General features: G+C 51.1%; 7 protein-coding genes across 28 annotated transcripts; all 7 read right to left on the reverse strand.

Annotated features, from left to right (window-relative positions):
• Positions 1–8,733: 8,733 nt before the first annotated feature.
• DDN (dendrin) lies at positions 8,734–15,688 on the reverse strand. Its single transcript, XM_089920667.1, is given in 4 exon segments — positions 8,734–10,381; positions 10,383–12,237; positions 12,645–14,656; positions 15,311–15,688. Coding segments are annotated over 3 exon segments (2,115 nt in total). The 5' UTR covers positions 12,854–14,656; positions 15,311–15,688; the 3' UTR covers positions 8,734–10,330.
• Positions 15,689–15,781: 93 nt separating this feature from the next.
• On the reverse strand, positions 15,782–29,783 carry PRKAG1 (protein kinase AMP-activated non-catalytic subunit gamma 1). Of its 7 annotated transcripts, none has more exons than XM_022572321.3 (12): positions 29,687–29,783; positions 25,658–25,706; positions 18,767–18,876; positions 18,486–18,567; positions 18,329–18,387; positions 18,143–18,188; positions 17,986–18,040; positions 17,509–17,635; positions 17,235–17,400; positions 17,039–17,076; positions 16,624–16,770; positions 15,782–16,488 (listed from the first exon to the last, which is right to left on the reverse strand). In XM_022572321.3, exons 1-12 carry the CDS (start codon positions 29,693–29,695, stop codon positions 16,384–16,386), a joined length of 993 nt encoding a protein of 330 aa, XP_022428029.1. In that variant the 5' UTR covers positions 29,696–29,783; the 3' UTR covers positions 15,782–16,383. The 7 variants fall into 7 exon arrangements, 6 of the variants coding, with proteins under 6 accessions (XP_022428029.1, XP_089776790.1, XP_089776786.1 ...); XM_089920664.1 differs by having other exon boundaries at positions 18,767–18,919; positions 29,687–29,770; XM_089920660.1 differs by lacking the exon at positions 29,687–29,783 and adding an exon at positions 27,346–29,311.
• A 157-nt stretch (positions 29,784–29,940) lies between these two features.
• KMT2D (lysine methyltransferase 2D) lies at positions 29,941–69,396 on the reverse strand. Of its 10 annotated transcripts, none has more exons than XM_089920649.1 (56): positions 68,184–69,396; positions 63,707–63,792; positions 63,320–63,446; positions 62,916–63,139; positions 62,692–62,801; positions 62,354–62,516; positions 61,849–62,014; positions 61,635–61,749; positions 61,331–61,488; positions 60,978–61,123; positions 59,436–60,839; positions 58,233–59,341; positions 57,649–57,759; positions 57,185–57,295; positions 56,546–56,650; positions 55,619–55,800; positions 55,305–55,469; positions 55,100–55,209; positions 54,954–55,001; positions 54,067–54,288; positions 53,718–53,837; positions 53,515–53,628; positions 53,164–53,294; positions 52,932–53,079; positions 52,667–52,732; positions 52,378–52,488; positions 52,042–52,215; positions 51,853–51,937; positions 51,381–51,622; positions 51,209–51,282; positions 50,949–50,999; positions 49,011–50,822; positions 48,723–48,902; positions 48,508–48,644; positions 46,405–48,275; positions 44,759–44,882; positions 44,528–44,612; positions 44,352–44,418; positions 44,019–44,251; positions 41,231–43,918; positions 40,957–41,097; positions 40,666–40,833; positions 40,347–40,506; positions 39,646–39,721; positions 39,299–39,474; positions 39,060–39,190; positions 38,239–38,371; positions 38,033–38,160; positions 36,744–37,884; positions 35,765–35,901; positions 35,536–35,666; positions 35,013–35,060; positions 33,563–33,848; positions 33,247–33,320; positions 33,011–33,119; positions 29,941–32,871 (listed from the first exon to the last, which is right to left on the reverse strand). In XM_089920649.1, exons 2-56 carry the CDS (start codon positions 63,753–63,755, stop codon positions 32,779–32,781), a joined length of 16,470 nt encoding a protein of 5,489 aa, XP_089776775.1. In that variant the 5' UTR covers positions 63,756–63,792; positions 68,184–69,396; the 3' UTR covers positions 29,941–32,778. The 10 variants fall into 10 exon arrangements, with proteins under 10 accessions (XP_089776775.1, XP_089776779.1, XP_089776776.1 ...); XM_089920653.1 differs by having other exon boundaries at positions 52,042–52,179; positions 53,524–53,628; positions 57,646–57,759; XM_089920650.1 differs by having other exon boundaries at positions 53,524–53,628; positions 57,646–57,759.
• Positions 69,397–72,117: 2,721 nt separating this feature from the next.
• RHEBL1 (RHEB like 1) lies at positions 72,118–76,769 on the reverse strand. Of its 3 annotated transcripts, XM_022572339.3 has the most exons (8): positions 75,251–76,769; positions 74,566–74,637; positions 74,167–74,234; positions 73,808–73,890; positions 73,662–73,718; positions 73,413–73,460; positions 73,069–73,150; positions 72,119–72,910 (listed from the first exon to the last, which is right to left on the reverse strand). In XM_022572339.3, exons 1-8 carry the CDS (start codon positions 75,300–75,302, stop codon positions 72,821–72,823), a joined length of 552 nt encoding a protein of 183 aa, XP_022428047.1. In that variant the 5' UTR covers positions 75,303–76,769; the 3' UTR covers positions 72,119–72,820. The 3 variants fall into 3 exon arrangements, with proteins under 3 accessions (XP_089776792.1, XP_089776791.1, XP_022428047.1); XM_089920666.1 differs by having other exon boundaries at positions 72,118–73,150; XM_089920665.1 differs by having other exon boundaries at positions 72,118–73,460.
• A 9,456-nt stretch (positions 76,770–86,225) lies between these two features.
• Positions 86,226–98,325, reverse strand: DHH (desert hedgehog signaling molecule). The gene is made up of 3 exons (XM_089920668.1): positions 95,925–98,325; positions 92,911–93,184; positions 86,226–92,659 (listed from the first exon to the last, which is right to left on the reverse strand). Exons 1-3 carry the CDS (start codon positions 96,225–96,227, stop codon positions 92,034–92,036), a joined length of 1,203 nt encoding a protein of 400 aa, XP_089776794.1. The 5' UTR covers positions 96,228–98,325; the 3' UTR covers positions 86,226–92,033.
• Positions 98,326–98,427: 102 nt separating this feature from the next.
• LMBR1L (limb development membrane protein 1 like) lies at positions 98,428–111,091 on the reverse strand. 4 transcript variants are annotated; one of them, XM_089920658.1, is made up of 17 exons: positions 110,718–111,091; positions 107,737–107,821; positions 106,403–106,532; positions 105,213–105,352; positions 104,922–105,025; positions 104,173–104,272; positions 103,562–103,630; positions 103,360–103,424; positions 102,941–103,013; positions 102,764–102,847; positions 102,592–102,668; positions 101,950–102,027; positions 101,726–101,799; positions 101,401–101,491; positions 101,251–101,317; positions 99,229–99,390; positions 98,428–99,028 (listed from the first exon to the last, which is right to left on the reverse strand). In XM_089920658.1, exons 1-17 carry the CDS (start codon positions 110,787–110,789, stop codon positions 98,961–98,963), a joined length of 1,539 nt encoding a protein of 512 aa, XP_089776784.1. In that variant the 5' UTR covers positions 110,790–111,091; the 3' UTR covers positions 98,428–98,960. The 4 variants fall into 4 exon arrangements, with proteins under 4 accessions (XP_089776784.1, XP_022428000.1, XP_022428002.1 ...); XM_022572292.3 differs by having other exon boundaries at positions 104,146–104,272; XM_022572294.3 differs by having other exon boundaries at positions 104,146–104,272; positions 106,403–106,436; positions 110,718–111,090.
• A 12,465-nt stretch (positions 111,092–123,556) lies between these two features.
• TUBA1B (tubulin alpha 1b) lies at positions 123,557–127,342 on the reverse strand. 2 transcript variants are annotated; one of them, XM_022572315.2, is made up of 4 exons: positions 127,208–127,342; positions 125,367–125,589; positions 125,076–125,224; positions 123,557–124,722 (listed from the first exon to the last, which is right to left on the reverse strand). In XM_022572315.2, exons 1-4 carry the CDS (start codon positions 127,208–127,210, stop codon positions 123,742–123,744), a joined length of 1,356 nt encoding a protein of 451 aa, XP_022428023.2. In that variant the 5' UTR covers positions 127,211–127,342; the 3' UTR covers positions 123,557–123,741. The 2 variants fall into 2 exon arrangements, with proteins under 2 accessions (XP_022428023.2, XP_089776785.1); XM_089920659.1 differs by lacking the exon at positions 127,208–127,342 and adding an exon at positions 126,038–126,108.
• Between the last annotated feature and the right edge of the window lie 10,426 nt (positions 127,343–137,768).

The following is a 137,768-nucleotide window of genomic DNA, read 5'->3' on the forward strand; positions in this document are numbered from 1 at the left end:
ATGCCATATTAGGATGCCAGCTTCCAAACCTTGGGCTAAGTAGGATCCAGGTAACAGGTGATAGGCTCTATTCCTGGACCCAAAAGCTCAGAGATGATGATGGGGGAGAAGAAAGGAGCAGGAGGGTTAGAACTCAAATAGAGGCTAGTCTTAAACCAGTGTAACCGAAAGGAAACCCAGGTGTGGTCCATAACCAAACCATGAAGCTAGGCCATTTCCATAAAGAGCCCAAATGAGGATTGTTACTAACAAGACCAATATGATACTTCTGTGTGCATTTCACCGGATTGGAGGGGAGTGCTAATCCTGCCCACAGCCCGAAACCTACCTCTAACTCGAATCCACTCCCTTTCCCTAGGTCTAGGCCCACCCTTAGGCTTAACCTTACTTCAGACAAACACCAACCGCTTCCTAAGCTCTAATGCCTGTCCCTCATCCTAACACGTCCCCCTAGGGGAGGACCCAAAGAGCAGGGGGGAGCTATGAAGCACCGCACCCCCAAGGGCAACAACTGATCCCAGCCTACTAGAGAATTTCCCCCTCTCCCCAGGACTCTTGCTGTTGTTGCTGCCTCCCACCTCTCCCTGGGTGTGTGAACTCTGACCCCTGTTGGCCTTTGGGATATGTGTGGGGGTAGGGAAGTGGAGCCAGGAGCTGCTCAACCCTGCAATGACATCCCTTTTCCTTTCTCTCCATCCAGCAAGCTAGCATCAGCTCAGCTCTGATGGGCAGTTGAGGGGGAGGAATAGAAATCTTATTGATCCTGGGTAGAAGGCACCTGACAGGCCTTGGTTTCCAGTAAAGAACCCCCTGCAAAGGATGTCCAGTTTATAATCCAACGAGTTATTAGATCCCCCAGATCCCAAAGCACGAAGTTAATGGGCTGCCAGAGGCAGGAGGGGGGCTTGGGACCCTGCTAGACAATACCCAGATTCGGGGAGGAGCAGCAGGGTGGGGAGTCGAAGGGTTCGCGGCTGTACCCAACCACTCTTGCCTAATTTCTAACTCTAAAAACTAGAATCAGTATCTGTTTTCAGGCCTGGAAGCTGGGAGGCTCTGAGCTGAGCTGACACATAGGAGCTGGAAGAAGAGCAAGGGAAAAAGTGAATCCTGTTCTGGTCCCAACTAGACTTTCAAAAATTCCGTTCCTTTCTCAGCCTCAGTGGCTTTGTCTATTCAACAGGGATGGTTAATGGTACTTAGTCTTCTTCAGGAAGGTGATAAAGTTGAGATGAGATCATGTACGTGAAACCTCGTGTCATTTGAACACTTGCTGACACCTCTTCTGTGCCAGGCATATATGCCAAATGCTGGGGATACAGTGATATATGAGCCATAGAGCCTGCCTGGAGAAGTTTACAGTCTGGCCAGGGAATCAAGCACGTCAAAAGATGTTGTCACGATAATGGGGGCAGCGCAGTGAGGGCTCAGTGAAGTGTAAAGCCCTCTGCACATGCATGAAGTTTAAGGACAGACTCCCATACTCAAGTCCTCAGCATGGAGGCCCTTCACTTCCAGGCACTGGGACTTCAAGGGAGGAGGTAGGGAAGTACAGAATGGGGCTGGGCCCTCAAGGGGGCGCGCAACGATAAAAAGGAAAAAAGCAAGCTAAAGGGCTGTAGGATCTGCAAAGTACTACATAGGAGCTAATTATTTATTATGATCATCTGTGCCGTCCTCACACCGGGCAGGTAAATCCTGGGGAGGAAACAGCTGTGCCTAGAGAGAGGCCTCACAAAGGTCTTAGGGCCCAGAGCGGGCTCAGGGGGGTCACCATAGGCTAGTGCTATCAGGAATGGGCCTGATGCCCCAGCTAGCCCCACCTACCCAGGCTATCCTCCTGCCCACCTCTGATCTTCCGGTGGTATCTGAGACTGGCAGGGACCCCGGACACAGGGTCGTCCTCAGTGAGTGAGGGAGGCACTTGTCCTGAAATATCCTGGGCGGGGGGAGGGCGGAAAAGCTGAGAGGACTGAGCCTGCACAGTCCCCGGAGGGTCAGCAAGCTGGCACCACACACACCCTGCCACACGCACCCTGGAAAAATCCTGTCAGTGGGGCTGCAAATACCCCAGGGTCTAGCACCCACCCCCCAACCTCAGGCTGGCTCAGTCCGCCTCTCCAGGCCAGAGGGAGAAAAATAACAAAATGAGGAGAAAATAAGCTGTTTGGCTGTGGTGTGAGCAGGAATATCCATGCAGAGCTGCCCACCACTCACCCTTACTCACTCTTTCCACACCCAGCCAGGGCGCCCAGCATGAGACAGACCACCCCCCTGCCCCCTCCCCCGTCTGGGCTAAAAGCAGACGCTGGTGAGCGAGCAGCAGGTTATAAATATGCCCAGGGAACTGCCGCCAACTCGCTCCCTTGTCATCCCCTGGGAGGGTATAGGGTGGGGTAGCTCCTAGGGAGGAGCCAGGGCTGCCCTGTTCCCTGGGGCCCAGGAGGAAGTGGGGCTTCCAAGAGGCTACTGCTTTTTTTTTTTTTTTTTTTTTTTTGCCCTTTTCAAAGGGAAGGAGCCACTGCCACTTCATTTTTCCTGGACATTTGCTCATCTGCTCAGAGGTGGGGTCCCCAGCCTCCTTGGGCCATGGCTGGAAGCTCTGAACGAAAGGGCCCAAGTCCATTCACTGTGTGTCACGGTGGAGCCCAGCGCCACTGCTCCTCCTCACACCCAACACCAAAATTCACTCATTCACTCGACAGATATTAACAGAGGGCCTGCTGAATGCCCTGTGCACAAGCATGTCTGCACATACAAGCATACGCCCGTGTATGTACACGCACACAGCAGCCCCTACTCCCACGCACTCACACCAGCTCCAGCCCCTCCTACAGACTTCTTGGCTTTAACCTGGCAGCCTCATCAGGAAGGGTAAAGCTTCAGGCTCCTGGTCCTGTCTCGGAGCAGGTTGGGCAGGGGGAAGGGGGGACCTTGAGAAGAGGGCCCCTAAACATTCCTGCTTCTACTACCTCCCTGATAAATGAGAGGGTCCTTTCTCTCCTCCCCGTCCAATCATCCTACACAAGGAAGAAAGAGCCACTCTGTAGGATGCTGGGGGGCACCTGCCCAGGCTGCCAGAGCCTCCTGCTTCCCAGCCACTTGCCAAGTAGGTAGCAGGCTGGGCAAGAGGGGGCAGTGCCATCCTGGAGAGCTCTCAGCTCTCACCAGAGCCAAACCCCTCCCTTTTCTATCCTCCCTATTAATCCTCGGAAGTGAAGGGGCCGGCCCTGGCGGACCCTCAGCCCTATTGTGGCCCCTCGCCCTCCTCGGCTGGCGTCTAATTAACTCCTCCTGCCCCCGGTTTTGTGCGCCCCCCTTACCCCACCTTGTCGGCCCCGCCCCTCCGCTCGGCCGGCTCCCCCCCACGGACATTCCAGCCCGGCCGGGCTGGTGTGCCAGGGCAACCAAGGCCGGACCGAGGCCTAATCCCCCCGCCGCCTGGCCCGGCTCGGGGAGCCCCACTCACCTCCCCGCTCTCTGGGGGCTGCCCGGCTCTGCTGTGGCGGAGACACACAATCGGGACAAAGGCGCAGCCCCCAGGGGGCTAACTCAGCCTTCACGCCCAGGTTGTGCGGCATTTGGGGAGTTTAATGAATTGTCCATCACGCCTTTCAGGGCCCGCCCGTCAGCCTGGATTAATCTTTGGAGCCCTGGTGGGGTAGGAGACACTAAGCCTGTATTTATTACTCTCCCATTGTCACTAATTGAGGTAATTATCTGTGACTCTGGCCTGGCCAACAATGCGGCATTCACTCCCGGGACCTCGATGGGCCTGGCTCCCACTCTCAGCACCAACCCTCCCTCCTCTCCTCTCCCAAACCCGCCAAGGGCTGAGTGGAGCCCTGGAGCATGATGGGAAAGTGGACAATGTCCCATAATGCTTCACCTCCCCACCAGTATGGAGCTGCAGCCAGGGAGAGGCCTGGTGCCTCCAAAGCAGGCGAGAAAATAAGGCAGCCTGTCTGGGGACAGGTTTGGCTGGCAGAGCCCTCAAGCCACAGAGGGGCATGTCTTGAGGTCTTTGGTTTTCTGGACTCTCCAATGCCCCATCTCTGGGTTTCTGGCGCCAGGGTCTCCCAGGGCCCTTCTGTGGATCCACCTTGTCCCTGTAGCCTCCAGAGCTCTAGGGTATTAGGAGGCCCCATCCCATACCAGGTGTATTTTAGGGAGGTCCCTAAAGCTTTCAGGGTTGGCAGAGTGGTGTGGGTATGATGGGGGAGGTGGGGAGAAAGAATAGGAAAGGGCTCGTGCGGGAGCTCAGGGGAAGAGGAAGAGGAGCCGTCCCAGGAAGGAGCATCCAGGGCTCACGCTAATGCGGCCATGCACTAACCTTGGGGAGAAACTTGGATTTGAAGTGGTGAGCAGTGTCAAAGAGTAGATTTCACATGGAGATGGCCTCCCAGGTCAAGGGGATTGGCCGTGGGGAACAGGTGTGTGTGTGTGTGTCTGTGAGTGTGTAAAAGAGAGAGATAGAGAAAGATAGCAAAGGAAGATTTGGACAGGACTGGATGGTGAGCTCCTGGAGGGCAGAGACTGTGTCTTTGTCACTGTTGTTTTCCAAGAGCCTAACATTGTACCTGGCACACAGTAGATCCTGTCAGATGAATGGATGGGTGAGGCCTGTACTTTCATTGGGGTTAAGATCTGTCGACTCTCCTCTTCCATAGCTGCACGCAGACTCTTCATTCTGCCTCAGGACTTGCTGAAAAGAAGTTCTGACCATCCCCGGACAGTTCTTGAATGGGCACTTCACCAGCTGCCGGTGTCAAGGACCTTGGCAGAACTCAGTGCTACAGTTGGAACAGCGCCACCTTGTGGTGCCTCTTGGGAGAGCTCCTGCGAGACCCCAGCAAAGGAAACCGGGTCATCCCTCCCAGCAGGGGGATGGGGGCGGGGGTGGTCACATCAGGCAGCAGTCACCCCTCCCCCTATATGTTGACCCTGAATTGCTGTGCCGGTGTTCCTGTGGCACAGTTTTATCATTTGTTCCTTCCTTCCGCCAGCATTTGCTGAGAACCTGCTCCAGGCCAAGCTTGTAGGTGATATGGAGCTAAATCAAAGGCGCTACTCTTGAGTAGCTCATGTTCCAGTGGGGAATTCTACAAAAACTCTCTGCCCCTCACCTCTCCGTCAGTTCCTCTCACCAAAGCTCAAACGTTTTATCCTTGCTTCCCAGGGACACTTCATGATCTGGCTCCCACACATCATTCCAGGATCCCATCCCTCTGCAGCTCTGCCTTCCCCAGTGCCTTTGCTCCCAGTGAAATCTGTGTGCTTTCCCACCTCTCTACCTTCACCCACACCCTGGAATGAACCTCTTCCCCATCTCCCGCTGCTGAGATCCACCTCAAAGCTTCCTTCCTCTTGAAGCTCTTCTAATTTCCCTTGGCAAAGTGGCCCTGCCTCCTGAAGCACCTTCTTGGCAGCGCTTTCATTAACAGCACATACTGGCTGTTCCATGGGTGGTGATCTGTGTATGTTATTCATGTTCCTATTGGCTTCTAGCTTTCTGAGGACATGGACTCTGTGTTTTGTTCATCTTGGCATCTCTTGCAACACTGAGCTAGGCACATCATATGCCCTCGTTAAGATAGATGGATGGATGGATAGATGACTGAATGGATAGATGGATAAATGGATGGAAGGATGACAGATGAGTTGGTGGATGAATGGATAAATGGATGCGTGGGATGTATAGATGGACGCATGCATGCATGGATGCATGGATGAATGAACAAAAGGATGGATGCATGCATGCATAGATAGATGGATGGAGGAAGCAAGTCTTCTTTAAAAAAGATTCACAAAAGGCTATGTAGTACCAGGGGCTTCAAGGGAGGGAGGCTACCCCATGCCAGGACACACAGAGGAGAGAAGAGTGTCCAGGCCGAGACTTCCTTCACTAACAGGTGCACCCTCAGTGACTGGTCTCCCAGAGGCCTGGGTATATTCTGACTCCCCAGTAGTTATAGTTTGGGAGCTGTTCCTTCCGTCATGCTCACGTAGACCCTCTGGAATGTCTTCATCAGCATATATTATATTGTACCGCCTGCACGGTGATGATTCTGTGGTTTCCTCTTCCACATCCCGTACCCTGTCTCACACACACCCTAGATCTGTGAGCTCCCTGAAGATAGGTAACATGTCTGAGTCTCTTGTGTGTCCCTAGGGCCTGGCATACAGGTTTAATGGGTGTGTGAACAAATGAATAACTGAGTGAATGCCGACTCTCTTCCCCACAGACACATTTTGCACACTACCACTACTATTCATGTTCAGCCATCTTTGCTTGTCCTCTCCTCCTCACACACTTCCACACACGCCAGAGTTATGGCCTGGTTCTTTGTTTCATTACCCATTTGTGGCCGATCTAGGGAAGTCCCAGGGCTCTCCTGAAAGTCTGAAGGGGGAGGGGGCTCTTAGCTCCTCTAAGGCCATATTAACTGGGACCCATTCAGAAAAGGGCTTCCCTGAGGAGAACCTGGCTATTGGGAGGGTAGGAGCATCCTGTGCCAACCTGAGGGCTGCTGCCCCTACCTGGCCACACCCTCCAGCTTTGCCTTCCCTACTCCTGACCTGTGAGGCTGTCCCAAGGTGGGGGTGGGAGGAGAGAGGTAGTTGTGGCCTCTGTCTTGAGGCTGGCTGGCTGGCAGACACAGCCAGATTTAGAAGTCATTTTCACAGCAGGGAGTCTCCAGCCTTCCACCCACAGGGCCCTGCAGGGCCAGTCTGAGATATGGCTCACCAAGGGCTGGCCCTGAGACCTGCACTAGCTCCTCCTCTTCTCCTCTCTCTGCCTTTCTCCCCAGATCTTTAGCAGCTGGTGCTGATTCCACCCTTAGGCAAAGATAAATGGAGTCTTGGTGAGGGGGGGGGCGGCTAGTGCACTGGCACACCATTCACCCGTTCAAGGGGCTGTTTGTCTCCACCCCAGGGATCCCCTCTCCTCTCCGCCTCTGCTGCCTGTTCCTCCTCTTCCCTTACCTCTACTTCTCTCTTCCCATCTCCTAGCCCGATACCCCAACACTAATGACATAGCCCTAGGGAGAAATAATAATCAGAGCTTAACACTTATGTATCACTTACTATGTACCAGGCATTGTTCTAAGTGCTTTACGTATTGAATCATTTCATCCTCCCAACAAGCCTATGAAAAAGCACTATGAATAACCTCATTTTATAACTCAGGATACCAAGGCACAGAGAGAGGTTGAGTAATTGCCCAAGGTCACACAGCTAGTATGAGGTAGGTACAAGATTTAAACCCAGGCTGCCAGGTCCCAGAGTCCGTGTTCTGAACACAACACTACCATAGTTCTCTAACAATGATAGCAGTGTGGGTAAGCTCTTAGAAACTGGCCTCCTGTGTGCTCAGCCTCAAAGAGGCCCGGGCAGCAGAGTGGAGCCCACCTCCACAAGGCCAGCCCCTCCACTTTCCCATGCAGCTCACCTCTCCTGCCAGCCCCAGAGCCCTGGAGCCCCTGGGCTACAGCGAGATCCAGGCAGATGCTCTCACCACTGCCCTGGTCTTCCTCAGTCTTCCTCCTAGCCTGAAGTCCATCCTCTTCTCAGGCCCAGAGGTCGGAGGCACACACCCCTCAGCTGGAGCGGGCTTACCCCAGCCTGGCCTCAGTTTTCACTCCTGCCTTTATCTTCCACAACTCCTCTGAATGTATCCTCAACTCCAGGCAAACCAGACCATTTGATAATTTCCTAAACATACCCTGTTTCCCTATATCCATGCCTCTATTTTTGCTCTCCCCTCTACCTGGAACCCCTTTCCCCGAATTCTATCTCAGATGCCGCCTCCTCTATGCAGGCTTTCCTGGTCTCATAAAATCCATACAATCTGCCTTGTTTGATTCCTTAGAGTACTTAACACCCACTGCTCAATCTATCATTATTTGTGTGTTGTCCTCTTCACCCCATTGTCAGGCAGGTCTTACTCATCTCTTTCCTGGAGCCCAGCTTAGTGCCTGGTTCCCCTCAGGTGCTCAGTAAATGCTCAGTAGTTATAATCGGTAGAAGTTAGAATTGTAGGTGGAAGGGAGACAGAACTCAGGAACCTTTGATCTCTGCCCAAGGTGAACCCCAATTACTTTACTTCCTCCAGTAAGAGCTAACTTGAAACCTGGCAGTGTGGGTTCCCGGCAGCTTCTGGGATGGAAGGACCTTCCCGGGTGACTGACCAAGGTTCTCCATTTAGGTTCAAAGCCCAAAGAGGACACCCCTCCCCGCGCCCCATTCCACTGAACCAAGGCCCGGCTTAGGGTCCAGTCCAGCGGCCTCCCTACCCTGCCCCCTCCCCGTCCTGCCCAGCCTCTCCTGGTGTGGGTGGGGAGTGACACTGAGATAATTGGAGACCAAAACTATACGCGGTTTGAGAGCGGGGCTGGGGATCTGAACGCTGAGCCTGAGTTGGAGTTGGCAGGACTCCGTGGGGGTGGGGGGCAGAGGCGGGGCCGAGGGCCGGGCCAGGACTCGGAGACTGAGTCTGAGCGAAGCCCCCGCGCCTGCCGAGTCGGCGGCTAAATTTACCCAGGCTGACTCAGCCCTTGCCCGGAATGGGGGGTGGGGGGAGGGCATCGGGGCAATGGGAAGAGCCAGCGGGGATGGGGTGGGGGGCAAGGAACAGAGAGTCCGGCCTGGGGGAGACAGGGGTGGGCAGGGAGTTTCCATCCAATAAAGGAGTCTCCTCCACCGCCCACCAGGCGGGAAGGAGCGCAGGAGCCCTGGGGAAGGGACACTATGGGGAACGGGTCGGTGAAAGGAAGAAGATGCCAAGGCTGGACAAAGGGAAGCTTAGATTTATTGAGCGCCTACTGTGTACCAGGCACTGTGCAAGGCGCTTTACATACATTATCGCATTAAGTCCTCACAACAACCCTGCGAGGTAGGTGTTTATAAACCCCCATTTGACGGATGAGGAAACTGAGGCTCAGGGAGGTGAAGTGATTTGGCCAAGTTCACATGGCTAGTAAATAGAGACAGAAGAGGTGCCCGAGATCGAAGAAAAAAAAATACTTCAATGTCTGGGTCCCAAGCCGTTTGGTGTGGATAGTAGTACAAAGAGGGGCTCCGCGCGCTCCAGAGGTCTGCAAGGCCAGAGGCCTGCTCCCGATCTCGCAAGACTGGAGACAGCAAGGCGGGGGACCCGCGCGCAGTAACTAGGGAGCAATTGATTAACTGGCAGTGCCGGGGTTGGAGGGACTCGCGGACTAGCTACCAGGGAAATCCGCGACCTGCGCGCGCCCCGTAGTGGCTACAGCGAGTATCACACCCCACACCTACAGGCTTTTGGGGACCAGCCTCCCTCTTCCTTCCCTGGCTGGTTTCTGGAAGAGGCAGACATGCAAGACATTCTCAGGGTTCTTTCAGATGGGTGATACCACCTGAGTGGGAAATCGTGGTCACTATTCAGAGCATCACTAAGGAACACTGGGGAGGAGGAAAAGGGGAAGGCCTAAAAGAGTCCCAAGCTGCTCAGCTCAGACCACCACAAACCAGGGACAGTGACAAGGCCACCACCCTGCACTGCCTTGGGGATCCTATGCCTAAACCTGAGACTGGAATAGGAGCCCTTGCCCACTTACTCGGCTACTCTGCAAACACTGCGCAGTCTCTTGAATTGAGAGTGAATGCAGGTGTCAAAGAAGCCACCCAGGGACGCTCAGACTCTGTTCACTTATTCCTAACTGTCTTGGCTTGTGCAGGGGAGGAGTAGATAAATGCCTCCTCAAGGACTCCAAAACATCAGGGATGGACGTTAGAACTCCCTTGTTTTACATATTACAGGGCCTGGAGAGGGGAGGCGACTTGCCTAAGGTCACCCAGCAAACCAGTGTCAGAGTTGGGATTGGAAGCCAAAACCTGTGACACCAAAGTGAGTCCTCTTCCTGCTTTGCTGGTGGCTTCTGCCAAGAGCCCCTCCTCTTCTGCCAAGGGCCTCTCCGTCACCTGGTCACCTCAGTCCGAAGCCTCTCCATCACCTTCCCCCTCCTGCCCAGAGGCCCTGCCCTGAAGTTGCCCTATGACTATCCCATCCCTGTCCTCCTGCCTTATCCTGCCTAGGCCTCTCTGCTCAGTTCCATGCCTAGTGTGTCGGCCCCTTCTGAGACCTTACCCGAGTGCCCTGAAGACCCTACCAAACGTTAAAGTCTACTGCGCACCCTCACCTCTCCTGAAAAAAAAAAAAATCATGAATTGACATACGCTCCCTTTCCTTTCATCTGTGCGCCTTCTATTTTGAGTATGGGAACGGGTATAGGTAAGAGGTACAGGGAAGTCTGTGAGGAAGAAAGGGGACACAAATACAATAAAGGGCCTCTCACTGTCGCTCCCTATTTCCCTGTGGGGTCCCCTTAGTGTCCCTCGCCCCCGAAGAGGACCTCCTCGGTTTGGCTGATGACATCTAGAATCTCTCGGATATTGTCGCTCAGCTCGGCTGCCTTCCCGCCTTCCGGGGGCCCGGTCCGCTCGTTCCGCCAGGAGGCGCCCGAGGCTTCCGTGTCGCTTCCATCAGAAGAGCTGCTATGGACGCTGAGCTCCGCAGCTTCGTCGGAGTCGGAGTCCGGGGCGGTGTGGCGGCGGATGCGGGACACTGCTTCCCGCAGGGCCCCGGCATAGGGCCCCGGGGTCCGCGCCCAGCCCCGGCCTGCGCGCCGCGGGACCGCAGCCACTTCCTCCGAGCCCTCGGCACGGCGCGCGCCTCCCGAAGCCGCTGGGCCTAAGGCTGAGTGCTCTGGGCTACCTGGCTGCGTGGGGGCATCCTGCAGGTTTACTTCGCCGACCGGGAGCCCCAAGATGCGGGAGGCGCGCTCCTCCAGTGAGGAGTCCGCGGACTTCCCGCCCTCAGCTTCGAGCCCACGTCCCCCACCGGGCTGCTGTGAAGGGCGACTGCTCAACAGCAGCTTTCGGCAAGGGGAGGGAAGGACCGCGGCCCCCTCTCCCTCCTCCTTGTTGGGCTTCAGTTGGGTGGGGGCATTCCCCACAAGGCGCGGCACCCCAGCGGGCAAAAGCTGCACATGCTGGGTTCGAGGGGTCGGAACATACTGGGACCGTATCACCACGCAAGTGGCGTCAATGACAAAGACGCCTTCCCCACGAGCCGGGCCACGGGAACTTCGGGGCAGGGTGTGGGGGCGGCGGGTCGCCTTCCAACCCTCCAAGGTCTCGGGTCCGGCCTCCTCTCTATGACCCAGGGACTCCCTCCATCCCGTGCCTCCCGGAGCCCAGGGTCTGGGGAGGGTCTGGCTATGTCGGGGCGGCTGCTTTTTAACGGAGGGCATCCAGCACTTGGGGAGCCAGCTCTGTTCTCTCCCTTCTCTCCCTTCCCCGGAGCCCTTGGGATGGGGCCTGGACCTGGGAGCAGGACGCGGGGGGCTGGGAGTGGCAGGTGCAGACCCCGCAGGAACTGTCTCCGTGCCTGGGTTCCCAGCAGCTTTGGCTTGGGGATGTCCGTCGCTACCACTCTTCAGGCCAGCAGCAGCCAGCCTCAGGCTTCTCTCCGCGGCCACCTTACCGGACTCCAGCCTTGGCCTGGCTGTTCCACAGCCTGGGGATCCCCCCAGGAGACCCCGGCCCTGACGGAGACCCCAGGCCCCTAGGACGTCCCGGTAGATCCGAGGATCTAGCCTCTTCTTTGTGCACCCTCCCTCTGTCCTGGTCGGAGCAGAGGTTGAAGAGGCGGGCGCCTGCGAGGGCTCGGGTCCTCGCTTAGTCCCCAGGGTCCTGTGGGGGCCTTCGTAAGAGGGTGGAGCCACGTAGGGTGGCGGCCGGTCCCAGCGGCGTCGCGGGGCCATTCCGGCAGCACCTCTCAGCAGCAGGTGAGCTTCGTAGCTGGGAGGCCCTGGCCGCCGACCTCCCCAGGGCCCCGCCCACGCCGCCCCTGGATTGCTCTGCGGCTGCGCGGATGGACGGGGCGGTCGCCCCACGGACCCCAGGCGCTCCGGCCGTGAGGGAGCTGGGAGCCCTGCAGGCTGGGCCACCCGAGGGGCGTTCCGAGGCTCCGGGCGGGGCCGACCGGGGGGACTCCTTCGGGCCCCACCAGCCTTGCGCCTTTTTCGCTCAGTCTCCTTGGCCTCCCGCTCCTGCGATGCTGCTTTCCTTTTCTCTTGCTCCCGGGCTCGGGCCTCGGCCGGGGGCCCCGCCCGCCAGTTGGTCGCCTCCTGCAGCACCCTGGAGGCCCAGGGCCGGCGGGGCGGCGGCTCAGGGGATCCCAGGCGCGGCCCACACCTGGGACAATGAGCAGGAACCCAGGTGAGCAGTTTGTGGGGGAAGGGAGGCGAGGTCCGGGGAGCTGGGAGCGCTGCAGCCCACTTGGGGCCGCCTTGTGGAGGGGAGTGTGTGAGTGTGTGCGCGTGTGCACGTGCGTATATGTTAAGGTTGAAGTCGAAGCGGGACTCCTCACCATCTCTCCATACACACTTTAATAGCGTCTGCCCCATCTCACCTGCCCTTTCTCACGCCCACTCCTGTCCCCCCAAACAAACGGGATGAGTCAAGCCCCAGCCCTCGGGATGGGGTGGGGGGAGGCGTGGGAAAGAGAAGGGGGAACAGCAGCCCTGGCTGGTGCCCACGGTAAGGTGCGGACCCCAATCCCTGCCCCACCACTCTCTTCCCCTTACCCCTCCTTCACTCACGTGCGGCTCTGGGGCCCGCGGGCCCAGTGGCTGGCCTGGAAGTCCATGAGCTGTCGAGGAGGGGCGCGGCGACTATAATGACAGGAAATAGTCTTCACTTCGATCACCAGCAGCTTTGATTTCTGCACCCAGAGGCAGCTGCCAGACTCCTCATCCTGGAGCTCCCGGGGGCTATCGGGCCCCTCGGAGAAGAGCTGGCCATCCAGCATCCTGCCCCACCCCACCCCGGCCCCCCACCCTCCCACCCGCCCCGAAAGCCCCCTCCCAGCCCGGGGAGCCGGCGCCCACTGCAGAGCGGCGGGCCCAGCGACTGGGGACTATATATACCCAGGCACACGTGTGTGCCTGTCTGTGTGTGTGCGCGCGCATGTGACACGGCGCGGACGGCTCCGCGCTGCTACCTCCCCCACGTGCACGACCGCCTCCTGGGGCCCGGGATTGGGCGCCCCTTCCCACTGCTCTTGTCCCCCAAGCCTGATGGGACCTGCACGAGTGGGCAGGGGATTTCTTATTCTTGCCAAGCTGACAGCGCCTGCACCCCCGCCCCCATTTCTTCAACCTTCCCGCCGTTTTAACCCTTCATTCTCCTGCTTGTCAGGGTGCCTGACCAGCAGCGTTCTGCCCCTGCCTCGGACTTCGTTTTCTCCGACAGGGAGGTGATGGGAATGGAACTCAAGGTCTCCGCCTGCCACTCTCTGCTGGTTTCCATGGGGTTGGGGTGCAGGAGGGGCTGGCCCACGGCTGGGGGGGTTATTTTTAGCGGCAGTGGCGTTCGGGCGCAGAGAGGAGATGAGTAACCAGCTTCCACGCGGTGGAGGGAGGAGGCGGTGGCTTTCACGCAGCCTTTGTGCGACTCTGGGGGAGAGCTGCCTCCAAGCTCAAAAAGGGTCACCCCCCCCCCATACATACACCCTTAACTCCTTACCCTCTCAGTGCTGTGCTCAGGGCTGCTGGTGCAGCAGGACAGGAGTCTGTCTTAGCCATCGAAGCTGCCCACACTCTCATTCTAAGATGTTTGTCCTTGGGCACCCGTGGAGCCCTCTCCCTGAGGCAGGCTCTCTCCCCTAGCCCAGAAGCGTGGATTTGGGGGGTCATAATGTTCTCAGCCTGAGCTCTGCTCAGCTTTATGGAGGACTAGGCTGCGCACCCACTTGCACCCTCTCAGAGGGTACAGAGGAGGAATGGCGTGCTCCCTTGGCAAAACTAATCCCCTAGCAACTGAAATGATAAAAGTGGGCCCTATTTCCCAGCGTAGATCTCTCCATCACCACTACCACAATGCCTGGCTGACTCAACCCCCACCTGAAGTGGTGCTGAAGACCATCACCTTTTAGGCTCGTTCTGTCCCGGGGGGGTCGTTACTTACATCTACATGATCCCTCCCCCCAAGCCTATACCAGGTGTCCCCTGATTCACCATGGTAATGTTAGTGGCAGCACGGCCCACGCCAACCCTTCCATGCAGAGACTTAGCAACCATGCCTGGCAACCATGGCAGCAGTTCCAGCGGAGAGGAGGGGTGCGGGGAGGTGGGAGAAAAGAGTGTGTATGGCAATGGCTCCTGAAGAAGGGATAATTCGCCTCTCCTGAGAGGAACAGGTAAGAATAGAAGGCTTTGAGGCTCCCAAATTTTGTCCCTTGTCTTTCTTTCTGCTCCATCCTCAGACTCTGAGACTGACTGGTTGGGTTTTTAGGGGGCAACGGGAGACGCAGATCCCCATTTGTTTTCCACCAAAGTATATGCAGCCCTTAGGCACAGACCCTTCCTTTTAAGGTGATGAGCCAGGAGGGTTGTTTTAGGACAGAGACTGACTTACTGAGAACCAGAGAAACAAAACCCAGGCCTCCTGCTCCCTAACATGGAGCTTTAGAGAGAACCCAAACATCCCCTATCCCATCCAGTCGACCCCACTTTACACCTACCAGATGCACCGATGTCTCTTTGCTTGAAGGTGCTTCCTTCCACCCAGGTCCCAACAGAGCCCTAAGGCTTTAAAAGTCCTTGCCTCCTCCCTAGACGTGATGGAATGTGACATAAGGAGACATCTGTCCTTTCCACCATTCACCCACCCCCACACAAACATACCCTAATTCTAATAACTTGAAAGCCTCCCTCCCTCAACTCTGGGAATGTGCTATGAGAGCTGTGAAAGGATGAATGCAGAAGCAGGGGCTTCTCCAAAGCCATGATGCAGCACTGAAAGCTGACCTCTGACCAGTGCCCTGATGCTTCTCTGTGTTCCATCAAGAAGCCTGGTTTGGAGGAACCAGTATGGTATGGCAGGGTTCATCCGAGTTCTTGGGCACAGTGTGGGTAGGGATACACACAGGAGTTACTCTGAAGTTCTTTCAAATCTTGGATAGGAAATGGTTATCATACCTGTAAGGCAGTGGTGAGATGGTACCCAGAATTTGGTTCATAGCCAACAATCTAGCAGTCCTTACAGTGCTCGGTGCTGACTACTGTTTTGGTCTACATGGTTTCAGCACAGGGAAAGGGTCTGATGGAGTGACCATAATCCTGCTGCTCCCCACCCCCCACTCTCCAGCTCATATCTACCTTGGAAGAAAGGGATTTGTGAGTTCAAAGACAGTGCCAGCTCAGCAAAATCCAAAGAGTCCCACCTTCTCTAAGAATAGTTGATAGTGGCAGGTCTCTCTGCCTACCTAAAGGAGATCCTCAGTCTGTGATGGGATTTTCCTTGGGTGCCAGCTATGGTCCAGGCAGACGAGAAAGTGAGGTGGTAAGGAGACTGCAGGGAATAGTTACGAACAGTGAATTAGAAAGGCAGTAAATCTAGTGTAGTGGTGAAGTGCATGAGCTCTAAAGCAAGACTATTTCGGCTCAAATCCTAGCTCTACTTTTTATTAACGGTGTGGCCCTAGGCTAGTTACTTAGCCTCTCTGTGCCTCAGTTAAAAGAAAAAAAAATCTGTAAAAATGAAATAGTATCTACTATTGTTCTGAGGGTTAGTTGAAATAATATATGTAAAGCACTGAGAATGGTACCTGGCACACAGCTTTATATATACGTGTGTGTGCTATTATTGTTGTTATTAATGATGAGCTGAAGAAGCCATATGAAGTAGGAAGGCTGGAGTAGTAGTGTCTATCAACTACAAAAATCAAACACTGAAATACCATGAAGAGGCTCCTGTCATTTTAATTAGGTTTGCCACAAAAAGCAATAACCTCGGCTAACCACTCTGCCCTCCCCCTCCACCTGAGTCTCATCTCCCTTCATATGCATACAGCACAGGAACCCAAAGGCCCTCCTCCCCATGATCCTCCCCACTCCCACTATGGGAAGAAATGCCATTAAATGGACTCAGCCTCCTCCATACAGCATGAAACAGGATGAATAAAAATATCTTTATGAAGAGTTTTGTTGTGTCCATTATCTTAGGGTGGAGTCAGGGACAGAGATAGAGGCAAAGGCTGGGTGAGGTCTGGGGATCTCTCAGAGATCAGAATTTGCCTGAGAAGCACAGAAAGGGGGCTATGTCTAAGTGGGCAGGGGCCAGACTGAAAGTTTTCCTCAAGGGTGAGGATAAGGACAGCTAAAAATCCATTCTCCTTCCTCCCCCACACCTTCCCTCACTCCCATGTAGAAGGGTAGGGGGCTCCCGGGCAGGGAACAGAGTCCCAATTCTCTAAAGTTCTCGTCTCTGGTTCCCAGAGCTTTGGGCAGGCAGTGAGTGGGGCATAACCCCTGGTGCTGCATGACCCCTTCCCCCGGCTCAGGGCTTCTCTCCGCCTGTGAGCACCAGGGCCTGCAAGATGTCAGACAGTGATACAATTCCCTTGACCACATCATTCTCATCCACCACTACAAGTCGGTGAACCTGCACAGAGCAATAAGGAAGGGAGAAAGGGATGTTTAGTGCCAGCCTCAGTTAAGGTGAGCCCTTCAGCCCCTACCCTCCATGCCAAACCAAAGATGCTACCCCCAGCACCTTTTGGGTTGCTGGCTCCCCTACCTCTGCTTCTACCAGCCTGTTGATGATGGTTTCCAGAGTCTCATGCAGGTAGCACTTGAGGACACCCTCAAAGTGATGCGATCGATGTTGCAGGGCTTTGGTCACTGACACATCTAGGTTGTTGTAGGTCTTTTCTGCTGCCAGATTCTGGGGAGAGAGAGAAACATTCATGCAGGGAAGCAAGGGAGCCGGCCCGCAAACTCCGAGCCCACCCAACCTCACCAGAGTGATTTAGGGTAGCTGTCAGCCATGCCCACAAGCCATACCCAGCTCATTCAATTCCTTTTCAAATAGGATTTGAAAGCTTGGAAGCTTCTAAAACCCTCAGGTCCCAGAAGAGACTCTCTTCTTCTCCCTCTCCACATCCAACACCCCACCCCTTTCCCTGCCTCCCAGCACCTCCACAATCACTCACGATAACATCAAACTTGGAGTAGATGTCCACCACACGCCCTAGGGGGACAGAGGCAGCTCAGCAAGGAGGATCTGGCATCCAAGGCTCCCCCTGCCTATAGAATCACCCTCCGGGCTGAGCTGAGGGGACAGCAGATTTTCCCACAGCCTCCCTGGCTTCCCTGGAGCCCTCCCTCTCCTTTTGCCCAATCTCTCACCTTTCTCATCCACCACTGGCAGGGCTGAGACTCGGTGCTGTACAAAGATGCCCAGAGCCACGTAGACGGGGGTAGTAGTGCGGACCATAGCAATGTTAGCATAGGTGCCAATCTGTAGCTCTTCCAGAGACTTAGACATGAACTCTGGCTTGGGGAACTCAGTGATCTGAGGAAATAACCATCATCTTGATTTTTTTCAAGGCCCCTCAAACCACCTTTGGATACCCCTCCGACAAGTATGTAAGAAGTAAAAACTGGGCCGAGGAACACTTACAAACAACTTGAGGAACTTGAGGATGCGCTTGTGGGTAAGGATGTACAAGGTGTTGCCTGATTCCGGGTCAATAACTGGCAGCCTGTGGATCTTGTTTCGAATTAATGAAGAGACAGCATCAAACAAGCTGTGGGAAGGTAGGGGATAATGATAAGTTCCACAGTGCTGGGCCTGAGGGTGGTTAAATAGCTCCTTAGAGTTTGTTTATAAACAGGTGGTTGGGGAAGAGGAGCAGTGTTCAGACTAGACCTAAATAAATATGTGTGTGTGTGTGTGTGTGTGTGTGTGTGTGTGTGTGTGTGTGAGAGAGAGAGAGAGAGAGAGACAGAGACAGAGAGAGAGAGAGACAGAGACAGAGACAGAGAGAGAGGAGTGTCTTGCCTCTCTTCTGCCCTTGGATCTTTGGGTATCTACGGCCTTAGCTATGATGATGGCAAGGCTCTTTCCCCTCTGGACAAATGGTTAGCTGGAACTCACCTGGCATTAGGAGAAATGCAGACAAGTGGTTTAAAGGAGTCCTGTAGGTACACCTCTGAAGGGAAAAGGGAGGTTCACAAAATACCACCATGAAAAACTGTTTCCCAGGAAACTTTCCATCCCTTTATCCTTTTACAACCCCCAGTTCTCTACATACCTCTCCAAGTTTCTATCTTGTGTTCTTCTAGCTCATAGATCTGTACCTGAAAGCAGAAGCAACAGAACTTGAGACTTGATCTCCCTGCTTCACTAACCCCCTGTAGTTTGTTTGGAAGAAAGGAAATGAGAATGAGGGACTCTGGGCAGGGAAAGTGGTTTTGGTCATTGAGCTAAGGCTCCTTACCAGGGCTGATTTATAGTAGCGGTGCAGAATATTGATGAAATCAGTGATGGTCAGCATGCCTAGAGGCCAAGATAAGAGCCCTCAGCACTGCTCAAAGCTTCTCTCCCTGCCCAGCACAAGATGCCAGTAAAACTGTGTTCCAACAACTTCTGCTTACCCACAAAGCTTTGCTTCTTACTATCCCACAAAGGGGCAGCTCGGACACCATTAGTCACCAAAGCAAAGAAAGCTTTCTTCACCTGTAGTGAAAGAGTAACAGTCACAGAGGAAAATTCCCAGGGGGCAGGATTTTAACAGAATAGGAATTGGGTATGCTGGGGAAAACATGAGCCTAACCCCATAGAAGGACAAGGGTATTAGCCTTGGGATGAGGTAGGATGAGAGGTATTGAACCAGAGGCTCCAAGGAAGGGGGAAGGGAAAAGAGGATTTCACCTACCTGAAGGGAAGTATCAAATACAACCAATTTTGAGCTTGTGGGAATCAGGTCATAGCAGCGATGAGACTTCATGAAGGAAGTATACACGCTATTGTTGGATTCTGGAGTCTCTGCATAGGGTGGGACAGTTAGTAGCTTCCTTCCATGCAACAACTCACAATCAAAAGAGGCAGAAAATAAAAGTATTGTAATTGCTCAAGTATTTACAGCATGATTTTATAAGGCCCCCTATTCTGTTTTGTTCCTATTGTTCCCACAAAACCTGGATAAACCCCTTCGAAACCATTTCATCCAACCCCACCCCCAGGTAGAACTATATAATCTATTGGCTCCTTAGCCAAAAGATGGCTGACTAAAACAGAAAGTCTGTAATACTTTCACTAACCTATTCTAGTCTAAAAGCTTTTTTTCTCATCCTTAACTCATTTTCCTTTTCATATATTTAGCACATTTTCACTTGTTCTCTTTTCTCAATTCACATGTAATTAAGCTTCTTAAAAATCCACGTAAACTTCTTAAAATTCTTCTAAGACCCACAGATGAGAAAGTCATGGCCCAAGTTGGGCCATTTCAGAACAACACTAAGTTACAGCCCAGTGCTCAATCAACCTGGCCCCAAACAACCTGAGAGTCCATCTTGGGATGACCGTGTGAATCAGAAATCAACCCATCTACTCTAGACAAATGAGAGACCCTGGCTGGGTTTGCCTTTCCATTCCCCTGATTTTAACTGCTTGCTCTCAACTGGAGAAGCAAGCCCCAAAATAATAGCCCAAATGTGCTACATAGTATGCTATGCGTACTTAAAAATATTGCACCATCTAATCTGCAAGGCAAATAACTACTGCCCTCATTTTTCAGCTGAGAAAACAGGTGGAAAGCAGCAAAAAAAAAAAAAAAAAAAACTGCTCAAGGTCATACCATTAGTAACAAGAAAGACTCAAACATGGATCTACCTGATTCCAAAGTTCACGCTCTTAAATCCTATGCCAGTTGTTTGTTTTTAATTTTTTACCAAAGTTATACAGGTACACAGTTTAAAGAGTCAAATACTTCTACAAATTTTGTTAAGAAAAACTGCAGTCCCTAGCACCCACCTCCCTGTACGACCCCTCCCCAGAGATGAGACCTCTTTTAGCTGAGTATTTTGGTACTTATTTCTATGTCTATAAATAACATGCTTATATTGCTACTTTTTTTGTTCACTTTTAGGCATTAACTATTATCATGCAAGGAAGATGAGAGGCATTATCTATTATCATGCAAGGAAGATGAGAATTTTCAATTCTCTTTACTACCAGGACCCCACTATAAACATGCACCTCCCATCACTCCGTTCTCCCAGAAGTTAAACTGTACGGTTGGTTACATCAGTATTTAAATAATTTTGACTAAATATTCATTATTCAGAGCTAAGTCAAGTAGTAAAGTCTGATTTTTTTTTTCTTTCACAACTTTTTGTTTTCCTTGGAGTTAATAACTGTCTTGTCTTTTTGTTTGCTTAGTTCTCTATGCATAATACTTATAACTAATTCAATCCCCAAACTCTTTACCAATTGTTTAAATCTCCTTTCAAGAAGTTCAGAAGCATGAGATAGTCTAACAATTTAAACTACCCGAAGAAGTCTCTCTGGAGCCTTCTGACCTGCTCAGATCTGGGCTGGTGTGCCTGGTGTGCACTGCTGTCATCCTTAGATCTTCCTTCATCACCATCCAGGGGAGCCCTTTCACGTCTCTCCTGTACTGGCACTCCTGTGTCCTGTATCCCATGTTTTCATCTTTTTTGATTACTCCCTTGTTTTGGTGGAGCACATCTTCCAGTAGCTTCCTGAGAAAGGGTGCATGGGAAGTAAATTTTTTGAGACCTTGTAGCCTGCAGATATCTTTATTTTACCCTCATCTTTGAATTATAATTTGGCTGGATATAGAATTCTAGGTTGGAATTTATTTTCCTGCAGAATATTGAAGCCACTGCTTCATTGCCTTCCAGCTTCTGGTGCTGTTGAGAGTCCGGAGTCCCAGGCAATTCTGATTCTTTGTGCGTGACTTGTTTTTTTCTCTTTGGAAACTCAGGATCTTCTCTTTGTTCCCAGTGTTCTGAAATCTCATGACGATTGTGCTTTGGGTGGGACAATTTCACCCATTGTGCTGAATATTCAATGAGTCCTTTCAACATGAAAACTAATGTTCTTCAGTTCCAGGAAATGTTCTTGAATTACTTCCTTGATTGTTTCCTTCCCTCTGTGTTGTCATTTTTCTCTTTCTGTAACTCCTATTATTTAGATATTGGACTTCCAAAAACTGACCCTTTAAGGTTTGTTTTTGTTGTTGTTGTTTTTAAAATACAGTAGTCCCCCCCTTATCCAAGGTTTCACTTTCCACAGTCTCAGTTATCCGTGGTCAACACTAGTCTGAATATTAAATGGAAAATTCCAGAAATAAACAATTCATATGTTTTAAATTGCACGGCATTCTGAGCAACATGATGAAATCTCTTGCCATTAAGCTCAGTTCCAGCCCTGGGCGTCAATCGTCCCTTTGTCCAGCATATCCCGCCCGTTAGTCACTTAGTAGCCATCTCAGTTATCAGATTGACTGTCACTGTATCACAGTGTCTGTGTTCAAGTAACCCTTATTTTACTTACTAATGGCCACAGAGCACAAGAATAGTGATGCTGGCAATTCGGATATGTAAAACTGAAGCCCCAAAGTGCTTCCTATAAGTGAAAAGGTGAAAGTTCTTGACTTAATAAGGGAAAGAAAAAAAATCATATGCTGAGATCTATGATAAAAATGAACCTTCTGGACTTCCCTGGTGGCACAGTGGTTAAGAATCCGCCTGCCAAGGCAGGGACATGGGTTCAACCCCTGGTCTGGGAAGATCCCGCATGCCACAGAGCAACTAAGTCGGTGTGCCACAACTACTGAGCCTGCGCTCTACAGCCCGTGAGCCACAACTACCGAGCCCATGCACCACAACTACTGAAGCCTGCACGCCTAGAGCCTGTGCTCAGCACCAAGACAAGCCACCGCAATGAGAAGCCCGCATACTGCAACGAAGAGTAGCCCCTGCTCGCCGCAACTAGAGAAAGCCTGCGTGCAGCAACGAAGACCCAACGCAGCCAAAAATAAATAAATAAAGATAAAATGTTAAAAAAAAAAAGAATCAGCATAAACACAATTCACTGATAAAAAAAAAAAAGAATGAATCTTCTATCTGTGAAACTGTGAAGAATGAAAAAGGAATTCATACTAGTTTTGCTGTCATACCTCCAACTGCAAAAGTTATGGGGTCAGTGTGTGATAAGGGCTTAGTCAAGATGGAAAAGGCATTAAATTTGTACAATAAGATATTTAGAGGCAGACAGACCGACCAACCCCATTCACATAACTCTTAATATATGTTATAACTGTTCTATTTTATTATTACTGTTGTTAATCTCTTACTGTGCCTAATTTGTAAATTAAACTTTCATAGGTATGTATGTATGTATAGGAAAAAAAATAATATATACAGGGTTTCACAGTATCTGCTGTTTCAGGCATCCACTGGGAGTCCTGGAATGTATACCCCGAGGATAAGGAGGTACTAACTACTGTATCTTTTCTCTCCTACTTTCCTCTTCTTTGATTTTTTTTTCTTTTCCTTTATAGTTTATTACAAGATATTGAATACAGTTCCTTGTGCTATACAGTAGGACTTTGTTGTTTATCTATTTTATATATAGTAGTTTATATCTGTTAATCCCATACTCCTAATTTATCCCTCTCCTTTCTCCTTTGGTAACCATAAGTTTGTTTTCTATGTCTGTGAGTCCACTTCTTTGATTTCTAATTCTACTTTATGAGAGATTTCTTCAACTTGATTTTCCACACCTCCTACTTAGTTTAAAATTTTTGCTATTATATTTTTAATTTCCAAGAGCTCCTTTTTTGTTTTCTGAAAACTGCTTTTCTTAAAAAAATTACTTCCTGTACTTGTTTCATGGTGGAAATATTCTTTATCTGAGTATGCATTAATGTTAATTTTTTAAATTTATTTTTAATAAATTTATTTATTTATTTACTTTTGGCTGCATTGGGTCTTTGTTGCTGCGTGCGGGCTTTCTCTAGCCGTGGTGAGCAAGGGCTACTCTTCATTACGGTGCGTGGGCTTCTCATTGTAGTGGCTTCTCTTGTTGCGAAGCATGGATTCTAGACACGCGGGCTTCAGTAGTTGTGGCACGCCGGCTCAGTAGTTGTGGCTCACAGGCTCTAGAGCGCAGGCTCAATAGTTGTGGCGCACCGGCTTATCTGCTCTGCAGCATGTGGGATCTTCCCGGACCAGGGATCGAACCCGTGTCCCCTGCACTGGCAGGCAGATTCTTAATCACTGTGCCACCAGGGAAGTCCATTAACGTTAATTTTTAAAGTTCTCTTCTCTATGCATTGACTTTTCCCTTCTGTTGCTTTTTTTCCTGTTTGTTTGTTTTTTTCCATTTGTGGGGGGCAGTTTGGATCACTTTTTTCAAGTTACAGGCTTTCTTTAGATGTCTAGTAATCCTTGGTTTAAAGGAGGATTCAAACCATATTTTAAGAGTGGAGTCTTTTTTTTTTTTTTTTTGCGGTACGCGGGCCTCTCTACGCAGGCCTCTCACTGTTGTGGCCTCTCCCGTTGCGGAGCACAGGCTCCAGATGCGCAGGCTCAGCGGCCATGGCTCACGGGCCCAGCCACTCTGCAGCATGTGGGATCTTCCCGGACTGGGGCACGCACCCGTGTCCCCTGCATCAGCAGGCGGACTCTCAACCACTGCGCCACCAGGGAAGCCCAAGAGTGGAGTCTTTAGAGCTGATTAGAAGCTCTATGTCTGTAAATGAACCTTGTTGACGGTGAACCATTTAGATGGGGAACACTCAATACTTACATCTATAGGGCTTTCCCCTCAATGGGATTCTGAAGAGAAGGATTATTCATGCAATTTTGTGCTTGGAGGATGAAGTCTTTTCTATTAGCACTCTGAAAACCGAATGGGGGAAAAGGGCTGGGGTCTCAGCATCCAGTATAGTTCACTTCATGCTCCTGTTTTCAGCGCAGTACCTCTGCCTTCAACTGGGCCGGCGCCCCTTTCCATACCTCCAGTCTTTGCCAAAGTTGGGATGGGAGTTTCCCAGCTGCACTGAGTGGGGGAGGGAGTCTTGGGATCTGACTGCTTCTTAGACCTTCAATGCTTTTGGGCTTTCCTCACTGCTGGTTTATAATTCAGTTTTCTCAGGTCTGCTAAGTCACTTACCACACTTCTGTCTGCTTTCCAGCTTCCAAAAATTCATTGCTATTATCTCTCTCTTGTTCTCCCTATTCTGATGGTTTGTACCTTTTAAAAAAAATTCCTTCATGGTTTTAGTGGCTTTTTGTGAAGGAGCGAAAGTAGATGCATGTATTCAATCCACCATCTTTAACTGGAAGGCCACCATTGTTCCTCAAATTTGAAAACTCACAGACTCCCAAGAAGACTCCCATGTCTTTTGACACCAGTTTAAGACATGCTACACTGATAGTTAAATACCACCATTCCAGGCTACAGGCCTACAAACATACTTGACTTGGTTTTCCCAGGATTTTTAAAATAATTTAAATCAGTTGCCCAATTTAAAAAATCTGGAGATTTACATAAAAATCCAAACTCTCAGTTTCTTTTCATAATCAGAAGATCTTACAAAAGTAGGTTGTGAATTCCCAAATAGTAGCAATTGACCAGACCTGGATAGTTGCTGCCTCCTTTTAGATGCAACGAGATCTACAGGTTATTGTAGTCATACGCAGCTCACGTCACTGCTTGATCCATGGAGACAATTTGAGTGTCTTACCCCTGCCTCAGTTGGTGCTAATGTGAATGCACTCAGAAACACAAAATGAGCACTGATATCATGGGGCAGTACTCAATTATGAAGAATCATCTAGGTAATTCAAAATATGACTATATTAACTTTTTTGGATACCAACAACATGAAAACAGAACATTTAAAAAATTCTTGTGGAGAATTCACGGACCTTTAATAATATGTCCTAGGATCTCATCCCATATTTCAATCCTCTGAGAAAGTGTGTACTCCTAATGCCATAAACATGTCCTAGGAAGACTAGGAGTGTTCCTGGGCAAAATTCTTTACCAGAGATGCCTATAAATTTTGCTTCTTTCTAGATGACCTAGGGTTGGACCATTCCATTCTAACCAAGTATTTGGGCAGGTGCTGGAATTGCCTTCTCCTGTGCCCTGAATTTTAGGGTTTAGTGCCTCTATTTCTAGATTAGTTCTAAGGGTTTCAAGTCCCTTCTATAATTTCTTGTGTATACTCAGTGGTCTTAGTGAGATCGCTGTATGATGAAATCCTAGTGGCTTTGTTTCTGGGCTACTCAGAACATACCAGGGATTTTTTTATTTTGCAGCATCAACTCATTTATTCATTCACTATTCTTTCTTTTTTTCTTTTTTGGCCGCACGGCATGTGGGACCTTAGTTCCCCAACGAGGGATGGAACCTGCACCCCCTGCATTGGAAGCACAGAGTCTTAATCACGGGAGCACCAGGGAAGTCCCTATCAGGGACTTCTAAACCATGGTTAGCCAGGCCAGAGTTGCCTATGGAAGTTTTCCCCGTACCTCAAAAGTTTCTCTCAAGTGGTATGACAACTGAGGATATTAATCATTCTCACCCTGCCCAAGATTTATTCCTAGGTGATCTTGCCAAATTATTGTTCCTGACTTATGTGGTTTGGCACATTATCTGGCCCGGCTTTGATCTTCCCAGGGAAGACTTCGGGAGAAATTCAAAAGCACTGATGAAGACAAATTAGGATTGGGCTACTGGTATGAAACTGGTTTTCATACCAGTTTCCTTTCTTCAGTAAACTTACCTTGAGGGTGCTCATTTTCCAGAGCTGAGTAGTTATCTGAAGAAGTGACCTGGAGAGACAGAGGAACAAAGATTCAGCCTATCTTAGGCTCCATCCATTTGAGCCTAGCAACATTAGGGAAAGGGCTGGTTAACTAATGACTTCCTTGTCCTTCAGAAATATTATCTCATTTAATCTTTATAATAACCCTGAGGTGAATACTATTATTAGCCTTATTTTCACAGATTAGGAAACTTAGGTTCAAGAAATATTAAGCAACCTGCCCAAGGTCGCATGGCTGGCAAAGGGTGGAATGGGGATTTGAATACAGATCTGTGCTGTTCCAAAGCTCATGCCCTTATATACTACCTTGCCTAATGAAACATTAGGTCTTAAAAGCTGAGACTAGAAAATATGAGCTTAAGGTTGGCCCCACAACACTCTCACAGACCTATTTTATAAAAATATGGAAGCCAGAGAGACAATACTGCTTTCCCCCAAACAGTCACTAAGCGTAGTTGTGGGCACCTGAGTCACTGACGTACCCCTTACCATGAGAGGGAGCCACATCTGGGGAGGATCCCAGCAGCTGACTACCAGAAAGAGTCAAAGTTTGAATGACTGAGGGGTAGATAAGAAGGATAAATGTTCTGAAACTAGGGAACCGAGTCCTCTCAGCACCCTTGTGAGTCAAAGGCTGCTATAGCCCAGAGGGTGCTGGTTTTCCAAGTTTCCTTGTTCATGACAGTCTGAGATTAGAAAGTGCTTTGAATATAGAGAAACCTTCAGAACCATCTCTGTGCTCCCTCAAGTGGGAACATTTGGAAATTTCATTGTTATCTAGGAACCCAGGAGAGATCATGATAATTTTTGTCGGCTGGAATCAACAGTTTTGCCTCTATTTTGCTCTGTCTGGGTAATATCCCCAAACTAACTTAAAGTCATACTTTACCTCCACAGCTGCTGTAGTAACATGAAGTTAAAGGCCTTGGCTTGACGCTGGGAGGTTGGCTGGTAAACAGGGTCAAGTTGGCAGGACAGCCCTAAACTTCCCTCCTCTAATGGGCCAGGGTGTGGGCAGGGGATAATCTCCCTCTCTTCTGTCTGGGCAGCATAAGGCTATCAGCATGGCCCGGCATTTTGGCAAAACTATCGGAACAACAGCCTCATCACTTCTAAGTGGGAAAGAGGTCTGTTTAGCAGTAAAGCAGTCTTACAAAGATCTATACAGAGACACAGAAACAGCTACTTCTGTAGAAATTATTGTACCCAGCGTATGATACCTATTTACTGCACTGTGCTACAGTTACTTTGTTCGTTATCTATCCAAACAGACTGTAAATTCCTGGAAGCCTGGAACTATCACACAGGTCTTTGTATCACTCCCTCATACCACGTAGCATGGGGGTTTGCATATAACTCTCAACTGTTTTGTTTTTTAACTCTCAAATTGATAATGATACACACTGATATGAACAGAGAGACCTAAGATTACGTTACAGAGAGAGAAAAGAGACATACAGCTAAACAGAGACACAGATACCTACATAAGAGAGTCAGACACAATTGAATATGACTTTATCTTTCTGCCTGTTTCTCCACACAGGAGTGGGATAATTATGTCCACTCTCTCTACACTTAATAACATAGGGGACTTGTGCAAAATACTACTTTCAGAAACACACCCTAGATCTGACACACAGACTCACAATTTCTTCCAAACTCCTGATCCACATTCTCAGTTGTTTGCTGGACCACCACAGATGTCACAGAGACTCCTCAAATGCTTCAATACAAAACAGAACAGCATCTGTCCCTCCAATCCTATTATTCTTACTGTGGGTCCCACCTTTGTTTTTGCACTGCTGTCTTCCCCTGATGCCTAGAACTGTGGTCTTGATTCCTCCAAGAACAAGCTATGCCAACATGTCTGCTTAGAATGACAGAGCAGGGCGCGACCTAAACTCGTCCTTAACATCTATCAGCTAAGCTGCTATGTTAGAAATGCCTCAAAGCCATCTCTCTCCTTTCCACTTTCACAGCTTTAACTTAGCCTTTTACATCCCACTTCTACAGCATTCTCTAAGCTGGTCTCCCCGCCAGTTTAGAGAAGAGGAAGTCTAGTTCCTCTTCAATTTGTCTTTCATGCTGTCACCAAGTTCCCTCACCAAGCATCTCAGGTTTGGAAGGGACTTTCAACTCCAGCAACCAAGACCTCACTACTCTGAAGCAGCTTCATCCATTTACAGAAAGCCGTTAGGAATATTCCTAAAGTACACTCACTACCTTGCTCATGAATCTTCCATGGGTCCTCTTATTACAAAACCAAGTTCAGACTTAATGTGGTATGCAGTATCTTCAACCTGACCCCAGCCTACTTCTCCATTCTCCAGCCATTTCTCCAACTGTGACCAAAATCCAAAGCTCCGGCAACATCAAGCCACTGGCTCACCCCAATTAATCTCTACATGCCCCAGTTTCTATGCCCTTGCTCACACTGTTCTCTCAACCTGCAATGCCCTCTCGTGGGCTGACAGCAATTTCTCCCTCCTCTATGCTGCCACGGTCCTTTTTCTGCATCTTGATGCTAGCATTTATTACAGTCTACCTTAAATAACAGCTGTCACTGACTTGCCCTCACCCCCACTCCGGTTAGGCTAAGCATTTTCAAAGCAGGAGTTTTCCTTTTTCTTTATTTTATTCAATTAATTAATTTATTTATTGGTCAAGACACGTGGCCTGCGGTATCTTAGTCCCCCCACCAGGGATCAAACCCAGACCTGGCAGTGAAAAGGCTGAGTCCTAACCACTGGACCGCCAGGGAACTCCCTTTTTTTTTTTTTCTTTTCAAAACTATTTCTATTCCAAAAACCTAATCCAGTACATAAAGTATGAGGGCTAAATTAGAAAACCTATATTAAAATGCTTTGTAAACCATAATATATTTATAAGTAAGTAAAAAATAATGTTATTTTGAATTTAATGGAATCAGAACTTTCATTCTCGTTCAAAATTCTCTTAATCTGTAAGAACTTACTCCCTTGCCTGGGTGACCAGCTGCAAATCGTTTTACCACTTTGGTCTGGTTTCTTCTTTATAACCTTAGGGACATGACCTCTCCGCAGGCAAACAAAGGGTACAGTAAGGGAATGACCCTGGGCGTGTAACTGATCCAAAGAGAGGTGAACCTGCAGTCCTCACACAACTACAGTAGCAGATGGTAAAAACCAAGGTAGTTAGAGTTACTCTGCCTGACAAAGGATACATGGAGGGAAGTGAATGGGCACGGTTCCAGAGTACTAGACAAAGGCTCCTGAGAGTGAGGATGGGTCCAAACAGGTAGTAGGCAACCTGCAGCAACTCTGGGAGGATGACAGGGACCTGCCACAATCCGTCAATGCGTGCCTGCCAAGAAGGAGCTATGCCAACACACCTGCTTAGAATCGCAGAGCAGGGCGTGACCTAAACTAGATCAGGGACACAGTGGCCTCTAACACTGAAAGGCTCCCCCCTTCGGGGAAACCCCACTTTTCAGTCTCATTAAGGGTATGTTACCTCGCTGGACACCTCAATGCAGTATAAAAGTCTTTCAGACGTCCCTCCTGCCAAGGACTGCATGAATCACACTCACACAACTGGGGACCAGGTGCTACCTGCAAGCGGGGGTCCCTCGGAACCCCCTGCTTCACCCAGGAAAGCTGGCTCACAACCCTTCTCTCTCAGGCAAACCTCTGAAGGGCTCGAGGCGCTAAAAGGAAAGGAAGCCCGATATCGCCAAGGCGTGCGTAGGTTCCAAGGAGGGAGCTAGGAGTCACTGCCCGCTCGGGCTAAAAGTACCACGGACCGAAGGCAGGCACGGGCGCGGCCCAGTCCTAGGAGATGCACTCAGCGAAGGAGCGGAGGGGCAGGGTCACGGGATAGGACAGACACCCTGCTTCTCGGTTACTGGGCACCAGCGCCGGCCCCAGCCTCCCCGTCCCCTGACGGCGGGGGTGGGGGGGGGGTCTCAAGCTCCACAGCGCCCTCCCGCAGCCCTCCCGCGCTCCTCACCGCTTCCATCGCGACAGACGCCGGCTGGGTTCGTTCGTTTTAGGAAGCTTGCCCGGGGCGGGAGGCGGGGAAGGTCCCGCCCCACGTCCGGTACCGCGACGCCGCTTCCGCCTACGTCAGGACTGACGCAAGCCAAGGGCGGAAGGCCAGGAGCTGACCCTTCCGGCGTGGCCTGGCCTCCAAAACCGCCCTCCCCCCAGTCCTCCCGCACCTCACGGATCCCACCGACGGCGAGGGTGACGGGACGGAGCCGCTTGTATTTAAAATGTTCTTTTTTTATTTGTCGTTTAAAAACAAACTTGGAAGAAGCAAAATCCAAAACTTGCCCTTTGCCTCTTGCAACATAAATTATGTACAGTTCAGAATGATCGCTGATACAAAACATGCCAAGGACAGGGGCGCTGGGGGTGGAGGGAGAGAGGGCGCTTTAAAAAAGGGAATCATTTCATCCGTTGTTACGAAGGACCAACCTTGCTGTACAGGATACACACAACACAAAATAAAGTCTTCACGGGATTCACACTTGTCAGAGATTTATTTTTTAAAAAGGGGGAGGGAGGGTCCTGGAGGTGAGGGGAGAAGACCGTAAAGGGGAAAAACTGAAAATTGAATATGTGCAAGTGTAAACCAACCCAAAATACAAACATGGGGCACGGGGAAGGGCGGGGCGGGGGAGAGGGAATTCTGATGCAATTATACAGGCGGGGTACTTTAAAAAAAAAAAAAAAAAAAAAACCAACAACCAAAATTCCAACCTTGTAGCTTGGGTCTGAGTTAGTTTATATAAAAATTAAAAACTGTATAAGGTTTCTTCACTAAATTCTACAGGACTATCAGATACCTAGCATATGCTTACAAAGTCTGCCCCATCCCCTTTTCCCAATCCCAGGGCCCAAGCCCCAACCAGAGCCTGACTCGCAGGAGCCAATCTCCCCCTCCCTGTAGCCTAGACCTTCTTTGCTCTTGGAAAAGGAACATCCAATGGCTTCGGGGGCAGCAGCCCAGTCTCCCCACTGTCTGATTTAACTGCAGTGGTTTCCGCGGGGCTGAGGGGATGTTATTCTCTTAAACATTTGCAGCTTGAAACAGTTGAGGAAGCAGCTTAAAAAAAAAAAAAAATCTCCCTACCCCCATCAATCCGCAACCCCCCAAATTCGAAAACAAACAAAAACAAACCTAAAATCACAACAGCAACCGTGCTCCCCCTCCAGCAGGCCCGCCCATACACCACCACCAAGCCCACCCCTACACTCCAGACATTTGATTCTTGAAAATATTAATTACAAAATGCCCTTTGCCCACAGCCCCTAGGAGAGAACTGCATATAAGCTTCATCTTCATCCCCATGGCTCCCTACCAGAGAGGGGTCTGGGGCCTCACCCACCCCCTGACCTAACCCTACCCCCAGGAAGAGGTTCAACTGCAGCACAAGCTTGGGCAGAAAGGGGAAGGACAGGGGAGGAGGCAGGGGAACCCATTACCCTCTGGCTCCCCCTGGGGCCAGCTCACTTTTGTGCGTTATAACATAGTCCAACTATACAAAAGGGGGTGGGAGTCGCCCAGCCTCTATACCCCCCCCTTACAGCAGTCACAGCCAGGGGGTGGGGAGGAGGGGGTGAGGAAAAGGGCGGTAGGTTGGGTAATGGAGGGGGCTCCCCCACAAGGGGAGCTCCATGTGTCCGCCCCACGCCCCCCTACCATTTATAAACTGGTTTTGTAAAAAGAAAATAGATATATTTATATAGAATATATAAAGCACAAAAATTAGTAGTTTTACATTTGCTCTCCCCGGGGGTGGGGGGAGAGGGGAGGGTTCTCACCTCCAGCCGGCTCCCCCATGCCCCACAAGACTATGTACAATCCCATGTATAAATAGATAAATACCCCCCACCCTCCCCGCGCTGACACTAAGCTCCCCCAGCCCCACATCACCACCCCTTCCCACCAGACCAGCAGCAGTTTGGTGACGGAGGGAAAGTGGGAGCTCCGGGCCACACCCTGCCTCACTGGGTATGGGCATGCCACTCAGGGATAGCCCTCACCCTACCACCCACCCACCCTATCCGGGGGCTGGAGGGCAAATGGGCTCATGATGGGGTTGGGAAAACCGGAGGGAGATATCCTGGTCCTAAGTTTAGCACACCCCTCCTGCCCCCATGTCCAGATGGAGAAGGAAGTCCTAGAGCAACTAGGGGCCAGTCATCCCCAATCTTCATCATCATTAGTCTCAACCACCATCCCGTGCCCGTAATTAAAAACAAAGATGGATTTTTTGTTGTTGTTTTTTCTTCTTCCTCCTACCCCCCCTTCCACCCACTCAGAAGAGGGCAGTGAGGTGGGGGAGAGGGATGGGGCAGTAGGGGGCTTGGAGAGGGTCTCACATTTCAAAACAGCAAAAAATCCAACACTTAAATGAGGTAGGTGTGGGTGCGGGGTCTCCTTGCCCGGCTTGCCCGGCTTGCCCTCCTGGGCAGCGGGGCGCCTCTTTCCCGTTCATGTTGCATTTGTCAGAGTGGAAAACAAGGAAACACAACCCATAGAGAGACAGAAACACAGAGGAGAAGAGGGAGACAGAGACAGATTGAGAGGGAAGGGGATGGGGGTGAGGGTGGGGGCAGGACCCGGCAGGCAGGGCCAGGTGTGGGACCCGGCCTTTGGGATTGTCAAGCTTAGTCAAGTCTCTTTGCAGCCTCGAGTTGGGCCAGAGAGGTCGGTGGGAGCAGCAGGGCTGTGAGGCCCGGCCACACATCCTCCTCCCCCCTCCCTGCTGCCTCCCAGATGCTTCTGGGTAGTTCCCAGCCCATATCCCCCTCAAACCTGAGATGCCCAGTGGCTGCTTCTGTCTGACCCCTCCTGGAGCTGGGGGCAGAGATGCCAGCCTGGGGGCCAGTGGCGGGGAAGAGGGTCATCCCTGGTGCCCAGGGTGGGCGTGGCCTAGGGCCCTCTGCCCCAGCCTCCTGCTCCAGGGGCTCCGGTCAGCCGGCAGCCCCAGCCCTGGGTCCTGGCTCTGGCTGCTACCTCTCTTCCCCCTCATCCCTTTCAGGGAAGAGGTTGGGGTGGGGGACTCCCCTGCCTGGTAGCCTCAAAGCTTCTTAGTTCATCCATTTCCGACAATTCCAGGCTCCACAGTGGCAGGGGATCTTGTGCTGATCGTCCTCAAAATCAAACTGATAGTCATATGTCAGCTGGAAAGAGAAGAGGGCAGAATCAATGCCAGTCCCCCAGAGGAAGTGCGGGAGGGCAGTGGCCTTGGATTTTGACTTGCGGCAAATGGCAGAGAAGAGGGAGCTGCTTTGTCACTCACTGAGGGATGCTTCCTCTTACCTCCTCTCCTTTGGGGATTCGCCGGCTGGAGATGATGATGATTTTGTCCTCCTTGTCAAATGTCACAACTTCCGCCACACAGTTAGGGGCACAGGAATGGTTAATGTACCTAGGCAGTGGGACAAAGTCAGAAACGCCGAGCAACTGGGTTGGATGGTTCTGGTTCCCTGTTGGCCCACCCCCAGGATGCCACCCTCGGGGACTCTTAAATCCCTTCTTACTCATCCCTCTCTCACCTGGCAGGGCCTCCGGTCAACGTAGCATCAATGACATGTTCGTTGTTTATTCGAAACATGTAGATGCCTCGATTCTAGAAAGGCAGAGGTTGCAGAGGAAGGGGCAAGAATATCAGAGAACGGCAGCGGCGGTGGCGAGATCAAGGAGTGGACTTGGGCAGTGGGCTTCTCTTCATTTCCTATTCTTCCGTTCTCCTGCCTCTCCCCTCCTCTTCCCACAGCTTTCCACCTGCTCCTCTGGCCCCAATCCTGCCCCTTGCCCCTTGGCTAAGTGTGGACCACCACACACCATGATGGCCCCTCTGCCAGCCCATACCTGCTCCTCATAGATTTTCTCCCGCCGGTTGGCCACCTCATTGCGAATGATGGTGCCAATGTACTCAATGACCATTGTGTGCTTTTCTAGGTCCTTGGCCGCATAGAGCCCCAGGCCCTGGATACGGGAGCGAGCCAGATATACATTGTTCTTCCACTCAGTGCGGAGCCGCCGGTACTGAGATGACTTCGAGTGCACAAACTGTTTGCTGTACGGGGTGTTGGTCTCGCCTGTGAAGGTGCTCTGATATGCCTTGGACATGCTGGTGCTGTTCAGAGTGTGGGGCCTGGGAGGTGATATAGTCCATGACAAGACAGCTCTCCCCCAGACCAGGCACACGCCACCCGCTTCCTCCCTGGGTTGTGCAACGCTCCAGTTAGGGGCACTTGCTGCCTTGGGAATGGAGTAGAGGCATCTGAGTCTTGGCCTTGGTGAGGCAGCAACTAGCTATGGGGACCCTTCCAACAGCCTGGGTGGCAAAGAAAGCCCAGGATGGGGGGTGGGGTGGGGCATGGAGGAAGGGAAGGGGCACTGATTCCCCTACACTGAGCCCGCTCTCCCATCTCCCCACCTTCTACCACCCTCCTGCCAAACCAGACTCAAGGCTATGCTCAAGGCCTCTGGGAGCTCTTCCCCAAGCAGCCCAGGCCTGGAATTTAAGCTCATCATTTGTTCAAATATCTGAGTCCTACTTCCTGCTCATACTGGAAGCTCTGAAAATGGGGGCCATGTCTACCACATTGGGCTGGATTTTAATTAAAATTGGCTCTGAATTCATAGCCAAAAGGTAGCATCCTTTCCTTTCTTTAGACTGTCCTCTTCTCTGACGTAACGTTGGGCTCTGTGCAGATGGCTCAGTGCAGGGGAATGACTGCTGCCTAGGAGGATGCCTGTTCACCACCCTAGGGCACCAGCCAAATTCTTGCCCACCCCAGAGCAGTGGTTTTCAAACTGGTTCTTTTTTTATACAGAAGAAATCTTTTTGTTTTTTTCTTTAACAAAACATTACCGGAACTCCCATACATAAACTAGATGGAAAAGGAACTCTTCTGGTTGAATCCAATTTGGGGAAGGGGGAGTTATTATGCATGGAGAGGGCCAAGTTCTGCCTACTCAGTTTATGTGTTCCAGGGCTTTCTGGAACACGCACAGTTTGAAAACCACTGTTGTAGAGCATCAAGGACCAGGGCTGGCTGCGGTAGAGTTTGACGCTCTACAACAGCCTGAGGAGCAACCGAAGGCCTTCAAGAAAGCCCTCCTAGCGTGGATTTTGCCTCCCTCTACCCAGGGACCAAGGTCAGCCTACTGCGGTACACAGCAAGAACAGTGGACCACAAGTCAAGAGGTACGGCTCTGGTCCCAGCTGTGACCTTTGTCTAGTCACTTAAATCTTTCTGGGTCTCAGTTTTCTCAGCTGTAAAATGGGGATCATACCACCTGCCCTACCTACCTCATAAGGTTGTTGTGAGGATCAAATGAGATAATGGATGTGAAAACGCTTTGAAAAAAAAAGTATAAAGTGCTATACAAATGTAAGGTTTTATTATTTTTCCTATTATATTCCTAATTATTTATTTTTGACACCAACTCAGTCTGGGGAAGGGAAGGCGAACCTAGCACTCAGGGGGCGTCTGTCTGAGGTTTGGGAGAATCACAGGCCCCCTGGAAGCAAAACAGGAAAGGAAGGTGGCGACTGGGCCGTTTATACATTTCATATGATTTCACCACGGTCTGCCCAGAACCTCCCCAACGGCCATTCCCAGAGCGCCCAAGATAAGTCTATGTCTAGACTGCAGGTCAACCCAGAATGCCTGAGCAGGCTCGGGGAGGAAAGGGATACCCTAGTGATACCTGCGCACCCTCTAATCAGGAGGCCTAGAGTGAACCCCCAGTCTCTCCAAGGGAACTCTGATCTGTAACCCCAAACACTTGTAATTGGCCAGAGGGTCCCTACCAACCGCCCACAAGCTCACCGTTTGTAGTGTGTGAGGATTTTAGGCTCTGATCGAGCACAACCAGTGGGGTTGATCATGAGTGGCAGCTCCATCAGGGGGTGGCGTCCATAGCGGAATAAATAATTTTGACAGCTTTCCACTCCAGGCAGCTGTGGGCACAGGTCATGCTCACTTTAGCCTGAGCACTTCTGGGGCAGAACCAACCTTCCCCACGCCCACCTGCCCCCACCCCTGGCCCCTTCCTTACTGATTCAGCTATGCGCAGCACAGCGTGCACGGTCAGCCCAAAGAGCTCCTCGCCTTTCAGGTACTCAGGGAAGAGCCGCAGCATGTCAGCCTCTTTTCTCATGGCAGCCACAGGCTCAATGATGCGATTCCACACAGCTAAGAGGCAAGGAAAGAGAGCAGCCCTCAGAGGCAACTTCTGCTCACTGACCTCGGCCCTAACCTCCACCTGAAGCTACATTTGCTGTCAGAAGGGTGTGTGGTTCTTCAGGAGCCCCTCTTGGCCTCCCAATCTCAGTCTCCCTCAACAAGCCAGGAGGCTTCCCACCCTGGAGGGGCATCAGAGAGCCTTGTGACACAGAAACATGAACCCAGGGCCCAGGATACCCAGCACAGGCATGTTTTGGAGTTGAGAAGACTTGGGTTCAAGTTCTAATATTGGCCATGGGACCTTAAGGCCAATACTTAAATCTCTCCACTACTCGGTTTCTCTATGTGTAAAACTTGGCATAATAAGAGTGCTCGGCTTGCAGGGTTTTGTGTGAACAAAATAACCCGTATAAATCACTCAGCTTAGTTTATGGCACACAGCACATGCTCACTACAATGTAACTCTTACTGTTACTTTTATCAGTAACACTGAAACTAAGATCAAGATCTTATCCAGGGAAAAGCAACCATAAGGAACTCAAGGCTAGAATCAGATTGGGTGAGCTGGAAGACGGAGTCTCAGAACTGTATCCTTTAGATCCACTGAGTTAGTGGATACACTGACATACGTGTAGTCAGACAAGCAAAATACCCTCAATCACAAGGGAATTCAAGGTGACTGAGCGGTCAAAACACTTTCTCTGGAGATCTTCAAGAGACCTCTGCCTGCCCTAAGTGGGAGAGAAAGATCACTCATGAGGAGCCTGCGGGTCTCTTCTCAACACCGTAAAGGGGACGCTGGGAGACACTTGCCCAATTCCGTATTACCACTTCAAGGGCCCCGTGCTCACCCTGGGGAGAGGCGTCAGTGAAGACCAGGTCCTCCAGGCCCTGCTCCATGACTTTGATCACAAACTCCGGCCGCCCGTTGTTCTCGCCGATGGAGCAGCGGTAGCAGCAGCGGCGGTTGTTAGTACGGAGGCTCCAGTAGATGCGTGTGGCCTCGTAGCCCACGGGATAGAGGGCGGTGGCACTGTGGAAGTCGGCCATCTGGTGGGGCAGCAGCTGTCCGATGGCGTGGAACACAAGGCCCCCTACACGGAACATGTGCAGCCGCTCCCCCCGCTGGATGATGCTGGCGATTTGCTTCACCTCATCTCGCTCAATGTAGACCCGCCGGAAGACAGCAAAAGAGCTCAGCTCCTGCTCGCAGGGCCCCTTGATCTTATGCATCGGACACAGCATGGTCTTGTCCTTGAAGAACATGCACTTGGCGCGGATGGCGCAGGCAAAGTGGTAGACGCTGGGGCAACGCATGCGATTGCAGCTGCTGGTGGCACCAGTGCGCTGGCACAGGGAGCACTTGGTGAGCAGTCCTCGGTGCAGGGCAACCTCCACGTTCATCAGTGCCCCACCCTGGGTCTCATATACCTCCGTGGACCACAGGGCACAGTTGAGGTGCACCCACAAGTCCAGGTCCAGGTTCAGCAGGCGAGCGGGCCCATCCGTGGCCCCATCCCCCTCCTCATGACAGAAGCAGCAGCGCCGCATGTCTCGAGGCACCTTGTCAGGTCGCAGGGCTGTGCCAAGCTGCTCCATAAACTCTGCCACTTCCCGCTCATCCTCCTGCCGCACACCACCCTTCTGGATGGTCAGCAGCAGCCGGAGACGCTTCCAGCGCACCCCCTTCCACTTCTTGAGGCGAGGGGGCCGGGAATCTTCGCCTTCCTCAGAAGGCCGGGCTCGGGGCTTGGGCCGGGCTGATTCAGGGGACGAGGCAAGTGGCAGAGGCGAGGGGACTGGTGGCTCAGCTGAGGGTTCAGCTGGAAGTTCAGCCAAGGGTTCAGCAGGGGGGCTGGCAGGAGAGGGTGCCAAAGGGGAAGGGGGTGGGGAGGGTGCTTCAGGAGGCGGGGCCGAGAGCTGCCGCACGTCCAGGTTGGAGACGTTGTAGGTGTAGCTGTGCTGGGTGGGTGGCTCTGGGGCAGGGCTCTCCTATATGGGAAGACACCCTGTACCATTAGTGCCAGCTCCTCGCTGAACTAGTCACCTCTCTCCTCCCACCCAGATTCCACTCGCCCAAAAGCCCTGTGCCTTCTCGGTCCTAGCCAGACACCCACCCCTTTCCCGTCAACAGACCCACCTGTTTGAGGAGGCTCAAGATGTCCAACTGGCTCTTGAGGGTATAGCCGGGCAACACAGCATCAAACTGCTTCAGCCAATCAGGGCCAGCTTCTGGGCTCTTGCCTCCCAGACCCTTTTCTTTCCCACCTGCAGGAAGGAAGGGGTCAGAGCCTCCCACCAGAATCATTCCCTGCAGGTCCCAAGGAGTTTTCCTGCCAAACTCACCAGGGCCCTCAGCTTCCCCCTTCTTAGGCTCAATGCCTGCCCGGGCAGGGCTCTCTGGGAACAGCACCTCATAGGAGTTGGGGATCTTCATGCTTAGTAGCTCTGCCACTGCCACCATCACACCATTCAGGTTCTGCCAGGGCAGGAAAGGGGATGGGACAGCCGTGTCAGCAGAGTGTGTGGAGTGAGAACTACCACCAGCTTGGTAGGGACAAGGACACTCAGGAGGCAACTCCCCAGGTGGCCATGTGCCATCAGTCTTGCCCCTGTGCCATCCAGCTCTTCTCATACGTTTCCTTTACGGGCAGCCTCTCCCTAACCGCTGTGGGTACTAACGGGAGCTCCACAGAAAGAGACCTGTGTCTGCTGGGTTTGGGAAATGACACACACTACATCCACTACATGGAAATTCACGATACACATTAGCAAAGTAAAGGATCTGAAGAGTCTTGTAATAAAGAAAGCTGTTTTGCTATTTTAACTGGGATTTCCAGTTTCCTTTGACCACAAAACCCTGATAACATTTTCAAAAAACCAGAATTCCACCCAGTGTGACTGGGGACATGCCGTTTTGTAGCGCTCGTCGCATTATACACACTCTCCTATTTGTTGACTTGTGTCTTTACCACTGAACTGTGAGCCCCTTGAGGGCAGGGACCCCTTGTGCTACATTTTTCCTAATCCCACAGTCCAGCTCAGGCTTTCATACACTGTAGGTCCTCAATACATAGTTTTAAATGATTGTATTTAACCAGAGAAGCTCCCGGGACTGCCCACTGACCAGCATCCCCTTGGCCTCCGAGGCACCCCCAGGAACATACCTTGGCAGCAGCGGCAGAAACCGTCAGCATGACTGACACCTCGCTCCCTTTGCCCTTCTCCCAAGTTGTGGCAGGCAGCTTCCCAGGGGCCTCCAGGTCCAGGGCCCCATAAGGTTTGCTGTCTGGGAAGACTGAAGGAGAAAGAGGGACCTGTGTAAGCTCCTGCTGCCTCTCTCCCCAACCTCTGACAATGCAGCCCGGCCTGGCCAGGACCGGTCCATGCCCGGAGCAACCTCTACCTGGGATGCTGGCCCGAGGAATGATGGGGATGACGGGGGAGAGAGCCCGGTCATCCTGCTCCCACCGGCCTGAGCCCAGCTGAGGGAAACGAGGGGCTTCCTCCCCCAGGATGCTCTCGGGGGACGAAGCTGGCACAATGCTGTCAGGAGAATCGCTGTCCTCGTCACTCTCCATCCTGTGGGCCAAAAGCAGACATCCATTGCTAAGGCCCTACAGATGCCACCTCCCAAATCTAGAGATTAGTAGATGTCACAGCCCTGCTTGAAATCTGCCACTGTCCAAGGGAAAAATAAGGCGACCCGCCCGCACCCCAATTCCTCATCCCCATTTCTGGTCCCGCCCGCACCTGACATCCTCAGTCTGATTGTGAGGGGGCGTAGGCAAGGCGGCCAGCAGGTCTAGACTCTTCACCTCTGAAGCATCTGAGGGGTAGGTGGGAGAAGAAAAGTCAGGCTGAGGGTGGCCAGAACCCATGGCGCTTTCTCCCACATGTTTCAGGCCTAACTAGTACAAGACCTAGCTTAGCTATCATGACCACTGTCTACCCATCCACCCACCTACCAGTTTAGGGCAGACAACCTATATTTACTGAGCCTTTCTAAAGAGGTACTCTGTAAGTACCTTCTTTGTTTATAGTCTTTTAGCGACTCCATTAGGCGAGCACTATTTTTATTCCACAGTGAGAAAACTGAGGCTCACACAAGTCAATCGGTTTGGCTGCAGTAACACAGCTAAATCAATGCAGGAGCCAGGATTCAAGTCCAGATCTGACTGTAGTTCGTACCCGCTGGGTAAGGAAGCTGGGCTATTCCCTGTAAGTGAAAGCCTCATAAATACGCTCCCTGTCCTGTTGCCTTTGCTCTAGACTCCAGAAACCAACCACTGCCTCCAACAAATCAGTCCTGAAGAGGCCCTTCTTATCTCAAGGACCCTGTAGTGCATGCACACAGAGCAACACACAGCCCGCTCCTATCTTAAGCTGTACCACATGACCCCAGCCACCCAGACCCAGCAGAGGAGGAGAAGCTCACTCCGTTCCTGACTTACCCCTCAGCGTCCCTTCAGCATCCCGGGCAGAGGTGGCGTCCTTGGGGTGCTCCCCCAGCTCCTCAGATGGAGTGGCGCCATTCACCATCTTCTGCTGCACCGACGGGGGTGGGGTGGGGGGCAGCGACGAGGGTGGTGTCGGCGGGTTACTCAGGTTATTCTGGGGGTGGGGGTGGGGTGTTGTGTGCAAGATGGCATAGGGAGACTGACATGATCTCCTGGCCCTACACGATACCAGCAATTTCCACAAGTCTGCCATCCCCATCTCCACCTCCCCAGGAACCTCATCGTCCCCAAAAGGTATTGCCATTTTTCTGACCTTGGTAAGCAGCTGGGAATAGTAGTCAGGGCCTGTGGGCAGCGTCCCACTTCCAAAGGCCCCCCTCAGCTGGCACTGCCCATTGACTGGGCAGCCGCTGCCAAAGGGAGCAAAGAGGCTAAAATTGGCGGTGATGGTAGGCTCCGTGAGGGGCAGCAGGGACAGCTCCTAGGAGGGGCGAGATGACAAGATTGGAAACCTGCAGCGTGTACATCTCTGCTACTGCACAGGTGGGGGCCAGGCTGCCCCCTATCCTGGGACGGGACCAGGGGACTGGCTCCTGGGGGTCACCTGTTTCAGCTGTTTCAGCAGGGCCTCGCTGGCCCTGACCCCGTCCTCCTTCCGCAGCTTCTTTCGGGAGCTCACCAACCTGTCGCTTGCCTTCTGTACCCTCTTGGGCTTCGGTGTCAAAGGCTTCCTTGCTGCTGTATCCTAAGCCAGATAAACCCACGGTGAAGGCCGCCATCCCCCTCGGAGCCCTCACCTCATTTCACCCAGACCTGTTCACTCTGCCCCCGGGCTCCAGGCCCCGCACCGTCTGCTCCACTCCAGCTAGAGTACTCACCTCCTTGTTGCTGGGGGTACCCTGTAGTTTCTGCTCCAGCCCAGCCAGCTTGCTGTCAATGTGCCCGTTGATCTCAGCTCGCAGCCCCTCGGGCCCCCGCCCAGTGCCGAGTTGCACGTTCTTTGCTCGTAGAAGCTTCTGCAAGAGCAGATGCCCGGCCTCTGAGCGAGGGCCTGCCAGCAGGAGGTGGTTGCTGGTACCTGGTGCCCCTATTGGCTCTCCGTTGGCCTCCCTCTTCACTGCCTGGGCTCCCAGGGCACATGGCTCTTCCCGAGGCTCCTGCTTGATGCTGAGATGGGGTGGCTCGGGTACCACCTGCCCATTCACCTGCTCCAGATGCCCAGGTACCAGGCTGCTTTGGTCTGGCTTCTGGGCTTCCGCTAGGTTGTCTGGGGGGTCCCAAGGTCCCAGCCCCTTGCCAAAGAAGGTATCTGCAAGCTGGGCAGCAGCAGGTGAGACTCTCCCAGGAGGCAGCTCCAAGGGTGGCCCCTGGGGTTTTGGGGTTCCTGGTTGGGTGGTAGGGAGCTGGGCCTCAGAGGGAAGCTGGGGGCTGGGGGAAGGTAACTGTGAGGAAGGTCTCTTTGGCTCTTGGGGGCTGGATGGTGGAGGCGTGGGAAGGACAGGGCCAAGGACTGGTCCTGTGGATAAGGCTCCTTGTGGGGCGGGGAGCCGGGGTGGGCCCTGAGGTCGAAGCCCTGCCCCCAGCTCCTGAAGAGGGCCTGTCTGGGATCCAGGGAAGCCCCCGAGTTGGGGCTGGCGGCCCAGGAGGCCCTGGAGGGGAGAGGGCTGGGCCCCAGGCTCCTGGTAGGGCAGGGCCTGGCGCGCTGCCTGACCCTGCTGTAGCTGCCGCTGCATGAGGAGTGCCTGTAGCTGCTGCTGCTGCTGAGGACTCAAGTGCCGCAGCTGTGGGTTTTTGGCCAGGACTCCCTGAAGCTGCGCTCGAAGCTGACCCACTGTAGGCATGACCCCAGCCCCAGGCAGGCTCTGCCCAGACTGGGGGACAGATCCTGGTTTGGCAGGCTGTGGCCCTGCATTATTTTGCATGGGCCGCTCTAGTCCAAGGGGCTGCTGGGAGCTCAGAAGGTTCTGGGTCATGGGTCCAGGCTGTTCCCCTAAGGAAACAGAGGATGGGGCCAGCACGTGGGGCACAGATGAGGCCTCAGAAGATGATCCACTGCCTGGTTGCCCGTGGCTTCCCACACCCGCTGTGTGGAGCAAGTTCACTTGCTGCTGCTGTTGTCCCGGGAGCCTCAGAGGCGGCTGCAGCTGCACAGCGTTGGGCTGAGGCTGGGCCTGGGGTTGGACAAGGAGGAGTTGTGAGTCCCCGGAGAGTGAGGGCTTTACCTCCCCTGCTTCAGTGGCCACTGACTCCGGTACAGTCCCTACTGCTAACGGCCCTCCCTGATGTGTGGAGGGCCCCTCAGTGGCCTCCGGAGGAAGAGCCGCCTCTACAATGTTTTGTTCCTTGCCCGTTAGGATGAGGGTTGGGCCCAGGGCTCCGGGGCTAGAAAAGTGTTGCAGAGGCTTGGCTGGCAGGCCCGGGCCGAGTGCCACTTGCTGCGGCTGCGGCTGCGGCTGCGGCTGCTGAGGAGACAGTAAAGTTCGACTCTGGCTCAAGAGGCCCGTCTGCGGCTGCGGCTGTGGCTGCTGCTGCTGCTGTTGAAGCTGCTGTGGCTGCAGCTGTTGCTGCTGCAAGGAGGCCACGGGCTGAGCACTCAGTTTGGGCTGCCCGCTGTGTGGCATCAGACCCTGCTGAAGATGGGAAAGCCCCGCCATGGATCCCTGCTGTTGGTGCTGCTGCTGCTGCTGCTGCTGCTGCTGCTGCTGCTGCTGCTGGGATGTGACCAGCCGGTGTCCCATAAGGCCCTGACCCTGCTGTGCCAGCTGGGGGGAACTGAGCACCCGGGGCTGGGTCAGGATCACCTGTCTGTGAGGGCCCTGGGGGCCCAGAGCTCCAGGGTGCTGTTGCTGCTGCTGCTGCTGCTGCTGCAACACTGCCACCTGCGCAGGGCCCAGCATGCCCTGGGGCCCCTGGGGTGGCTGGGGGGACAGCTGCTGGACCAGGAGGCCCTGATGGCTGCTGGGAGGCAGAAGCCCTTGGGGCTTGGGACCCAGACCCTGGTTTGCTGGTACCCCCGGGCCCTGCTGCTGTTGCTGCTGGATTGCCACCTGTCCTAAGAGGTGGTGCTGCTGCTGCTGTTGCAGTTTCTGGGCAAGCTGCAGGCGTTGCTGCTGTAGCTGCAGCTGCCTCTCCTGTAAAAGCCTCGAGTCAGGTCCTAGGCCTCGAAGAGCAAGGTTGCCAGGGAAAAAGCCCCCCGAGGGGCCGGCGAGGGCCCCAGCCCCACCAGAATGTTGCTGTTGCTGCTGCTGGGCCAGGGTGGTGTTGAGGAAGGGGCCACCAGGCTGTCCAGGTAGCGCCATGCCCCCGGGGGGCAGGCGAAGCCCTGCAGCTTGACCCCCGGGGGGCCCCTGCGGTGGCTGCAGCCCATGGCCAGGGAGCAGCTGAGCAGGAAGCTTGGTGAGCAGCCGGGGACTCTGGGAAGGGCTAAGGGCCAGTACAGCCGAGTGCTGCTGCTGCTGCTGCTGCTGCTGCTGCTGCTGCTGCTGCTGCTGCTGCTGCTGCTGCTGCTGCTGCTTATTCCGATACTCTGCCATGAGGTTAGTGTGCTCCTTCTGCTGCTTCCGGACCTGACGTGGGAGGGTCAGGAAGGTCAGCCTGGAGCCTGCCCACCCATGCCATCCCTCTTCCCAGGATCCCGGCTGCTAGGCTGAAGTCTGCCTTCCCCACCTGATCCAGCTGTTTCTGGATCTTGCTCTGTTGTTCTGTAACCAGCTTGAGCTTCTCAGCATCAGCCTCTGGGAACTCACGGCCGGCCTTCTTGGCAGTGCGCTGCTTGGCGCACAGAGCTTTCCGGGACTTGCGGTGCACCCCAATCTGCTCCTCTAGCACCTTCAGTTGCATCTGTAGGAGCTGCTGGGTATGGAACAGCCACTCCTCATACTGCCGCTGGTCAGCCTCATCTGGGAAAGGAAGCGGGCGGGTGTCAGGCGATCCAAATCCCTCTTTCCCCACATACCCCAAGCCCCTTCCTTGCACTCTCCTCCCCAGCCCCATACTCACTGATCACTCCCTGGGCAAAAGTGGGTGGATTGGGACGAGGCTGGGAGGGGTCACCGGCACTCCGCTCCTGTGATGAGAGAGACAGCTAAAGGGTCACTGTTCTGTACCAGGCCCTAAGAAGGGTGGCCTGATGGCATAGGACCCAAGCTCCCACTCCCACCTGACCATTTATTTACCTGGCCACTCCCAGCTGCCACGTGGTTCTGCAGGTCACTGCCGGGCCCCCCTGAGAGTCTCTGGGCTAGCAGGGACACTTGCTGCCTGGAGTCCGCCAAAGCAAAGAGGATGTGTCGGTGATGGGGAAAGTTGAAGGGCAAAGAGGTGGGACAACAAGGAAGCAGGATCAGGAAGAACAGGGGAAGGACTGGCAAAAGGAAGGGCCAACCCTCCCACTCTGCAAGTCTTACCTGTTCATACCAGGTGCCACTCCAATGCTGCCCTGAGCCATCACCTTCTTGATGCCTTTCAAAGCAACCATCTTGGCCTTTGCAATAGGATCAATGATATCTTCTGCAGCAAATTTGTCCAGGTCTGGAGAGGGAGGAGCCAAGTGAGCTGGGCACTGAGGTCAATGCCCCATTCCATGTCTGCTGTTCCAACACCTTGACCTCCACTAAGCCAAGCAGAACAACGGCATGGCATGGTGGAAAGACCACTGGACTAGGAGCCCGACAGCATAGGTGACTCAGTTCTATTATTCACAGAACATGTGGCTCCGTTTTTACTCGCACAGTGCTAGGAAAAGGTACTCAGTAAATATCTGTTGAGCCAATATATCAATGTCATTTCGCCTCTTTGGGCCTCAGTTTACTCTTCTATTTTGTAGAGATCATGATTCCTTATTCTGCTCACCTCATAGAGCTACTGAGAGGATCAAATGTGACCAGAATACGAGTACACTTTATGACCTAGAAAGCATTCTTCAAAAGTAGTGTTCTTAGGGCAACTAAGCGCAGCCCAAGAACCCAAGATGCAGGCACTGTGCCAAAGCCCAACGCCAGAGCTGTTTTGGGCACAACACGCGTCACCTACAGACCACTCTTCTGCCTGTCCAGGATGCTGGGCAGGAAAAGAGAAACCAGCAGCCACCAAAAACTTAAATCTTCCTAAAATCCTGTACATTATATATTTCTCCACTGCTCAGAAAGCTTAACTGACTCCCTACTTTTTTTTTCTTTTTTTGGCCCCGCCGAGCGGCATGGGGGGGGTCTTAGTTCCCCAGTCAGGGATCGAACCCTCGCGCCCTGTATTGGAAGCACAGTCTTAACCACTGGACTGCCAGGGAAGTCCCCTGACCCCTACTTTTAAGAGGACTAACCCAACTCCCTCTCCTGGTTATTTTGAGGCAGTAAAACAGTTAAGAGGATACGAGGGCCAGGGTTCAAGTTCCAGTTCTGTTAGTTGTGTGACCTTGGGCAAGTTAACTTAACCTCTCTGCCTCAGTTTCCTTTTCCATAATCCAAGGTAATAATAGTACCTTCTTAATGTGTCTGCTGTGATGATTAAATTATACGATGAACGTAAAGCGCTCAGCACAGGGTTTGGCATGGCAAACCACCATTATTCAATAGATGCTATTATAATTTGAGGTCTTCTTCAATCTGGGCCCTCTTCTTACCTCTCCATAGCTACGGTAGCGCCCCCTCACTTCCCTCCGCAAAGCCTGCTCCAGGCTAACCGTTGTCTCCACTCGTTGTCTCCAAATATACCCCATCGGCTTTCCTGCTGCTAAGTCTTTTCACCAACCCGGTTGCTTTTTCTTGCACCACTCCTCTCCAAGTCCTAATCTTTGGGCCTCACCCCAGCTGCAAAGCCTTTGCTAACCAGACGTCATGCGTCTGTCCCATTCATTCATTCCACATCTGAATGCCTGCTGTACGCCGGGCACTATTCTCCCTTAAAAGCTACAGTCCTTCTGCTTACGCCACTCGTATGGGATTTGGCCAAAGCTCTTTGTGTCCCAGCCCCTTTAACTAGGGAGGATCTTGGGTCTGCAGCCTCAGTGAGCATTTAGTGGTAACGGTGATAAGCCAGCGCCCCCAGACGAGGTTACCTGTATCCGGGAAGAAGCTGTTAGCCAGCTGCTGCTGCATTGCCAGCTGCTGCGGTTTCATGCACATGGAAGGTGGCACAGTACCCATGGGCTTCTGTGCCAGCACTGGCTGTGGGCTCTGCTGGGGCACCAAGCCTGCCTGTCCCCCATGCTGCCCACTTAGCATATGCCCTTGGTTGGACACCATGGTCATGGATGGGGCCAGGCGCTGCTGGAGGGCGTGAGCTGGTGGCTGGGTGGGCATCAGTGGCTGGGCCAAGCCCGGCTGTCGGGAACCTCCAAGTCCCAGGGCAAGCTGCTGCTGGGCGCCAGCCAAACTGGGAGAAGAGCCCTCATGTGGCAAAGACACAGCCTGGGCAGGGCCCGGGGTGGACAGTAGGGAATGCTGCTGCTGCTGCTGCTGCTGCTGCTGCTGCTGGGCAGGCTGCAGCTGTGCTGAGAGCTGCTGCTTCTTCTGCAGCTCCTTCTTCTCGTGTTCCAACAGGTCCTCGATGAGCAGGGGCAACTCACTGGCTACCAGTGAGCTCTCCATCTTGTCCAGCTCATCCCCAGATGCATGTCCACCGGGCAAGGTCAGGGCCCCACTCTCTAGCTCAAACTTCTCCAGCAGGGAGGACCCTCCTGGGCCACTCAGTGGGCTGGGGGTCAGCAGGTGAGCTGGTGGTCCTCCTGTGGTCCCAAAGGGGACCTTCTCAGCTGGGTGCCCACTACTGGAAAAAGGTCCTGTGCCCATTCGAGTGTCCCGGCTGCCCACCACACTCTGTCCTGGCTTCAGCCCCAGGCCTAGGGAAGTGGTGGCTGGAGATGGCTCTACCTTGGGGGCGGTGATGGTAAACTGGCAAGGGGAAGGGTGGCGCCCACCCTCCTCCAACTTGGGCTTCACCTCGGGGAGCACTGACGCCAGACGGGGCTCAGAGGCATCAGCGGCGGGGGGAGGGCGCTCCTCAGGGCCCAAGGGTCCTGGCTCCACCCCCCGCAACAGAGCCTCCCGCTCAGCCTTTTCATTGGCCGACTCCACCAGCCTCAGATGCTCATTGAAGATGTCCTTCTTATCCCCGGTGTCCAGCTCAGGGTCAGTATAGGCCAACAGGTCAAACTCATCCCCGTTGAGCAGGTCGTCCAGGTGGGGATCATTGGTCTCCAGGTTTTCCAGGGTGCCCAGCTCATCATCTCCCTTGGCCACGTCCACACCCAGGCCCAGGTGAGCAAGCTCCTCATCGTCCTCCAGGGCCTTGTGGGCATCAAAGTCATCATCCAACTCAGGATCCTCACAGGGTAACTTCCCAGCTTCCAGGGCCAGAGGAGGGCGGCCAAGCTCAGTGCCTGAGGGGGGCCGGCTGACTAGCTCCAAGCCAGCGGGCGCGTTGGGACCCTTGGTATGGGGCGTTGGATGGAGGCCGTTGTTCAGTTCAGGGGCCGGCGGGGCTGAGGGTTTCTGAGGAGGAAGGCCTGACACTGCTAGGCCACGAAGCCCTTCAGGGGCCAGTCGGTGAGAATCCTCAGTTACAGGGAAAAAACGGGGTCTCTGAGGGGGGCCCTGACCAGGAAACGGAGGCACCCCCGGTCCCAGTCCTTTCTGTACATTGTGCCGCAACTCAATGAACTGGGCAGGACCAGCTGGACCAGGCACTGGCTCACCAGGGCCAGGCAGGCGGGCGGGAATTCCCGCCAAGGGGGAACCTATGGCTTGGCGGCCAAGTTCAGGCCCAGGAGTTGACGGAAAGCGTGTCGACATGGCAAGTCGCATGGAAGTTGCTGCTGTTGCCTGTTGCTGCTGCCACAGTTGCTGCTGCTGCTGCTGCTGCTGCAAGGGCAGGGACCCAGGATACGGTGCTCGCTGATAGAAGGCTTGGGAGCCTCCCACCAATTGCCTGGAAGAATATGCAGTAGTCAGTGAGACGGAAGCAGGATGAAAAAGGGCTAGAACACGGGCTGCCCCGAGGAAGGAAGGATGGAGTTAATGCAGTGAGGGGGAAGGAATGGGGAAGAGAAGTTAAGTGATGCTGAAGAAGGATTAGAGAGACAGGAAAATCAGAGGCAGCACACAATGGAGGTACAATATGTTCCCTTGATTTCCCCCCAGGGCACCCCCTGGAGCCTCACCGGCTGTTCACATCCATAGAGGAAGGGGTGGCTGGTGGAGGTGGCCGGGAGAGTCGGTCATCACTGGGAAAAGCCCCTGGCCCCAGGATGGGGCCACCCAGCTTGCTTGGGGGCAGCCCCACAAGGCTGCTCTTGTCCTAGGAGAGATGAGGGTAGATGAAGGTGGGGGCCACCTTCAGTATCTTGGATCCACTACCCCTTGCCACTCTACCTACCTGGCTGCTGGCAAAGGGGGTCTGGCCTCGACCCAGCTGCTCAAAGGCAGGGCTACTAGGCTCAGCACCCCAGCTGCCCGGGGGCCCCACTGCTCCGGCAGCTGCCGCGGTTTCCTTCTCCTGCCGAAGGGTGTTGCGCTGGATCTGCTGCCGAATCAGCAGCTCCCGTAGTCGTTGGCGCTGCGCAGAGAACAGAGAAGAGGGGTGAGTCCATTCTACTCAAACCGAAGGGCTGGCACAGAAACAGGGGAGACGTGGAGGGTGCTCAGGTCCAGGATGTCGACTCACCTGTCGTTGCTTCTCCAGCTCGGTCTGACTGAGGCTGGACATGCCTGGGTCCTGGGTACCTGGAAGTTCAGGTGCCGCCAAAGAGCTGCCCATCCCAGCCCCTGGGTCTTCTCGCTTCTCAACTGGAGAGGTGATGCCTGCCCGCTGTGAGGCTCCATGCGACAGGTAGGGGAGGGATCCATCGGGTGCAGGTGGTGGAAGGACTGATGGGGGGCGTAGTGGGGACAGCCCATAGCCCTCTCCTGTGGACCCACTGCTGGGTCCCAGAGGGCTGCCCGATGGGTGGAAGTTCCCTGTGGCTACTGTGTAGTTTGTGCTTTGAGGCTTGCCCAAGGTAGGGCCGGGCCCAAAATGGCTGTTGATCCCATGGGGTGGAGGGAGACCAGGCTGAGGGACAGGGGGCTTTAGCGAAGGCTCCCCTACTGCCTGAGGGAAAGTGAAACGCATGGGAGAAGGGGTGCCTACAAATGCACCAGTCCCAGGGGACCGGGCAAAATTGGGGGGCTGCACACTTGGGACCTTGGCATGGAGCTCACCTGCCGGCCCTGAGGGCAGGGCTGCTGGGAAACCCCCAGCCCCCAACGGAGTGTGGGCTAGAGGCCCAGCCTTGAAGGCAACTTCAGGGGGCTGGGGGCGGGGTGGCTTATGCAGTGGGGCAAACGGGTCCCGGGACTGAGGGCGTGAGGGCGGGCGGGAATAAGGGTCAGGGGACTGGAAGCGAGGGGTAACAGGGGATGGGCAGAAAGCCTCAGCAGACAGAGGACGGGGTGTCAATGGGGACTGGGAGCTGGACTGGGACTGGGGACTGGCGGGCACTCGGGAGAAAGGGTCAGAGGGCAGTGAGCGAGGAGGCAGGGCACAGCAGCTCTCAGGGGGTGGGGGTGGGGGCCGAGGGGTCAACGGGGGTTGGGCATAGGGGTCAGGGTAGGGGCCAGGGCGAAAGACGTCCGAGTGGCTGGGAGGAGAAGGGGCCAAAGCCTGGGCAGGGGGAGGCTCCTGGGGCCTTAGGCCCAAGCCTGGGCTCTGGGGCTCTACCTGAGATGCCCGAGGGGTCAGGGGGGCTTTGAAGACATCGGGTGCCTTTAACTCCAGGCCACCCAGATGGGGGCCTGAGGAGGGTGAGTCAACAAAGCCCAGGTTTGGGGGCCCATAGCTGGGAGACGACGCCCCAAGCTCTTCCTTCTTCACCTCTAGGGCCTTCCGAGACTCCACGAAAGGCAGGGGCGACAGCAGAGGCTCAGAAGCCTTGCCTCCCCCTACCCCTGGGCTCTCAGTCACAGCCAGGTTGTCCAGCGAGGGGCAGCGGGGTTTGAGGAAGGGGTCAGGTGTGGAGGGCTGGTGTCGGGGGGTGCCAGGTGGGGTGGTGTGGAACTCCCCTGGCTGGCCGGTCCCAGGACGAGATGAGGCGCCCAGCGTCGCGGGCTGCGCGGGGGCCCCGGTCGGACTAGGATAGGGAGGATAGGTGGGTGGTGCCGTGGGGAAGCGGGGCTCCAGAGCGTAGGCGGGGGCCAGTCCAAAGGGGTCCTGCGAAGGCACTTGGGCGGGCACCTGGGGTGGGAGCTTGAGGAAGAGCTCACCGGGCGAGTCGGGGCCGGGCACCGTGCCCGCCGGCGGCTTCAGAAACCCATCCGCAGAGGTAGACAAGCCGGCGGGGGGAGTGGGGCTGCCAATGAAAATGGTGGGGGCAGCAGCAGGAGGCGGGCTGCCCAGTGCCCCTGGCTGGGGGGGAATGCGGAGATGTAGGGCCGGTCGGTCAGTCTTACGGGCCATGTCGCCCACCTTGGTCTGCTTGTTGATCTGGCTCTCAGCCTGCTACAGGGGGAGACCAGGCACAGAGCAGTCAGGCTGCTGTAGGCAGGCCCTACGTCCCCCCTACCCTTAGAGAGCCCGCCCCACTACAGGCCTTGGATGGCACGGCCCAGCCTGGCCCCCACTCACCTTTTGCACCTTGTTGATGCGGTGAGCTGCCCGGTTATCTTTGGCCTTTTGCTGAGGAATAGAGGACACAACCTTAGGCTAGGACGCAATCTCACGCTCAGTCCCCAGCCCTCGCAATGTCACTCACACTGCCTACCCAGAAGCTGATCCCTACTGGCCCAGCTGCTTTGGGAGTGGGGAATGGCAAGAACTGAGGCGACCTTCCCAAAGTCACCCCACACCCTCAGTTCCCACGCTGACCCAGGCTCCCTCTGTCTCACCAGGTAGGGGGCTTTATCAGCAGCTGGAACTTTTCTCCAGAGCTTCATGATTTGTTTGCAGCGGCTAGACCAGTCTGGAGGGCAGACAGAATGTGTTAGAGGAGACCTGGCAGGTGACCCCCTGCACGTGCCAAGTTACAGGTTGTCTCCCTTGCCCTCATCCCACGGGTACCTGGGTAATCTTGCTTGAGATTGGGAAAGTTAATGTTGGCATAGAGCACAGGTGAGATGGTAGAGAGCTGGCCCAACTCCTCGTCCTTCTCCCAGCGCTGAAGACTCCGCTGGTTGTAGGAGAGCCCGTCGCCCTCACCCTCTGTGGTGGGCGTGGTCGGGGTGGAGGGCGTGGTGCCCCCCGAGCCTGTCCAGGGGCTGTCTGGCTCACCGGGCTCCGGGCTAAAGAAGCCCCCGCGCTCCCTGGGGCGCAGGGGCGGAGAGTCACAGAGGGCAGGGACGCCAAGTCCCACCCCAGACAAACTGCCCAGAGTCCCCAGGCCACTGCCCTGCCCCAACAGAGGACAGTCACTAACAAAGGAGCAGAGAGAGGTGTTGCTACAGCAGCACCCAAGAGTCCAAGGTTCCCTCCCTTGGCATGGCCCCAGTTGGAAGGAAGAGACTGCCCACGGGGGTTAAGCATAAATACCAACCTAGAATCCAGGAATGGGGACTGGCAAAGGCCCGGGTAGGAGTCCATTGGGCTGCTGGAGGGGAGATTGCCCAAAGGGAGTCCACCTACAAGAGGCACAGGATCAGCGAAAGGAGTAAGTGGCCCATCCTGGAGGCAGGCTTGGCCATACCTGCCCACCCAGTTTTCAAACCACTCCTATCCGGATCACCTTGAAGAAAGGGCCTCTGTAGCGGTGTACGGCTGCCGTCGAGGCCAGGGGTTCCACAACCCAGATGTTGCTCTCGTTCAGAACCCAGAACATCCTTGAAAAGCTGCTGCAGGTCCTTGGATTCCATCTTGGGCAGTTCTGTGAGGGATCGATGAAGGATGATGCTGAGGAAGACTGGGGAGTTGAAGGGACACCACAGGGCTACAAATGGTCACGGCCAGGGAAGGTGCCCACGACTCCCCACTAGAGAAGCTGTAGAGATGAGAGTCTCACAGGTAGGATGCTCTCCTCCCACAGAGGACCCTTATAGGCAAGGAGTGCGGGTCACAGCCTCACCTTCTGTGGGAATCCTGTCTAAGTCAGAGCTAAGCATCCCTTCCCCCGGGGTGCCTGGCTTCTCAGGGTCACTAGGCACTGGGGATGCCTTTACGCCGCCATCCTCAGGTCCTGCAATTGCCAGGAGAAACCCATCAGCCAAGGCCAGTATGGAGGTACCACACTGGCCACCCTGAACCACAGAAGGCATGGAACACTTTCCAGCCTCCATCCCTGATAGTGCTCAGGGGCAGAACAGATTCACAGAAGCAAAACCAAGATGGCACACAGTCCTCCCAGCAGCCCTCACCTGATGTGTCAGCCTTGCCCTCAGGACCACGGGATTCTTCATCGGCAACATCCGGACCATCATCTCCTATGAGCAACAGTCGCCATTCCAATCAGAGATGCCCTACATGTGATGCCCCGAATAGGACCCCAGCTCCAAGGCCAGGGCCCTTGGCCCACCCTCAACTCCTGGAGACCAGCCCATTTCCCACTAAAATCTCTTACCAGCTTCTAAGCACAGAGCGAAATTGGACCCCTTCAGACCACCTTACCCCCACACGACTGACCTTTCTGTGAGGTCGGGAGCTCCTTCCTATCTGAGCCTCCATCCCCCTTGGCTTTTGGGGTTCCTAGTCCAAAGCTTGGCCGGCCCACCCCAACTGCAAAAAGGGCCTTTCGGCTCAGGTCCAGCAGCTCCTTCCCAAAGAAGGCTTCCTGTGGGAGGAGTCAGGGAGAAACAGGCTTCTTCATGCCCTGCAGGACCGACACTGCCCTTGCCCCTCGGAGCCTAAGACCCACCTGCAGATAAGCAGGGAACATGTCCTCTAGTTTGCTCTTCTTGCGCCCTCGCCGCTGCTGCTTCTTCTTCTCATCCCCATCAGCTAAGCTCTGGTCCACAGAGCCCTCTGCAGGCAGGTCGGCAGGCAACACTGGGGACCGAATGGGAGGTGTCTGCCTCTCTGGGGACAGCGGGCATGCTGCTCCCAACTTGGCCTGGGGACGCTTTCTGCCTACTCTCTCCCCAGCACCAGTAGTGGGCCCACTACTCCCCTGGCCCTCTGAGTGGACTCCCCTGCCCCAGGCCTCCCTGGCAGTGTCCCACAGGTCCCGTGATCCCCACCTTCTCCCAGGCCCCACTGGAGCCCTCACCCGTCTCACCCTCGTCGGGCTGCCCATCCCCACTCAACACCTCCGCCTGTGCAGCAGGCCCCTTTTTCACACGTGTGTGGGATTTCCGCTGTCTCACCATGAAACCACCGATGCCTATAAGGAGACAGAGCTGAGGCTGAGAAGCCGCTGGGGACCTGGTGAGCTGCCCCTCCCCACCCCACCTCTGCATCCCAGGGCCTCACCAGGCCGATAGGGTTTGCGTTTGCGTTTTTTGCTTTCCTCGGTCTCCTCTTTGCCAGGCTCTCCATCAGGGCTGACGGGGCCCTCTAGTTTAATTTCGCATTCCATGTGTTCCACACCACCTGTGTACGGGGACAGACGAGATGGAAGCAGGTCAGAGGCATGGACCCTTTTAACCCTGTCATCCTGCCACCTAAGAACAGAGCTGAGTGCCCTGCCACAGAGCCATCTGGACAAGACCAACAGTGCCTTGAGGGTGACTGGGAGTCATAATGCAGCTCCTACCCAACACTCAACTCTCACAGGCATGCTCCCATTACTTTGGCACTCCCTGAGACTCCTCAGCCTGACCTTCACCCTTGAGCAGCTCATCAGCGTCCAGGTCTCCATCCTTCTTGTCATCAGGGCCAAGGGCATCTGAAGGCTCAGAACCCTCCAGCCCTGCCTCGCCTGGGAGGCCAAGCCGTCCTCGCCGCTGGCGCCGCTTGTGCAGGGGCGACATGGTCAGGTTACGCAGCACAGCCATGCCAGTTTCTGTCAGCCACACACCCTCGAAGCGGAAGTACTGGGGCTCTGCACAAGGGGGAAGAGCGTGTGACCCCTGATGGAGGCCCCAAGGAGCGCAGAACTCCAAGTTTCGGCCTAAGTCCCTAGCTGGGACGAAAGCAGCGAGAGAGAGACAGACTGAAGTCCAGACTGGGGTCTGAGGGCTGGAGAGGAGAGACCACCAGCGGGCGCCAGCTGAGGCCCGAGTGCTCCCTCAGGTAACCAGGGGGATCAGAGAGACCGCTCCTGCTGAAGCCGGACTTTGCTCATGATTCACCCTCAGTTCACCCAATATATTCTCTAGCTGTCTGAGGCCAGGAGGGCCCCTCCTTGCCGAATGCCAGCTCACAGTGCCCCAGATGCCAGGAGCAGTGCCCACATCACGATGGAGGTGGGAGAGCCCCAGCTCCTTCATTAAGGAGAAAGCTGTGCTCCGTGCTCTCCGGAGGTGAGATTCTAGCCGTACAAAGGCCGCGTTGCCTGGTGGAAGGAACTCTGCCTGGGAAACTGGATGCCTTGGTTCTCGTCATAACTTCACCACTGACCTATGGGGTGACCTTGGGCAGGCCACTCAACCCCCCTGGGTCTTAGTTTCCTTCTCCGAAAATAACGAGATAAAGTTGGGGGGCTGGAGCTGGACTAGGTGCCTAAGGTCTCCTCTGGCTTTGGCATTCAGAATTTCTGTGACTCACCCGGCTCTTTCACCTTCATAGGCACCAGTTCTGGAGGCGCAACAGGCACTGTGGAGAGGACAAAGCAAGGCAGCTAGAGGCCCTGTCCCAAAGCAAGGCGCCCCTGCCCGACCCCTCCTCCCCTCTCCCCCGCCCCTGGTACTCACCAGCAGGCTTTACCACGTAAGGCTGGCAAGAGACACAGTCAAAGCCCTCATCGGCCGCCTGCTCCACGTCATCCTCTGTGAAGAGGCTCTCGCAACCAGCATGCATCCACCTGGGAGAAGGGAGACAGGAGGGGATAAACTGAGACAACGCCAGGCTGAGAACAGGGAAGAGGGGGCTTATATGAGGAGAAAGGGGCACCCTCACCGTTCACAGTGACGGCACTGGATCAGGAGGTCCTCTTCCACATACGGGGCATGACAGATCGGGCAGGTCACCAGGCTGGCGCAGGGCCCGCAGTGCGTGTAACTATTCTGCCATTCACAGTGGAAGCCAGGGGAGGCGGCCCCACACTGCATACAGGACACACACCTGGTGGGGGCAGAAAGACAGACCCTCAGCACCTAACCTACCCAAAGCACCCAAAGCCGCCCGGCCTTCTAAACCCCGCCTCTGCCATGTATTCAACATCACACCCACTCAAACATTTCAGGCCCCTCTGAAGATCCCAGTCTCCTTACCACTTGCACTTCCAGCCACCCTTGGGCACGGTGAGCAGTGGCGGGTCCAGGCAGTACGTGTGGTAGCTAATGTCACAGTCATCACAGAGCAGCAGGCGGGAGGGGTCTGAGGCCTGGCCGCATACCTCACACACGATGCACTCCACGCAACGCCAGCCCTTCAGCAGCATCACCTTGGTGATCTGGCGCAGAAGATGGCAATTCCTCAGGAGGTGATGCGGAGGGCAGGGCAGACCTCTCAGGGGAGGGGGGGACTTACACAGGTGAGGCTGGAGGACCCCAGTACCCAGGCCAGGCCTCCATTTGAGCACAGGGAATCTACACAGAGCACCCTCACCCCAAAAATAGTGGATCTTAAACTTAGGCTTCCAGGGGTCTCTGCTGATCAGAGAACAGCCTCGCCCAGCCACTGCCTCATTAGGATCTTTCACTAGCGAAGTCTCCAAAAAGACTGTGGATAGAACTAGGTTGTATTTCCCCCAGTTTTTCTTGAACATGTAGAGCCTGCTGCTGCTACAAGTTAGTGACTGTTAGCAGTGGACAAGTTCTAAATTAACATTAGTGAAAACCCCAAAATGACTGATCATACTTGAGTCAAAAACACTGCTTTCTCTTTGCGGACATGTGTTTGATTCTGATTTTACATTTTATATCCAGACCATATCATGTTTTCTACTAGTAAAGTTCTCACAGTTTACATGATGGACTGAATTATACCAGCAAGTCATGGTCTACCACAAAGAAACTCGTAAAGACCACTACGGTTTCCGAAGTATTTTTTCCCAAGATGAATTTGACAACCACTGGAAACTGATGGACAACTTCCATGACCAATGGCCACTTTAAGTCGAGTGGCCAGGACAGGGGACTAGGATAAGCAGTAACGACCCCATCCCTCAGGCCAGACCTCTTGGGCCCTGAACTCACCTTGCTGTTGACACAGTAAGGGTGATAGCACTGAGAGCACTGGGAACAGGCAAGAAGGTGGCCCTCTGCCCCCCGGCCAAAGCTGCCACATACCACACACATGTCCTGGGGAAACACACAGAAACCCAAATGTCCAACCTCACATCCTCAATACCACTCAGTCCCAGTAACTGACGACACCACTAATCTGAGAAGGGGGAGTCAAAGAACCAGAAGCCCATCCCCAGCATTAGGACACGGTGAGCCATCACGGGACCCCGTTCCTTCCTAGCATGCCTTGCCCATCTGATCAGGTAATTTGAAATGATACAGCCTGACATGGGTAACGCTAAGGAGAAGTGAAAGATAAGGTGGGTAAAGGCTGGTCAGGATGAGACAGTAATATATGCGACAAAATTCTACAGCTTCGAGATTACCCGTGTTCCCTAGACTCTAAGCTTCGACAGGGCAGAAACCATTTCTGCCTTTTTCACTGCTACATTCCTAGCTGCTAGCTCAGTGTCAAGCTCATTCTCTGGAATGCCAGGAGTAGGTCCCTGGTTCTCCCCATTTACCCTCCCACCGAAACACACACAGCCAACTGCTCAGGCTGCCAGGCCTCACTGCTGAAGGCGGGACTACAGAAGTCAAGTACGGTACCTGCATTAGGACAAACTTGTCTGTGTTGGAGAAGAGAACCACGGTATTCTGCATGGTGTCATCATCGTCGTCTTCTTCCTCCTTGCCGGGAGAGCTATCGATATCAGCAACCTTACAGGCAGAAAGTTGTGGAAAGTGAGGCAGCTAAATCCGCCCCCACTAAGCTGCTTTCCTCTTTGGTGTCGGGGCAAGGCGGCACAAACCCCTGGCTAACGTGAAAGCCAGGAGCCAGGACTAAGAAGCAGAAGAACACCCCAGCTCCCAAACTGGGCCTCAGCCCAACATCAGATTTCAGAGAAGCCTGGGGGCCGAGAGCACAGAAGGAGCACAGACATAGCTGGACGGGCCCTAGGCTAGCAGGCAGGCAGGTGAGCGTGCAGGGGACTGGCAAGATTTAAAGGGTGTTTAATCTTGAAGGGGCCAGCTGAAGCATGTTTGGGGGATGGGAGGCCTCTCCTTACTACCAGAGTCTCAATGGAAGAAGTAGTTGATTTTAGCCGGGCCCGTCCTCTCCCACGTCCTCCATGTGCTCCTCCACGTGGCCGGCGTCTTCCTGGGAAACTACTGCTGCGACCCTGAGTGAGGAAAGGGGACGATTACAGGAAAAGTCGAGGGCTAATATGCTGCATCCACAGGCTTGGAGGGAAGAGAAGAGACGAAGGGACAGAGTACGGCAGGTAACAAGGCCCAAAAGTCCCAGTCAGGGCCAGGGAAAAAGCCAAGCTCTCAGATAGCAACAGGTAGGTAACTCTGGTCCAAACCACTCCACATCTTCCAAGAAGAGTGGTCAACGTGGTACAACAAGAAACAATACTGGCCTGAGAGACCTGAGTTTCTAGTCCCGATTCTATGGCTAAGTTACCATGAACCTGGGCAAGTCGCGTCCCCCTGTGTATCAGTATTCCCCTTGATAAAATAAGAAGGTGCACTCAAGGATCTCTGACAGTCCAGGATTCAATAAGCCAGGCAGAAAGGTATCAGTGACACAGGACTACACCTCTGACAGTGGCATGACACCAAGCACATCAGTGGCTGGATAGCCCCTTACCTGTTTGATGCGGGAACGAGCCGGGGAGCTGCGCCGCCTCCCCTTGTCCCCCTCCGCTTTGCCTCCTCCGATAGCTGTCCCAGCATCACACAGCAGCGAGTCATCAGTCTCTGGCAGCGAATCCGTACAAAGTCGCAGGGAGCCCTCATCTCGGGCTGGACTAACGTCTGTAGATACCCCCAGCTCCATGGACAGGGAGCCACCGCCCTCGGGGTCGGGAGAGCCCAGCAGGGGCTCTGAGCCAGGAAAACTGGCACTGGCATCGCCCTGGCTCAGATTGGAGATCTCATTAACGATGTCAGATTTGATGAGAGTAGGTGGGGTGGGGGCCACTGGTGCACGTGGCTCCTCTTGCTCTTCACAGGGTGAGCCCTGCCCTGCCTGCTTGCATTCTGGGCCATAGACCTCCATAGGGGTCACAGGGGCCAGCTCCTCGGGGTCCAGGAGCACAGGGGAACCCTTAAGTTCACTAGCCAAGCTGCCGGGGGTCTGTCCGGCCTCTGGATGTGATCCAGGAGTGTCAGTCCCATCCAGAGGGGCTGTATCTTCCCCCAGGCCAGAGAAGTCATCCAGGGCTGGGGCAGGGCTGGGGGCAGGGCAGGAAAGGTTCCCCATGGGAGAGGGGAGAGGACTAGTAGGGCTGGGTTCCAAGGCTGGGCACTCAGGTTCTGGGGCTTTCTCAGTCTCCATCTCATGTGGCTCAGCCTCATCTGAGACCTGCACTGCCTTCTGTATGGGACTCAGTGGGGAAGGAACAGACAGTGGCAGAGCAGGGGGAGAGCACTGGGAAGGAGGGGAGTTTGGGGGAGGCAGGGAATGCTGGAGGAGTGGGGAACAACGAGGGGGAAGGGGCTCCATCAGCATGGGAGAGGCCGGTCCTACCGGGGAGCCTGGAGATGGGGGAAGGATCATAGGGGGTACAGGCTCAGGGTCAGTGCAGTTAGCTTCTGGTGGAGGGCTGATAGGTGTCTCTAGGATGGGGGCAGCCAATGGCGACTCAGGGTCACTGTCCCCTTTGGCACCAAAGGGGTACTCTAACTCTCCCAAAGGAGACAGGGCCGGCGGGGCCACAGCTGTGATAATGGGTGAGAGCGGAGGAGGAAGAGGATCTGGAGAGAAAGAAGAAAAGAGAGGCTCTTAGATTAGATGTGCCATAAAGAGTAAAGACTGTCCCAGAGTAAGAGGGTACTAACATCCCCGTACCTGGTGGCATCAGCTGAGGTGACAAAGATGGCTCCCCGGATGGGGACAACGGCAGCTCCTCAGGCAGAGGGGACAGAGGTGGCTCCCCAGGCTCAGACAGGGCCGGCTCTCCAAGCAAAGGGGATAAGGGTGGCTCCCCAGGTGGGAGGAACGACGGCAATTCCTCAGGTGCAGGGCATAGGCCTGGCTCCTCAGGGGGCTCTTCAGGTCGAGGGGACAGGCGCGGCTCCTCGGGCACTGGGGACAACTGCGGCTCCTCGGGCACTGGGGACAACTGCGGCTCCTCGGGCGTGGGGGACAGGCACAGCTCCTCAGGGCGAGGGGACAGGCGCGGCTCCTCAGGCTGGGAGGACAGATGCAGCTCCTCAGGTGCAGGGGACAGACGCGGCTCCTCGGACGCAGGGGACGGGCGCGGCTCCTGGGGCGCAGGGGACAGATGCGGCTCCTCAGGCACAGGGGACAGACGCGGCTCCTGGGGCGCAGGGGACAGATGAGGCTCCTCGGGCGCAGGGGACGGGCGCGGCTCCCCGGGCCGGGGGCAGAGTCGCAGTTCCTCAGGCAGTGGCGATAGGGGTGACTCCTCCAGGGGTAGGGACGTAAGCAAGTCCTCCGGTGGCGGGGAAGCAGGTGAGTCCTCAGGCGGTGGGGACAGGCGTGAAGCCTCAGGTGGCGGGGATGTGGGAGACTCCTCAGGTGGTGGGGACAGAGGAGATTCCTCGGGTGGTGGGGACAGGCGTGACACCTCAGGCAGGGGAGACAGGCGTGACACCTCAGGCGGGGGGGACATAGGCGAGTCTTCAGGTAGCGGGGACATGGGTGAGTCCTCAGGTGGTGGCGACAGGCGTGATGCCTCAGGTGGTGGGGAGAGAGGAGACTCCTCTGGTGGAGGGGACAGGGGCGATTCTTCAAATGGTGGGAACAGACAAGATGCCTCAGGTGGTGGAGACATGGGTGACTCTTCAGGTGGAGGGGACATGGGTGACTCCTCAGGTGGTGGGAACAGGCGCGATGCTTCGGGTGGTGGGGAGGTAGGCAATTCCTCCGGTGGGGGGGACAGGGGAGACTCCTCAAATGGTGGTGACAGAGGTGATGCTTCAGGCGGTGGGGATAAGGGTGTCTCAAGCAGGGGAGATGGGGGGGACTCCTCTGGGGGAGAGAAGGGTGACTCCTCCAGTGGAGAAAAAGGTGATGCCTCAGGTGGGGGAGACAGAGGAGACTCCTCAGGCGGTGGAGAGAGGGGTGAGTCCTCAGGCGGTGGGGACAGGCGCGATGCCTCAGGCGGCGGGGATGTGGGTGATTCCTCAGGTGGTGGGGACAGGGGCGACTCCTCAGGTGGGGGCAGCAGTGGCATCTCCTCATTGAGGGAGGCCTCCAACTGGGGCTCAAGTTGGGCCCCTTCTCTACCTGCAGACATAACACACTATGTTCCTACCTAGTTCAGCTGCACTCCACAGAAAGTACAGGGTCTGGGGCAAAGCAGAAACTGTCCCTTGCCACACGATAGAAGGGGATTACTTTCAGGGACCCTCAAACCCTACTCACCTAGTGGTTTGGCTTCACATTGCAGGGGCCCCGGTTCCTTGGGTTGCATAGAGGTCACGTGCCCACCCTTTGGCTGCCCTTGGCATGCAACGTACAGAGCATCGGGCTCATCAGTGGGGGTATCGCCAGGCTCTGGGGGTGAGAATCTGCAGAGGGTACAGGGGAGCAGGCACCATGGCTCTCATCAGCTATCAGCTCCTCACGAGAGCACACTGGGGCGAGGCACGAATGCTATGGATTGTACTGCCCACCTGAGGGCCCTCCTCTCAAAGTCAGCTTGCTTTAACACGAGCCCTGCCAGTCTCAGCCCTTCCGATCCCCCAGCCTGATCTCTGCCAGTCCACACCACTTACCTGCTACAGACCGGGGGGTGCTGCTCAGCAACAGAACTGACAGGCTGTCCTCCCTGGGCTTTGTGACAGCGGTGACAGAGCGAGTAGTTCTCAAACCACTCAGAGTTGGGGTTCAGCTCTGCTGAGCCTGCCCCACAGGCCCGGCATACCCGGCATGCCTAGGGGAAGGGAACGGGCAAAACAGGCACTTGTCAGACAGCCAGAGACTGGAGGAGAACACGGGACTCGTCACAACAGAGAAACTCGGGATGCTGTAGGAGGCAGACTTAGGGAGAGTAAGGCAGGAGGATCAGGGGACACTCACCTTGCACTTCCAAGAGTGAGCAGGCAGCTCCTCCATAGGTGGTTTCAGGCAGAAGGTATGGTATCCTTTGTCACATGTCTCACAGACCAACATCTTAGAGTCATTCCCAGGTTTCCTGCAGGGGCACAGGGCACGTAACAGGGTCCTCCTTGCCCTCATTTTCAACCTTAACCTGTGCCCCGCCTAAGGTTCTCTCCTGCCCTCCCACTCTTACCTGCAAGCTTGGCACACTTTGCATTCAGGGCACTGCCAGCCAGCACGCTTGCGGGCAGTCAGAGCAGTGTCCAGGCAGGCCCCGTGATAGTGATGCCCACAGCTGGTACAGAAGAACAAGTCACACAATTCCCCTGGCCCCTCACATACGGCACAGCGAGCCTCCTCTGCAGTGGGAAGGGACAGAGGACACGGGTCAGCTACGGATTCCTTACAGGACTCCGTACGGTGCTGTCTACATAACAGGCATTCCACAGACACAGAATGAACGAATAACAAAAAGTTACTAAGTGTCTGCCTAATATATGCCAGGCACTGCTCTAGGCACTGCAGACACCATGCTAAACGAGACAGGCAAAGCCCCTGCACTCACAAAGGCCACACGTATTTTAGTGGGAAAGACAGACAGTATGTAACTGTAGACTTCTGAGTGCTCTGCAGAGTACGGAGCCCCCAGCGCCCTTGGACCCTCATCTGCCCTCCGTCCAAAGGGCAGGACTTCTCACCCAGATGTGCGGCCCCCTCACTGTGCTCCGGGCAAAGCAGCTGCAGTGTTTTCATGGATAAGAAGGAACCGCTGGCAGCTGCACAGGGGAAGTGGTAAAGACGTGGACATCCAGGCGAGCGGCAAGGGATGGAGGCACCGAGTCTGGTGCAGTGGGAACAGCGCTGCCAGGGTGGAGACAAAGCCTCAGTGCTAGCCAGCTCTCTCCAGATCAACATGTCAGGCACTGGCTCTGTCCCAGTATGCCCCCTGCCCTCCTCATTCCACCCTGACTCTCGGAAGCCCACCAGCCCTGCCCACCCTGCCCTGGGCCTACGCAATCCCCTGGCCTGGCCCCACCTGTGAGATCCCTGAGAAGATGGCCTTGTCCACACCACATAGTTCTGGGCCCTCCTGCCCCCACACGCCTGCCGACCACGCAGCACACCAGTGGTGAGCCCAGCAGGACCCTTCATAGGGGGAAAGGGGGAAAGAGTTAACAAGAACGTCATCACTGCTTCAGGGCCACTCAGCCCCTTCCCTGTTTCCTGCCCAAGTCAGCTACCCCACTTCCCTCCACTTACCTCCAGGTTCTCCTAGGTGGGCAGGTGTCAGGCCCTCAGGGAAACCAATCTGTGATAGGTCCTCACTGAGCAGCGCTGCCTCACTGGGCCCTGGGTTCCCCCCAGGGGACACCACTGAACACCGGGGCCAGTCAAATGGCAACTCAAAGCGCCGTAGCTCCCGCTGCCCATGTAGACTGGGCTCCCCGCAGTTACAGAGAGCACAACGCCGCATTGGACCCCCACTGTGAACACACAAGCATCAGCACCACGCTGGCCCCTGCCCACAGGTACCCCTAAACAACCCCATGACTTGCACACCTATGCTTCCCACTCATTTTCCTAAATTTTCCACCTTGAAAGCCCCAGACTCTCAAATCAAATCCTCGTATGTCCTTACATCCTCATTTCCCCAAACTAGTTACCTGCAGTCCTGGGGAGGCTCCTGAAGCCTGGGACCCCCAGAACTGGGCACAGAGCCCTCCCCCACATGTGGTTTGGGGAGGTCTGGCTCAGTGGCACCTGACTCCTCGGAGGCTGCAGGTCCATCAGCTGAATGAACAGACAGAGAAGTGCGCATCAGCCATTACCCTCCGTTTAGTACTAGTCCACTCTTCAGACCCGTGAGATTATCCAAAACCCTTGGTGGATAACAGTGATGGCATTCCAACTTTTGTCCCAAAGAACAAAGTCCTTCAATTACCTGTCTATTAGATGGACTTAGCTCCTGTCCTTGTGCTAGGACCAGAAATCTAAGATTGTCTGGGTAGAACAGAAAGCTGCCAAGCAAACCCAGAATGTGCCCTACTCACCTGCTGGTTCTGAATCTTTATCCTCACCAGGCGGCTTCGGGCTGTCCATCCCTCTCTCCGACTGGGCAGGGCCCTCTCGGGGAGACCTGTCAGACCCAAGAGATATCTATTTGTCTAGTAAGTCTTCCCACTAAACACCTTCCCCCAAATCCTAGGGAGAAGGCATCTAATGTTATCTAGACCCTACAGAAATCAGAGCAAAGCCATACCTACAAATTCCTGCACTAATGACAAGGAAAGTCCCTCTCCCCAACCATTGTCCCACTGCCTACCTCCTCCCCAGATAAACACATACCATCTTCTCCTACACTGAATTCTGAGAGGATCCAGTCCCCTTTCCCACTTCCCACCTCCTGTCTAAGAGTTCCTAGGACAACAGCATCCAACTAGAAGCACATACAATCTACATCCAGTATCACTCTTTGCCTCATGACTGAGTTCTTGGCTTCTGGTGGGCCCTATCCCTTGGACTTTTTCCTCAGGTCTTAAGTCAGCTACCATCCTAGAGGCCTTTCAGTGCCAACCCAGGGGCAGTCATAACAAGAAGTCTGAGTCCAGCCGAAGTCCCTCTCCCTGGGGTCTTGCAGGACGTAGAACACATTACTGGAACTAAAGCCCATCTCTGAATGGATCTCCCCCATCTCCACTGGTTTCAACCAGAACATCCCAATCACAACAGAAGAAACTCCCCAATTTCCACCACTGCCCATCTAAATCCAACCCAGGCCCACCCCCTGGCCCTTGCCATGACTGAGCTCAGGATCTCATCCAGCCTGAAGGCCTCAGGTCGTTGCCCTTAGCAACACCAACAGCCCTTCCTCCTCAGATGGCCCTAGTAGTTAACAGAAGTGGGCCTTAAGAGTTACTGAGCATGTGTAGCCAGGCCTGAGGCTAGGCATGCTGGGAGTTGTAGTCTCAGGAAGCACACCACCACTTGGAGCTGTTCTAAACGGGGCAGGACAGAGCAAAGTAGCTTCCTTCCTCTTCCGTCACGCAGGGTTTCAACACACACTATGGGGGTGGCGGGTAACGGTCCCCTCTTCTAAGATATGCCTGCCTATCCCAGAGCCAAATGAAACACGTTAAAGTTATCCCTAAGAAGGTCAAGACCCACACCTTTGGGTATGTTTTCCTAAACCTCAGATAAAACTAAACACAGTACCAAAAAGAGAGAAGTAAAGAATAAGAATTACAGAGCTGAGGAAGAGGAAAGAGGTCCTATAGAAGAAGGGAGAAAAGGACAGGTATAAACAGCTCTTAGTGGGAAGGGTAGGGGCTTAAGCAGAGAAACAGAGTATAGTTTTCCTACAGAAGGTAGAGGGGAATCCCTAAAACAAAACTCTAAATAAAAGTTTGAGAACTGTATCTCTCACCTTCTCCACTCCTCTTGTTTAACCAGAAGAACCACACCAACCTTAGTAAGGACAAGCCTCTCTTCCCAAACCAAATACCCCAGTCAGCCACTGGGGGTTGAGTGACTGGGGCAGATGAGACAGTGGGGAACCCTCAAAGGTGCCCAGGATCCATAAATCAATTACCTAAGAACCACATCATCAGTCCTCTTTCCCTGAGCTAACACTCCATTTCCAGACACTGGCAGTGGGCCTCATGTAACATGTCACAGGAAGGGAAATTTTACTTTACTTCTTTCCCCTCACACTATTAGATTCTACTAGATTGGGAAAGTGAAATAGCACCTGATACCTGTTACCTCTATTCCCAGATCACCTCTTTACCAAAGAGGTAAAGAGAGGATCCAGTGCCCTTTCCCACTTCCCACCTCCTGTCTAAGAGTTCCCAGGACAATAGCATCCCACACAATCACCCACACAATCACACCCACACAATCACACCTGAAAGGAAAGCAGGGTGGTCATCTAGCCAGCCCACAGAAAAGCTGCCACACACACAATCACACCTGAAAGGAAAGCAGGGTGGTCATCTAGCCAGCCCACAGAAAAGCTGCTCTGGAACTTCAAGGGGCCGCCTAGAAGCCTCCTATGTGAATTAGGGGTTGGAGGTCAGGGCACCAGCCAGGCTCCTCTTCCTATTCAGTTATCCAAGGCCTGACCACACCCGGAAGGCTTCGAAGTTTCCTAAATGTGTGCAACTTTTGCTGTACCTTACCACTAAATGCCGCCAAGATCTTCCAACTGTTGTGCTCTCAAAGTTAAGGCTAAAGGAGTCACAAACATCAAGAAATGAAAAGCAACAGTGATAGTACAGTGGGTGGGAGGAGGACTGCCTCACACAAGGCCAGAGGGACAAATTCCTCCGCCCTCCCCCAAGCGCAGCCCTCTCAAGCTGGTAATGCTGGCACTGCTTGGGGAGCTACAGAAACCACCTTCGTCTAGCCTTGGGAATCAGTACCAACATCCTCCAAAGCGGCAGCCTCATTCATGGCACCATGGAAGATGAGAGATAAGCAAAGGGGTGAGTGTTCTCCAAGCTGAGGAAAAAGAATCTAGAGGCACTTCCAAGAAGCCCTATTTCACTACCCTGCAGTCTAGCGCCTGCACCCCAATGCTGAGTACCAGTTGTCAGGCCCCTCCTTAAACAGATCTAAACAAATAAAGACCATAGGTCCCCCTGTCCCATCATTCACAGCCAGAAACCACACATCCACACCAAGGGTTTTTTCCCTGGATCTAAACTGGGGTAATGCCTGGCCAGGCTTCCTCAGGGGAACTAGGGATCCCAGAGAAATACAGATCTAGGGAGTAAAACCGTGGTGGGTCCCCTTAATCCTAGGCCAAAGAGGCCCAGAACAGCAAGGAAAAAAGCAGGGATTCATCTCAACCCACTTTCCTCCCTGCCTCCATCCCAGACCAAAAGCTTTAACTCCATTTTCCCAGCCAAAGGGGAAATGGAGGCTTGGAGAGGTGAAAGGCTGAAGCAGGCCCTTGAGTGAACAGCTCTTCTCTAGGACTCAGGACTTCCTGGTTCCCAGCCTGAAACTCAAACCACACCTCTCCCCACCCCCATTTTGGGTTGGCCCTCCAGGGAAGAATCCAAATGGCAACAGTGGCCCTGTAGACCCTCCGGACTACCCCCTGGGTCATCCTAGGGTCAGCCACAGCTAACAAGGAGAGGTATCTCCTAAGGAAGTTCTTCAGGGACAGACAACAGGAGAGGCCCTCCACAGGAGGCAAGGGCAGACAGCATGGGCAACAGCTAGCCTCATTCCGGCACCCCTGTGCCACCTCTCACCTCAGGATTACCACCCAGAAATCTTTCAAGGGCAAATCCCTATTTTCTCCTTTCCAAGACCAGGCTCAAAGAGGTCTAGCCCTCATATGGTGGAGGGAGTAGAGTGAGGGAGCAAAATACACCAGCCAAATCCCTGCTGGGCAGCATGACAGCTGTGAGAGGGGCTGTCCCAGCCCAGGGTCAGAGGCATGAGGCTCATGCTGCACCCTTCGTGCAGTCACATACACACCACTTCTCCCCAACACCTCCTGCCAGGGCTGAAAACATTGGCTTCAGCAGACACAGCTCTGCTCAGGTCACTTCTCCTCCAAGGAGATATAGGCCCCCCTATTCTGCAGAGTTGGGACAGGATCAGAGGACCAGTTAACATTCCCTGATTTAAAAAGGTTGGAGAGGTCTGGGAGGAGCCTGCAAGATCAGCCAGGGACTTATGGGCAACCAGCTCTCCACACCAGGCCCAGAGAAAGCGGGAGACAAAAGCCATTTTTTTGCAGCCCACATTCGCAGGGAGCAAATCTCAACGGCCTCCTCTATAATCCCCTAGAGATTATGTCCATCCGGAGAGGAGGGGAGGCAAAGCAGGCTAAGACAGCACTAGGCCTCGCTAGGGTCACTCTGCCAGGCAGGGGTAGTTGAAAGTTGAACAGCAAGGCCACAGCTGCCCCCAGCCCCGCCTCCTTCTTGCCCCAGCCACCCCTTCATCACAATGGTCAGTTTCCACACACTCTCCCCTTTGCACAGTGAAATAAGGCCTAGTGAAGGATCTAGGGCTCCCTGAATCTCCCAAAGACTGCTCTGGGTGCCCGGATGGGCAAGAGCAACCTTAAAGTCCAACCTGGCAGTAAATCGGACCTGGCAGTGCCACCCTACCCCCGCTCCCAAGTTGTTCTATTCCCAAGGCCCACAAGGAACCCTGAAGGAGAAGCAGCTGACTGGGATTGGTGCTGGCATCAGGGCTTGGGTCCTAGTTTGGTAGAGCTCCCCCCAACACAAAAATAAACAGGCAGAGAGGCTTTCTGGCCAGGTTCCCAAACTCCCGTGGTTCCCTGAACCCCCCAGTCTTTAAAGAGGCACACCCCAGGACACCAGGCCTCGGTTGTGCTCTGGCGACTGGCTCAGGTTCCCTTGACAGACCCTGCCAAAGGAACCCTCTTCAGCTCTGGCACCCCTTTCTCCAACCTACAGGCCAGCTCCGGCCAAGATAGTCCATCTGGCTATGCCCCCAGTCCAACCCTTTCTGGGCCCTGGCCGGGCGGACTTCACTCACCTCTTCACAGGGCGATCCAGAAATCCTCATCCGAGAACATGGCCAGAGCCCGGGCCGCTCCCCGACCTCCAACCGCCAGAGCGATCACAGCCGCCCCCCGCACGGGGGGGCTTAGGGGGGCCAAGAACGGTAAATCCAGGTCGGAGTGGCCACCCTCCCCCGCCCCAAAAAAGCAAGAAGCCAAAGAAGGGCTCTCTGCCTCGGGTTCCAGCAGTTTAGGTTTCCATGGACAGCCCCTGGGCGGCGAATCCCGAGCGGACACAAAGAGAGCACCGGTGGCTTTGATCTTGGGCGAGCAGGATCCGCATCCGCGTCGCCGGGCGGCCTCTCAGTCCTAGGGCTGGGCCAGCGCCCCGGCCGCCCGCACCGGGCTCGGGCGGAACGTCGAGGCTCTCCAGATGGAACGTCGAGGCGCCTCCCCAGCAGCCCGGAAGGAATGCCGCGCCGCCCCGCGCCGGGCCCGGATGGAACGTGAGACCCTCGCAGGAGCGCCGAGCCCCTCTCCCCGCTCGGGCCGGCGCCCCGGGGCCGCGCGAGCTACGGCGACACGGAGCCGGCGGGGCCGCGGAGCTGAACCTGACACACACCCCAGCGCCGGGCTCCTCGACCCCGAGCGCTCGCCCTCGGCGGCTTCGAGCCCCCCACCTTCTGCTCCCCCCGGGGAAGGGAGGAGGGTAGGTGGGCGACGAAGAGGAAGGGGCGGGCGGTGCGAGCCCTCTGCCCGCTCCCCTCCGGCCGCTCCGGGCCCTGCGCTCGCCTCCCTTCCCCTCTGGCCTCGGGAGCTGCCCCGCCCCCGGCCTGGCCGGCTCTGATCGGCGGCACCCCCTCGACCCCCGGCTGGCTGCGATCGCGGGGGGCCTAGAGGTGCATGGCCCAACCCCGGCTCCCGGCGCCGGGGGGTCAGGAAACTGAGCGGAAAGTGGGGAACGAGGCAGCCATTTGCAACCGGAGAGGAAAGTAGTGCAGCGCGGCGCCGCTCCGCCTCCCCCCCCCTCCGCCTCCTGTTCGGCCGGTAGGGTGGTTCCTGCGAAGGGGCTATTTCCTGGCCCGAGATCTCGGCAATGGTCGTGGAGATTCAGGAAGCCTCCGGCGCGAGATCCGGGTGGCCCTTTTGCCCGGTGAACCCCACTCCAGAAGGGGGAGAAAGGAGAAGACGCGGCCCTATTTTGTGTTGGAGCGGAGCGGCGGAGGGATCCGGCCCTCTCGGAGGAAAGGCTGTGACTCTGCAGTTCTACGCACACGCTAAGGGATCCCTCCGCCACGGGTTAACCCCGACTGCGCCGGGCCAGCCGCTGTGCAGACACGTGGGAAAGAAGCCCCCTTCCTCTTCGCCCCGGCCCTAGAACTGCCTCCTGTACCGCCCGGCTAGTAGAACTAGGACTCCGTGCACTTTCTAATTCCGTTTCCCTGGAGTTATCGGCCCCTGAAACTCCAGCTGCCCCTTGCCTTGACCAGGAGCAATCTTTCCCGGGAGGGGGGATGGAAGAAGAGCCAGGAGGTTGGCCGCTGCTCTGCATCCTGGGAACTGGAGTCCGCAAATGGAGAAAGTGAGGCACGGCGCCTGGCGCTGCAAAGGGTGGGTTCCTGCCACGTTCGGGGGCCTGAAGAAAAACGGAACGAGTCCCTAGTCGTTCCTTCTGACTCTCAAATCCCCTCGAGAGGAAAGAGGACTGTTAGTGCCCCCACAATCACCTCCCCCATCAAAACATAAATGTAGAGTTTCCCCTCCTTTGCCGGGTGCTCCCACCCCCAGCCCCAGTCCTTTCCTAATCTTCAGGGCCTGTGTCCCCCTTCTTAGTAAACATGTAACCCCTTTTTAGAGAGCATGTAACTTGTAGCCTTGCTGCTACCTGGCCGGAGTACTGTTATTCTGGGCAAGATCCCAGCATACAGACACCCCCCCCTCCCTCCTCCATTAGTCTGGATGAGAAGGGATTGGAAATGACTTCTCTGCATTAACTCTATCCACGGGATGGACAGGAGGAGACAAATTAACAAATGTGCTAGATACTTTATATATTCTTAGTTATTCCTCACCCTCGTTATGAAGTACATGTAATTATGTCCATGTTACAGATGAAGAGATTGAGACTGAAATAGGTAAAATTGCTCAACAAACCACATGAAGTGAGAAGTTGAGCCATGCATGATGCAAAACAATGGCCATGTTTTTCCTGGGATATGTGTGTGTATTCATATATATTTATTTTATTATTATTTTTTTTAAGATGTGGAGAAAGAGGCAGGCAAATCAGGTGCAGGGCTGGTTTTGTGGGAAAGGGTTTTTACAGTGCTGCCCAATAGAACTTTCTGCAATGACAGAAATGCACTACACACTATCTAATACGGTTTAGCCACATGTAGCTATTGAGCACTTTGAAATGTAGGTGGTGCAACTGAGGAACTTTTAATTTTAGTTAATTTTAAAACTAAATTAAATAGTAATATGTGACTTGCGGCTTTCATATTGGACAGTGCAGGAGACCTAAATCCCTACTGGCCAGAGTCATAGGAGGGATCAGATATGTCCTGTGCTAGCCACACACTGACATATGCTCTTCACTGACCATTCAGGTCTGTTTCAGCAAAAAAGTCCAGCACTGACCCCACACCTGTCCCAGCTATAGTGGAATAAGTTCACCAAGAGTCAGAAGTTGGAAAATAGAAGGCCTCTCCCTACTCTGCACCCAGAGGCAGACCCTCACCAGAAAGACCTCAAATAACACAATAGCCACTATTTCTTAAGGGTTTATTATGTATGAGGACCTATGCTAAGTATTTCATAAATCACTTCAGTTTAATTCTCACATCAGTCCTATGAGGAAGGTTTAACTACACTTCATAAATGAGAAACTGAGAGAGGTTCAGAGGCTCAGAGAGGTTAAGTGTCTGCCCAAGGTCACACAGCTAAGTGGAAGAGTAACTCTTTTAACCCAGCCATTAACCACTATTCTTTACTACTATCAGGCCTTGAGATTGTTTGATACACTTCTAGAAAACCTCAGACATTTGTTATTCTATCTCAGACCTCATGGAAATAACAGGAGTGTAGGTACCCTTAATGAGAATTCCAAGTCAGATGTATAAAAGGACCTAATTTTAGTGTAGGGAGAGAGGGTGTTTACAACCCTAAAGAGACTCCTAAGCCCCCCGAGAGATTGCTCTTTGGAATATGCTCCTTCCTGCAGCCCTTAATTCTTTTTAGATTCTAGATCAGAGATGCAAAAGCAGCTGGCAGGACTTTTGAAAACCAGCATGACAAACCGTCATCCCCAACTGTAAGCCCAACTAGCCTGGAGCCAGGCAATAACAAGGTCACAGCTAAATATCACACCTAAATTTTGTCCATTTTCCCCAACTAAGTGCATTGACAGAGTTGGCAGGAGTGCATCCCCAGCTGGCAGGAGAACTCTATGCCCTTCCTGTGAAGGATACCATTCAGGTAACCCTTATAAGTTCTTGGAGGAGGTATTAGGCCAGTTAGGCCCTAGGGCTGCTGGGGAGGGGTGGGGGGTAGAGGCAGGTAGGACCAAATTTTCCTAGCCAAACCCATCCTCCTACCGAGCTGGCCAGTCAATAAGAAAGAGCAGAAGCAATAGCCTTTGACACCAAAAAAGGTAGCACAACTCCAAAGGTGTGAAAGGTATGAAAGGAGCAAAGAACATCCATTTTAATGAATGGCACTCGAGGAGATGGAGAGCTAGCGGGGAGTGGGGATTGAGCAGGGGCATTATCTCTTACTTTATTCAACTCTTAAAAAGCTGAAATCATCATAACACTTTAGTCCCTGCCTTCACACTACTTCACAATTCTTACATCATTAGGAACAAGGGTCTTTCTTCCTCCACCTAAACCCTATCCTCTCTGAGTTCCAGCAAATGCCAAGGCCCCGCAAGGGACGCTATGTCAGCATGTGGCAGCCGGCCACTAGAGGGTAGTGTTTCTGTAGTTAAGGGGATTGTGAGAGCCTACAAATTTGGATGGGAGTGGCAGTCAATAGGTTACCTCTGTATAGGAGAAGAGTCGAAAAGAAAGGTGGGAAAGATAAGTAGTAAGTCTTAGGGTAATGGTCCTGAATGAGTGAGGGGTAAGGAATAGGAACAAGGTAGGAGGAAAGATTCTCTACCAAAGGCCATAGTCATCACTCCTTAGAAAAGGAGATATTGGCCCTGAGCTCTCCCCAGATACAGAGAAGTCAACTACAAAAAGATTAATCAGTTTATTTGCATATATACATTGTCACTCCAGGGAGCCAGCTCCACTTCAGGAGTCCCCAGCTCCCCTCACCCAGCCAATACCCAAAACCTACATAGGAGACTGGGTCCTGAATAAACAATGCCCAGGACTCATATCCCAACTCCATAGGTTATAACAATTCATTTATTTAGCAAAAACAGAGCTAGAGGACAGTGCCCATGAGACATCCTTGCCTCTTTGTAAACATCGACAACCAGGCCACTGGAGCCCAGGTAAGTGTGCAAACATGAGGGTACCACACTGTGTGCCCAGAGGGCAAGGGACACAGCTGGCAACCGAACAAACCCGTGAAGTCCTGAGGGCCTGCCCCCCCCAAGCCCCCACTGGAGCCTGGCAAGTGCCAGGGGCAGAATCAAGGCAGCTACCCCATGCTCAAGGGCTCACATGAGATGGCAGCGGCGCTCTTGCCCATATGAATTCTCTACCCGAGCAATCTCCTGGATGACTTTGGTGAAGATGCCTTGAGTCAGCTGCAAGGGATAAGGATTCAGGGCAAAAAAAATCGTTTAGTTCACTGCCAATACCACCCAACTCTGAGGTGAATACCCCATTCCCCCACCATCCCCACCACCAAGCAGTGCCATAACACTGCTACCGCCACCACCTTCCTAATCTTCAGGCCCAGCACCTGCTTATCTCGAGCAGATGACTCCATAAATGTCGCACCCCAGGACTCTGCCAGCTTCTTCCCCTCAACAGCCTGGACCTCCCTAGAAGCAAATTTGGGACATGAAAATGAAGGACAGCAATGGCCCCATGTTCTCTGCAAAATCTTTACAGGAGCCTAGGACTGAGGCTTGAAATATGAAATGATAGTTTTTGAAATAGAAGGGTTGTTTTGTCTTACCCTTCAAGTTAGAAATGAAGAGGTAAAATGACTGGTTCGAATCAGTGGCAGAGCCACGACAAGACCCTGGCTCATTGCTAGTCCAGCTCACTTTCCTTCGCCTTAAGCTACAGAGATTTCCATACCTGTCTGGAGAGAGATCTGCCTTGTTCCCCACCAGCACCACTGGCAGCCTGGGAGGAAACAGCAGTTACTACAGGAGCCCCTCTGTTCCCCATGGACCCCAACCTCCTTCAAATCAGAGCAGGACAACTCCCCATCAAACCAGACAGGATCTATGTCCTGACTTTCTCCTTAATTTGGATCAATATGCCCCTCTGTCCTCCCTCTCCCCTCGGGTCCACACTATGTCTTTATCCCCCAGAGCCACATACCGGGTTTTCCCGTGGCCTTCATGTAGCTTTTGGTACAGACTCTCAATGACTTGGAAACTTTAAACACAAGAAATGAATCTATAACTTTATTCTGGGACAGCCCTCAGATCCTCCCAAGTCTCCCACTCACAACCTTGGTCACTTACCTATGCAGAGAGGTGACAGAATACACAAGCACATAACCATGGACCCCAATGATGAATGAATAGGGCAGAATGCTGTACTCATCCTGACAAGAAATAGAAACATCAATACCTAGATCCACAGCACTCAGATAGCCAAGGTTGGTGGGCTGTATCCTGGGGACCCTCCCTGTGGCACTCCCTACTCCAGTCACTTCTGTTCAACAAGTATTAATAGAGTAGCTCCAATCAGCGCTGCACACTGAAATGCTGCTAAAATGCTTTTCTTTTAATCCTACTTTACAGATGAGCCTCAGAGGCTACCAGACTTCATCTCCCAGGACTGAACTGCCACATTTAGATACCCTACCCCAAACTGGTACCTGCCCTGCTGTGTCCACCAGGTGTAGGTGAAACTCATCTTTGCCAAGAGTCACTATCTTGCTGTAAGCTGAAAAGAAAAGAAAACTTGACTGTGAGGTGCCTTGTAGGACTAGCAATCTGTGCCCCTATATATTGACATAGATGGGCCAGGTCTAGAGAGCTCTCCAGGAACCTGGAGAGACCATGTTAGGCTTCTTATTGTCTACATATACACCATCCTGGACGCAGTATCTTGGAAAATCCACACTCTAGCTCCACTCAGAACAGGACTGCTAGAGGAGATTAGATTTAATGTTTAATTAAATCATCCCTCTGGCACCAGGAAAATCCCTAACTATGGACTTGGATGGGGCACCCAAGCCTTCCCTACCCAATCCCTAGGGGAGAAGTCTACTCACTATTCTCCACAGTAGGATCATAGCCTTCCAGGAACTCGCCCTCCACAAATTGATGTGCTAAAGATGTCTTCCCTGTGGGAAGCAGAGGTAATTTTATCCAAATCACCCATCCATATTCACATCCTCTGTCCTTTCGGGCTGTGGCCCTGGACTAAAGGGGACCCCAAATTAGCATCCTAGCCTGGGAATGCCCCATGCAATGCTTTCCGTTAGGCTACCTTCACCCTCTTTTCGCCCTGGGTCGCTGCACCTTGGCCACCGGATGCATACAGTAGCGCCGCAGGAAGCCTTTCCCGCCGCCTTTCCCCACCCCACCCCACCCCTGGGAAGATCCGGGATTCCTTAGGACCCAGTCAGTCCTGCACCGGACACCTGAGACTTGCCCCACCCAGACCGCGCCCCCGCCATCAAATCCTGACCCCACCTCCACCCCCCAGAGTAACGCTGAGGACCACCGCGGTGATCCAGCAGTAAAGCCCACGTTAACTCTTACATGCTCCAGCTTCCTGCAGCCTTCTACACTACCACCACCCCAGCCTTTTCAACTCCAACCTTTCAATCCTCGCTCTACAAGCTGGTTCTAAGGATGCCACCATTTCTCCCTGGGTCGCGTACCCGCGGCAGTGCGCCTCCTCTGGCCAAAAAGCCGCGGTGCATCCGTGCTCTACCCAAGACCGAGACTCACCTACGGAGCGGTATCCGAGGATGACCACCTTCCTGTAGCGAACTAACGGCATGGCAGGAACCGGCCCCGAGGGGCTTGCAGAACTTGGGGCTGAGAGAGCCCCAAGAAGAGAAAGTCGAGTGCAGGCAGGTGTAGCAACCGGCACAGGAAAGCCGCTCACCCTGAAGCTGCCAGGGGCAAGATAGAGGGAAACCAAAACAAGCGCCGCGCCCGGAGCTGGCCACGTGATCACAACACAGCAAGACTAAGGCGAGGGAGCCGGGCGACCGGGGAACTACACTGCCGCGCCGCTCAGGGCTCCGCCCCCCAGGCCGCTCGCCATTGGTCCACTAGAAAGGATAGGGGCGGAGCCGTTGGCAGAAGCAAAGGGCGGGCCTCACGTGGAGCGGGAGAACCAGGAGCTGCGCGTGCGCAGACTAGACCCGGTTCATTCATAAAGAAACAGAAAGGAACCCGGGGTCCTAGAGGTGTTTGCGCCTTTGCAACCTAGTAAAAGCGGCTGCAAAGAATCATGGATGGATAATACCCGTTGTGGCTGGGCTGGATTTTCTGGTCAAAAGATTCTAGGCCTCCCTTTTGCAAGGTCTCCGGCGTCCTTGGGTAGGTTAAAAAAGGCCAAAGTTGCAATATATTCCCTCCGATTCCCCCAGACTTCAGCCCCAGATATTTTATTGTCGGGTTTCCACAGTCTTCCAGGATTTAACTTCGGAACTGCAAATCTTATTCCTGGGAAAATTGTTAGAATTTGTGGCCAAGTCCTCTGAGGTTTAGCTGTCATCATTATCACAGTGTTTTATTTATTCAACAAATATTTATTGCTATACTTACTATATGTTTTAGGCATTTCTCTAGCTTTGAAGATAGAGCGAAGAACATGACAGGTGAGGTCTCGGAACTCACAAAGCTTAAAACCTAGTTGGGAAGAAACAAACGTAAACAAGTAAGCATTAGATAGTATTAAGTGCTATGTAGAGCAGTGTGAGAAGAAATAACCAGTTTAGATCAGTGACACTTCCTTTCAAAAGAAGCCCCATTTAAGCTGAAGTCTGAATGACAGTAAGGAGCCAGCTGGCAAAAGATTCAGACAGAAGAATCCATCAGTGCTATGGCGCTAGGGTGGAAATAAATTTGTTAAAATCCAGAAAAGAGAGAGAGAGAAAGCCAGTTAGCCTAAAGCAGATGAAATCTAAGAAGATGGCAGGGGCCAGGCTATGTAGAGTAGTTTGGACTAATTCTAAGTACCCAGAAAGCTATTGATTATGTTACTAAGTAAGTTGGGTCATGACATGATCTGAATTGTGTTTCTAAAAGATCTCCCTGGCTGTAGAGAATGGATTGGGGTTTGAGAGAAACAGGAGCAAGTGGAGCAAGCAGGAAGATCAGCTAGGAGACTGTTACTTGTAGTCCAGGTGAGAGGTGAGGGTGGCTTGACTAGAGTAGTAGAGATGAATGAAGCTGAGAATTCAGTGTATGTTTTGAGGCTGAGGTTAAGCTGGCTTGCTTGCTGAAGGATTGGATACAGGAGGTGAGGGAGGATAAAGAGGAAAGAAACCTAGATTTAGAGTGCTACTTTGTGCCAGGTGTATTTCATTGTCATCTCATTTAATATTCTCCACAGCCTGAGGTTGTTAATTTGCATTATTCATTCATTCATGAACAAATATTTATCGCACAACCACCATGTCCCAGGCATCCTTCCAGGTGCTTAAAATAGAGCCATGAACAACAGGGACAGGGTCTTTGCTTACAAGGAGCAAGTATTTTTGGGGAGAAGACCAACAATCTACAAGCAAACAATAAATGAGTTACAGTTAAAAAGTAATAACTGCAGGGACCTCCGTGGTGGTCCAGTGGTTAAGACTCCATGCTCCCAATGCAGGGGGCCCCAGTTTGATCCCTGGTCAGGGAACTAGATCCCTCATGCCGCAACTAAAAAAGACCCCATGTGCCGCAATGAAGATCCTGCATGCTGCAACTAAGACCCGAAGTAGTGAAAGAGAGAGAGAAAGAAAGAAAAAGGTAATTACTGCGATGAGAAAAAATAAACAAGACATTAGTGGGCTAACCCACTGAGAGTAACCTGGGGTGTTACTCCTCTTTTTTTATATGATATCCTAGGAAGCTGAGGAGGTAACATTTGTGCCTGAGACTTGAGTAATGGGTAGCTATTATCACTGTTCTCTCAGTTGTAGAAACTGAGAGTCATACAGGTAGCACACAGAAGTTGTTTCTTTTGCAAGGCCCTGATGAGGTGGGTGTGTAGGAGTTAGACTGGATTAGAGGACAGGCTTTATAAAACTATGGAACCATCTCATGCTTTAAAATGTCCAGATTGGGGCTTCCCTGGTGGCGCAGTGGTTGAGAATCTGCCTGCCATTGCAGGGGACACAGGTTGGAGCCCTGGTCCGGGAAGATCCCACAGGCTGTAGAGCAACTAAGCCCGGGCGCCACAACTACTGGCCTGCGCTCTAGAGCCCATGAGCCAAAACTACTGAGCCCACATGCCACAACTACTGAAGCCCGCGCACTTAGAGCCCATGCTCCACAACAAGAGAAGCCACCATAGTGAGAAGCCTGCGCACGACAATGAAGAGTAGCCCCTGCTCGTCGCAGCTAGAGAAAGCCCACGCACAGCAACAAAGACCCAACACAGCCAAAATAAAATTAATTATTTAAAAATGTCCAGATCTACAAAAGTTGTTTCAAAGAGCCACCTTTTTTAAAAATTTTTATTTATTTATTTATTTTTGGCTGCATTGGGTCTTCCTTGCTGCGCGCAGGCTTTCTCTAGTTGCGGCAAGCTGGGGCTACTCTTCCTTGGTGCGTGGGCTTCTAATTGCAGAGGCTTCTCTTGCTGCGGAGCCAGGCTCTAGGCACACAGGCTTCAGTAGTTGTGGCTCACAGGCTCAGTAGTTGTGGAACGCGGGCTCTAGAGCGCAGGCTCAGTAGTTATGGCTCACACACTTATTTGCTCCGCGGCACGGGGGATCTTCCCAGACCAGGGCTCGAACCCATGTCCCCTGCATTGGCAGGTAGATTCTTAATCACTGTGCCACCAGTGAAGTCCCCAAAGAGCCACTTCTTTTTTTTTTTTTTTTTTAGATGTTGGGAGTAGGAGTTTATTAATTTGTTTATTTATTTTTGCTGTGTTGGGTCTTTGTTTCTGTGCGAGGGCTTTCTCTAGTTGTGGCAAGCGGGGGCCACTCTTCGTGGTGCGCGGGACTCTCACTATCGTGGCCTCTCGTTGCGGAGCACAGGCTCCAGACGCGCAGGCTCAGTAGTTGTGGCTCACAGGCCTAGTTGCTCCGCAGCATGTGGGATCCTCCCAGACCAGGGCTCGAACCCGTGTCCCCTGCATTAGCAGGCAGATTCTCAACCACTGCGCCACCAGGGAAGCCCCAAAGAGCCACTTCTTAATCTGGCCTCAGAAAGGAACCCAAATACCTTTTCTACTGGGTAAAGGAAGTTCCTTGCAGACCAGCAATTTTATGCTGGATGATTGGGCTTGAATGAGGTTGGCGGTAGTTCCAGGTTAGGTTGTAAGCAGTGTAGGATAAAACAAAGAACTGGATTCAATTCAGTAAAAGTTTGTTCATCTCCTACTTTGTACCAGGCAGTCTTACCATGTTTTGCACACTAAGGATATAAAGATAAATAATATTGATAGATGCCTTTTATGCTGTTTGTCTTTCCACATTAACTCTCTACTCTTTTCCACCCAGATCTGTGTCCGGGAGGTAGACCTTGCTCCTTGGATTCCAGTGGGGTTCAGCCAAAGAGGAGTACTCACAGAAGATCAAATGGAAGGAAGAGAAGGTCTGTTCCCACACTGAAGGTCACAGCACCTCTCAAAGCACTCCCCCAACCCTAACACAGACAGCTCTCAGTGTTCTGTTTCCAGTAATTCCCTTCCCTTACCCTTCAGGCCTACAGTAATAACAGCCTCTCTCATACTAACCCGGAGGTGTTGTTCTATCCCTTTTGCTTCCCAACACCTTGCCCACACCTTTGTAAATAGTCTCTTTATTAAATCAAACTCTCTTGTTTGCAACCAAGAAGAAGGCAAAAGGACTAAGGCAAAGGGCTTTCTCTTGTAGTTTTTTCTGGATGAGAAGATCTCACAGAAGATTTTCACCTATGTCTTCTTGAACAGAACTGTATCATGTGGCCATCTCTACCTGCAAAAGAGCCTGGAAATTTTAGCATTTTCTTTTCCACCCTCTATAGTATAGAAAGGTAAAAGAGAATAGGAACAAATTTTTACAGAGCCATTCTACAAGACCTGCATATCTTGGGACCAGGATATTTGTTTGTTAAATATGTCACCGTAAAAGGTAGGGCATAAACGGTTACTTTGTAAAGATCAGAGGTAGGGACTTCCCTGATGGTGCAGTGGTTAAGAATCCCCCTGTCAATGCAAGGGACACGGGTTGGGGCCCTGGCCTGGGAAGATCCCACATGCCACAGAGCAACTAAGCCCGTGAGCCACAACTACTGAGCCCGTGTGCCACAACTAATGAAGCCTGTGAGCCTAGAGGCCATGCTCCACAGCAAGAGAAGCCACCGCAATGAGAAGCCCGTGCACCGCAACAAAGAGTAGCCCCCGTTAGCCACAACTAGAGAAAGCCTGCATGCAGCAACGAAGACCCAACGCAGCCAAAAATAAATAAATAATAAATTAATTTTAAAAAATCACAGATATGCAAAGATCACCAGTATAGGATAAAATAAAGGAAGCAAACTATCCTAATGTTAGGTAAATAAGCTTAGAATAAAATTTCTAGTGACAGCATCATACATTGCTCTGTCTCAGACAGCTGAGATAAAATAAAGACGAAATGCTCCCAGAAAGCTGTTTTAATTATCTCTATGAAAAGTGAAAACATTTTTGCTATGTTTCCATTGAAATGATGGGTTCCATTTTACAGGTCTTCAGGGTTTCTTGGTTTTCCACAGTTTTGGTAGAGAAAGGCTTCACCTCCCTGCTGATGTATGTTATCGACTGTTGCATAACAAACTATATCAAAACTTGGTGGTTTAAAACAATAACAATGTATTATTTCTCATGATTTTGTGGATTAAATTGGCAGCTCTTCTGTCATCTCTCCTGGACTCACTCATGGGGCTACCAGAGGCCACAGACCCTGTTGGGTAGCCCTCTCTTTCAACTAGACACAGTTGCAGCTCCCTTGAATTCTTGTAATCCTTCCTTCCCTTGCCCCTTCAGGCCTAGGAGTTAGCACCTCTGATGACTCCCCACCGATGCCAGACTGAATGCTTCACCACACTTGTAGATACTTCATTACTCTGTCCACACCTTTATGAATATCCCTTTCATTATATTATCTTCAGTTTCCCATTTGAGTATGCAATCTGTTTCCTCCAAGGATTCTGAATGATACACCTCTGAATGTTATAGTAGGGAAAATTATCAGGCAAAAGATTAGAAGGCAGGGCTTCCTGGTGGCGCGGTGGTTGGGAGTCCGCCTGCCGACGCAGGGGACGCGGGTCCCGGTCCGGGAAGATCCCACATGCCGCGGAGCGGCTGGGCCCGTGAGCCATGGCCGCCGAGCCTGCGCGTCCGGAGCCTGTGCTCCTCAAGGGGAGAGGCCACGGCAGTGAGAGGCTCGCGTAACGCGCAAAAAAAAAAAAAAAAAAAAAAAGATTAGAAGGCAAAATTATATCATCTCACATTACAGTATAAGTAGCTAGAAGCATGGAAGAAATTTTTCTTCAAAAAAGAAGAGAGAGGGAGGAAGGAAGAAAGGAAGGAAGAAAGAAAAGAAAAGTTGATTGATTCTGTCTGGAAGGATCAGAGATTCCACATGATAACTGAGCTGAGCCTTAAAGCTCAAGAAGGCTCTAAGCAAAAAGGCAAAACGTTGGGATGGTGAGGAATAAATTAGGAGTTTGGGATTAAAATATACACACTACTATATATAAAATAGATAACCAACAAGGACCTACAGTATAGCACAGGGAACTATACTCAATAACTTGTGTATTTCTTTTTATAAATTTATTTATTTATTTTTTGGCTGTGTTGGGTCTTCACTGCTGCCTGCGGGCTTTCTCTATTTGTGGCGAGCGGGGGCTACTCTTCCTTGTGGTGCGCGGGCTTCTCATTGCGGTGGCTTCTCTTGTGGCGGAGCACGGGCTCTAGGCGCGTGGGTTTCAGTAGCTGTGGTGCGTGGGCTCAGTAGTTTTCGCTCATGGGCTCTAGAGCGCAGGCTCATTAGTTGTGGCGCTCGGGCTTAGTTGCTCTGCAGCATGTGGGATCTTCCCGGACCAGGGCTCGAGCCCGTGTCCCCTGCATTGGCAGGGGGATTCTTAACAACTGTGCCACCAGGGAAGTCCCGATACTCAATATCTTATAGTAACCTATAATGGAAAAGAATCTGAAAAAGTGAATCAGTATATATATATATATATATATATATGTATATATATATGTATGTATATACACACACAACTGAATCACTTTGCTGTGATTTCCTGAAACTAACACAACATTGTAAATCAACTATACTTCAATAAAAAAAAAATTTTTAAGGCAAAATGCTCAGAGAAGAGTGAAAGCACAGTGTGTCTGGAAATACAGAGTGGACCCTGTACCTGGAGCATTCTGTGAGGGGGAGCTACGTGTGGAAATTCAGGCTGGAAATTTGACTGGGATCAGATCAGGGAGGGCTATGAATGCCAGCTTTAAGAATTTGGTCTTGGGACTTCCCTGGTGGCGAAGTGGTTAAGAATCTGCCTGCCAGTGCAGGGAACACAGGTTCAAGCCCTGGTCCAGGAAGATCCCACATGCCGAGGAGCGGCTAAGCCCGTGTGCCGCAACTACTGAGCCTGTGTGCTCTGGAGCCCACGAACCACAACTACTGAGCCCGCGTGCCACAACTACTGAAGCCCGCGTGCCTAGAGCCCGTGCTCCACAACAAGAGAAGCCACCACAATGAGAAGCCCACGCACTGCAACAAAGAGTAGCCCGCACTCACCGCGACTAGAGAAAGCCTGAGCCCAGCAATGAAGACCCGACAAAGCCAAAAATAAATAAATAAATAAATAATTTAAAATTAAGAAAAAAGAATTTGGTTTTTATTCTGTACCCCAGGGTTTTCAAAATATACAACTAGTGCTATGTAAGATGACTTAGGTAATACACAAAAGAAATTTTTTTTGCTATGTAATTTTTAATGTGTGGTAGGAAAAACAAGAGCTATAATGCCAAAACTCTGACTTCACAAATATTGTTGCTTAGAAGAGGTTGAAATTGGCAGAAAGAGAAGCCAGTGAAATTAGAGAAAAATATTAAACAATTATATGGGTGGAATGGGTCTATGGACATAGTCATGAAAATAGTACAAGGTTTGGGAAGCACTGCAATGAGCAAAGGGACCTTTGATGTTGCCTTGATGGGAGTGTTATGGGGAGGGCAGTACCGTGAAGACAGCTGTGCTTTGTAAGGATCATGCTGGCGACCCTGTGGAGGAGGATGTACCGAGACAGACTGGTGCTGGAGGCAGGAGCACTGTTAGGAAGCTGATACCCAGGAGGAGAAAGGTGAGGGCCTGGACCACAGTAGCAACAGAGAGGATGGTGAGGACTCACACAAAGTGCACTCCAGATTCAAGTTAAAAAGTTGATGACCTGATTAATAGAGACAAAATTCCATTTATAGACTTAGAGGACAGGGGAAAAACGGGAATTGCTTAGTGGGGGCATGGGGAGAGTATTGAATTAATGCACCTTTTTTTTTTTTTTGCGGTACGCGGGTCTCTCACTGTTGTGGCCTCTCCTACCACGGAGCACAGGCTCCAGACGCACAGGCTCAGCGGCCATGGCTCACGGGCCCAGCCGCTCCGCGGCATGTGGGATCTTCCCAGACCGGGGCGCGAACCCGTGTCCCCTGCATCGGCAGGCTGACTCCCAACCACTGCGCCACCAGGGAAGCCCAATGCACTTATTTTTGACATGTGGATTTTGGGGCACCTCCCAGATTTCACATGTCGATGGGCCACTTAAGGATATGTGTCTCTAGGCACTGCCCAGAAAAATAGCCAGGATACACGTGCAGGCATGTTCCCTACATGTTCCATATGTCTGGTTCTTTCCTCACTCTTGCACCTATTCTCGAATTCTGTTATCATGGAGTTTGATAAACACCAACCCATTTCAGAAAAATGAGAAGTACTTAGGTCCTCTCAGGGGACCTTGCTCAATCCACGGATCACAACCAGCAACTTCCAAAATAAGTGAATTATAACATATTAGAGCTGGAGGACCTTAGTGATCATCTGGTACAGTTATTCTGAAGGGTGAGGACACATAAGAGTCACCTGGAGGGTTTGTTAATGCACAGATTGCTGGGACCTACACCTGAGTTTTTGATTCAGTAGGTCTGGGTAGGGCCCAAGAATTTGCATTTTGAGCAAGCTTCCAAGTGATACTGAGGTTGCTGGTCTGGGGACTACACTCTGAGAACCACTGATGTAACACAACTTCTCCAGACTACAGGCTGAGAAACTGCAGCCTGGAGAGGTAAAGTGCATCATAGCAGCAAAACATATTGGAAAGAACATGGACTTTGCAGTCAATCAGACCTGGTTTCAAATCCTGGCTGACTCACTATGTGATCTCAGGCAGGTACTTAACTGCTCTGAGCCTCAGTTTCTCTTCTATGAAATGGTTAGAACAACAAGATAGTAGGTGTTTGTCATTCTTTCTGGCTGCCACAGAAAGATCGAGTTCCAGGGTGGATAGTGGCCGTGGTGTCAGCAGTGCCTTCCAGCACCCAGTCAGGGCATTGGTCTGCAAATTGCACTGTCTGGTGTTTAGTGGCAGTTGCCACAGTGCCCCTGTTGGCTTGGTTCTATGATTTGAGGCATTGTTTTTGGCTGTACAACCTTGGAACCCAGACCCCCAGCCCTCCTGTGACCTGCTTAAATCTTTCTGGAATCAAATACTTATTTTGCACAACTGTTGTGAGAAGTAAATTAGATAATGTATGTGATATCCCTATCACTCTGTTAAAAAATAGTTGGTACTCATTACATTGAAGCCATCATAGTAATTATCGTTATTAGTTTGAAAATGAATTCGCAGTTTGGCCAGAGAGGTATGCCCAGAGGCAGATGGTCTGGATCCCTCCCTGGACATCACTGGGAAAGATGCCGCTGGGAAGAGCACTCAGTCTAGACAACTTGGGAACTGGACTTGCTCAGGACCTCCAAACGCTCACGTGCTAGGGAAGCCTCACAATAATTCATGAACGCCTGATTTGGGTTCCCAAATCAGGGAACCAATTCGCCAGTGTATGTATCTGTTGCTTTCCCTTTCCACTACCGAGGAAGTCTGCGCATCCTCTATCTAGGGCACTCCCTTTTCAGCGAGGTATCAGTTTGGTGCCTGATGAGCAGAACGTTAGGATAAAAGAAGAGGGCTAACTCTGTGAAGGTATTCTGGCCAGGACACGTGGAGGCCCAAAGAACCATCCCTGCCACATTTCGGCACTTCTCTCCCCAAGATAATTCTGGGCACATGGTAACAATTCTGATTGACTGAGTTTCCCATTTGCCACATTCCATTTTGGATCAATAGATTGATATTGGTTGATCAATGACTTTTTCTTTCATTTTAGATACATTAATATCAAGCCAATAAAGTTGAAAGAAATGTTTTTCTTCTTCTACCTTACTCTTCACTTCCTCTTTGTCCAATCAACCACCAAGTCCTATCAATCCCACAAATACAAATATTTCCTGAAACTGTCCTTTCCATCTCCATTGCCACCTCTTTATCTCAACCAACATCATCTCTCATTATCTCATTATCCTTTTTGCTTGCTCTCCTCCCTGGGCCCACTCCCTTCTAACTCCATTCTCCACTTAGGAGCTAGAGTGATCTTTTTAAAACCCAAATTTGATCAGGCCACTCCTCTAAGCTAAAACCTAATTAATTTAATCCATTAAAATGACTGCCTGTTTCTCTAGAAAACTGTCAAAAATCCCCAGCATAGTACAATGCCTAATAGTATTTGCAGGGGCTTTAATAAATATTTGTTGAAGGGAGGGAGTCAAGTCTCTGGACCTGAGAGGAACTGCCTTGTCCCTTTGTGTGTTAATTTGACTTGTTTAAATCTCAGAGTACCTCCCTGTTTCCAACCTCTTGGAAACACCTCACTGTAGTAGCCTCTGGCATCTCTTACAAAGTGATTTTCCTCAAGGTCACACAGCTGGTGCATAGGCACCAAATAGAATATACAGCCCTATTATTCTTCACTGTGGAGCCACCATTATGTGAGAAGCAATCACAGTTGAAAAGTGACAACCACCAGTAGGATGCTTGATCCTCCTGCAACACTCCCACCAAGTTTCCAGGCCTCGGTATAGAGTCTTTCAAAGATAAAGGAAATCCACCTTCTTACCCCACCAAAGAAGCCCCTTCATCTTTAGACAATTCTACAAGTTATTGAAAATGAGACCTTTCAGAGAATAATCCAACCTAGCCAGTTTATCAAAGGATAGAGATAAGGAGGGAAAGGAGGTTGTGTGTGAGAGAGAGGCCCACATCCTCCCTCATGTGGTGGTGCTAAGGTGCTTTGGGCCAGCTGCCTCCAAGAGAAGAGGAAGGTGGGTGACTTTGACTCCAGCTTAGTTCAGGGAGAGATTCATGATATCTAGCCTCAAAGATTCTACGAGCTACTATAGAGATTCATGATATCTAGCCTCAAAGATTCTATGAGCTACTCTAGACTAGCCAGGGACTAGAACAAGGAGAGGATGTGTGTGGAGGAAACGGGATTAATCCCAGCTCGCATGCTGGGCGGAATCCCAGCTGCTGCAGCTGCTGAGGGCTTAACCAGCTGTTCCCTGGGCAGCTGCAATGTTCAGCCCAGACCTGGCTCTCAGGGTGGCAGCTCTGTCTCCGCTTAGGGCCATCAGCTCCAAGCAAAGTCAAGGCTCCGTGGAAAGAATCGCTGGAAAGCAAAAGAGAATAGCAGAAAAAGAGTCCCTAGTTCCAATAAATCCTTTTTTGACACCATGTGGTTTGAAAGCAGACCACTGTGTTCTTAGGTTATGTGGTCTCAAGGAGGGAAGTTGAGAGACAGTGGGGGTTCAGGTTTCAGAGAGAAGCAAAGCCAGGGCTTGAGGTACCACCTTCAGTTCTGTTTCTATCTTATCCTGTCCTGCTCCAGTTTCCCTACGCTGCCCCCACCTCCATCTGTTCCCATAACACACTCTCTGTAGGGACGGGGGCATTTCCTACTTGTGGTCAGAATTAGCGATACTCATATGCTCAGATGAGAACCAACCTACTTAGGGATAAAGACGACCCAAAAAGCCCATCCAATTGGCAATTTCCTTTTTTATTTATTTATGGCATGTGGGATCTTAGTTCCCCAACCACGGATGGAACCCTTGCCCTCTGCCGTGGAAGTGCGGAGTCCTAACCGCTGGGCCACCAGGGAAGTCCCGGCAATTTCCTTTTTTTTTTTTTTTTTTTTGCGGTACGCGGGCCTGTCACGGCTGCGGCCTCTCCCGTTGCGGAGCACAGGCTCTGGACGCGCAGGATCAGCAGCCATGGCTCACGGGCCCAGCAGTTCCGCGGCATGTGGGATCTTCCCGGACCGGGGCACGAACCCGTGTTCCCTGCATCGGCAGGTGGACTCTCAACCACTGCGCCACCAGGGAAGCCCCAATTTCCTTTTTTTAAAATGCAAGTTTGACTTTTCCCCTCACCTGCTTCAAATCCTGCAATTGCTTTCAACTTCCAGACAGGATTGAAAATCCTTAAAGTCGACCCCATCTCCCGCTCACTATACTGAACTTGTCGATGCTCCTCAGACTCATCTTACTGTTGCTCCCCAACTCCAGGCCTTTGCACATGCTGTTCCCTCGGCTTGAACAACTCTTACCTATCGTACAGGTCTCAGCTTAAATGCCACTTCTCATCTCTTTACCACACTCAATAACCTTCTAACCACTTATGCCTGTCTCACCAGATGACCTGTAAGAGCGATGCCTGACTTTATTGTCCTATGCCCAAGGCACAACACAATATTTGACACATCGTAGCCACTCAGTAAACCCTTATTAAAGATACCGCTTTCTCATGGGAGATGTTCATCATTAACCAAGTCACATATAGAGACAATAACAGGGAGAGGAAGGTTTGAATGTGATAATTGACCACAAAATCCCCCACAGGAAAATACCCTAACCAGCCATAGGCTGCTTCCCATAGACAGCTGCCTCAGTTACCCAAACAGGGAAGAAAGCTTCCTCCAATATAGCAGGGACCACAAAAGCACAGTCAGGGATAAACATCTCAAGGCTCTAGGTCAGAAATGCTAATTTTTCAAGCAGAGTTGTTTATCTTCACTAAGGACCCCATCTTAGCACTGGCCTCTTCTTATTTCAAACATTTCTGGAAGCTTATATTATTCTGCTAGAGCTGCCATAACAAAATATCACAGACTGGGTGGCTTAGACATCAAACATTTATTTTCTCATAGTTTTAGAAGCTGGAAAAATCCAAGATCAAGTTTCCAGCCAATGTGGTTTCTGGTGAGAGCTCTCTTCCTGGCCTGCAGACGGCTGCCTTCTCACTATGGCCTCACATGGCCTTTTGTTGCACATGTGAAGAGAGAGAAAGCAAGCTCTCTCCTATGTCTTCTTGTAAGGACACTAATTCTGTCAGATCAAGGCCCACTCGTATGACCTCATTTAACCTTAATTACTTCTTTAGAGACCCCATCTCCAGATACAGCCACATGGGCATGAGGGCTTCAACATATGAATTTGGGGGGAGACACATGCATTCAGTCCATAACAAAGTGCAACATTCCCCTCCTCTAATTCAAAAAGAGCTGAGAGTCTTCTCATGCTTTCTGGCTCGGTGTACCAACCTGCCATGGATGACTGCCAGAGAGTTGCACCCACATCTGTATTTCCTTAACTGGTAGCTAGGTTGCTTTAGTTAAGGAAGCCAGTCATCCAGGCAGGAGGAAGAAGAGCCAATGAAAATGAGAGAGAAATAACTGTCAGAAAGCTAGACTTACTAGTGACCCAATGGAGGGAATGAGGAAGAGTCAAAACCAGCTTAAGGTCCCATAGGATGTGGCCCCAACCATCAAGGCATTCTTTTTTTTTTTTTTTTTTGTGATACGCAGGCCTCTCACTGTTGTGGCCTTTCCCGTTGTGGAGCACAGGCTCCGGACGCGCAGGCCCAGCGGCCATGGCTCACGGGCCCAGCCGCTCCGCGGCATGTGGGATCCTCCCGGACCAGGGCACGAACCCGTGTCCCCTGCATCGGCAGGCGGACTCTCAACCACTGCGCCACCAGGGAAGCCCCCATCAAGGCATTCTTATTTCATTATGCCTGCCCCAAATTTCCTTATCTGTAATACAATCTCATAGGGTTATTGTGAGGACCAAATGAGAAAGTATGTAAAGTGCTAAAACAGGGCCTGGCCTGCAGTAAGTTCTCAGGAAATTTTAGCTACATATAGTTACATTTCCCAATTTCCTACTCTAACAAGTCTGCACATCTTCATCCCAGATTCCAAGTCCTCGCTCATGTTGGTACTTCTGTCTGGAATGGCCTTTCTAGTCTCCTCCACTTACACAGGCTACAACATCCTATTCAGGCCCTACTTTCTCCACAAGGCCTTCTATGTACAAATATGACATTTAGCACCCGTTCAACTCATCTTGATTAAGTAACAATGTTGCTTTGGCAGCTAACAATCTTATACCTTTAAGAAGCTATTTCTTAACTTTGGTGTGTTTTTCAGTGCCTAATATGGTGCTACACTGTAGATGTTCAGTAACTCCTGCTTGAAGAAAGGAAGGGGGGAAAAATCTGGATTCTGGGCAATAAAAGGGTCACCTGAACCTTAAAGCAGTGCTTCTCAACTCCGGTTTCCCAGTATGTGGAGAGGTCTTGCCAGGATGATCACAAAATGCTCTGCAATTCTCAAAACAAGATTACTTTTAATTATACTTTAGTTCTAAAGCAAACCTAAATCTGTCACACAGCACCTTCTGAAGAACACAGTGTTATGAAATCAAACAATTATAGGGACAACACAATCCCCAAAGGTCTGGGAACCATTGATAATGCTGCATCTGGTAGAGTGGTAAGGACAGAAGCAGACAGACAGCAGACAGCAGCAAAGGTAGTGAGAAACGGGTGCAGAGCATATAAAACTCAATGGTATCTATTCCACATTGGGCACATACATTGATATTGTCAACAATCCTGTCAGGGAGGGATCATTATCTCCAGATCCGCCTGACTTCCTGGCCATGCCCTTTCTTTCCCTAATCCTCCTTGCCAATTCTGTTAATGAGAAGGGGTGCTGCATTTGGAGATGTTGTGTGGCCAAGTAAATATGCCTTCCTGGCCACCTTCATAGAGATGGTACTCTTTGCTTCTTGAGGGAAGGGAATGGACTTTATTTTAGGAAGCTGGGAGGGCGTCAAGGGGACAAGAATAAGGAGGGATGGAAGTTGAGGGTGAGAGGTGAGCCTCAGGCCTGGGGAGTAATCTACAGGATGTAGTTTAAGGGAAACCAATTAGTTCTCCTTGTCCCCAGATATCTCCTGCCCAACATATTAAGGTGCTAGGAATCAGCACCATTATGGTCTTATGGTTTAAGGCCTTATTTTCAGCAGGCCTTTAAGATATATGCATTACATGATCTTTTGATCATGTAATAGGCCTGTGAAAACAGGCCTACCAACGTAGAAATACTAATTAGTTTATCAGTTTAGTCATCACCTGACAGTAGGGCATCAGGATCTGATAGAATGAGACAAGAGCAGGTTTAGAAAGTAGGAAGGAAAGGTCCACAGCTTGGACTGTGTTTCTGAAATCCCTCTGAAAGGGGGAGGGTGGTGGTAATGGGCACCTGGTGTGGACTGAGGGAAATGGGAGGTGGAAAGATACTAAAGGTAAACTTAGCCTGCTTCCAAATGTCGGCTTTATCAAGCACTACCTGGAACCCTAAGTATGCTTTCACCTCCAGACACTGAACTCAAAGTGTCACAGGGTGAGGGAGGTGAGTGGGCAACTTGGATGCACATGGAAATCTGGAATACTACAGGCTACAACCATACCTCCAGCTTCCAGGAGCCACAGAGCTAAACCAGGTGCAAGGGATACAAAAGTGCCACTTTCCAAATGAGAGGCAGGTGGGTTCCTCGCCAGCCCCTGATACCTGTGGCTAAGCCCTGGCAGCTTAACAAGTACCATCCACCATCTCTTGCATCCTGGGAGAAGGCTCCTCTGCACAAATCCAGTCCACCCTCCCCGCAGCATTTTTCCTTTGGCCGGAAAGGGAACCAATCCTGAAGGCCACTAGAGGGCAGTATATAGCAGGGACCCTGTGCAGGAAGAGCATAGCCGCTACAGGGAAGGGTGGGCTCCTGGTGGTACCGCCAACCCCTACCATCCCCCGGGCCCTGACACTCTCCTTCCAGTGCAGTCCAATTTCCTCGGAGCTTCCATTCCTAACTCAGGGGCACTTGCCTGCCTGGATTCCAGGTGTCTGCTGCGTTGGACCCAGAGGTTCCAGAAACACCCAGGCCAGGAAAGCAGAGCTAGAAATAATGGGAGAGGGGAGAGGGGAACGGTGGAGGAAGCCAGTAGAAACAACAACCAGGACAGGTGATCAGGAAGGGGGCTCAGGTTTTAATTCCTATGTGCCCTCGCTTGGAGAGCCTGTGCCCCCTCTACCCCCATACACCTGGACTCAGCCCATCAGGAGGGATGGGTTCTAGCCCTCTGTCCAGGTTCTTTCTCTTGATCAAGAGTGTGTGGGGACTATCAGTTATGAATTAGCTAGGGATTCCCATGAGTCATCAGTTGGTCCAGTTACATCCCCCCAAAAAACATCAGCCCCATGTAGACCCCTTACACCAGAGTAGGATGGGGATTACGGTGATTCTTGAGGGAGGGACCAGGACTGCAGGCTAACAACTGGGGGCCAGAATTCTTTAAGTATCAGTACCCACAGTGGCCTGAGCCACCTCTGGAGCCCCTATGAACAGAAAAAGGACGTTTTTGGGTTTTCTTGTTCCTTGGGTAACCCTGGTCCCTCCAACAGTCGGTATGCAAACATGTGGGCAGAATGCTAGTCCTCTCTGGGTGGGAAAAAGAACTAGCAGCCTAGAAAAGGGCAGACTCTTCTGGTCTCTGTTGCTGGTCGATTGGATGCCTCCTCTGAGAGGAGGAAGCAGGGTGGGACGATCTGCTGGGGAAGGAGAGGGGAATGGGAAGTAAAGTATGGTTCCCTTTCTCCGTACCCCCCTCCCCCAATCTGGAGGTAAATCACCATCTGAATAGAGATATTTCCCAATCAGCTCCTGGAAGCCTTCCCTTTATTAGCCCACTTGTAGGAAAATGTCAGATGTCAGATTGGCTCCCATGTCAGATTAACTGTTAACGCTGTGCCCCAGCCCCTCATCTCGCCAGGCGGGGCAAGCAGATTATTATATTACAATTTATAAATAGAAAATAAAATAAAATAATCGGGTGGGGCTGAGGCACTGGGGAAGAAGAGGAGAAATAGTCCTCGTCGACGAGTACCCATCATCAACCCCATCTACTTAGGACCCAACCTCTCAGTTAGAGGTTGCCCCTAAACCATCGCGTCCATTTTTCTCCCTATCCCTCCCTGCCTCCCAGTCAGCATCGTCTGCTGCCCACATCTCCAGATCTCAGCCCGCACACTCCCGTTTAGGCGGATGCCACGAGGTTTCTACGCCTGGAGCGCTCAGTCCAGCAGCTCCTCCGCCAAGCGATAGAGGAACCGAGAGTACCAATGCATGCCAGTTGGCTGGACGGCCCCGCCCGGAAGCAGCGCCCCCAGCGCGTGCAGCAGGCGCAGAGGAGCAAAGGCGCGGTGCGCCCACTGGTGACTCTCCAGAACCGCGTAGCACGAGGCCAGGACATCGTTGACCAGCAGCGTCCCGTGCGCTGTGAGCGGTGCGAACACGCCAACAGCTTCCTCCCGCGCCACTCGGGCCACGCGCGCAGGCCGAAGGGCGTCCCCGCCTGGCGCCAGCACCGAGTCCCCCGCGCGCAGCCGGCGCGCGAACACCGGTGCAAAGTCGCCTGGCTCGGGCGCAGGCCCTCGAGCGGCGAACACCAGGTGCCAGGGAGTGAGCAACAGCTTGCGCGGGGGCCGCTCGGTCTCCACAGCCACGAAAGAGGCCCGGCGCTGCAAGTCCCGGTCCAGGAAGAGCAGCACGGGCGTGGGCACCACCCGGCCTGCCGCGTCTGCCGCCAGCACCCAGTCGCCGCGGTGCAGTTCCCGCAGCCCCTTCCGCTCGCCGCTCCGCAGGCGCACGGTGGCATTTCCCGGAAAGCAGCCGCCTGCCCTGACCGCCAGTGAGTTATCTGGAGGGGACAAGCAGAGAGAGGATTGCATGGAGACCAGTTCCAGAATGTTAGTACAGACTGTCAAAGACGTGGGTCAAGCCCAGCGCAGACCTCACCAGTCCCGGAACAACATGCAAGTTCCCACGGATCTGGTCCTAACCTGGGCAGAAATGGAAGGGGGGTTTACAACACTAACGCCCGCCTGGGGTCCCCTAGAGTCGCAACAGGGCTGCGTACCCTCAGTTTCCCGGAGGGACCTCACCACCCACCCCGTACTGTACCGGCTTTGACAGACACGTGGACGTGGTTGCGGGACTCGTAATAGACCCAGTCGAAGCCGGCTTCCACTGCCAGGCGCGCCAGCAACCCATACTTATTGCGGTCGCGGTCGGACGTGGTGATATCCAGGGCACGTCCTTCGTAGTGAAGTGAGTCCTGAGCGTGGTGGCCGTCCTCGTCCCAGCCCTCGGTCACCCGTAGGCGCACTCCGGGCCACATGTTCATCACCGCAATAGCCAGCGCGTTCACCCGCTCTTTACAACGCTGGCGGGGAATAAAGGAGTCAGTCTCCTCAGTACCACTACCACCAGCATGGGGGCTAAAGCGACCTGGACGGGCGGGTTAATTCTTCTTTGTTTTCCCGACACCCCTCCAGTCCCTCCCAGATTTTGAGTGTCCTGAGGAAGTGAGAATCTGAATGGGTGTAGTCGCTAATCTATGCTCTCCAGAACGTCGTTGGCGAACTGTGGGGTCACCCCTGAGATTGAGAGGGAGCGCCCAAACCTAGTTCTTTCCCCCACTTTTAATTTCCGCCCCTCGTCCCTAGTTGTTCTGGGACCTCAGTTCAACCTGGGAGAGGGCAAGAGTGGAGAGAGCGGGTGTAAGCTTGGTCAGGGAGGGGTTGAGCAGCCCGGCTCCGCGAGAGGAGCCCCTGTTTTGGCCTGGCCCCCGCCCCAAGCCCCGGCTGCCCTCCCTCCGCCTGATTCATCTTTTGTTTCGTTGCCTTCCCTGGCACCGGGCATCGCTTCCTTCCTTCCTTCCTCCTCCTCCTTTCAGCCCCTAGCATTAACCCTTTCGTGGTGCGAGTGCCCCCCACAGAGGTGCCCAAGCGGAGCCGTGCGGGATCTAGGCTGCTGGAAAAAGGGTTGGGGCGGCGGGGGCTGCGCGAAGTACAATGGCCATTCTCCCGGATGACTTAACCGAGCGAGAATCCCGGGCCGAGGCCGGGGACGCGCCGGGAGAAGCGGACTCAGCAGCTCCATCCACAAAGGCGCTTTTCAGCCGCCCCGGCTCAGAGAGAGGAAAGGGCAGAAAGCCGCGCCCCCCATCCCTGCTCCGGCCCGCCGGGTCCCCTCCCCCAGCGCGGCCAGCCCTCCCAGTTCCAGCTCGGGCTCCGCCAGCCCTGAGAGCCCCCCATCTCTCCGTCTCTGCTCCGGAGGCAGCGCAGAAAGGCGTGGGAGTAACACCTGAGAATAACGCGAGCAGCCCTTGCGCGGATCTGGGGGGCCCCCTGCAGGGTGGGAGTGGAGAGGAAGAAAAGCAGCAGCGGCTGGAAGCCTGCGCCGGGGGAGTGAGACCACGGTTATCTCGGCCGCTCCAGTCTGGGAGCCGGAGACCTTGGCGCACACCACAGCACGGACCTCGCGGGAGGAGGCACAGAGAGGACAGCTTCCTTTTCTTCTCCCCGCTCTGACCTCTCCTCGGACTTGGTTTTCTCCTAACTGCCAGAGGGACGTTTCCCCCCTGCCCTTCTTCCCGAGTCTTCTACACCTCCGCAGGGTTGGAGAGGAGGGGAGGGGGAAGACAGGAAAAGTGGTAACTCCTTCCAACTTTTTGTCGTTTTGTCCCCTAAGGAGGCCCTGAGGCCTTGACCTGCGGGGGCAGCAGCCCAGTGCAGAGCCAACTCAATGGAAGCCTTTTGCAGCCAGGGTGTGGGAGATAAGCAGAACCGAGGGGGGTTCCCAGGCCTGTCAGAGCCTCTCCTGGGCCTATCCCTTGTTCTGCCCCCTCTGCTGCAGGTGGAAACCAGAGGAAAGGGCCAGGATATTCCATCCCTGGCCAGGAGGGAAGGAGTATCCCCTTCCCAATCTCTGGGTAGGAGGAATGCTTCAGGGCAAGAGCGAGAAGGAATTCTTTCTCCCCTGGACAGGTTTTCCTAACAAAGTAACCTGGAAAACTATGGCAGTTAATCAGAGGAAATCCGTACCCCTCCCTCTCCCCCCACCTCCCCACTCCATACACAATTAGGTGGTGTAATGGAAAGTATATAGGACTTAGAATCAGGAGTCCTGAATTCTAGTCCCAGGCATGCCACTAATTAGTTTCAAGATTTTGATTAAATCACTTTTCCTCCCGGGGCCCAGCTCTCATGTAAAAAGGGGAGGCGGGGGTGGGGGTGGGGTGGGGGGGTGGAAGAATGTGACCTCCAGGTTTCCTTCCAGCTCGGACACTTGAGATCACAGGGCAGAGGTGGTCCTTCACACCTCACCACAGGTTGGTTAGGTTCTGGTCTGCAGCAGGTGCTTAATACATGGTAGTTGAATTCATTTTAACCCTTTAATTCCAAGGAAAGTCCCTGAGCTATGCTGAGTTTGAGGGACACAGGAACCCTTTGATTCTCAGGTGGGCCCATCTGTTCTTCCCATCAAAGATCACTTTTCACTCCAGGACAGTCGTTTAGACTCTAGAATAGCTTTACCTTGGTTCTGAGATGCCTCCCCCATGCCAAAGACAATTCTTGCCCAGCCCCTCCTCAGGTAGATGGCCTGATGACCTGACCCTTGGTCACCCCTTTCCCAGCCCCTTCAGTCTCTTTAGCCCACAGAGCTTTAACACAATCAGGTCAGGAGCCAGGCTAAGGGTAGAGCTTTCTGTCTGCTGCCTAGCCAGCTCCTGGCCCCCAGCTCACCCCAGCCCTTCCTGCCTGGCTCGGTAGCTGACCCCCGGTCCACGCCTCAGCCATTTCCCGTCTCGCCTGCCGCCATCCTCCTTTCCCCGCCCTCCCTGTCTCTCCCAGCTTCACTCTCACTAGTCCCTTCTCCCCCTCCCCATGCAGCCTCTCCCTGGATCCCTCCTGATCACTCAGTACAGCCAGCAGAGGTGTGTGTGTGTGTGTGTTGGGGTGGGGGGCGGGTGAGGGGTGAAGAGTGTAGGTAGGTCCTTGAGATCAAGGTCCCTATAGATGAAGTCCAGCTCACACCATCCCCGTCCCCTCCGCCAGCTGCCAGAGGAGAGCAGAGAAATTGGCGGTGCCCTCGAGCAGGTGGGGAGAGGCCCTCCTTACCTCGGTCATCAAGCGGTCTGCACCGCTGTTCTCCTCGTCCTTGAAGATGATGTCGGGGTTGTAGTTAGGCACCAGGTCCCGGAAGCGCTCGGAGCCTCTTGTCACCCTCCCCTCGGCCGGCCCACTGGCGCCCAGGGTCCGCTCGGGCACGCTGGGCACAAATTGCTTGTAGAGCAGCGGCACGAGTTGCTTGCGCACGTAGCGGCGCCGGCCAACCGGCCCCCGGCCCGGCCCGCAGCTCTGGGCCGGCAGCGCCAGAAGTGCCAAGCAGCACAGGGGCACCAGACTGGCCGGCAGCGCCATGGATGCAGCGGACTCGGGCCAAAAGGGAACGTTCTTGTCCTCACCAGCTCGCTCGTCAGTTGGGCATCTCCCCCTGCACCAGAGAGCGCAGCAGGCAGAGCTGCCCCCAGAGTGCCCTAGAGCGCTTGTGGCTCAGCACACCTGGCTGCCGCCAGCTCTGCCTACATACCCCCGGGGGGTCTGGAACCTGCTACTGACCGGCCATCATAGCGGGGAAGGGGGGTCGTGGGTAAGTGCCAATCCTGCCGGGCTCTGCCGTCAGGCTCCGGCTCTGCCAGAACGCCGGGGCTCCGCCTTAAGTGGCCCCTGGCCCCGCCCCCCGCCCTTCTCCCAGGACCGTCCCGCCCCCTACCACCAGGGCGGGGGCTCTAGTCGGCCACCGCTGGTCCACTTCGTTTCCACCCTGGAAACCAGGCAGGCACCTGCCTAAGAAATTCTAACAGCTGTACAGTCCTTGGCTGCCTGGATAAGCATCCCTCTACCTCTAAGCCTATGTGTGGCACCAAACCACCCTGATACTCGAATTGGATCTTTGCTCTCCCCAAGCCTACCTGGCAGGCCATGTCCCCCCGCTATCATCTAGGAGCTATGGGATCCAATTTCTGCCCAAGGCCAGCCAGGCCCTTTGGGCACACAACCAGAGCCTCCCTTCTGTGGTCCTCCCCCAACCTCCCCCACTTCCATCTCTCCTCCTTAGCAGTAACCAAGACTGGAAGGGCTGGATACCAGGGGACCATTTTCCCTGGTAGCTTTGCAGTCTTCTGCTGGGAGCTTCCCCAGAATCAGGAACGGAGCTTCATACCTATAGTCTGGTTTAGGACTTCAAACTTTTGTCCCCTTTCTTATCCTTGCCAAACACCCAACTTGTGGATTGGAAACTGCTGGAGGGCAGTGGGTACTTAAAGTCATAGTATCTAACAGTCTGATGATCTCTTCCCTTTACCCTCCATCTAGTCACCTCTTTATCTTTCTCCTTCTCTGCCCCCGCTGGAGCCATTCGGGTCTCACCTCAGAGGCTCTGAGCCTGCAACACTTCACCCATTAATCTACTATCATTTAGAAATCTTTCTCTTGGGCTTCCCTGGTGGCGCAGTGGTTGGGAGTCCGCCTGCCGATGCAGGGGACGCGGGTTCGTGACCCGGTCCGGGAAGATCCCACATGCCACGGAGCGGCTGGGCCCACGAGCCATGGCCGCTGAGCCTGCGCGTCCGGAGCCTGCGCTCCACAACAGGAGAGGCCACAACGGTGAGAGGCCACAACGGTGAGAGGCCCGCGTACAGCAAAAAAAAAAAAAAAAAAAAAAATCTTTCTCTAAGAAGCCTTCCCTGATGTTCTGACACTGGACCTCTATGTTTCCTTGAGAACCAGTTATTAACTGCCATCCACTGTGGTATGGTATTAAAATTATGTCACCCTTACTACACACAGCAGTTCTTAAGCACAAACTTAAACACAATCTTAGCTGAGCACCTGGCCTACAGTAGGGTGCTCAGCAAGTATTTGTGGCACTACACTTTTCTTTGGTATTCCATACTCACTCCTCACTCAGCTCTATGGCTAACATTCACAGTAACTGTGTACATTAGAAAAAAGCAGCCCTTCCTCAAGCCACCTGATTGCCATTTGCAAGAAAAGTCATAGTAACTATACATACAGTGACTGTGAGGTGAATGGTGCCTCTAGCAGTTGGGCAATGTACAATCTACATAACCATGAGCGGAAACTTTGCCTCTACCCCCAACATAGCAGGGGGGCTTGCAGAGTATTCAAGACACTGATAGCCTTGGGAAAGATGGAGTTAGGTTCTTCTCTGAGAATCAAAAACCCTTGTCAGGCAGCCACTTCTTTTACTCTACATCAAATAGGCAGGTCAAGGAGGAAAGGGCTGGTGTAGGGGGGAAGGGGATATTATATAGGGGGATGTTATCCCATTCCTACACTGATGCCCACCTACCCCCAATAACCAAGGCACAGAAATAAGGCCTGGGCATAGGGGAAAGTCAGGTGACCAGCCAGCTTTAAGGAAGGCTAAGGGAAGAGGAGCTTCCTACTGCCTAACACCAGACCCAAGTCCCCAAAGGTCACTGAGGATGCGGATGGAGGGGAAGGGAAAGGATGGTGGCAAGGACCCCTCTGTTTCTCTCTGCAGACTCAGGACTGGTGGCAGCAAAGCTGTTCAAATAGACACAGAGACAGGCCCTTTAAAAAAAACAAAGCAGACCCTGGGATCAACTTTATTGCTGATGGTTGTGGCCTCTCCTCCCTATGACCCTGTCTCTCCAGTGGTCCATAGCTCCTCCAGGATAGCACAGGGCTTAGGCTCTGCTGGGCCAGAGGCAAGGGAGACAATCTGCCTCCCAAGTCTGCCCCCAGCACAGTCCTCCCCTGCCCCCACCCCACCCTATTGCACATCAAATCATGTAAACATGGCTATGGGCATGGCCCGGAACAGCAGTGAGGCAGATTGATGTGTAAACGAATTTGGGACCGGGAGCCAGACCCAGTCACCCAGCCCCACCTCACGCTGGGGCCCACAGTTAAATCTGGAAAAGCTGGGGGGCCTGGTCCCAAACTCTGGCTCAGATGATGCAACAGTGCAGACAGCTCAGCTCCCCTCTGCCACCCACCCTCTCAGATTCCAGGTCCTGAGGTCCACCCACCCCTGGGCACCCCTCCAGGCCTGGGCAGCAGATGGCAGTGTCCAGTTTTCTCCCTCCCACCCCCAGCTGGAGGTCACTGGTGCTGGGTCTTCCTAGATGCCCGGGGGAAACCGGAAACCGGCAACGGCAGTCTGTCCAGCCCTGTGGAAGAGGCAGGGTGGGCAGTCAAAAGCGGGATATAGGTTCAGTCCTCAGGGATAAGACAACCAAGCCACAGAATGGGTGGATGAGATACGCTGCAAACAAAGCAGACAGCATGCCATCTCCCCTGCTTGGGATGACCACTGTTCCAGAGGGCTCCATCCCACAACCCCACCAGCCTCACCCCCACTCCCTCTCACCAAAGGCCCGGATCAGCTCTGCCCGCACAGCTGCGGTGAAGGTTTTCACCAAACAGAGAGTGGTGAGGCCCGCGAAGGCTGCGTTGTAGAGGAACACGATGTAGAAATTGCCCAGCCAGTTGAAGCGTCCGAAGTCACCCAGAAGGTCCAAACGAGTGAGCCCTGAAGTACAAAGGCCAGGATGGGAGGTAGGCTCCCCAACCCTTCCCTGGCTCAGAGCCCAGCTTTCTGCTGCCTCCTGGTGGCCACATCTCAACACTGCAACTAATAGGTTGGCTTCTATTCATTCGTTATTCCTATCTCCCAAGCTCTGTCTCAGGGACAGTTCAGGGCTATTGAAGAAAGTGTCAGCAGCTAGGCTTGCTTTAACTTCCCTTCCAGAGTTTGGCATCTTCTCCTCCCATGGGGGGGTGCCCTCTGGCTCCAGGAGTCCTGAGGAGCACCCTGGGCCTGCTACTTGTTCCTGGGCCAGGAGCCTACAAGCCAAATGTCACCAAATGTTTTTTTTAGTAGACAGAGCAGTGTGGAGGCTAAGATCTCTGACTCTGGTCATGGCTGCTTCGGTTCCTATCTGAACTCCACCCTATCTAACTGTGTGATCTGGGGCAAATCCATTAAATATCTGTGCCTCAGTTTCTTCAACTAAAGAGAAAATAACGGGACTGTGAGAATTAAATGAGACAACACACAGAAAGCACTATATGCGCCAGGCACTGTTCCAACACTTACCGAGCCCCTAACAGTAATAATATAATCATCACAAATTAAAATTCTGGAGGGCTTCCCTGGTGGCGCAGTGGTTGAGAGTCCGCCTGCCGATGCAGGGGACACGGGTTCGTGCCCCGGTCCGGGAAGATCCCACATGCCGCGGAGCGGCTGCGCCCGTGAGCCACAGCTGCTGAGCCTGCACGTCCGGAGCCTGTTGCTCCGCGGCGGGAGAGGCCACAAGAGTGAGAGGCCCGCGTACCGCAAAAAAAAAAAAAAAAATTCTGGAGCCCCGCGCCCCCCACCACTTAAAAAATATTCCTACCAGCATCCAACCTTAAAGGAACTAACTGGTGGACCCACAGGCCAAGTTTCCTAAATCGCCATGGCATAAGTACAAATGGTAGAGTAGAGAGAATATGAACTTAAGAATCAAATAGAACTGACTTAAATACTAAATCATGTACAGTATATGGATGATGATGGTGGGGAGGTGGGGAACCTATGCAACTCCCCTACTACCTTGGGTGAACCAGTTACACTTTTGAACATTTTTACCAGGTAATGCTAGATCATAGCTAAAGATGGGAGAAGAATTGAGCATGTTATTTGATGCCCAGTGTGTAGAAAAAGCACTGGACACTGGACTGGGGTTCAGGAGACAGAGGTTCTAGTCTGACTTAGCCTTGCTTCAAACAAGCTGTATAACTCTGGGTAAATCAGTTAGCTTTTCTGTTTCTCTTTTTTCTTTCTTTTTTTATCTTAGTTTGGCCACGCAGCGCGGCAAGCCAGGATCTTATTTCCCCGACCAGGGATGGAACCCGCGCACCCTGGAGTGTAAGTACGGAGTCTTAACCACTGGACGGCCGGTAAAGTCCCTGTTTTTCGTCTTTTAAATGAGAATGTTGGGACTTCCCTGGCAGTCCAGTGGTTAAGACTCCGTGCTTCCACTGCAGGGGGCAAGGGTTGATCCCTCATGCCACAGAAAAAGAAAGAACTGTTTATCAGATGATCCACCGCAAAAGAAGATTTGGGGGAAAGTGGTGCTTCTCCACCAAAAAAAAAAAAAATGGAAGTAAGTAGGGGAGGCTGTGGGATGGATGTAGCAAATGGAAAAAGTATGAGCTTTGAAGCAACACTACTCTGAAGCTCAGCATAGCATTTTATAGAGCCTCTGTTTCTCCATCTGTAAAATGGAGATAATCCCTCCTCATAGGTTTGTTGTGGGAATTAGAGAGAGCATGAATATAATGTGTCTGCTTAGTACCAGTAGGTACTCAAAAAAAGCCAATTCTCTTACCTCCTTTTGCTACTTACCCAGGGTTCGAGAGAAGACAGGAAGTGCTGAGCTTAGGACCAGGAGACAGACACAGTTGCCAATTATCTGGGTGGGATTAAGGAAAGGGCAGGTCAGGGTAGCAGAGCTGCCAGCACCTAGTGCCCAGGCACGCCCCCCAGGCCAGCTACCTGCGTCATGGCTGTGTCATGCCATCTGGGCCGCAGTCCCCAGAAGAGTGGAGAGCTGTAGAATCCCACGACCGAGGAAACCATCAGGTAACTGTCACTGGGTTAGGGAAGAACTGGTCTGCTCCCAAGGATTAATGCCTCATCTCAAAGGGAACAGACCTCTCTCCCCCAGCGCTCCTTTCAAATCAAGTCTTTTCCTTCTTTCTGAACCCCGGGTTGGCCAAGTCTTGCCCCCTTCCCTATCACTCCCACTGTAGCTCTGCCCAGCAACCCAGAGGAGACAGGTTTGGTGAAGAGAGGCAACGGTGGGTTTCCAGAAAGATACAAGATGAGTACGACCTGAACGACTGCACCAAAGGAGCCCAGCTTGGAGAAGGAGACCTGGCCCAGGGAGGCACCCTGAGAGATGGAGCAGTGTCACTGTGCAGCACGCCCCACCATCATCAATGCCACCCGCACCCAGCCTACCCTCTGGCCTCAGCTTCTGCCCCCTCACCCAGCCTTTCTTAGGCCCTCCCCAAAAGATACGGTGGGAGGGCAGCCCAGTACCTGCATGCCCCGGGGCATGGCAGCCTCATCGATGAGCAGCTCCAGGATGTGGATGGCCACAATGAGCACAGACAGACCCTGTGTGAGGCAAGGTCATGGACTCCCATCCCTGTCCCAGCCCACGGTTGTATCCAGAGTTGAATGTTAAGAGCAGACACTCTGGTCCAACATTTTCAGTTTCCAGTTAGCTGTGTGGGACCTCCTGAAGGCTGATGCTAGCAAGAGAGCACCTTTGAGGGTATTATAAGATGCACCCTCTCCAGATGGGAAGGATTGCAAAAAGGCCAAATAGAAAAATATACCTCTTCCTCCAGACAAATAAGACTTATTCCCAAGTCCAGGATGTAGCAAATGGGGGGATGGACTGGATTTCGACCCTTATTTTCACCCCAGAGCAAACCTGCATAACTGTTTAGGCCCTGCGTGGCCTTGGGCAAACTCCTTAACTTCTCAGTTTCGTCATCTACAAAATGGGGACTGATGTGCTCAGCACAAGGCGGGACACAAAGTAGATACTCGTTGAGAGACAACTACTATTATTGATGATAACCAGGTCCTTGCATCTCCTCCCTGCTCCCTGAGAAGGTCTAAGGTACTCAAGGGCCTACTACCTCCCACCCCCACCAAGGCTGGTATCCGTACCGTCAGTACCAGCAAGCACAGCATGGCCAGTGGGTAGCCCAGGTTCCGCTGCCAGGCTGAAGCCTTCCGCCGCTTCTCTGTGCAGGGATGGGAAGCAGTTAGCAAGGGCCTAGAATGAGGCTCTCTTCTCCTTGGGGAAAGCAGGCATCCCAGTGCCTACCAACCCACATACCCAGCAGGACCCTCTGTGTCTGCAGAGCCAGGACCCGTCTGTGCAGCAGTTCCATGTCCAAGGGCAGCCAGCAGGAAGTGGGATCTGAGGGCAGAGAAGATGGTGCTGTCCCCAAGTCCTGCACAGGCCCTGCCCAAGCCACGCTCACCATCCCAACTGGGAAGAGCTGCGTCTCACTGCAAATCCTGCGGGTCAAAGCTGCCTCCTCAAAGGCCGAGCAGTGCAGCTGCTCCTCCAGGTCCTCCAGCAGCTGTGGGCAGGGGAAAGGGAGGGATGGGCTGTCAGAGGCTCCCTGATCCCAAAGGCCCCAGGCGAAGCCTGCTCGTCTCAGGCCTCCTTTGTCCTATTCCTTCCCCTTCCCTCATTCACCACCCTGCGGCCAGGCTCTTTATGCAGTCCCTCCCAGCTGCCATGTCTTCTGCTTTGTATGCCTGGTGACCAGCTCCAGGTGATGAGGGTCAAGGATACAGGAGCCAGCAAAGGCTGTGGCCCTCTGCAAGGTGTGCACTGCACAACTGTAGGGTTCCTTCATTGTTTGGCTCCAGCTTTGCAGGAAGCCCGCCCTGCAGGATCAAAGGACAAGGGGCACTACATACCCGGGGCTTGACCAGCAGCTTCCCAGTGACCGAGAACATGCGGGCGAGACCTAGCGGAGTACACACTGTGGGGACAGGAGCCAGTCACCTACCAGACCCTTCTCTCTACCGCTTCCCCGTCCCACCCTTCCATTCCGTCTTCCACCCTGGTTGCTCTGGCCTGAGGACCTTACCCATTCCCTCCCAGGTCCTGAACACTCACCCAGGAGCAGCAGGACCCCGAGGAAGGAGATGCAGGAGTAGAGGTAGGGGAGGTAGTACTCCCAGAAGTCTAAGGGTTAAAAAAAAGTACGTCAGCCCATCTCTCTCCTCCTGCTTACTGGGGGATGACAGGCCTCAGAGTCCAGGCAAAGGCACAAGACAAAAGCCTATAGGGGTTAGGAAAGTAATGTAAATGAGGAAAGCTGGCCAGCAGAAGAAGGAGCGACAGAGACTATAGCAAACTGGAGATCCTATCTAAAGGGCACAACCACTATTTGGCCCAAGTCACTGGGGCCTAGTGTAGCCAGATCCTCAACCTTGTCAAGCAAAGCCAGAAACCTGGATATTAATGTGAAATCTCCCCGTTTCAACGGACTCACATTTTTTGTAATCATTGCATGGGCCCAATGGAACACTTCTACAGGTTGGATTTGGCCTGAAATCCATCCGTTTGAAACTTCAGTCTAAGGGGGAAGGTCCCAAACTGCTCCACTTTAGAGGGATACAGTTGGTCCGGGCAAGGGAACATCGGCCAGCTGAAGAGTCAGCCGGCCTGGAGGGTGGGGAGGAAGCTGGCCTTCTCACCATACAGGGACTCCGTGCTGGCCTTACTGTTGTCCACAATGGCTGACGCCACCCACACCATTCCCAGCACCAGCAGAGTGAGGAACATCAGCATCACCACCGTCTCGTAGACCCGGGCCAGGACACCCTATAGGAGGAGGCAGTAGGTGGGGGGCGGGCAGTGTGGGGAAGGAAGGAGACGGCAGAGATGGCAGCTTGGCTGGGGACCCGAGAGGACCGGATTCAGGAGGCAGCGGAGGGCGTTTCCCGCTTACTCTGCTAAGTCACTCTGTCCTCCTGCCCCACAGTCCGGGATCATTCCCTCTACTGGATATCCTTCATTTGCAATCCCCCTCCCCAGATCCCTTCTCCATCCCTGTCTTGCCCTCGGAGGCTGACCCCGAGGTCGGTGCCACATAAGCTCTTTGCCCTCTGGTTTCCTGTTCACCTTGCCCAATGGGAAGGGCTGGCAGGAGAGTGGAAGGTAGGAAGAGAAAGAGTCCAGGGTAATTTTTTGTGTTTCCTCCCACCTTGGGCACCTTTGACATTAGCTCCTCTCCTGGGTGGCCACACCTCCCCAGCTTCCACTATCAGTGGGTTCCAGAAATTATTTCTTCCTCTGGCTCCCACAGGCTTAGGGGTGGTAATGACCTCCTGTTGTCACTAGCGCCTCAAGCCCCTTAGTGCTGATTAAACGTCCGCAAATAGTCTCTTCATTAAAATCTCTTCAGTTGAACCCTCTCAGTGGAATTCTGTCTCCTGTCTGCACGGATTGATTGACACATTCCCCCACTCACCTTTCTGGAGCCAGCGAAGCCCTCAGACTCAGTGAAGAAATATGCAAAGGGCATGAGGAAGATGAGGGACAAGTTGGAGAAGAGGAAAACGAGGTTCCAGAGGCCTAGAGCAAAAAAGGAGAAGCAGAGATGGTCATTAAGGGGGGACCCCAACCCACTGGGGACTGACCATGTGGCAGGGAAGGCGGGAGGGATGGGGTGCTCTATGAGGGATTAGCCCAGGCTGTCTGTGTCTGCCCTACCCGATCTGCTCTCCATCCCCACCCTCAGCTGCAACCAGGGTCGAGGTACCATGGATGAGGGAGCCGTTGAGCCACTGGATGTAGTAGTTCCGAGGCAGTGAGAGCAGCACCTCGTTGCTGATGATGGAGAAGGGCAGGAGCAGGACAGCACCCAGGGCGACTGCCAGGGTGAAGGTGCACAGCTCGAGCCTGGGCAGAGAAGGGGAAGTGCCTCTGATTAGCTCAGACACTCACTTGCCTGGGCCCAAGAAGCCCCATTCGTCCCCACAGGCACTTGTGACTTCTCCTAGAACCAGCTGTAGCAGTGACAGACCTAGGGAAAGAGCTGTCTAGCTGGGGCTCTACCCACTGCCTCCCCACCGTAGCCCTTACCTCCAGGAAAGCCTTGGCATGTGGGATGGGAACACCTCAGGCATTTATGGGAAACTGGTCGCCTGCCATATCACTTGCCCAGACTGTCCCCAGGAATGAGGTCCTCCCGCACTTGCCTATGGGGTGTGCCGGGCATAATGCCAAGCTAAGGGGCCTGACTTCTCTGCTCAGCTCAGGGAAGTGGATTTCTGAGCTTGCCTTCTCCAGCCTGGACAGAGCAGGGTCACTCCATATGGCTATGCCCTATGGGAAGGTACTAAGGCAAAGCGGGGACAAGGGGAGTTGAAACCCAGCTTCATAGCCAAGGCCTGTGCCCTGGGCTGCATCAGCTGAAAAGAAGGGACAATTATCTAGTTGGCTCATGGGAGGTGAGAGAGGGGGGTTGCCTTTTAATCTGTTGCCTGTTGAATCAGAGGGGTCATATCTATATTTTTCTCTTTAGGCGCTAGTGAATAATAACAGCCTAGAGTAAGGGCCATCCTCTCAGAAATAAGCATGCCCCGCCTTTGGGGGTTCCACCTTCCCCATCCCCTGCCGTTTCCATCAGTCTGTATCCCCACCCCACACCCTCTCCAGTGGCTGCTGGGAGGTGAAGCCAAGCTGGAGCCACTTCTGGTGACTTAGGCCCGCAGAAGAGGCTTCAGAGTTCCTGGCCAAGAGGCTGCTTGAAGCTCCCGGCCTAACCTGGGAGACAGGAACAGCAGCTTTTCCAAGCATCCCTAGGATAGCGTAAAGCCAGAAGAAGCCAGAAATGGGGCGGAAGTAGAAACTCTCTCTTCTGACACCTTACTCTCCCCCAGCTCCAGGGGCCTCAGGTCCCAGCTTCTAAAGGCTACTAGTGCCAGGTGCTGAGGCAACGACACTCACGCAATCTTGTTGACTGTAGCATCTTCATCATCCACTATAAAAGACAGAGGCATGGGGGGAGGCAGGCCATCAGTGTGCAGCTCTGGGGGCCACCTGGGTCGCAGTGTGCTCTCCTGCTCCCTCCTGTCTCCTGAAAGAAGGGCCTGGGCCCACTGAGGCAGAGCTGGGCAGGAGGCCCTGGGAGAGCTCACACTATGAACCCCACAACCTATTCTCTGGCCAGGGTGGCAGCTAAAAAATCAGTGGTCCCAGGGGCTTCCCTGGTGGCGCAGTGGTTGAGAGTCCGCCTGCCGAGGCAGGGGACGCAGGTTCGTGCCCCGGTCCGGGAAGATCCCACATGCCGTGGAGCGGCTGGGCCCGTGAGCCATGGCCTCTGAGCCTGCACATCTGGAGCCTGTGCTCCGCAACGGGAGAGGCCACAACAGTGAGAGGCCCGCGTACCGCAAAAAAAAAAAAAAAAAAAAAATCAGTGGTCCCAGGTGGAGAGAGTATGGACCAGAAATTCCCCCACTTCCCTCCTTCCCCAGCTCTCCTCCATCATAGGTTCCTCTTTGTAAGCTGCAAATACAATGAATGACTGGTCTGTGAGGTTGGTTACATCAGCGGCTAGGTATAGCAAAGGGAAATGGCGGGGGCGCAGGGGGGGAGGGAGAATCATGGAGAAAGTCCCCAGGGAAATCACACTGAGGACTAGCTGCCTTCTTGGCTGAGGGTGCATAAAGCCGTCTGGAGGGGAGGAAAGCTTCAGGCCAGGACAGGAAGATCTGGACAGGCTGGAGCTAGGAACTGTGGTAAGTGTGTCCCTCCCCTTAACCACACAATGCCTACAGAAAGCTTTAATCTGAACTCTCTACCAAGAGAAAGGTCACCATCACCAGGTCCTGGGGCCCCAGTGGTCAGGGAGGTCTCTGGCCCTGGGTATAGGAGCACTAGGAGAGGAGATGACAGAGCTTGTGCCCATGATAACATTCACCCTGCAGCTGCCTCCCTTTAGGTTCACAGAGAGCTTTCACATTAGCCATCATATCTGCTCTACACAATGACAGTGGACTGGGTAGAGACTGTTAGGCTCATTTTGTAGAGGATGCAACTGAGGGTCACAAGAGTTGCATTACTTGCCCTGTGGCTCTGTTAGTTGAGGGACTTCCATCTAGACTTTCCACTCTACCACCTTGTCTCTGCCTGTGGAGGGAGGGAGGCAGAAGAGGCAGAGGCTCCAGAACGGCCACCCCTCCTTTCCCAGCAGGCGCCATAGGCCGCTTCCCCTGAGGCTGGTGCCATGGCAACGGGAACACTGGCAGAGGGCAGGCAGAAGGGAGGGAAGTCACAGGTACCTGTGGTGAATTCAGCAGGCTTCTTGAAGCGGGTCAGGGCGATGTGGCAGAGGATGTAGAGTGTCGCAAACAGAAGTGTTGAGATCTGTGGCAGAGTATGAGCGAGATGAGAAGCTCTAAGCCCCACACATTTCACAGCCCCAATGGCCTCTCTTAATCCCACAGGGACACTTTCCCAAAACTAGGCTCCATACTTCCAGGGGTTCCATCTTTCTCCCCCGTACTTCCTTCTAGTCAAGGCCTCAGGGGCCTACAACAAGCATCAGACAGGGGCTGTCCCATGCACTTGGGAAAACAGTACCATGCCCAGCTCTACAAGGGTTTTTTCCCAGGAAAAAAATAGTTCCAACTGAACCCTGGTTGGTAAATTGTCAGAGAAGACTCCTAGAGATGCACATATCCGCACACCTGAAACAGGCCACAGAACCGGAGGGAATTTACTCCTAGCACATTATTGGAAAAGGAAGCAGGTTTGAGGGGAAGAAGGGGATGTCTGCATTGTCCTGGTGCTGCACCCCCCTCTTCCTCCACTCCCACCTTGATCCAACTCTAGGAGAAAATAAGTAGGAATCATGTTCCTAGACCAACTCAGAGCTTCCACTCTGTTTATTCAGGGGCCCTGAAAGACCAAACTAGAGCCTCTTTGATGCCCTGTCCTTAATAGTAGGCTTTAATTGGGGCCCCACATCTATAAAGTTTCTAGAGCTGGCATCAGCCCCTTTAAAAGCTATCAATCCCTGGTCCCTACCTAAGGTGATTTGCAACTGCAGGGTAGGCCTCAAAGGGTCTGTCCCATGCCCCTGGGGGACTACTCCTCCAATGGACAGTTATGGCAGGACTTGGCCAGGTTATTCTACACATGCATGCATCCCTACTCTACCGCAAGTAAGCTGCTGTTGCCCAGGGAAGGAGCCACTAGACAGCTTGGCTCCACAACCAGGGCCAGAGAATCTTGAGATGTTATTGCGTTTGAAGTAGGCAGGATCAGGGACTTCCCTGGTGGCGCAGTGGTTAAGAATCCGCCTGCCAATGCAGGAGACACGAGTTTGAGCCCTGCTCCAGGAAGATCCCACGTGCCACGGAGCACCTAAGCCCGTGCACCACAACTACTGAGCCTGCGCTCTAGAGTCTGAGAGCCACAACTACTGAGCCCACGTGCCACAGTTACTGAAGCCCGCACATCTAGAGCCCATGCTCCGAAACAAGAGAAGCTGCTGCAATGAGAAGCCCATGCACCGCAACAAAGAGTAGCCCCCACTCGCCGCAACTAGAGAAAGCCCGCACGCAGCAACGAAGACCCAAAGGAGCCAAAAATAAATAAATTTAAAAAAAGAAGGCAGAATCAGTCTCATAGGTGCTCCAGTCCCCAAGAGGAGCTGACCCTACAGGGAATCTGCATACAGCTCTCTATGCAAAGAGAGAAGTCATAGACCCCAGGAGAACCAAGGGTCCAGGACAAAACTGTAGCTTTTAATATCAGGGAAGTAGGGTAGAATGAGCCACTCAGATTGTAACTGCAAGATTTTTACTGCCTAGTGCTCTGCCCTGGGCTTGCTTAATAAGCAGGAAGGTGGGAGGGCTCAAAAGGTCAGACTGGAGTTCCACGCAGTTCCATGCAGTTCCAGCAGAGACTAGGTCATTTTCTAGAGCAGGGGATTGGAGCCAGATGGGGGAGGTACTAGAAGCCTTCAGGCTGCCCTTGGCCAGCACTGATGTCCTCAGCTAATGGGACTAAAGGATGGGGGAGACATCCAGGAGGCTGCTTCTCTGTCCAAGGTCTCATCCCTCCCTGTTCTCTAGGAATGTGGGTCTCTGGCTCTACACTGTCTCAAGGCCTGGGTGTGCCTCCACGATATGCCCAACCCTGTCATGTGGAACTATCCACTAAGAAACACACAAGGAAAGCTTCCTGAAAGCAGATCTGGAGCTCTACACATGGACAGATATACTGCCTACTTCTCAGTCCTCACAGATAAGGGCAGACCTAGTTATGCCATGGCTCACTTTAGCCCTCCTCCAATCTGAGGCTGCCCAGGGCAGACTAGGGCCAAGTCTGAGAGAAATGAAGGATGACCCCATCAGTGGGTTCTCCACTCACTAACTTCTATTCTTCTAAACCCTTCCCTTTCCCTTTAGTATTTGTGGGTGAGGGCTACCCAGGGGAGGTCCAAGGGAGGAGACAGAGAAGAAAGGAGAGAGATGAGAGTTGAGAGCAGGCCCGAGAAAGATGCGATCCCCTAAACTCCACTGGGTGCCCCTGGCCCAGAAGTGAGGAGTCCCTTGCTGTGTGGCAGTTTCAGCTGTAACTCTAGGTGGCAGTGAGGCAGTAAGGAAAGCAGCCAGGTGCCCTCTGTAGCACCGGGGGAAACCACTCACAGGAAATCCCTGAATGGCTGGGAAGCTAGGAAACTCGGCTTGCAGGATTTCTAACAAACACCAATAAGGGGGAGGAAAAGAAGGGGAAACTTTAGTTGTTCCCCATCTCTACACAGTAGAATCCACCTCAGCAAGAGTACTTTCTTCTAAAGTGGGAAACCCACCAAAGTCCACTGTTCGTCTCCCCTTCGTCAAAATTATTTGGGTTTGAGGAGTAAGTGCAAATAAGCCTCCCCCCAGCCAAACCCATCCCTCTCCAACCATCTGACTAAAACCAGCAGGCTCACCAGTCTCCCAGACACACGAAGACCTGCACTCCGAACACGGGCGGGGGTGGGGGGACAGGAGGGGGGAGGGGCGTGTCGAGTGGGAGGAACGGAAACCGATCGGCTTTGTTTATCGCGCAGCTACCCAGCTGACCCGATCTAGGGATTCGCCAGCCCGAGCACTGGTCGGACCAGGGCCCTTCGTCGTTAGCCCCTGGACCAAGCATTGTCTGCCGGCACTCTGAGCCCAGGTGGTCTCACTCCGACCCGGACTCTCCCTCTCCCGCGACTCCCGTTCCCCACTTGGTCCTACCCTTCCTGCCCGGGTCCCGCACTCACAATGCACTCGCGGACCTTCTCGTGGAATAGCTGCTCTCGCACGGATAGCACTTCGTAGTCAGCTGCTTCCATACTCTGCTCAGCATGACTGGGGCGGGGGTGTCTCCGGGCCCGGGGTGGACCAGCGGGGATGAAACCGCCGCCGCCAAGCACCCGGACCCAGCGAAGGAGCCGTTTTTTGCAGCCTGTGACGAAGACTCGGGGTAATCTGGGGCTCAGGTTCTGTCGTCTGGACGCCCTTCCCTTAAAGGGGCAAGCACCCGCGGGCCTCGTTTTAAAGGGCCCCGGCCCCCCGCTGCTCCCTCCCCTTTAAGGTCAGGCTTCCGTAGAGTTTCGACGCAGACACCAGCCGATAGGCACGCTAAGAGGAAGCGCAAGTCCCGGTTCTATTTTACAAGAGGCAGAGTGACAACACAACGGATGGGCGGGATCATTCCAGGGAGCGGAACTCATTGGTTCCTACTGAGCTGCCGCTCTTCGCTAGAGGAACGCTGATAGGCTCGCCCCGTGGAAGGCGGGATCTTTGGGGCTTAACCGGTGCTCGTTCTAAAACTAAGCAACTGTCTTTTTCACCTCCCGTAGTTGATAAGCAACGAGTGTGACCTTGGTTAAATAAGCCATTTGGATCAGGCCATCCAGGTGGAATGTGAGAGCACCATAGGGTTCTGAAAGGTACGGCTGCTCAGTAACAAAAGGCCCGTAGTAGCATTTTCTTTTTTTTTAATTTAATTTATTTTTTTATACAGCAGGTTCTTATTAGTTATCTATTTTATACATATTAGTGTATATATGTCAATCCCAATCTCCCAATTCATACCACCAGCACCACCACCATCCCCTCCCGCTTTCCCCCCTTGGTGTCCATACGTTTGTTCTCTACATCTGTGTCTTTATTTCTGCCCTGAAAACAGGTTCATCTGTACCATTTTTCTAGGTTCCACATATATGCGTTAATACAGGATATTTGTTTTTCTCTTTCTGACTTACTTCACTCTGTATGACAGTCTCTAGATCCATCCACGTCTCTACAAATGACCCAATTTCGTTCCTTTTTATGGCTGAGTAATATTCCATTGCGTAGTAGCATTTTCTGAAAGTGTTTATTGTGGGGTGAGGAACCCACTGCCGCCAAGTTTTCACTCAGTCACTTTTGTGGGAGCCCTAGTGTGTGCTAGAACAAATACCAAAGAAAAGTGGATAAGAAACTACAGAAATATCCATCTGAAACTTTGTGAGGAAATGCCCACAGGGGATCATGGGCTGAGTCAAACATTAGCTGACCACCTACTATGTGCCACTCACTTTATAGATTTTATCTCATTTTACCCAGGGAAAGGTATGATTAGCATTTTAGAGATTAGAAAATGGTGAGATGTTGTCACAAGGGATGCAAGTTACCTTCCTATGACCTTGATACATGTACTGTTTGGGAAGTCCCACCTTCATGGAGTTAAACCCTTCCTCTAAAATGGAGGGAGCAGTACAGGGAAACTTAAAAGAAGGGCTGAGTTTTGCAAAGCCCCCCACTGAAGAATAAGAGCGCAATTCTAAAGGACTAGACCGTGTCCCGTTACTATCTGAGCAAGAGTCAGGGGCCAGAATGAACAAATGAATTCTGTACTCTTGAAACAGGGCATGTACCTTTATCTCTATTCTGTTTCCCCAGTGATTTGAAGTAGAACCTTGGGAAATAAAAAGCATATACTTGTATATACATACATATTTGTATTTGTGTGTATGTTATATATAATATACTACACATGTGTATGTATGTATGTATATATATATGTCTTTGGTAGTAGCAAGATAATGAGAGGACGTGAATAGCTGATTTCCCTTTTAGCAGCCAAGCTTGGAGTGAAGAGAATCCAATGAGGAGAGCGGGCAGAGATAGAAAGAGAAGATAGCTGGCTGGGTCCTTGGCTCTGTTGCAGGGAAGGAAAGGAGAGCACAGGGAGGTGGCTTGGGCCTATTGCTGACCCTGGTGCTTAACTCTTATCTTTTTCTCAAGCCAAAGTACTTTAACGATCTTGTTAAAACACAAATAAGATCTGCCCCTGCTCAAAATCCCTCAAAAGCAATCCATTTGCACTTAGAAATTCACCTGCCTTATAGTAAGAATACCAAGCCCTGGGAATTCCCTGGCAGTCCAAGTGGTTAGAACTTTCACTGCCGAGGGCCCAGATTCAATCCCTGGTCTGGAAACTAAGATCCCACAAGCCTCGAGGCGCTGCCAAAAAAAAAAAAAAAAAAAGGCCCTCAGGGGTTACCAAATGGTGGCCTCTGGGCTGCATTAGACATGCTGTGTTTTGTTTGGCTCACAGAATCTTTAATAAATTTGAACAAACATGCCCTTGTCAGCCCAGCTGTGCATTTGAGTTTGTGACCTGTGAGCTAGCACCTCTCTACTGCTTCAATTTGGCATCATCTTCACCCTGACCTTTGGTCAGTTCCTGGTGGACCCTGCGAAGCTCTTTTCTTCCCCAGGGCTCTGCACTTGCTGTTTCCTCTGCCTGGAAGAGCGCTCCCCTTCCCCCTGCTTCTTCCCAATTCACTTTTGGTTGGCTCTGGTCTCCTTCAGGTTTGAGCTTAAATGTTACCCCACTGCCTTATCTAAAGCAACCTATTTTTGTAATTTCATTTATCACAAGTTGCCATAATTTAATTTGTTTGCATTTGTTTGTTTCCCCCGTATAGGCTCCTAAAGGGAAATAATCATATTTGTTTTGAATGTGGTTATTTTCTTAGCTCTTAGCCCCATGTCTAATTCATGTAGGTGCTCAAATATTGGTAAATGTAGTGAGAAAGATGGCAGGCATTGCTAATTATCAGAAGAGCTGGGTTCTGGTTCTAGCACTGTCATCCTGGGCTATGCTTGATCTCATTTGCAAAACTGGAAGACCCTTAAGATTACTTCCAAATCTATGAATCTAATGCTCACAGTCCTTTACAGTTTACAAGGTGCTGTGACATCACCCAAGTCACAGACTATTACAGCTGATTCTTTCAACAGTTGGCTAACATAAACTCTGCTTAGAGACTTATCATCATCCAGAATGTACAACTGAAGTGAACTTTAAGAGGCAAAATATCAATAAACAAATAAACTGGAAACCTCATAGTATAAGACAAACTTGAGCTCAGAACTGAGAGACAGAATCTAGAAGACTTCCCTTGAGAAAGTAGTTTTGAGCCCAGCAGCAATCTGATTTATTTGCCCACAGGTCCTTGAGTCCTTGTTTACAAATCCATGGGAAGCACAATAACTTTTTTCCATTGCCTATGTTTAGAATTGGTGAAAGCTTTTGTTTACTAAATTACCACTCAGAACACTATGCAAAAAGACACTACACATTCTCTTTTTAAACTTACCAAATCTTGTAAAGTTGCAGGATACAAAATTAATGCACAGAAATCTCTTGCATTCCTATACACTAACAACGAAAGATCAGAAAGAGAAATTAAGGAAACAATCCCATTCACCATTGCAACAAAAAGAATAAAATACCTAGGAAAAAACCTACCTAAGGAGGTAAAAGACCTGTACTCAGAAAACTATAAGACCCTGATGAAAGAAATCAAAGATGACACAAACAGATGGAGAGATATACCATGTTCTTGCATTGGAAGAATAAATATTGTGAAAATGACTATACTACCCAAAGCAATCTACAAATTCAATGCAATCCCTATCAAATGGCATTTTTTACAGAACTAGAACAAAAAAATCTTAAAATTTGTATGGAGACACAAAAGACCCCAAATAACAAAAGCAATCTTGAGGGAAAAAAATGGAGCTGGAGGAATCAGACTCCCTGACTTCAGACTATACTACAAAGCTACAGTAATCAAGACAATATGGTACTGGCACAAAAACAGAAATATAGATCAATGGAACAGGATAGAAAGCCCAGAGATAAACCCACACACCTATGGTCAACTAATCTATGACAAAGGAGGCAAGGATATATGATGGAGAAAAGACAGTCTCTTCAATAAGTGGTGCTGGGAAAACTGGACAGCTACATGCGAAAGAATGAAATTAGAACACTCTCTAACACCATACACAAAAATAAACTCAAAATGAATTAAAGACCTAAATGTAAGACCAGACACTATAAAACTCTTAGAGGAAAACATAGGAAGAACACTCTTTGACATAAATCACAGCAAGATCTTTTTTGACCCACCTCCTAGAGTAATGGAAATAAAAACAAAAATAAACAAATGGGACCTAATGAAACTTAAAAGCTTTTGCACGGCAAAGGAAACTATAAACAAGATGAAAAGACAACCCGCAGAATGGGAGAAAATATTTGCAAGTGAATCAACAGACAAAGGATTAATCTCCAAGATATATAAACAGCTCATGCAGCTCAATATTAAAAAAACAAAAAACCCAATCCAAAAATGGGCAGAAGATCTAAATAGACATTTCTCCAAAGAAGACATACAGATGGCCAAGAGGCACATGAAAAGCTGCTCAACATCACTAATTATTAGAGAAATGCAAATCAAAACTACAATGAGGTATCACCTCACACCAGTTAGAGTGGGCATCTTCAGAAAATCTACAAACAACAAATGCTGGAGAGGGTGTGGAGAAAAGGGAACCCTCTTGCACTGTTGGTGGGAATGTAAATTGATACAGCCACTATGGAGAACAGTATGGAGGTTCCTTAAAAAACTACAAATAGAATTACCATATAATCCAGCAATCCCACTACTGGGCATATACCCAGAGAAAACCATAATTCAAAAAGACACATGCACCCCAATGTTCACTGCAGCACTATTTACAATAGCCAGGTTATAGAAGCAACCTAAATGCCCATCAACAGACGAATGGATAAAGAAGATGTAGTACATATATATACAATGAAATATTACTCAGCCATAAAAAGGAACAAAATTGGGTCATTTGTAGAGATGTGGATGGACCTAGAGACTGTCATACAGAGTGCAGTAAGTCAGAAATAGAAAAACAAATATTGCATATTAACGCATATATGTGCAATCTAGAAAAACAGTACAGATGAACCGGTTTGCAAGGCAGAAATAGAGACACAGATGTAGAGAACAAACGTATGGACGCTAAGGGGGATGGTGGTGGTGGTGGTGGTAGTGGGATGAATTGGGAGATTGGGATTGACATGTATACACTAATATGTATAAAATAGATAACTAATAACCTGCTGTATAAAAAATAAAATTAAATTTCAAAAAAAGACAATCTGGTTAACAAAATAGATTGAATCAATCTGAATAAGTAAATAATAATAATAATAAACTTACCAAATCTCCCTTTGTCCAAATCCTATCTACTTCCAAGCCTCAACCCAAATATCTTTTCCTCCAACTTTTCTTGAAGGGATTTCCTCCTTATCTAAACTCCCAAAGCAACATCCAGTTGTATAGTTCAGTGACCAGTTAGACATATATGCACTGTCTCGGACCATTCATTACCTTGAGGTGTTATTTAAATCTTTTGTGTTGTTTAACTTTACCTCCATTTATGTGTTTTCTCCTTTCCTCTCCCCTTAGAGAGTTGGAAACCTGTATTTGGCATCTAATTCACCCCTTTCATTCCAACACCAGTTCTTAACCCAGTGCAGTTCTCCCAGTGAACACTTGAAAGAATGTTTGTGGATTTGATCTGTCCAGGAGATAAATTACCTATTCTTAGTAGGAAAGGGGCCATCTTGACTGTAGAGAGTAAATTTCAATGTTCTCAAGCAACACAGGGAAGGGAACTAATCCAGACTGAGCCTCCTCTAAGTGCTAAGCATTAACAGATACTTTACAAAGATTAGTTTATTTGGTGTCACAAGGATCCTACAAAATATACTTTATTTTTTTTAATAGATGAGGAAACAGTTCAAAGAGATTAAGTATCTTGTACAAGGACCTACAATAGTAATTGGTGTAACTGGGATTTGAACTTGGTCTCTCTGACTCCAAAGCCTCCTTTTTTCCCAGTATTCTGCAGTTGCCTCTTAGTAGATATACCCCCCTAGCTCTGTATTCCCTTCATTACTCTACTGCTTAGATACTTAGTGTAATAGAAGGCTAAAACTTGAACTTCAGTATCCTCAATAACCCTGGTACCTTCCATTTGTATCTAGAGGGCTCACTGTTCTGCTCCTTCCTGTGGGGCTACCTTTGAGCTTCCAAATGATGAAGACTTATTGCTGAACAGCACTTTGAGAGGAGCAGACAGAAGGCCCAGGGCTACCCATCCCACAGGTGACTGGGATGGGAGAGGGACAGAAAGGGGCATTAGGAAAAGTTGCTCTTTTCTTTAAAGGAAAACTTCAAAAACTTTTCATTCAGATTATAGGTTATTTTCATTTTCTCTTTGCTTACCTACATGTCCTAATTTTCCCACAGAAAACACAATAAATACGGAAAAATTCCTGCTCACTCTAAGAATACCATGGACTGAATATGTCCCCCCAAAATTTATATGTTAAAACTGTAACCCTCAGTGTGATGTATTAGGAGGTGAGGCCTTTGGGAGGTAATCAGGTTTAGATGAGGTCAAGAGGTACAGCCCTCATGATGAGATTATCTTTTTTTTGGGGGGTGGGGCAGCCACTGCTGCAAGATCTCCCACCAGGGCTTGAACCCATGCCCCCTGCATTGGGAGTGTGGAGTCTTAACCACTGGATCATGAGGGAAGTCCTGGGATTATCATCTTTATAAGAAGAGGAAGGGAGTAAAGTTTTTTTTTCTTCTCCACATGAGGACGCAGCAAGAAGACCGCCAGCCATCTGCAAGCCAGGAAGAGGGCTCTCACTTGACACTGAATCTGCTAGCATCTTGATCTTGGATTTACCAGTCTCCAAATCTTTGAGAAATAAATGTTTGTTGTTTACACTATCTGATCTATGGTATTTTGTTATAGCAGTCCAAACTAAGACAGGCTATAAACCTTCTTCCTTATCTCTGATGGAAATTGGACTAATTCCTAGAAACAGACCAGCAACTTTGGAATTGCCCTCTTGTCTAGGTTGCCAGGGAAGCCAGAAAACCAGAGGTTCCCATTAGGCAAGGCCTCTCTGGGTCTGAGAACTTTTGTTGTTTTTGTTGTTGGCAGGGGTGAGGGAAAGGGTTTAAGAAACATGTTTTGAGAGATTCTGTTCCTTTGTTCCTACCTATCTCTGACTTCTCCAAAAATACTTGAGAGAATAGTCATAATTAAAGATTGGCTTGAGACACCAGGAAAATTTGTGAAATCTTAGACTCTGGGAATCTTAGAAGGATACTAGAAGTCTTCAGTTCTGCCTGTTTGTCCTTCATGACGTGGATGGCGCTGTGGTCCATTGTTGGGCCTAGCTAATTGTTACAAAGTGAGCTGCAATGTTCTTCCTCATCCTTTACTGTGCTCTCTGGGTTTTAAGGAATGAGTCTGCTGCCATTTCTGGACAACAACTCTTCATGGGTTTCTCTTGTAATCTAAACATCCTCATTTCTCTGAGTTGCTTTACCCAGTACCCCTTGCCATTCTACTTACCCCTTGGAGGAAACTCGCTTGTCTGTCCGTATCCTTCTTGAGGTGCCCAGAACCAGGTAACAATTTGCATAGTAGGGTGACCAGTGAAGAGGACAGTGCGAACGCTCACTTGCCTAGCTTTACACAGTGTTGTATAGAAGGAATGTCTAAGGTGACATCAGCCTGTTCTGGCAGCTGGGTCACACCTTCACTCATGGCACACATGCATTTGATCAATGTGAGCCAGTAGAAGTTCCTGCATGCTAGTACCATGAGACATTAGAGCTGAGACCTTAAAGCTGGGCCAGAGACAGGCTGAAGAACTTTTTTAAAAAAATATTTATTTGGCTGCCCTGGGTCTAGGTTGCGTCTTGCGGGATCTTTGTTGAAGCATGTGGGGTCTTTTAGTTGCGGCACACAAACTCTTATTTGTGGCATGTGGGATCTACTTCTCTGACCAGGGATCAAACCCAGGCCCCCTGCATTGGGAGCATGCTGTCTTAGCCACTGGACCACCAGGGAAGTCCCTGAAGGATATTATTTATGAAGAATCTTTAGAACAGAACAGCAGATTTCCCTTCTACCTCCATTTGATATCACTGTCCACCCTATAGTGTCTTCCTGAGGCATCTTAAATCTTTGGGTCTGGGGAAAAAAGGAAGGTAGCATAGGGACAGTCACCTCTAGCTTTCAGAGTTAAAAGTATGAATCTGCTTTTGCTCAAAATTAATTCTTTGACTATGAAAATATATAATCGAGAATCTGACCTAGTCTTACCTAGCCTTCAAGGCCTTGAATAGGAGACACTTGGGTTTTCATCATCAAAGGAAGAGAGTATGAGTTAACTGGACAAAAGTGGTGGGATCAGTTACGGTTGTAAAAGGTATTATAGGCAAAGAGAAGAGTGTTCGAAGGCCCCAGGAATGAGGTGATAGGCTTAATTCCATCACTGCTGGACACAGTAACATACAGCAGGCTGTCAGTTGGGAGATGGGTTGGTCAGTTGAGGGATGGATGGGTGGGGTAGGGTATTTATTTTGGCAGAGAGGAAGAAGCTGGCCCCTGAAACACAGTGATATCTGTATCTACATGATGATGTCCATATCATCAGGTGGTTATTAATTTTGTATCCGTATTGAGTTCAGTTTGATCTGGCAACATGCTCCTCCATTATTACATGTTGACCCCAAGGCCATATTTTTAAACTCATTCCACCCTGGGAAGCACCCTAGAGGCAGGAGCTGAAGTCAAGAGCTCCAGCAGTGTGGGGATTCCTGTGGCTGACTGATTCACAGTGACCTAGCAGGAGGCTCAGCTGCCTCCAGGAATGGACAGAACAAAAAGTGACAAGCCCTTGAAGGGCAGGAATGCCAGGTCAGTCACTTCCTGTTTGTGGTGTATCTTTTAGGCTCAGCTCCAAAGTGACAGGGAGAGCAGAGTTCACAAATCCGAGCTTGACTTTTCTGGGCAGAGAACTCCTTGTCAGTGGTGCCATCTGCAGGGTATTAAGGAATTTGCCGGGAATTTGATGGGACTGGGAGGGGAAAATGGCATCTCTCTCCTCCCTCCCTCAAACTCTTAATCTGAGCATGTCCCTAAATCATAGCCCTGGTCCTCCATAGGGCTAAAAGACCCCTATTTCTTGTGGCTTTTTGGCAGGCAATATTTAAGGAACCTGGTCCTACAAGGTAGGACCAGGGCTGTGGTATCACTTCCCTTCTTCCCTGCCAACTGAATCTGTCCTCTGTAAAACACGAAGTGGGCTCCTCCCATTTTAAGGTCACCTCAGTGAGGTTGAGAATGCTGGGTTGTGAAGGCACTTAAGCATTATATTATGGTGTTAAAATTTTGTAAAATGTGGACTTCCCTGGTGGCGCAGTGGTTAAGAATCTGCCTGCCAGCGCAGGCGACATGGGCTCGAGCCCTGGCCTGGGAAGATCCCACATGCCGTAGAGCAACTAAGCCTGTGCACCACACCTACTGAGCCTGTGCTCTAGAGCCTGCGAGCCACAACCACTGAGCCTGCATGCCACAACTACTGAAGCCCACGCGCGTAGAGTCTGTGCTCCGCAACGAGAAGCCACCGCAATGAGAAGCCCGCGTACCACAACGAAGAGCAGCCCCTGCTTGACACAACTAGAGAAAGCCCACACGTAGCTATGAAGACCCAATGCAACCAAAAATAAATAATTATAAATTAATTAAAAAAATTTTTTTAAATGTGGGTGGGTATAAATTGAAGGTGTTGATGTTGTTAAGGTTAATAATCATTCTTTCAGTATCATCACCCTCACCATCTCTAAGTAAACCCTTCTTGGGCTTTATTTCTATTTCTTTTCTAAATAAATGGTTCATTCTTCCTTGGCAGTAGCTCTGGTGTCCTGCTGAGCAGAGCTGTCAGGTCCTGAGGTATCCTGCCCCTCACTTCCCAAGCTTGGACACACAACTCTTAGCTTACAAGTCCTTCCAGACTTGATTGCCCTATTTGCCACCCCTCAACTCCCCACACACCTGGAGAAAGACAGGATGGAACTCTATAGTGCAAAAGGGGAAATAGGCCCAGAAGGTTCAGAGAGCCCGACTAGTGACAGAACAAGGAATCAAGTGTCTCAGTCAATCTGTTTCCAAGGCCTCTCTACCCTGAGGCTCAATTGCTCAGAGGGTGCTAAGAGACTTGGGCCTGGAAAGAAAGTGAATGTGTTTTACAAAACCCTAGAGTTTGCTGTTTATATTAAAGAGAGCAATAAAGAATCTGGCTTGAGTGAAATAAATAATCATTATTTATTTTGACTTCCATTAAAGTACTCTGTGAGCCCTAAACCTTACCAGGCACTGCGATTGCTGCTGGGGCAAAGATGTAGATAAGACTCCCAATCCCCCCACCAAAGGAATGCTTGATGGCATTTCCTGGTTGCCTCAGCATTTCAACATAACCATTTCCCATCCCCATGTCCCACACTTAGTATCTCATATTACCAAAGGCTTTGACTACTAGTACCTGCTAGTTATCATCTTGACCTATAAGACTGGGAACAGAGGGGACAGAGGGAAATAATGAATATGAGCAGCAAGTCAAATCAACAACCAAATAACTAGGGTATAAAGGGGACTGGATAGTTTAGTGTAGGTAGGAGGTGTCTGTTCTAAAAAACAAGCAAAGACACTGAAATTGGAGTTTGAATTGTAGAAAATGGAAAATCCCTTCCCTCTATAGGTTTCCTCTTTTAAAAAAATGAAATATTTCAAGCATACAGGAAAAAAGGATATAATTGGTATTCTATTTGATAGAAACATTAACCCTTAGGGTTTTGTATATAACTCCCACTGATCCTTGCCTCCTATCATTGTGTAGTTTCCTCCCACATTGAACAGGACTGACATGTGTTACAAATAGGATATTGTAGAAATGAGTGTGACTTTCGAGGTCAGGTCATAAGACTTTGTGGTATTCAACTTACCTTCTCTTAGCTCACTCTGGGGGAAGACTGCTCCCATGTCATGAGGACACTCAAGCAGTCCTATGGAGAGGTCCATGTGGTGAACTAAGGCGACCTGCCAACAACCAGCACCAACTTGGCCGGCATGTGAACCAAACCTCCAGCTCCAATCAAACATTCAGATAACTGTACCCTCAGTCAACATCTTTACTGAAACCTTATGAGAAATCCTGAGTCACGACCATCCAGCTAAGGTGCTCCTGAATTCCTGACCCTCAGCAACTGCATGAGGTTTTATATATAGTTTTTTCTTTTTTAAACACATACATTAAGCCACAAAGTTTTGGGGCAATAGATAACGGCATTGAAAACACCTATGTACCTACCACCCAAGCAGTCATAACGCTTTATTTACTACAGATCTTTTCTTAAAAATACAAACACCCCTCCCCCCAAACAAAAACAAAAAAATAAAAATAAAACATTAGATATAGTCGAAACCCTGGCTTCTTCTCTATCCTGCCCCTGCCTTGCGCCTCAGAACTCCTAAAAAAAAAAAAAAAGCACCATGGCACACTGGATGCCTAGTGTGTGCTTTTCCTGAAAAGCTCTTCTCTGTAATTTCGTTTCCCAGGCTCCAGCCTAGTTATCTTTCCCTCTTGTATTGCAGAAAAGAACGACTTCCCAAAGGTTCTTTAGTCATCTCTCAAGATGGTCTGAGAGTTCAACAATAACTCAAAATCCTAACTGCATTTGGTCACTAATTCCGTTAGGATTCCCCAGTGCTTTAAAGCTCTGGGATCTGCCTTCCCCTGGGACCTGTGGTATCTGGCTATATGGGTGTTGCTGTGCCACCCAACTGAGCTTTCTCTCTGAAATGTCTATAGACTGACTTTTTCAGTTGAGGACAGCTATTTTTAAGTCTATAGGATTTATGGACTAGGGAAAAAACTGATAAAATTTTGGTCTTCTCTACTCTTAAACCAAAACATCAATGTCTTCAGACCTTAATAATCCCTGTGCTTCCTGAATTTGAAATGTACATCTTCTTGGAGGCAAATGAAATGCAGAGGATTTAACCTATCTCTATAGTCAACTTTATATGTAGCCAAACTATATACTGGAAAGAATGTAAACTATGCAAGTGCTATAATTTGTAAAGTTTTATCCTAACCTTTGCAAATGTTGCCATTTCATCCCTTGTAAAACCCCCACTCAGCCGCTTTCCCACACGTGCACATAGCTTACTCCCTTTTTTCTATACTAGGATTTTTGATTACCAGCATTCTGATCCTGCAACTTTTCTTCTCCCATCCTCCCTACAGGCGGGAAACAGCTTTTACATCTTCCTGCTCAAATATTCTCCAGCCTGATGTTTACCTGTTCAAGGGTCACTAAGATTTTTTTGTTCCCCTGATAGGTTAGCAGGCCTCTTTAAACAGCAGTATTTGTAGCATATTAAAAATTACTTCCCATACCTAACTTGTAATTACCCAGTAACTTCAAGATCTAGATTAGCAAAACCACTCTCATCTGAATTTACATCTTCCCAAGTCCCCTGACTTGGATTTCAACACTGGTTGATCCAAGAGTGGATGTATGTGTAAGTGATTCACTGTGCTATACACCTGAAACACAACATTGTAAATAAACTATACTCCAATAAAAATTTTTTTAAAAATTAGGTGTACATCTGAAAACAAAGAATCTTGGTTAAGGTGGTTAAGGTGAAGTTAACAGACCAGTTTCAGAATCCAGCTCTTCTGTTTTTCCAAACCAATGTGCTCCTTCCCCCCCCATAGAGATTTCTAGAGTGAAATCCTTGATATTACCACCCTGTTGCAGACTTTCAGGTGTAGCAGTGGTAGCACATCTTGAATTGGAGAAACCAATTTAGAAGAACAGAATTTTCTTTCTTAAAGCCTTTACTTTTCAGACATGACAGAAAAATCTTACAGGTACACATGGAAAAGCAATACATGATCACAGCTGAAAGTGAAGACAATCTAGTCAGAAAGCTATTACTCCTGTCAGCTAATGTTGAAGCTGAAGTTCTGCATATAACATGCTGCAGGGCTGAAAGGAACGGTAATTAGTATTCCTCTCCTTCTTCCTCTCCCTCTCCTTCAACAGAATCCACACCAACCTCCTCATAATCCTTCTCAAGGGCAGCCATGTCCTCACGGGCCTCAGAAAACTCTCCTTCCTCCATGCCCTCACCCACGTACCAGTGAACAAAGGCACGCTTGGCATACATCAGGTCAAACTTGTGGTCCAGGCGAGCCCAGGCCTCAGCGATGGCTGTGGTGTTGCTCAGCATGCACACAGCTCGCTGTACTTTGGCCAGGTCTCCACCAGGTACCACAGTGGGAGGCTGGTAATTAATGCCAACTTTGAAGCCAGTGGGGCACCAGTCCACAAACTGGATGCTGCGCTTGGTCTTGATGGTGGCAATGGCAGCATTGACATCTTTGGGAACCACATCGCCACGGTACAACAGGCAGCAAGCCATGTATTTACCATGGCGAGGGTCGCATTTCACCATCTGGTTGGCTGGCTCAAAGCAAGCATTGGTGATCTCTGCTACAGAAAGCTGTTCATGGTAGGCTTTCTCAGCAGAGATGACAGGGGCATATGTGGCCAGAGGGAAGTGGATGCGGGGATAGGGCACCAGGTTGGTCTGGAATTCTGTCAGATCAACATTCAGGGCTCCATCAAATCGCAGGGAAGCGGTGATGGAGGAAACAATCTGGCTAATAAGGCGGTTAAGATTTGTGTAGGTTGGGCGCTCAATGTCAAGGTTTCTACGACAGATGTCATAGATGGCCTCGTTGTCTACCATGAAGGCACAATCAGAGTGCTCCAGGGTGGTGTGGGTGGTGAGGATGGAGTTGTAGGGCTCAACTACAGCTGTGGAAACCTGAGGGGCTGGGTAAATGGAGAACTCCAGCTTGGACTTCTTGCCATAATCGACAGAGAGACGTTCCATCAGCAGGGAGGTGAACCCAGAACCAGTTCCCCCGCCAAAGCTGTGGAAAACCAAGAAGCCCTGAAGACCTGTGCACTGGTCAGCCTGTTACAAAAGAATAGAAAAAACATAGTTATTGCTCTTTGTGATACCATCATAATAATAATAAGTATTTTCACTTTTCATATTAACTCCAAAGACTTAGGTTGTATTCTGACAAGAAACACTTTTTAAAAAATGTAGACCTTCCTTAAATTACTCAGTATTTATTAAAAATATCTCCATTAATGTTTATAAAATGACATCAATAGTTCATATTTTAATTGAACATTAAAAAAAACTTTAAAGGATTAACCTCACTCTTTATTACATTTCAATTCTGTATTTGAAAAAAAGAGCATATTTCAAATATCTCCCTTAGATTCATTAATTTACTTTATTCTTGAGAATAAACATACCAGTTTCCGAATTCGGTCCAAGACGAGGTCAATGATCTCCTTGCCAATGGTGTAGTGACCTCGGGCATAGTTATTGGCAGCATCTTCCTTGCCTGTGATGAGCTGCTCAGGGTGGAAGAGCTGGCGGTAGGTACCAGTGCGAACTTCATCTGGAAAAGGAAAACGAAGCAGCCACCCATCACTAACAACCTGCACAAGTCTGCTCGACCCCAGGGCATCAGTGGAGCCCCCAGGACACACCTTCTGTCCCAGACCTCCAGGATCTCATTGGGGTTACTGAGGTCAACTCACCAATGACCGTGGGTTCCAGGTCTACAAACACTGCCCTGGGCACATGTTTGCCAGCGCCTGTCTCACTGAAGAAGGTGTTGAAGGAGTCATCTCCTCCCCCAATAGTCTTGTCACTTGGCATCTGGCCATCAGGCTGGATGCCGTGTTCCAGGCAGTAGAGCTCCCAGCAGGCATTGCCGATCTGGACACCAGCCTGGCCAACGTGGATGGAGATGCACTCACGCTGTGAGAGGGAGAAAAAAGAAACATTAAAAACCAATTAGTGGGGCTTCCCTGGTGGCGCAGTGGTTGAGAGTCCGCCTGCGATGCAGGGTACACGGGTTCGTATCCTGGTCCGGGAAGATCCCACATGCCGCGGAGCGGCTGGGCCTGTGAGCCATGGCCGCTGACCCTGCGCGTCCGGAGCCTGTGCTCCGCAACGGGAGAGGCCACAACAGTGAGAGGCCCGTGTACCGCACAAAACAAAACAAAAACCCAATTAGTGGTGACTGTGAAGCAGAACAAAATGTTTATGGAAACAATCTTACAAATTTCCTTTCAAAACGAATTACAGTGTAATGCTTTTTTTCTTAATCTAGGGAGAAGGTCTATACTTTTTATCTCCATTAGTTTTAATTAATTTCCTCTTCCCCTCTAAATTGGGAAGGCCTCTTTCCAGACCAAGAACAGACCTTAGTCATTGCTTCCTCCTTTGGAGGATCAAGATACGGAGGAGGTCATCCATCTAGCGCTCAGGCCCCAGAATCCCATTTTAGAGTAGGCGGCCAGATTTCTGGGCAGCTCCCAACACGGGAAGCACGTGGCCAGAAGAGTGCAGAGGAAATGTCTGGCTGCAGAGACGAGGGGTGGGGCTCTGCGGCAAAGGATGAATGAGCAATTCCGGGTGCGCGCGCCCGCGCCCTCCCCCCCCTCCCCGCCGCGGTTCGTGGAGCCGCGCAGCTGCAGAGCCTCTCAACAGCCACGTCTGCAGAGGCGCAGCCATGCCCAACCATCCTCCGCTTCCCGTAGGCATTGAGTTCCGTCCAGCACCTCCACATGTGTCACGACGCAGCAGGGGATTATCGGCGGCCCAGATGTGGACCAAGATCCGATTTCCGTTCCCTCAAAACCCCTCACCGCTACCACCTGCTCCCACACGCATTTCTAACACAGCAGAGGGCAGGGAGGGACAGATGGCCTCTACAGGCTGTTGGGAGCTAGCTGCTCTAATACACTGGCGTAGCGCAGTACACCGATAAGGAGTCCTTCTCCACATTCATCTTACTGATTTTATTTTTTAAAAGAAAGAACTCTGGGTAACAGGAGACACGCCCTCCAACCATAGACCTTCAGCGCGCGTGCGCACTGCAGTGGCGGGCTCCCGTCCACTCCCTGGCGGGAAGGTAACGGTCGCGCGTGCGCTTTTGTGTCCAGCTCCTTCCCGCCTCCGCTTTTCGAGCTGAGGAGGAAGTGAGGGCGGGGAGAGCCGCGCGCGCGCTCGCCAAAGGCTGGGGGGAAGAGGGGGAGGGGAACGCGCGGGAAAAGAATGCAGTCTTCAGGGCACCACGCCCAGGAGTTAAGGGCTAAATGAGAGCCCCAACCACGGTGAAGGAGAGCTAGTGTCCCGCCATCCCCTTCCAGAGTCCCAGAAAAAAAGGCGGTGGGCTCCCTCCGTTCCCTCTTCCCGGGCCCCACCCGTTCTCCACAAACGGGATCTATCTACTCTCATCCTCGGCCCTCGCCTCGCTCTTCGCCCTCCAAATGAACAGCGGTGGCGCCAGCCCTCTCTAGCTAGAGGCCCCCCGCGCTCCCCCGGGCTCGCTTTTCCCCGTTTTCCCGAGCGAGGCCGGCGGTCCACTCACCATGGTGGCTACGGGTCAGCAGGCGCAGGCAACAGGAGTAGACACCGGGTCCCGGTTACCGTCCTCGACAAGCTAAGAGTCGAGGTAAGTAACGCACTGAGGTGGGGGCGGTGCGGGAGCCACTTAAGTAACGGTCCGGGGAGGGGCTGGCGGGCACAGGCGGTGCCATGGCCGCAGGCCCCTCCCCCGGTCCGGCGTACCCACTCGGCTCCCGGCTCGGCCGCCGCAGAGGCGGGCTCCTGGCCCCGAGCCCTTCCCCGCGCCGGGCGTGCGGGGCGGGGTCCGCCGCGCCTGCGGGCCGTGAGCTCCGTTGCTGCAGTCTTTGGCGCGTGACCGCCAGGGCCTGGGCGGGGGCGGGGGTGGGGGTGGGGGTGGGGATGGGGGATGGGGCGCAGGTTCGGAAGAAACCAACATGGGAGTGGGGGCTCGATTGCTTTAATTTGGACGAATCCTAAGATTGAAGAAGTCCACACAGTTTTAAAGATGAAGCACCATGAAATGGAGAAACTTCTGGTCCAGATAGCTCAGCTGATTATTTTCACGTTGTCACCATTTGTCAATGAGTTTTGTTTTTCTCTTCCCAGTTCCTTTAAAGGCAGTACAGAAAGCATTTACCTGATAATGTGGAGGAGGTTTAGAAAAAATAGTTCTATTTGGTTTACTTGTTATTTAAACTAAAGCTACCAAACAGTATTTCAGTCATTCAAAGAGTAAGCACCTAAGCACTGAACATCTAAGCTGTTAAAAGGGTAGGGTAGGCCCCATTTTTAGACCTAAACCAACCAACTTTATGAAACAGCTCTAGGGTCTTTTAGAAAGATTTAAAGACACATTTCAAATTTGGTAGCTGAATTGAAGGAGTAAGGAGTAAGGAGTAAGGACAGAAACTTGGGGAGGGAGGCAACTGTTTGATCCTGAAGGTTATTTAGGAAGTAGGGATTCCTTGTGCTATTTAGAGTTTTGTAAAACGTTTTTAAATTGAAGCATAATTGACAAACAATGTTACATTACTTTCAACTGTACAACATAGTGATTTTATATTTATATACATTGTTACCCTCAAAAATAAAGCAACCAGTTATTTTACCAGCAAGGTGGGTTTATTCAGGAATAGCAGAGAATCACAATTCGGGACAAGCAAGCAATGGGGAATCATAGGCAAATCCAGAGAACAAAGGAGAGTGACTTGCTTTTATTAGATTTTAGGAGGAAATTGCGGGGGGACCGTTTGAAGAAAAGTTCTCTGGAGAAGAATGAGAGTTCAAGATTGTGGCAGTTTCTCTCTGGCTGCAAGTGGTGGTTAGAGTGTTGTTGCTGGAGTTGGGAGGGATCTTCCTTCTTTTAAAAGCAGGAGGTGAAATTCCTATGTGAAAATGTCCTCCCTTGTACCAGAAGAAAAGTAACATTCTTATCTTCCTGCTGATTATGCAGACTGCAACTGGTGCTACCTGTACTGAGAGTCCCCCCTTTAGGGCTTCCTGACTCCATTTAAAATGAAGTTTCCTTTATTTATGTTCACATTTACCCCTTTTGATCAAGACCTTTCCTTAAAAGGGGCTTCCCTGGTGGCGCAGTGGTTAAGAATCCACCTGCCAATGCAGGGGACATGGGTTCAAGCCCTGGTCCAGGAAGATCCCATATGCCGCGGAGCGACTAAGCCCGTGTACCACAACTACTGAGCCCACGCTCTGGAGACTGCGAGCCACAACTAGTGAAGCCTGTGTGCCTAGAGCCCGTGCTCAGCAACAAGAAAAGCCACCGCAAAGAAAAACCCGTGCACCACAATGAAGAGTAGCCTCCACTCGCCGCAACTAGAGAAAGACCGCGCGCAGCAAGGAAGACCCAACGCAGCCAAAAATAAATAAAATTAAAAATAAAAATAAATAAATTAAAAAAAACCAACTCTAGGGCTTCCCTGGTGGCGCAGTGGTTGAGAGTCCACCTGCCGATGTAGGGGACACGGGTTCGTGCCCCGGTCCGGGAACATCCCACATGCCGCGGAGCGGCTGGGCCCGTGAGCCATGGCCGCTGAGCCTGCACGTCCGGAGCCTGTGCTCCGCAACGGGAGAGGCCACAACAGTGAGAGGCCCGCGTACTGCAAAAAAACAAAACGAGACAAACAAACAAAAACACCTCTATATCTTACCAAGGTCTTAAGCACTGGAGATCATCTTGAAGTGTTGAGCTAAGTTGGGCAAGTTATTTCTACAAAGATTTAACAGGCAACAGGCACAAAGCTTAAAAATGATTATGTGAAGTATAATTTAATATAAGTTCAGTTTGTATGATGGTGCTAAGCCAGGAGCCCACACCTGAAGGTAATCAGCTAAATAGGTCAAAAGACCAGGCAAGGGCCGTCAGGTGGAAGTTGTAACCAATGGGCTTGTTCCCTGATTTTGTGTAACTGAGTTTCTGTTTTTCCAGAGGCACTTATCTATGCGCAACAGGTACTATTTGCGGTAGTACAAATGCCTCCTTGCTCAGCAAGTTGATAATCAAAGGCCATGCAGTTATCCAAAATTACTTTAGTCAACGAGTCAAGTGGTCATTGTTGGGTTGCTATTTCTTTGGCTGCGGAATCAGCTAGCACTCCTGATGTTCAGGAGAGATCTCTGATCATGCATTTCATTGGCACTTATTCTGACCCAAAGGAGAAAAGTTCTCCCTATGGAGGCATACTTGAAGTCATGTATGCCTCCTTGAAGTTCTTGTTTAAGGTGACCATGGAGGCTTAATGGGAAGCTTCAAAAATCTTACTTTATAGCTGTCATCAAGGAACACCAGGTGAAATTAGCAGTAGCACTTGGGAAAAGTGAAAAAAAATTCATTACAGTGTGGACTAAAGGTTCACTATTGTGAACAGATCAAGGTTTCTGGTGGCAAACCCAACAATTAGATAAGTTTTCCCCTTTTGTAATAGACTGAGAAATACAGATAAGAGCATTTCTTCCCAAGAAAAAGAGGGAAAGGATAAGGTAGGAAGTAACAGTGGGAAATGGTATACACGCCTGGTCTGGTCATCTTGGGAAAGCTGTCCCCTTCAGCTGTCATTTGCTTCAGTTCCTGGTCGGTTTGATTCAGAGGTCTCCAGTGCTTGTACAGGACTGGATGTCAGTTGGAGCCTTCTTTAGCTGTGAAATGTGTACCCAAAGCTTGGGCCTCAAGTTTGGCCGTTCATCTGTGTAGTGAGGAGGACCTATTAGAGTCCCTTCCAAGGAGATTTAAGGGCAATTGTTGTTTTTATTGATTTGAAATCAGAAGGGTGAGAGAAATTGGAAACGTTCGTTTGGAGATTTGTAGTCAGATATGTGATGAAACTAGAAGAGTTTAGGATCCAGTCCAGCTCAGGTGTATAACCTTAAAGATAATTAACAGGACAAGAATCTAGTATCTACAAAGGTGCAAACAATTTCTCTCTTCATAATCATCCTCCTTTTTGTCAAAGATAATCATAGTAAAACTAATTTGGTTGTATTAAATTTGGCCTGATTATTTACATAAACACAGCGAGAATAGTGATTGATCATATAAGCTCTTTTTAAGCTTATCTTGTTGGAAGCTTGAAAGCAAGGTACTAGGCCAATTTTTACAAGTAGTTCCTTAAAACTGTCTGATTATTTCTGAGTCTATGTATATCTCTCTTGAGTATGATAAGCTAGTCAAAGCCTTCGTAAAATAGCCAATATTTCCAATTGTTTTCTGTTACAAGGAGAGTAGATTCTTATTGAACTTATGCAAATACATATATTGTGATTAACAATAAGAATAATATGAGTCTCTGAATTCTGGAGGGATCGGGAAGGGAATAAAAGATATATATTTGATCTTTGCTTACAAAGATATCTTTTACCAAATTGCTGTAAGTCATAGATGCTTAAGAGAAAAAGTTTCCTTAAATCTGGAAAAATAAAACAGAAAAACAACATAAGAAGTCAAAATTTATAATCATCCTCATAGGTTCATTTAGTCTACTGTAATTAATTCTTGTTGCTCTTGATCTTGGGTTAACAACTTTATGAATCAATCAGTTTGCCATTAAAGTCTTAGAAATTTTTATCCAGTTCAGTGTTATGATCTTAAAGTTATCAGAAACCTGCATTCCAGGGACTTCCCTGGCGGTCCAGTGGTTAAGACTTGGCACTTCCACTTCAGGGGGCACGGGTTTGATCCCTGGATGGGGGAACTATGCACAGCCAAAAACAAAACAAAACAAGAAACCCTGCATTCTAGAGTACTTGTCAAGGTCTTTCCCATGAATCTCCTTGAAAATGAGATTCCTTCAGGTTGTGGGAACATTTTTGCAAAGCATCAGAGTAAAACAATTACTATCTATAAATGACAAAAGACTTAAAAATAGCAAAAGTTAAAGATCTAAGAGTTCATTATAATGCAGTTGACAAGAGAATTTGGTTATTTCTGTGACATACAACATTTAAAGATAATAGCTGAAATTACAAATGATAATGTTATACCAGGACATATCAGATTCTCAGGAATGTCATATGAAACGTATACCTATACAGATATAATGTAAAGAAGGCTTAGTATTATTTCTTTTTTTAAAAAATTTATTTATTTAATTTATTTATTTTTGGCTGAGTTGGATCTTCGCTGCTGCACGCAGGCTTTCTCTAGTTGCGGTGAGCAGGGGCTACTCTTCGTTGTGGCGCACGGGCTTTGTTGTTCCGCGGCATGTGGGATCTTCCTGGACCAGGGATCGAACCCGTGTCCCCTGCATCGGCAGGCGGACTCTCAACCACTGTGCCACCAGGGAAGCCTGCACTGGCTTATTTAAATCGAAACTTTTTGGTGAGATAGCCAGGAGGCGAAATATGAGGAGTATAAAAGAACTAAGTTCTCAACTAATATGGTGAAAAGTAAATAGGTAATGTCTAAAATTAATAAATCAAGACATAGCTGCATAGACACATTATTTAGAAATAAGTTAGTTAATTCCAAGGGAAATGGTTAGATGAATTGCAGGTAATTGCCTCTGGTGAACAGGTCTAGAGTAGAGGAGGAATGATACAGGAAGACCATTGTTTTAAAATAACAGTACTAGATTTATGGTTTTCATAAATTTTTTATTGAAATATATATGTAACAACCTACATACAGAAAAGGGTACAACTCATAAAAGTACAGCTTGATAAATTAACCTAAAGTGAACAAACCTGTGTAAATTAGTGACCAGATCAAGAATGTTTCATTTTTAAACCATGTACATATATTCTTTGACAGATATTTAAAATTAATAATACTAAAGAGTTAAGATATCAGGAGAGATAAAAATGCTTTTGCTAATACTGCTTTTGAAAATACTACTAAAATCTGGAGCAGTGCTGTTCAACGTGGTAACCTCTAACTACATGTGGCTATTGAACACCTGAAATGTGACTAGTCTGACTGAGGAACTGAATATTTTATTTTTGTAAATTTTAATTTATTTAATTTTTTCAGTGTTTTTTCAATTTTTATTTTATATTGGAATGTAGTTGATCTACAGTGTTGTGTTAGTTTCAGGTGTACAGCAAAATGATTCAGTTATACATATACATATGTATTCTTTTTCAGATTCTCTTCCCATATAGGTTATTACAGAGTATTGAGTAGAGTTCCCTGTGCTATACAGTGGGTCCTTGTTGATTATCTATTTTATATATAGTAGTGTGTATACGTTAATCCCAGCCTCTTAATTTATCCCTCCCTCCTACCTTTCCCCTTTGGTAACCATAAGTTTGTTTTCTACGTCTGTGAGTCTGTTTCTGTTTTGTAAGTAAGTTCATTTGTGTCATTTTTTTAGATTCCACGTGTAAGTGATATCATATGATATTTGTCTTTCTCTATCTGACTTACTTCACTTAGTATGATAATCTCTAGGTCCATCCATGTTGCTGCAAATGGCATTATTTCATTCTTTTTTTATGGCTGAGTAATATTCCATTGTATATATGTACCATATCTTCTTTATCCATCCATCTGTTGATGGACGTTTAAGTTGCTTCCACGTCTTGGCTATTGTAAATAGTACTGCAATGAACATTGGCGTGCATGTATCTTTCCGAATTATGGTTTTCCCTGGATATATGCCCAGGGGTGGGATTGCTAGATCATATGACAGCTCTATTTTTAGTTTTTTAAGGAACCTCCGTACTGTTCTCCATAGTGGCTGTACCAATTTACATTCCCACCAACAGTGTAGGAAGTTTCCCTTTTCTCCACACCCTTTCCAGTGTTTATTATTGTTTGTAGACTTTTTGATGATGGCCGTTCTGACAGGCGTGAGGTGATACCTCATTGTAGTTTTGTTTTTTGTGTGTTTTTTTTGCGGTACGCGGGCCTCTCACTGTTGTGGCCTCTCCCGTTGCGGAGCACAGGCTCCAGACGCGCAGGCTCAGTGGCCATGGCTCATGGGCCTAGCCGCTCTGCGGCATGTGGGATCTTCCTGGACGGGGGCACGAGCCCCTGTCCCCTGCATTGGCAGGCGGACTCTCAACCACTGCGCCACCAGGGAAGCCCCTCATTGTAGTTTTGATTTGAATTTTTCTAATAATTAGCAATGTTGAGCATCTCTTCATGTGTTTTTTGGCTATCTGTATGTCTTCTTCGGAGAAATGTCTACTTAGATCTTCTGCCCATTTTTTGTTGTTTTTTAAAAATATTTATTTATTTATTTAGGCTATGCTGGGTCTTAGTTGCGGCATGCGGGATCTTTGTTGCAGCATGTTTAGTTGCGGCATATGGGCTTTTTCTTAGTTGCGGCATGCGGACTTCTTAGTCACAGCATGCAGACTTCTTAGCTGCAGCATGCAGACTCATAGTTGCTGCATGCATATGGGATCTAGTTCCCTGACCAGGGATTGAACCCAGGCCCCCTGCATTGGGAGCATGGATTCTTACCCACCCACCCACCAGGGAAGTCCCCCCCTTTTTTTTTTTTTTTGATATTGAGCTGCACGAGCTGTTGTATATTTTGGAGATTAATCCCTTGTTGGTCACATTGTTTGCAAATATTTTCTCCCATTCTGTGGGTTGTCTTTTTGTTTTGTTTATGGTTTTCTTTGCTGTGCAAAAGCTTTTAAGTTTAATTAGGTCCTACTTGTTTATTATTTTTTTTTAATTTTCATTACTCTAGGAGGTAGACCCGAAAAGATATTGCTGCGATTAATGTCAAAGAGTGTTCTGCCTATGTTTTCCTCTAAGAGTTTTATAGTATCCACTCTTACATTTAGGTCTTTAATCCATTTTGAGTTTACTTTTGTGTGTGGTGTTAGAGAATGTTCTAATTTCATTCTTTTACATGTAGCTGTCCAGTTTTCCCAGAACCACTTATTGAAGAGACTGTCTTTCTCCATTGTATATTCTAATTAATTTAAATTTAAATAGTCACGTGTAGTGGCTACCATATTACACAGTGAACATCTAGAGACTTGAGTATTTAAAGTTTCTATACAGAGAAGAAAGGAAAGCTCAACTTCCTTAGATTAAATGAGAACTGGTGACAAGGCATTTTGAAAGTAATGAAAATAAAATACCAATAACAATTAAAGAGGATTAAGGAGAATAAGTAGAGATTAACCATGATCTGAATTTATGTATATGAACTATAGTCTATAAGAAAGGAGTACAGATTCAGAAAATAATTTAAAAATTGAGAAAGCAAATTACTACAGTATTTACAAAGGAAATACTTTTTTTTTTTTTTTTGGCGTGCAGTATGGCATGCGGGATCTTAGTTCCTAACCAGGGATCGAACTCATGCTCCCTGCAGTGGAAGCACGGAGCCCTAACCACTGGACTGCCAGGGAATTACCACAAAGGAAATACCTAATAGGCTGATGTTTACCCTGTGAAAAGAAAACGAAATCTCAATATTGACTGGTAAGATTTGTGGTGATTGAAAAAACTTCCTTCTGCTTGTCTATATTTAGCAAAATTTCCTTAATCCAAATGCATTACTTTAAAAAATTTTTTTAATAAATTAATTTATTTATTTTTGGCTGCTTTGGGTTTTTGTTGCTGCGCACGGGCTTTCTCTAGTTGCGGCAAGCGGGGGCTACTCTTCGTTGCGGTGTGCAGGCTTCTCATTGTGGTGGCTTCTCTTGTTGCGGAGCACGGGCCTAGGTGTGTGGGCTTCAGTAGTTGTAGCACGTGGGCTCAGTAGTTGTGGCTCACGGGCTTAGTTGCTCTGTGGCATGTGGGATCTTCCCAGACCAGGGCTCGAACCCACGTCCCCTGCATTAGCACATGGATTCTTAACCACTGAGCCACCAGGGAAGCCCAGTACAATTGATTTTTATATTGATTTTGTACCTAGCAACAACCTTGCTAAATTCTTAAATTCTAATAGCTTACGTGTGTAAGGTCGGATCTTAACAAAGGGCACCACGAAACAGAGGAAAGCTTCAAGTGAGCTTTATTAGGGAGCACTCCCGGGCGAGGTTCACTGGTCCGAGAGAAAGGGGGCCAGAGAAGTCATACTCGGGCGAGGGTTGGGCAAGATTTTATAGGGGAAGAAGGGAAAGGGGTGTGGTGAATCTGGGAGGGCGCAGGGTATTCCTTATTTGGTGGTCTTTTCGGGTATCCTGGGGGACAGTTAGTCCCGCCCCTCGAAAGGCGGGAAGGCTGGGCTGGGTTCAAAGTCCCCAGGTCAGTTCCTGGAACTGGGTGGTCCGGAATGTCTCCAGGGCAGTTTCTGGAACTGGATGGTCCGGAGAATTTCGGTCTGATGCAACCTGTGAATCTGATTGTGTTCCCCTGCCTCGGGCCAGTTGGCCTTACAACGTGAACATTTTGGGGGGAATTTTTACATTACATAAGCATTCTGTAAGGTTTTTTCTGACACTAAATACATGGTGTTTTCCACATCAATTCTCTCTTTTTTTCTTTCTTTCACTCTTTTTAAGATTCTTTTCCCATACAGTCTATTACAGAGTATTGAGCAGAGTTCCCTGTGCGGTACAGTAGGTCCTTATTAGATATCTATTTTATATATAGTAGTGTATATATCCACATCAGTTCTCTAATTCTTTGACACCAACTGGAAGTTCAACAAGTCATTTCAATTCTGACAGCAGCTATATGGAGTTCTTGCAGACTCTACTGGTTAAGGACTCAATCACACAGACTGTCATTACTTCAGGTGTCGGTCACAAGTCCCAGTTTGCCATCTGTACTTCTGACCCACAGGCTATGAATTCAGGGGTTTCCATGACCCTTTCTCTCAGGTTCAATAATTTGATAGAAGGATTCATGGAATTCAGGAAAACACTTTACTTATATTTGCCAGTTTATTATAAAGGATAATTTGGGAAGAGCCAGAGGAAGAGACACCTAGGGCAGGGTGTGGGGGGAGGCATGCCCTTTCCTGGTACACCACTCTCCCAGTACTTTGATGTATTCACCAGCCCAGAAGCTCTCCAAACCCTATCATTTAGTTTTTATGGAGATTTTATTACATAGGCATGATTGATTAAATCATTGGCCATTGGTGACTGACCTCAATAGCCAGTCCTTCTCCTCTCCCTGGAGGTGAGGTGTGACTGAAAGTTTCTGCCCTCTAATCTTGGTTTGGTCTTTCAATGGACCAACCCCCATCCTAAAGCTATCTATTACCACCCCCCTCCCCATTATCTTATTAGCATACAAAAGACATTCTTCTTACTCAGGATATTCCAAGGACTTTAGGAGCTCTGTGCCAGGAAATGAGAGACAAAAACCAAATATTATTTTTTATTATACCACAACCATTTAATTTGCATTTACATTTATTCTTTTGCATTCCTTATTCCTCTTATTTGCTTTTCTTGATTTACCCACTGGGACCTTCATTAGAATGATCAAAGAAGTGGTGATAATGAGCATTCTTCCCATGTTCCTGCACTCAGAGGGAATGGTTTTAATGTTTCATCTTTAAGGATGATGTTTGCTGTAGTTTTTCTTATAGATGTCTTTTATCAGATTAAGGTTTCCTTAATTTGGTGAAAGTTTTATCATGAATGAATGTTGAAGTTTAGCAAATGCTTTTTCTGCATCTATTGAGATCCTCTGATTTTTCTCTTTTACTCTGTTACTGTGGCAAGTTATACCAATTTGTTTCCTAAAGTTAAAATGACCTAGAATTGCTGTGATAAGTCAGACTAGGTCACAATGTATCATATTTCAGAACATATTACTAGATTCAGTTTGCTAATATTTGCATGGATATTTACATCAATGTTTATGTGTGAAATTGGGTGTAATTTTCCTTATATATTTTTATCTTTCAAATTTTGGTGTAAGAGTTTGATAGATTCATAAAGGAATGTGCCATCTCTATTCTTTGGAAGAGTTGGTATAATATTGGAATATTTTTCCCTTAAAATTTGGTGCAGCTTTCTAGTAGAGCAGTCTGAACCTGGATGGTGCTGGTGGTATTGTTATGGGAAGATTTTTTTTAAACTTCTAATCAGTTTCTTTAGTGGTTATGTGATTATTCAGATTTTTAATTTCTTCTTGAAGTTTTTTTCTCAGTTCATCTTTAAATACAAATCTATTGGATTAAATCTTCATAATATCTTAG

This window comes from Delphinapterus leucas, chromosome 11 (genome assembly GCF_059928025.1).
Source record: "Delphinapterus leucas isolate spDelLeu-1000000601 "Yukka" chromosome 11, BTC_Dleu_Yukka2, whole genome shotgun sequence".
NCBI classification, from domain to species: Eukaryota; Metazoa; Chordata; class Mammalia; order Artiodactyla; family Monodontidae; genus Delphinapterus; species Delphinapterus leucas.

Coding starts and splice junctions, on each gene's coding strand:
- PRKAG1 (XM_089920660.1), bottom strand. CDS start 27,372: ATGTGGATCAGGAGTTTGGAAGAAATT. Junction 18,568..18,766: donor TATTTGATACTTCCCTTCAG/GTAGGTGAAATC, acceptor CTTTCACTACAG/GTGAAGAAAGCTTTCTTTGC. Junction 18,388..18,485: donor TAAGAAGCAAAGCTTTGTGG/GTAAGCAGAAGT, acceptor CTTGGCCTCTAG/GCATGCTGACCATCACTGAT.
- KMT2D (XM_089920648.1), bottom strand. CDS start 63,755: ATGGACAGCCCGAAGCCGCCTGGTGAGGATAAAGATTCAGAACCAGCA. Junction 62,802..62,915: donor CCACCTAGGAGAACCTGGAG/GTAAGTGGAGGG, acceptor CCCCCTATGAAG/GGTCCTGCTGGGCTCACCAC. Junction 57,296..57,645: donor CTTCCATTGAGACTCTGGTA/GTAAGGAGAGGC, acceptor TCTGCCTGTAAG/GTTGCTGATATCGATAGCTC.
- RHEBL1 (XM_089920665.1), bottom strand. CDS start 75,302: ATGCCGTTAGTTCGCTACAGGAAGGTGGTCATCCTCGGATACCGCTCC. Junction 74,235..74,565: donor TGATCCTACTGTGGAGAATA/GTGAGTAGACTT, acceptor TTTTCTTTTCAG/CTTACAGCAAGATAGTGACT. Junction 73,719..73,807: donor TCTGTCACCTCTCTGCATAG/GTAAGTGACCAA, acceptor TTGTGTTTAAAG/TTTCCAAGTCATTGAGAGTC.
- DHH (XM_089920668.1), bottom strand. CDS start 96,227: ATGGCGCTGCCGGCCAGTCTGGTGCCCCTGTGCTGCTTGGCACTTCTG. Junction 93,185..95,924: donor CAGACCGCTTGATGACCGAG/GTAAGGAGGGCC, acceptor ATTCCCCGCCAG/CGTTGTAAAGAGCGGGTGAA. Junction 92,660..92,910: donor CAAAGCCGGTACAGTACGGG/GTGGGTGGTGAG, acceptor TGTCCCCTCCAG/ATAACTCACTGGCGGTCAGG.
- LMBR1L (XM_022572292.3), bottom strand. CDS start 110,789: ATGGAAGCAGCTGACTACGAAGTGCTATCCGTGCGAGAGCAGCTATTC. Junction 105,026..105,212: donor CAACGGCTCCCTCATCCATG/GTACCTCGACCC, acceptor TTTTTGCTCTAG/GCCTCTGGAACCTCGTTTTC. Junction 102,848..102,940: donor TTTGACCCGCAGGATTTGCA/GTGAGACGCAGC, acceptor CTCTGCCCTCAG/ATCCCACTTCCTGCTGGCTG.
- TUBA1B (XM_089920659.1), bottom strand. Junction 125,225..125,366: donor CCTGGAACCCACGGTCATTG/GTGAGTTGACCT, acceptor TTCCTTTTCCAG/ATGAAGTTCGCACTGGTACC. Junction 124,723..125,075: donor TGGACCGAATTCGGAAACTG/GTATGTTTATTC, acceptor CTTTTGTAACAG/GCTGACCAGTGCACAGGTCT.